The sequence below is a fragment of the Molossus molossus genome, unplaced genomic scaffold, assembly GCF_014108415.1.
Source record: "Molossus molossus isolate mMolMol1 unplaced genomic scaffold, mMolMol1.p scaffold_m16_p_23, whole genome shotgun sequence".
NCBI lineage: Eukaryota > Metazoa > Chordata > Mammalia > Chiroptera > Molossidae > Molossus > Molossus molossus.
The window spans coordinates 25,134,605-25,264,750 of NW_023425359.1; the positions used below are offsets into that span (position 1 = coordinate 25,134,605).

The following is a 130,146-nucleotide window of genomic DNA, read 5'->3' on the forward strand; positions in this document are numbered from 1 at the left end:
GGTGCCTTCAAGGAGAGGTCATTGTTTGGCCATGTCACGCGAGGAAAACACAGGTCTCGCCCCATGGCTGGTGTTTTGGGAGCAGGTTCCGAGCTCCCGAGCCAGGCCCTGGGGTCCAGGACGGGAAGACAGACAAGGCCGTGGGCCCTGGACCCGCAGGGCTGGGGCAGGGACACCGGGGACACCTGGTTGGCAGCACAGTGCCTTCTGTCCAGATCAAGATCAGGAGCCACCTGGAGGGCACCTCGCTGTCCTTCTGTCTGCAGAGCGACGGGCCCAGCGCTTGGCTGCCGGAGGGCTTCCCGCTCGAGGCTTCCACGTCTGAAAAGTGTTGTTTCTACCTTACACAGACTCAGCATGGACTGTATTTTTCTCTTGTATTATCCAGGTAAAGTAAAATGTGTTTTAAGTAAAATCTGATAGCGTGTAAAAACAAAATGTAACGCTGTGATCCTTCGACGTGGGCGTTCCGGCAGCAGTAAGCACCCTCCCCGCGATGTTTCCCAACGGTCACGTCCCTTCACCCACTGTCTGGTCCCGGGACAGGGCGCACAGCCCGCATTCTCGAAGGGGGCAGACTGGGGAGAGGTGAGTGAGCCGGATTTCAGGCTCCGAGACGCGGGCGAGCAGGGAGAGGTCAGCCCGGCCCTGTCCTTCCCTGGGGCGGACGGAGCAGAGCTGAGCTGAGCGTGGAGGAGGCAGGATGTGGCTGTCACAGGCTCCGGGCAGCAAGAGGACAGACAAGACTAACACTGAAGCCCCTCAGATTCCACAGCTTTTGCTTTCAACACATAATGAGGTGCCCAGTGTCTCCCGTGGGGCTCGGGCGGGGCAGAGTTCCTATCTCAGGAGACACACAGGGTGGGGTGCAGACCTCCAGCGGTCACACCCCTCTAAGTAGATGAGCCGAGACAGAAGGAGGCGCAGCCCTGTGGTCAGGGCCCGCTGCTGTGAGGAGGGTTCGTTGACACCCAGGACGAGCCGAGCCCCCCAGGCAGAGGAGGCCCCAGGCCGGGACACAGTCCACGAAAGGCCATGGGTCCCATGAGCTACCCTGGACCAGTTTCCCCCATCCTGAGGTCACTGACCCATGTTCAAAGTCCAGACAAGAGAGTCAGTCCACACCCCTGACCAGTTGGCACACCCGCGCTCAGCAAGAAAGGTCGGGACCTGGATGGTCAGCCCAAGGTCAGCCCCAAGGTGAAGCCAGAGGCAGGGCCACTCAGCAAGTGTCCTCTCCCACCCGCGGCCTTGCCTCTGGAGCTCAGGACCGCACAGCGGAGCTCGAGAGTGTGGACTGGACACGTAGCGCGGAGCAGGCGGCTCGCCATCCCTCCGATGCATCTGTCCGGTGAGAACTGCTGCCCTCCGGACGCCGCTCGTCGCACACCGGACACTTGTCGTAAGCGCATGGTGAAAATTCCAGCCGGGTTGAGAACACGACTCCCGGGCCGACGGACAAGCGGAGGGACTCGTGAATCAACAAACAGGCATCAGGTGTCTACAACGTGTCGAGCCCTGTGCTGGCCCCGAGGCTCATTCAGCCAGAGCAAAAATGGAAAGGTTAGATATTTGCCCCGTGTCCACACAGAGGACAGCTCCGTGCGCCCAGGCTCAGCAGGGCGGGGTGGCCAGGGAGGGGAACGTCCGGGCCCTGATGTGGTCCCTCTGGCAGTACTCACCAGGGACCTCGCCTTCCAGCCATCAGTCTCTGCCCAGGCCACCCCTCTGCCCCGGCCCAGCCCCTCTGGGGGAGGCAGCGCCCCCAGAGTGAGGACACTTCTTTCCTGGGCCAGCGGCTGTCACCTGAGAAAGTGGAGATTACCCCACCAGGAGACAGGCTTGTTGTCGGGAAACACGGAGAGCTCGGATTCCCTCCCGAGGTGATTAACCCTGGAGAGAAATGTGCCCCCTTCCAGGGCATCCACCCTCCAGCCGGCTGCCCACCCAGAAGGCTGAGCCCGGAAAGGCCTGGGAGAGAAACCAGCTGGGGTGGGGGGGTCTCCTCGCCTTCCTGGGGTGTGCGGGGGACTTGGGACGGATCCCGTGGGGGCGTCTCGGGCTGCAGACCCTGGCTCCCTGCCCAGGTCTGGGCGAGAAGCAAAGGCTGCGGAAAATGAGCCGGGCTGCGGTGGCGGTGTCCTGGCCCCTGGCTCCAGGCGCCGGCTGAGCCCGAGGTCACTGCCAGCGTCCTCACCAGCTGCCCGGGTCCTGCCGATCCCAGGAGACACGGCAGCACGGAGACACTAATCCCGTTTTTACACATACTCGCTTCACACTTACGTACCTCGGATCGCACTCAGCGCCGGAGGGTTGTGGTTTAGAGGCTCTCCGCTCGGCCGCCCGGGCGCTTGAGGAACCGAGCCCGGTGGGGGCCGAGGCCTGGCTGAGCGCGGCCTGCCTCTCGCCTCGCGGCCGGACCTCCGGCTCCCGCCTGGCCAGTGGGCTAGACCACACCTGACGCGCTCACCGCCTTCGAAGGATGAACGTGAGACCCAGGGGGAGCTTGCAAAGTGGAAACGGTCCGAGCGAGACCTTCCTTCCTCTGACCCTCGTACCCATCTCGGGCGCCCGTTTGCCCACCCAGGAATGCGAGGTTCATTTTTTCAAAAAGTCTAAAATTGACTTGAAGGACACCAACCTAATTCCTTGGTCAGGAGGGTGGGAGGCCAGTCGGGGTGATGGGGGAGGGGGCTGGGGGGCTGGGACTTCCGTCCAGAAGTCTGTCCTCAGAGCCCGTGGTTGTCTGCTGGTTAGAGCGGGAGGCTGGGCATCACTTCGAGCCAACCCCCCATATAAGGGAAGGAAGCGAGCCCTGGCCGGTTTGGCTCAGCGGTTCGAGCGTCAGCCTGCGGTCCACAGAGACCCGGGTTCGGTTCCCACTAAGGGCATGTACCTTGGCTGCAGTTTGTCCCCGGCCCTGGTTGGGCCGTGTGGGTGGCGGCCGCTCGATGTGTCCCTTTCACATCGATGTTTCTCTCTCTTCCTCTCTCTCCTTCCCGCTCTATCTGAGTAAAAAATGGAAAAATGTCCTCGGGTGAGGATAAAAAAAATAAATAAATAAAAATAAAATAAAATAAGGGAAGGAAGCGAGACGCAGACGGTGCCGTGACTCACACTAAGGCACACTGCTGGGCCGCTCCGGGCTCTCTGTGCGGCTTGTGGGACTTGTGCCCCCAGCCTCCCCCCGGGAGAAATCAGGATCCAGGATGTGGGTGAGGGACTGTTTCCTGCTTCCAGGGTGCATGGCCTCCCCCCGTGAAGCCGCTGCCAGGTGCTGTCTCTCAGGGTGGGGTGCAGGGGGTCCCCGCTGTGCACTCGTAGGGAAGATCTTCCTGGGCGCCCACAGTGGGGTCACAGCAGAGGCCGCTAACCTGCAGCTGCAGTGGGCTCAGCCCGGGACCGTTTCCAACAGAACTTCATGCACAAAGCGGACGGCGTGAGACGTGGCCCGTGGGCCAGTTGCTGAGCCTGGGGAGGCGTCTCCCTTCCCCTGCGGGGCTGCTGTCAGCGGCAGCGGTCACACCCACGGGCTGTCCCAGGCCTGTGACTGGGGAGTCGCTCCCTCTCCTGATTTCAGCGTTTGGTGCCTTTGATGGGATCACCTCTGAGCTATTTTTCTTGGGGGGCCCCTGGAATGAGCCTCCCAGGCAGCTCAGCCAGGCCCTGGTGACAAGAAGGTCATGTTGGTGGGGTATTAAAAATAGACGGCAAACTAATACATCATTCTGTTTTGATTCCTGGCCCTTTGCCTCTGACCTCTCCTGCTGGGGGCGCTTGGTCTGCCCAGACTCCCCCAGACTCCAGGTCTCCCCAACTCCCTGCCACGTTGTTCTGGGCTCTTCTCTCCTCACCAGTGGGTGTCCCCGTCCAGAAGGCCGACAGAGCAGCTAACAGTCTGAGCAGCTCCTCAGACACTAGAGCTGAGAGGTGCTGCCTCCGCCCCCACCCATCAAGGGCACCTGCCTGTAGGTCCTTCAACGGGGAAGATCGGTCGGTTTCAAGTTCTGACATTGACCTTGGTGGGCGAGGGGCTTGACCCCTGTGGTCCCGAAACACACGCCCTCTTGACATTCTGCTCTGCACAGAGCCAGGATGTCCCTGTAGATGGGGGGCGTCATGAGTGTGCTCAGGTCTCTGCCTGAAGGACCCCGTCTCCTGGCAGAAGTCCCAGGGGTGAGATTCCTGGGCAGAACCGCGGGAGGGGTGCTAGGAGGGCAACCAGAGGGGGCAGCAGAAGGCCCGGTCCCAGGGGAGCTCCCGGAGCTGTGTGAGTGTGGTGGGGGCACAGGGGGATGGGGTGTCAGCCCAAACCTTGGCCAGCCTCTTGCATCTGTGGTGACAGCTGATGGAGGAGGGCAGGAGGGCGACGAGTCAGGAGGGAGAACCAGGAGGCGCCTTCAGTAGGCCGTGGACAACGGCACTTGACGGAAAAAAGATGCAGATTCGGGCAGATGAGGCCTTCGGTTGGACGGATGAAAGCAGCATCCTCGGAGCACAACGGGCTGGATAAACACACCACCAGGAGGATGTCCTCCCTCTACGGCAGACCCCGGGGACTTACGCTCTTAGGGCCGAGTTGCCTGGTGCCTGGGGGCGGGGGCGGGTGGCCCTGGTGATGGCTGACCCCTGGCCTCTCCGACAAAATCTGCCGCCTGTCCTCTGCTCCAGCCGCTGAGGCTCCTGGCCTCCAGGTGGTGACGGTGCTATTTCCCCTGGGTCTGTCTGATCCAAGTGTCCATCCTCGGCCCTCTGCTAACATCATCATCCCCTTTTGCACATGAGGAAACTGATATTCAAGAAGTGTCTAGGCTACATCCTCATGACTGAAAATGCAACTATAATTGCTCATTTCATCTGCAGTTATCTGCACATTTGCAAATCCCAGGATCAATCCCCTGCCTCTTCCAGAAGGGAAGGTGGTAAGTGTCTGCCCGGGTCGACCAGGAAGTGATGTCATTGGCAGTTCAGGTCACTTCCACCAAGTTCCCCTCGATTTTATTTCTACTCGGCGTGTGGTCTTGTTCCTTTGAGCCCAAGTTCATTCCACTGATCTCGGAAGGTCAGCCAGCAGATGACCAGTCTCCTCTTTGACATTCTCCTGCACAGGGTCAGCGCTGTTTTTCTGTCCCCCTGACGCTCGGAGACGAGCCGAGGGTGGCCCCCAGCAGGTCCGGGCTGGCTCAGGAGGGGCCCATGAAATCTTCCTTGCGTCCTCATGGGGACAGAGGGAAGCCCATCAGAGGTGACCCTGGAGAGCCCCAAGGGGCTCAGGGCAGCAGCTCCCGCTCATGGGGGTCAGAGCACACCCAGCCACGGACAATGTGGACAAGAGGGTCCTGGAGAACGTTCTCCAGCACGGACACGAGCACCAGCGTCCCCGAGGTCTCCAGGTTCCCCGTTCCGCGGAGCCACCGCGCTGGAGCCCTGTCAACAGGTCCCTACTCGGCTTCCCCCAGGGGCACAAGCCGGTCACCAGACAGCAAAGCCCTTTTCCGCCGGGGCAGGAATGAGACTCAGCTGCTACTGGCAATCTCCCGGGAGCCAGCGTCAAGCGACCTCGGCCGACAGGTGGCCCCTAGGAGGAGAGGTCTCTGGTGGAGCCCAGGCGCTGCTGGGGACACTTCCCAGAATGAACTGCAGGGAGGGTGGAACGCACGGGCGTCAGGAAAAGGGAAACGGGACATTAGGGGAGGCACGCACCCTGAGGCCTGAGGTCCCTTGCTGATGATGGCTGAGCATTTGGAAGGTGGCACTGAGCTCACACATCAGAGGGGCTCCTCACCTTTTCCCGTGGCTGGTGCTACCCCTGATGGAAGCCCTCCCTCCCTCCCTCCCTCCCTCCTTTACTCCCACCCTCCTTCCCTCCCTCCCTCCCTTCCTCTCTCCCTCTCTCCCTCCCTCCCTCCCTCTCTCCCTCCCTCTCTCCCTCTCTCCCTCTCTCCCTCCCTCCCTCCCTCCCTCCCTCCCTCACTCCCTCACTCCCGTCTTTACTCCTCATTCTTCTGGCTCCCTGGCTCTCCAGGAAGAAGTTCATAGGGGACATTGGACAGAGCTGCAGCCAAGCGGATGAGGTCTCTCGTTTCACACATGGGAGACACCCAGGTTCTGAGGGACGAAGACACTCATCTGCCTGGCTCGGCGCCCAGCTCTGCCTCCGTGACCTAATGTCACTTCACCTCTCAGTGGCTCAGGCTCCCTCTCGGCCAAACGCAGACCGGAGCCTCGCCCTCCAGCGTGGCACGACTCGTGGGAGCCGGGTCAGGCACTGGGCTCTTTTCCTGGTGAAGGTCTTGGTGTCCATCTGAGCGCGCCACCGTTCCCTGCAGCCTGACCACAGCTCACGCCCCTGGAATGTGGAATTCAATCTTTGCAAGGGGAATGCACATTCACTGGAGCCACCTTGAGAAATCCATCGGCGGGAATGGATTGCCGTGAAGACATTTGGAGGAGGCCCAAGAAATGATGTTTATCTGGGACCCGAAGTCCCGGCGGGCTTGGCTTCTCCACCTCACAGGGACAAATGCCTCGTGCATCAGCCAACAAACACGCCCGCAGAGTGAGGGTTCTCTGCTCCCTCTGTGGTGACCACTGTCCCCCTGTGCCCACGGTGACTTCCCGTCGTGGCCCTAGTGTCTGTCTGAGAATAGTCAATGCTCCGGGGGGCGTGTGCACTTTGCATCTCAAATTCTGGCCGGGTAGCGAAACCCCTGGCTTCTTTCTGAACCGAAACCAACAGAGAGAAGTTAGTTGCACGGCGGGTGGCCTCGGTGTCGGGGTGACCGCTGGCTAACAATGTCATTCGGGCTGACCCAGAATGGCCGCTCTGTTCACCCTGCGCCCTGACCCCCAACTGCCAGCCCCTGGCTTTGACCGTGACCAGCCACTTCCAACAGCTGCTCCCCCTGGGCTGCGTGGGTTCCATTCGGAGTCTCGTTGTCCCTTCACTTGGGACGTCTCCCGTCCGTCTTATTACCCGGAGACGCAGTCGCAGCCACACAGCAGTCTCCAAACGTGCTGGTTTAAATTCAAGTGGTGGGCCCGGCCGGTGTGGCTCAGTGGCTGAGCGTCGACCCTGCACCAGGAGGTCGCCGGTTCGATTCCCGGTCAGGGCACATGCCCAGGTTGTGGGCCCGATCCCCAGTGGGGGGCCTGCAGGAGGCGGCCAATCAATGTTCTCTCTCATCGATGTTTCCATCTCTCTCTCCCTTCCTCTCTCTCTAAAATCAGTAAAGGAAACAAATAATCAAGTGGTGGCATGGTCTTCATCTCCCTCCCCGGTCAGACGCACAGAAACTGTTTGCAGATCCTCGAGGGGCAGTCACTCGAGAGGTGAGTGCCCGGCCCTGTCCTCGACGCAGCAAACAAACAGTCTCTCTTCAAACGGGAGAGACGGCCCAGTCAACAAACACAGGGCAGATCAACAGCCCCAGTGAGGGCAGTACTTCATGTTGGATCCTTCCAGAAGGCTCCAACCAAGGGACAAGGAGTCAGCAAGGCCAAGGTGGGCGCCAGCGCCTCCCCACAGTCCCGTGGAGATGATAGAAGGACAATAAAATCACAGAATAGCCCTGGCCGGTTTGGTTCAGCGGTTAGAGCGTCGGCCTGCGGTCCTGAGAGACCCGGGTTCGGTTCCCGCTAAGGGCGCGTACCTCGGTTGCAGTTTGTCCCCGGCCCTGGTTGGTTGTGTGGGTGGCAGCCACTCGGTGTGTCCCTTCACATCGATGTTTCTCTCTCTCCCTCCCACTCTACCTGAACAAAAAATGGGAAAAAAATCACAGAATAATGCCAGGGGCCCGGCTCGGCCGCCCATCGCTGAACCACACTGGTCTCTACTCCTACTCGACACACACGGCCACAGTGGAGGCAGATGCCAGGTGCCAGTGCCCTGAGAGGGAACATTAGGTCTCCCCAGTCAGACGGAGGTCTCCCCAGTGAGACGGAGGTCTCCCCAGTGAGACGGAGGTCTCCCCAGTCAGACGGGGGTCTCCCTAGTCAGACGGAGGTCTCCCCAGTCAGAACAAGGTCTCCCCAGTCAGACGGAGGTCTCCCCAGTCAGACGGGGGTCTCCCCAGTGAGACGGAGGTCTCCCCAGTCAGACGGAGGTCTCCCTAGTCAGACGGAGGTCTCCCCAGTCAGACGGAGGTCTCCCTAGTCAGACGGAGGTCTCCCCAGTCAGACGGGGGTCTCCCCAGTCAGACGGAGGTCTCCCCAGTGAGACGGAGGTCTCCCCAGTCAGAACAAGGTCTCCTCAGTCAGACGGAGGTCTCCCCAGTCAGAACAAGGTCTCCTCAGTCAGACGGAGGTCTCCCCAGTCAGACGGAGGTCTCCCCAGTAAGACGGAGGTCTCCCCAGTCAGACGGAGGTCTCCCCAGTCAGAACAAGGTCTCCCCAGTCAGACGGAGGTCTCCCCAGTCAGAACGAGGTCTCCCCAGTGAGACGGAGGTCTCCCCAATGAGACGGAGGTCTCCCCAGTGAGACAGAGGTCTCCCTAGTCAGACAGAGGTCTCCCCAGTCAGAACGAGGTCTCCCCAGTCAGAACAAGGTCTCCCCAGTCAGATGGAGGTCTCCCTGGGGACTAGGCTGTCCCCCATCAGAAGAGCCCTTGGAAGGCAGGGACGACTCTCCTCCAGTCCCCAGGGGAGGGTCCCATCCTCGAGTTTCTTAAGCAGGAGACAGTCACCTCTCCTTCCCAGGGTGGGGCCCCCCAAGGACGCGAAGGGCCCGGTACGTCCCGGCCCAGCTCCCTGAGCGGGCCTCGGCCTGGGCCCTCCTCGGTGCCCCGCGTTGGCACGGTGCCCGGGGCCAGGCTCTGAGCAGGGATGGGGTTTCAGCCTGATCTTTACCACCAGCTGTGTGTGGCCAGGCTGCTGGGAATTTGAGAAGCTGGTGCCAGAGGGAAAACAGCTGAACCCGGGGAAGGGGACACTCTGCCCTTAAGCCCGAGGCCGGGGGACCGCGTCGGGGTGTCATCCCCAGGTCCTGGGCTCCGCCGGCCACTGGGAGCAAGGGGGCTCACGGGCATGTCGTGCCCGAGCCAGGGAACGAAAGCAGGATTCGCCTCTTCTGCGAGAGGTGTGATTAGGTTACGCTGCAGGGAGAGGGGGTGTGAAATGTCACCACCGACACCAGCCTGGGCTCCGGAGACCGACAGGAACAGGCAGGACACCTGTCGGCGGCCCGAGCAGCAGCCTGGAGATTTCCAGAAAAGGCTGGACCGAGGGCTGGGCAGCCCCTCTGCCCCCTCCCGGACCGACTGCCCATCGCAAGGGCAACAGTGTCTGACCCAGGACCCGCCCCATGGCGGCGGATTGCCACCTTCATGCATGGGGCCTGGCGTGGCACAGAGGACGGGCAGAGGGCGGGCAGAGGGCAGGCAGGCGGGTGGAAACCACTGGACCCGTCTCAGGTCCCAGCGTCCTGAAACCTCCATCCATTGCGATGAGTGGGACCCGGGCAGAACAGGACGAGAGGCACCCCAGTGTGCCTGCTGGTTGCGTCCGGCTTCCAGGAAGGAGCGCCAGCCCCCTCCAGGTCCGGGGGCTCAGGAGGTCCCCTGGAGCCCAGGGCCCCTCTGCGAGGAACACTGAGGGGCTCTCGCACCACCCTCGTGGGGGCTTTGCTTCCCGTCCCGCCCAGCTCCCCCTCTGCCGGGCTCCAGAGTGAGCTTTAAAACGCAAATGGATGCTCTCCAGCCGGAGGACAGAGGTCAGGTTCTCAGGTGGCTGTCACAGCTTACCTGTGCACACTCCCCGCAAGCTGCTCAGCCCAGGCCTCCCCGCTCCCCACTCTACGGGTCCCCCAGAGACAGCTGTGACTGGCCACTCGACCTGCCTGCTCAGGAGGCCGCCTGGTTAGCTCACCTTTGTCCCCCAGGGCCCGGCACAGGGCCGGTGGTCATCACACCTTTGCTGAATGAACGAAACCCCTGCCTCTGACCCAGGGGGACCCCGAGTCCACGTGTGCACACACACCTCCCCTCGGAGAGCTCACCCGGCTCTGTGCTAGCAAGGACGGGGGACCTTCACCACCCTCGGAGCCGCACTGACCTCACTTTCCGTTACTTCGTCCGAGTCCTCTCAGGCCTGGCTCACCGGGGGCAGCACCCTGTTCTCTCGGGAGAGAGCAGCGGCCCTTCCGCCTCATCCGCTGGGCTCACCTGCCCTCCACTCTCATGAAGCTGTTACCAGCCACACTGTCCCCAGTTCCCACCTTCCTGTCTGCCCAGCTGTCCGGGCCACCCCTTCTGTCCCGAGAAAGCTCACCTCCTCCGGGAAGGCCTCCTGCCGCACGACTCCCGGGGTCTCCCAGTGCCGTGCGCCCCCCGGCAGGATCTGAGGGATCGTGCCCTCTTGTCACTCGGGGTCTGTGACTAGCTCCCCAAACGTGTTGCCCGTTTGGCGCCACTTGGGTCTGTGATCCCCATGAGAACAGTGACTTTATGTGTCTGTCTGACTGACGGTGTCTGGGGTCCCAAGGGATCAGCTGAGCTGTAAGGCTAAGGCTCCGGATAACGAGACACCCCCGCTCGGCGGGGCCAAACCAACAGCGCGCACAAAGCAAACCGAGCTAAGCCGCTAAGAGCCGAAAGCTTCGCGAGGCCAGGTGTTGGAGGAACCAAATGTCACAGGACCCTTCCAACTCTGACCTCCGGGAGGCTGGGGCATTAACCCTGCCGGCCGTGCCCTGCCAAGCCCGGCTGGAGGAGGAGGAGGGAGGCGGGGCAAGTGGGAGGGGCAGAGGAGCCCACAGAGGCCACGGTGACCTACATCTGTCCCAGCGCTGCCGTCCAGTCCACCGCAGTCCCTCCAGAGGCTCTGGCAGGACGCAGCAGCTGGAGACAGGGAGGAGGCGGCAGACTGGAGGCGGGAGGCCAGCGCTGCCCAGGTAAGTGGGCCCTGCACACCTGGCTGCCCACCTGGGGCGGGGGTAGGGCATCAGTGAAGACACCTGAGTGGTCTCTAAAGTGTCCACTTAAGAGGGGCAGGCAGAGGGCAGGAGGTTCGCCCGGGACATCTCCTGGCAGCCAATCCCGCCCTGGGGTATATGGTCCCCCGTCCGGACAACTACAGGATATTGGAGAAGAGGGGTTCCGGGGGCCTGTCTGGGTGCTTCTGCCCTGGCTCTGGTTTTCCGGGCTCTGCTGGTTTACAGCGCAAAATGGTGAGCAGGTTGAAAACCCGACTAGCTGTCCAGCATCCGGTCTCGGGGCCGGACGGGGTGCACTGAACCCAGCGGAGAAACCCCGGCTGAGGGAGCGGGGACAGTGAGAACCGGGGTCCACTGGCGAAGCAGCCGCAGGCCGGGGCAAGGCTGGGGGTCCTGCTGAGGCCTTGCTGGGACAGGCTGGAGCAAAGGCTGTGCTGAGAACCGGGCTCGTCTCGGGGGGAACAGGGCACAGAGACCAGGGTTCATCCCCTCTGTCTGCACACCCGCCGAGCTCCTGCCCGTTCATCACTGACCTTGCACCCCGCCGGGCTTCTTCCTGAGAGAGTGGAGGTCCAGAGTGTGCCCTGGCTACCATGGGGCCCTCCGTCCTGCCTGTGGGGCCCTGCGTCTCGCTCCCTCTCGGCTGGGACCTGCAGGCAGGAGGCTGGAGGACAGGACCCTGTTAGCATTACCTCGTCACCGTGACAAATGGCCTTGTGAGTGACTGAGCTGGTGGTGATGATGACAGGTGATGCAGGTGGCAACTAGGAGCCCAGCTGAGCTGCTCCAGGGTGGGGTCATGGACAGGGGCCAGGAGGCTGTCATGGGCGTGGGTGGGACAGGGGCCCCCGCCAGCTTGGCGGCCGCCCTCCGTCCTGGCGCTGCCTCGTGACTCCCTGTGGCCCTGTGGCCGTGGCCCTGTGACCGCTCCAGAACGCCCTGGCATTCCAGCGTGGCGGGCAGTGGCTGGGCTGTGGAAGGGACACCGTGGGGCAGCCGTGCCAGTGGGTGGGCAGCTGAGAAATGGACTATGTCATGTGTGCGGGAATGTGCTCTGTCATGTGATCCACCCTGAGGACAGGGCTCTTTGGGTAGGAAACGAAGTCTGTCTCCGAAACAGCATGCCATGGCCACGGGCCAACCACCTCCGAGGTGGGACGGCTGGGCGCCCGGTCAAGGCGGCCCCTCCCCTCCAGTCCAGGGCGCTCCTCCAGGGCGTCTCCCAGCCCAGCCTCTCCCGGGGGACACGTCCCTCAGCCTCATGGACTGATGCAATGAGAGGAAATGGGGGGCAGTGGTGGACGGAAGAGGCTAGAAAACACTTGTCCACCAGACAGTAGAGTTCACGGGACTGGAGGGGGGCAGACGGATTTCCAGGCACAAGAGTGGCCAGGTGAGGGGCTGTCCTCCCGGCCCGGAGATTGGCAGGACCCCGACTGGCTGCGGGCGGGTGGCGGGGAGCTGCCGGCGGGGGGGCCCCTGGAAAACCTGTTTGTCCCTGGGAAAGTCGCGTCCAAAGTCAAGGGGGCCATTTGAACTGGGAGAATCCTGGAGGCCAGGAGCTGGATCTCCTGAGGTTCGGGGGGCTGTCTCGCCCTTCAGGTGGTCACCGGGCCTGGGCTTCCACCTGGCAGCCAGGCTACCAGCAGTTTGTGGGCTCGGCCCCACATGTCTCCTTTACCTGGGCCTGGGGCAGCGTCCCCCCCTCCCAGTCTCCGGGAAATCGTTTTGCTGGCCCGGGAATTTCAGAAAACCCATCAACGTCGTTAGTCATGATGAGACAAGCTTCTGGGACAGCAGCTGCCCCGGGTCCCCCCAGATGTCGGCCGATGCCCTGGTACTGTGGGGGGATGGGGTGAGCCCGCTGAGCCTCCAGGAGCAATTCCATCTCTGTTCTCAGGAGGTCCCTCGCCACCCTCCGGAGCCAGAGAACCAGCCATGGCAGGTGAGGAAGGGGGGGCGGGGCACCTGTCTGCGCTCTCTGGGCTTTGAGTCGTTTTCCTGAACAAACGTCCAGAGCTCCCACGCGGGCCCTTCTCCTGGGAGGAACCCCTCCGTGCGCCTCCAGCTTCTCCCAGGGACACTCCCAGGGTCTCCCTCGCGTGCCCTGCCCGCTTCCCAGGAACCCTCATCACAGACTGGAGGGGCACAGCCAGACGCACCTCCCCAGGCAGCAGCTGTGATCCGTCCCTCCGGTGCGGGCACAGCGAGGGGTCTCCTGCTCCGGGGCGGGTCAGCGCTCTGCTGTGCCAAGGTCCGCCCGCCGGGGGCCAGGCCCATCTCCCTCTTCTCGTGTCCTCAGCAAAGCCCGTCAAGAAGCACGGTGTGACCATCCGGCAGCTGGTGGAGGAGGTCCCCGAAGGCTGCAGCCTGCCAGACTTCGAGCAGAAGCCCGTCACCATGGCGCTGGCCGAGGGTGAGGCTGGGGGAGCTGCCGAGGGCCCCCTTTCCTCCCCCCAGGCGGGACAAGGACATGGGACACCGTCTCGTCATTGAGAAGGGCCCTGGGAGGTCATAGTTTCCCATGGAGCCGGCCCTTGTGGGGGGGTGGAGCTCCCAGGCTTTGTGCAGAGCTGGGGGTCTCTCTGAGGCCGGGGGGTCTCAGGGCCAGTGCCTTCAGGCCCCCAGCAGTCATTCCTTCCCGAGGTCTCTGACCCGCCTTTCACCCACTTGCAGAGACCCCCCCCCAAGCCCTGCTCACCCTCCCTCAGGGGTCCCCACTCCTGCCACGCAAAGCCAGGCAGGACGGCCTCTGGGCACCCGGAGACCGCTGCCCCGGCTGGCATCGTAAGAGTCCTCGAGCCCGGGGCAGCGGGCAGGCACCCTCCTGCAGTGGGCAGTCGGGGTGCGAGAGCAGTGCGGATGACACAGCAGCTCCATGAAGGGCACCGCCCCTCACCCCTCCTGCCGCAGGGAGAAATGCCATCCTGCGGGCTGTGGTCTGCGGGGAGCCCAGGCCCGAGGTGCTGTGGCAGAGCAGCAAGGGGGACCTCAGCAACTGCAACAAATACCAGATCTTCTCCGCCCCCAGCAGCAAGGAGCACGCGCTGCAGGTGAGAGCCCCGCTCTGCCCCAGGGGCTCCCCAGCCTCCTCCAATCCCCGGAGCAGGAGACCTTCCTGGAGGAGGGTGAGCCCACTCAGCTCAGCTCAGCTCAGCTCTGCGGCTCCGGGTGGCCTGAGCCGGGGTGAACCCGGCCGGCTCGCAGGTACCGCTGCCGACCACCTGGGGGCGCTGCAGCCCGAAGCACAAGGAAAGCTCCGCAGTCTGGCTGCAGGGCAGCAAGCCCAGGCCCACCGGCTTGGACAGAAGTTACTTTTCCTCTGTACATCTCCCCCGCACCTGCAGACTGGGCAATAACGACCTGGTTTAGGGCCCCCGTGAGTGTCAGAGGGCATGTGAAGAGCGTAGCCAGCCAGTGCCTCGGCCGGTGAGCGGCCAGTGCGTCCACCAGTCGTGGACCCGGACTGACCACTCGGCATAATTTATGCCGTTTAATCCCGACCATCCGCTACTTTTTCAGGTGTTCTTGTGCTCACTTTATAAGGTAATAGCGTGAACAAAGAAAAAGAAGAAAGAACGGTTCAGAGAGGTTCGGTAAATTGTCCAAAGTCACACAGCCCGACACCCAGACCCTGAAATGAGCTCTTTCTGCCCCTGATGGCAGACGTGGGTTTGCCCGCGCTCCGCTGTGGGCTTGGTTGGCCTCGGGCTCTGTCTTTCCTGCCGAAGTCTCCGAGCCCTGAGCACAAGGCCGTGTCTCCGTACCCCTGGCCTATCGCCATGTCTAGTAGCAGAGGAGGGGACAGTGCGAGCCCGCTCCCCTGCCCTTGGTCTCTGCAGATCAACAAGCTGACCGGCGAGGACACGGACGTGTACCGCTGCGTGGCGGTAAACCCGTACGGAGAGGCCGTGTGCACGGCCAGGCTCACCATCATCGAAGGTGGGCATGACCCTCCTGTGCTCCAGCCCTGGGGAGCCCGGGAGGGTGGGGAGGGGAGGGAAGACCCAGGAGGACTCAGGTGACAGAGGCTGGCATGGTGACTGGCCGCAGGGCCAAACACTGGTTCGGCAAGATGGGGCCTAACCCCGAAATGGCAGCTCTCTGGTGACAGAAAGCTCTCAGCTGTTCCTCCGGATGTGGTCACTTCCCTCGAGTAAGCCACCTCCCTGACCCCTGGAGACCTGTGAGCGGGTCATCCCTGCGTGAGGTGCTGAGCAGGTGTCCCGTCTTAGCCATGCGAAGGCTCTGGGGTATCGGCACGCGTGACGGACAGACCCTGTGCCCTGCCCATCCCGCTGGGCTGTCACCACGCGCCAGGGGACGGGAGGTCGGGGCCTGGGCTCAGGTGTTCTCAGGGAGACCTCAGGGTCGGGCTTCTCTCCCTGCCTCTCCCCGCTGACTCCTTCCTCTCCTCCCCGACGGTCCAGTTGGCTTTCGGAAGAAACGAAAGAGGAACACAGAACCTCAGGAGGGTAGGTGGAAGGGTTGTCAGATTTCTGTGGGGCCTTGGGGGGATGCGCTACTCCCTGCCTGGGGTTCCCCACTTGGCCAGGCCCCCACAGAGGCCTCATGGGTCCTCACCAGTCCACAGGAGGGCCCCTTTCGGAAGCTTGGTTGTTGGCCACGGACCACACACCCTCGTGCAATCCCTTCCCCACCCACCCACTTGGTACGGGAGGGCCCTGCCTGGGCCCCATGGACGCACGTCTGGGGTTGGGGCCTCATTCCCGTCCCTTTTCCAGACCTCAGCAAGGAGCTGATGGAGTTACGGAAGATGCTGAGGAAGAGGTGGGTGTGGGCCGGCCCCTGGGGGGGAAGCACTGTGGTCCCCGCCCCGGCTCCTACCGTGAGCACGCGGGGCTCAGTCCTCGCCTCTGCCTTGGACGCAGGCAGGGAGGCTGGGCTGCAGGTGCGCTGGGACGGGGGTGCCAGGGGTGGGCGTCCTGGGCTCAGCGCGGCCGCTTCTGGGCTCCGTCCTGATGCCATCGCCGCTCCTCTTGGGGGCCCGATCGCTCCGTGGTGAGGCAGGCGCTCCACTAGGGCAGTGGTTTTCAAACCTTCATTTTATTTTATTTCTCAGAGAGAGAGGAAGGGAGAGAGAGATAGAAACAAACCTCAGTGTGAGAGAGAAACATCAACCGCCGCCTCCTGCACGCCCCCTACTGGGGCTCGAGCCCGCAACCCAGGCATGTGCCTGACCGGGAATTGAACCCGGACCTCTCAGTCCATGGAGCGCTGACTGATCCGCTGAGCCACACCGGCCAGGCTTAAAACCTTTTTTAAACAACAAGACAATTGCCCCCAAAGACCCCTTGCGTGGAAATCCACAGTGCAAGTTGTTAGGTGTGGGCTTCTGGAAAGCTAGAGCCGTGGTCAGCCCCAGATCCCAGTCTGTGCACCCCTTTCCTCGAGTACAGGGAGGGCAGCTCCCAGGCCTCTGACCTGCCGCCCTGCCCCCCAGGGCTCCACTTCCCAAGAAGAAGATCGACCCGGAGCAGGTGTGGCAGCTGCTGATGATGGCGGACCGGAAGGACTACGAGAGGCTGTGCATGAAGTACGGCATCGTGGACTTCCGCGGCATGCTGCGCAAGCTGGAGAGGATGCGCAGGGCGCGGGAGGACAGGATGGCGCAGGTACCTGCCCTGCACGGCGCCTTGCCGGCCGTCGCGGGAGCTGGGCTGGGAACCAGGCCCGGGAAACCAAGCCAAGTGGAGGGCCCGCCCTCATCCAGCCCCAGTGTGGTGTCTGGCCAGAGATCCCGGTTCCCAGGTCAAGGTCCTGGCTTTGAAACCTGCCTCCGATACTAAACCTGGGCTTTGGACAAGTGAGGGCCACGGCGCTTGGTTTCCTTATTCGTAACACGGGGGTTGTAGTCATCTCCACCCCACAGGGCTGTTGAGGGGGGGTATGAGAGGATGTAGTGAGAGCGCTTAGCTGAGAGCCCGACACAGAGTGACGGCTTTCTGTCAGCCATCACCATCACCACCAATATCACCACCACCACCAATATCACCATCACCACCAATATCACCACCACCACCAATACCACCACCACCACCAAGACCACCACCACCACCAATATCACCACCACCACCATATCACATCACCACCAATATCATGATCACCACCACCATTCACAATACACCACCAATACCACCACCACCACCAATATCACCACCACCACCAATACCACCATCACCACCAATATCACCATCACCACCAATATCACCATCACCACCAATACCACCACCACCACCAATACCACCATCACCACCAATACCACCATCACCACCAATACCACCACCACCACCAATATCACCACCACCACCAATATCACCATCACCACCAATATCACCATCACCACCAATACCACCACCACCACCAATACCACCATCACCACCAATACCACCATCACCACCAATATCACCATCACCACCAATACCACCACCACCACCAATATCACCATCACCACCAATACCACCACCACCACCAATACCACCATCACCACCAATACCACATCACCACCAATATCACCACCACCACCAATATCACCATCACCACCAATATCACCATCACCACCAATACCACCACCACCACCAATACCACCATCACCACCAATATCACCACCACCACCAATATCACCACCACCACCAATACCACCATCACCACCAATACCACCATCACCACCAATACCACCAACACCACCAATACCACCATCACCACCAATACCACCACCACCACCAATATCACCACCACCACCAATATCACCACCAGTATCGCCATTACCACCACCAATATCACCACCAATATCATCATCACCACCACCATTACCACCACCAATATCAACACCACCAATATCACCACCAATGTCACCATCACCACCATCGTCCGTCACCGTCACAGACCTTGGGGACCTGTCTTATTTCCCAAGGCTTCCGGTGAGGGAACGCTACTGCTCCCATTGGCTCTCTCATTCTAGTGTCTTATAAACTGCACAGGAAGTTATTTTCTGTGTTGAACCTAATTATAGCCTAAATCTAATTTTTCTTCTGGAAACGCAAAACACCTTGCTTTCATCATCCTGAAAGTGGCATTTTACCAGACTCCCATCTAGGGCCTCAGATCTCTCTCCTCCAAGCTTCTCATCTGCTTGGACACAGGACCCCACACAGGGCTTTGCACCGAGTAGGCGCTGAACTCATTTCTATCGGATGAAATAACAGATGAACACAGAACCCTGTTGTGTTCTTGGAGCCCCTGGACACTGGGTTCTTTCTTCCTCCCCTTCCCAACCTAACATCTCATCTGGAGAATTTCCTTTTTCGAGGGTCTAAACCCCCACTGGTAAAAGGGGCAGTGCGTGTGTGACTGGGAGGTGGGGGGTCTGAGTCCCCCGGTGGGCTTGTCTTCCCTAGTACCTCAACGCCGTCTCCAACATGAAACACATGAAGGTCACCAAGGAGGGGGTCGCCTTCTTTGAACTGGACCTGGACCTCAAGGATCCCGAGAGCAACATTTACCTGTATAAGGTGAGGCTAGAGGGGCCCCTGGAAGAGAGGGCTCCGGGGCAGCAGCTGCGGGTTCCCTAGGTCCCCCTGGGAGGACCGCTGAGTGCACAGGTGGAGCCCCTGGTTGGACTGAGGTCAGACCCTGGTGCAGTAGCCCAGAGACCTCTCACCTCTCACGGAGAGCCCAGGTTCTCCCGCCGGGACGGGGGATAGGAAGAGGTTCTGAGGTAGTGCACGCCATTTGCCCTGAGCTTTCTCTCCAGAGACCTGACCCCTTTGTGACATGAGGGCACCTAGCTCGAGGCACCCCGAAATGACACATGCAGCAATGCGTGGTTTGCCCCTTACCCTGCCCCTGGCCTCCTCCCTGTTTCTTTGCTCTAACTGCCTCCTCTGCCATCCATGCCCAGCCCTGAAATCCACACAGCTGTTTCCAAACACCCACTGCAACTCCGGGCCCCCAGCCCCTTCCGGGCACCGGGCATCTGTCCCCTCCTCTCTCTCCTTCCCCCAGTTCTATCACTTTCTAACATACAGTATATTATTTACCGATGATGTTTAGTATGTGTCTGTCTTCCCCACAAATTTTAGTTCCCTGGAAAATTGGCTGTTTTATTCCTGGATGTGTCTGTGCCACGTACCTGAAACCGTGCCTGGCACTCCGTGGGCATCTAAGGGTCAGGTCATTTACTGGCAGGTGATGCGCTCTGCGGACAGAGGCATGTGCATTCCTGGAGGGGTCGGTTCCCTCCTGGCTGGGTCTCCACCTTACCGGCGCTCTCTGCCTCCCCCTCGCCTTTAAGTTGAGGGAATATGTCGTCAGGTGCCCCGCCTGTGGAGACAGGTGCCCCCGGCTGCCGCGGTGGGAGGGGGCGGGAGGTCCTGAGGCCCCCTCTCTCTGGCCTCAGGATGGCGAGATGGTCCCCTACAGCTCCGACAGCCAGAGCAAGCGCAGCCTGCGGCGGCTGGGGAAACACTACCACTTCCAGATCCAGGACCTGTGGCCCGAGGACGCTGGCATCTACGAGGTCAAGGTGGAGGACGCTGAGGTCTTCTCCACCGAGCTGGAGGCCAAGGGTGAGGGGGCGGGGCCCACACAGGGTCACGGTGGGGGGCGGTGACTGGGGAGGACAATGGGAGCCGACGCCCAGGGGTCCAATGAGGGGCTCTTCCTGGAGTTTCGGCCGGGGCTGGCGTTCTCTTGGTGCTGACACACCCGCCCCTCGGCCGTCAACCATCCTCAGCTCAAACTAAGTGCCGGCCCCTGGCGCCCCCCTTCCTGTGCTCTCCTTCCTCTCCCGCAGCCCCCCACAGGGCTCTCCATCCGAGTGGGCACACGGTACCCCCTACAGACCTCGGCCTTCTTGCCTCCCACGCCCCCTCCCACCTGGGAACAATCCCTTCCTCCCTCCCCACACCCTGTCCCATCCCCACGAGCAGCTATGTGCACCCCCCCCCCAAGCACCTGCCAGCCAGGGGCCCTGGGGAAGGCAGCTGTGAGCATAAGGGGCGCGCTGAGCGGGACAGAGGCAGAAGGGGGAGACCTCCAGCAGGCCTGGCAGGTCTGGGCCGGGCTCGGAGAAGCCTGGAGGTGACGTGGGGTGGGAGGAGCCCACAGACGGGGCACGGATCCTGATGGGACCTCCCTGCTGCTTCCCCGACAGCCATCCCGCCCAGGGTGGTGGTCCCGCTGGCCGAGACCCGCTGCGAGGAGCACGGTGACGCCGTCTTCGAATGCGTTCTCTCCAACACCTGCCCCAACGCCACCTGGAAATTCAAGCAACGGCCGCTCCAGCCTAGCGACAGACATGAAGTGATTGTGTCCCCTAACGGGCTGACCCACCAGCTGGTGGTGAAGGGGGCCCGTCTCTCAGACATGGGTCCCTACTCCCTGGATACGGGGCTCTACACTTCCAGCGCCTGGCTGGTGGTCGAAGGTGAGTGACCGGCCCTGTCTCGGCCTCCGCCAGGGCCAGCTGTCAGGAGGGCACACGGAGGCGGGCAGGGGCTGCCTGTGGTCAGTCACCGCTCCGGATGATGCCGCCCCTCCGTAGGTCTGTCTTGACTGCTATGCGGGCTTGTCACAGCCGGTCGGTGCCCTCAGCTGCCCGGGCTCCACTGGGCCTGTGGGGTGACTCTGGGGACACAGACCTAAGATGGGGTCCTCATCAGGGCTTGGGAGGAGCCCTGCAGCAGGCTGAGGAACACCTGTGACTCCCCCGCCCAGGCTTTTGGGTTCCAAGTGTTCCCCGGAGATTGTAAACTGGGCGTTTGTAAGGCAGCCACCAGGGCAGCGAGACCTTTGGAAACCATGACCACCCCGCTCCCAGCCCCCAGCAGTCTGGTCAGCCGGGGACTGGCTCATGCATTGCCCCCAAGGTCCTCGGGAACTGCTTGGCGTGGGGGGTGCAGGACCGGGAGTGGGGAAGGCATCTCCCCACCACTGAGCTGCCCGCCCTGTCTCCCTTCTCCGATGGTCCGCTTGGTTCTCGACGGGGGAGACGAAGGGTCAGAAGCAGCTGGGTTCGGACCACTGACCATCGGCCTGAATCAATGGGTGTTTTCTCTGTCTCTCCTTGGGGGCGTTGACCTCTCATGCAAGCTGGGAAGGATACTGGCCTCCTGACCACCAGTGCTGACCACCAAGTTCAGGTGCCGGGAGCCCCAACCTCAGATGCAGAAGACTCCAGGAGCACCAGCAGCAAGAGGGGGGCACACAGACAGCAGGGCCCCAAGAGGGGTGCTCTGGGGGGGGCCGGGCTCCAGCTCACAGCCGGCCGAGGCAGAGGTGGCCTTGGTGGGCGCGGCTACTCCTTGACGGGAGACGAGGGGCCAGCGGACGCAGCCTGGGGCCCTGGGCAGGCGGGAAGGGGCTTTCTGGAAGCTGAGGGAGACTCAGCCACTCTTCCTGGGGAAAACCAGCTCCACAGAGACTGGGGCTGGGACGCGAGCCTGCCGGGGGGGCCCCACCCACAGGGAGAAGGTGTGGGGTCCGGGCTGGGCCTCACGGAAGGTCGCCAGCCCGACGGCAGCAGAGGCGGTGACAGAGACGATCGCGGGGGGCCAGCAGGGGCCTGGGAGGCTGGGGTGGGAGATCGAGGGGGCAGTGGAGAAGGATGGGGGCGCAGCGAGGACAACAGGAGCCAGCTGGGTAGGCACAGCCAGGGGGGGGCTCCCCTGGGCGCGGGGACGGGAGAGAGGGCCCTGCAGGGCTCACAGTCTGGTTCTGGACGGTCTGGGTCGGAAAGGGAAGTGATGGGGCAGAGCCTGAGCCAGGTGGAGGGAAGGGACGGACTGAGCAGGGGAAGGGGGAGCGGGGAGACCGGGGCTGCATGGGGGAGCGGGGCTGACCGGGGGGAGTCCAGGGACAGCAGTGCGGCAGGAGGCCCTGGGGCCCTGGCATCTCTGGAAGGGAGGGGATGGAGCTCGGAGGCAGGCAGGGGCGCTGAGACCTGGGGCTCCCAGGGACGCGGCAACGATGACCAGGGAGAAGCGAGAGGCGTCCGGGGGGCAGGGCAGACACCTGCAGGCCAGGACTCCCGGGACCCCTCAGTGTCGGGTGGCAGAGGACTCCTCCTGGGGCGCAGGAGCTCTCGGGGCCCAGGCGAGCTTGCAGATGGGGGCCCAGGAGGTCCCGGGGGCTGGGGGAAGGAGGGCCAGGGGACAGTGGGGGCCTTGGGAGGGGCAGGCGATGGCAGGAGTCTCCCAGGTTTCCAAGGAGGGACAGCAGGTCAGAGGGGAGCTGGGGGTGCCGGCAGAATGGAGGCCGAGAGCACAGGGCCTTGGGGCGACCCTGGGTCCAGCCTCGGCCTAGGCGGGGTCCGCCCTGGGCCTGGAGTGTTGGGGTCTGGAGGAGGGGGAGGTGGTGTGGGTGGCACCCAGGTGCCCGGACTGATGGAGTCAGATCAGGGGGGTGATGCCAGCAGCCACAGGCTCACTGGGTCTCCAGGCCGGGGTGCCCAGGGGCCCGGGGGCACACGGAGGGGCACGGGTGGAGCAGGAGGCCCAGGGGCCGCGGGGACTGAGCCAGACCTCTGGAATGGAACTTGGGGCTCCGGAGAAGGAGGACCCAGAGACAAGTCAGGCTGGGAGCCTGGCTCAGGCGGACCCAGGCACGGTGACGGCTCAGGGTATTTAAGGGGACCGGGTCCTGATAGTGGGGCTGGTCACGGCGATGGCTCAGGGGCGCCAGGAGAGAGGGGTTCTGTTCACGGTGCTTGGGTACCAGGCGGAGCAGAGTCTAAGGAGGGGGGTGGTGACAGGGACGGCTCGTGGGTACCTGGGGCAATGTGGTCTGGCAGCCAAGACGGTCATGGTCCTGCAGGGAGGGGGCCCGGGACACTTGCCGGTGGCCCTGATGGAGGGCTCGTGGGTGAGGCCGGGCTGCGCCCACAAACCTGGGACACATCGGGTGGCAGGGCGGATGCCGGCCCTGGGGGAAGCCATCATTTCAACGGTGGCCTGGGCCACCCAGGGACAGTGGGGTCCGGGGGCAGAGGTGGCCTCGGGGCCTCTGCCACAGTGGAAGCTTTAGGGGAGACACATGGGGGAGCAGAGCCAGGGGACTCTGGGAGAATACAGCCTCGGGGTTCGGCTGGAGATGCTGGGGGCTTCAGAGCCTCAGGGGCAAAAGGGCCCTTTGGAGAAGGAGGCCACAGAGATGCCTCTGGGGGTCTGGGGGCCACAGAGCCAGGCTCTCTGAGGGCAGGGGGCAGAGTGAGTGATGGGGATGCGGCCCGGCGCCCCGAGGCCCGGGCTCCTGACCCTGGGGCCAGTTCCGACAGCCAGAGGTCCAGTGGGCCTGGCAGTGTGCTGGGTCACCTGGACGGGTCTGGAATTCCAGGGCCGCAGCCAACTGGGAGCAGGACAGGTGCTGGAGGAGGGCCTGGGGGGGTGGGGCCCGGGGGGGAGGGGGGCTTTCGAGACGGTTCAGGGGGCCTGGGAGGAATGGGGCCCGGGGGGGAGGCAGGCTACAGGAAACATTTGGGGGCTCCTGAGGGAGTGGGGTCAGGGGCTCAGGCAGGTCCTAAGGATGGGTTGGGAGGGTCTAGGGTGCTGGGGTCAGGGAGTGAGGCAGGCTACAGGGGAGGCCCAGGAGGGTCTGGGGAGATGGGGCTAGAGGGTGAGAAGAGCTATAGGGATGGCCCTGGGGATGGCGCTCTGGCTGCAGGGGAACGTGGCGGTGGGTCCAGGGGCCCAGCAGCCGGGGGGCACGGGTCAGGGTACTGGGCAGCACCAGAGGGGTCTCACGGTGGCACCAGCCCCAGGGGTGGTCCCAAGACAGGCAAGGAGCCAGGTCTGGAGAACGGGGCTGGTTTGGGGGTCAGCTCTGGGGTGCCCGGAGCGGTGGATGCTGCAGCTGGGCAGGGCTCCAGGATCAGCCCTGGGGGCTCTGCAACCTCGGGGACTGCAGGGTCACCTGGGGACAGAGGGGCTTCCCGCGGGGAGGACGGTTCTGCAGACCAAGCCGGTGTGGGGGCTTCTGTCGGTCTTGATGGCCGGGGGGCAGTGGAGAGGGGGGCCTGGGCAGGGACAGCAGCTCCGGGATCCAGGCACGGAGGGGGCGCCTGGGAAGCAGGCCCGGGCACAGCAGGCAGGGGAGGGGCCGCTGGCCAGGGAGGACTGGGGCCCCAGGGAGCCGAGGACCTGCCGCTGGGGGGCAGGAGGCCAGCAGACGGGTTGGGGACAGGCACAGGCGAGGCTCCGGACAGAAGCCGGAGGCCCGGGCAGAGGGGCAAATCCACATCTGAGCCCGTCGAGGGGCCAGGGGTTAGCCACGCTCGGGCCTCAGGCTCGGAAGACCAGGGGTTTGAACGGGGCCGTGCAGGAGCTGGGAACCAGACCCCCAGCTCCAGGGTGGAAGATGCGGGTTCCAGTGGGACCCAGGAAGGGCCAGAGGGCTCCAGGCGCCGGGCACGGGCCACAGGCCAAGGAGAGGCTGGTGGGAGGCAAGGCCCCGGGTTCGTGGAGAGCAAAGGGTCAGGCCCTGGACAGGACAGGTCTGCGGGCTCGAAGGACTCGGATGGAGCCTGGAATGGCCTCGAAGGTCCTTTTGGCAGCAAAGACTCCGGGGACAGAGGCAGGGACATCGGGGGCTCGGGTTCCCAGCTCAGCAGAGGATGGAGAGGAGAACGGGGGCCCCTGGGGAAGCAGGGGCCCCTGGAGGCTGAGAATGACAAGACCCAAGGCCCAGGGGCCCTGACGGAGGACGGCGGACAGGGAGGAGCAGAGCCGGGCAGGTCAGCCAGGAGGCCTGGCCCACGCGGGAGCGGCTCCCAAGCACAGTCCGGGGCCAAGGCTGGACGCGCAGAGAGGCTGGCGCTGGACGAGGCCAGAGGCAGGGGACAGCGGCCTGAAGGAAGGGACACAGGGTGCTCGGGGGAGACTCCGCATGAGGACGGGCACTGTGAGCACCCGAGTCATCTGGGCAGCCAGAGAGGTGGCACGGAGGGCAAGTCAGATGTCAGCAGCCGAGGAAAGGAGGCCACGAGGAGTCCCCGATCCAGGCACACCCCTGGCACGGGCGGTTTCTTCGAGGAAGCCCGCGGTAGGCGCTCTCAGGCCGGCCGGCTCCGTCCTCCTGCCCCGGCCTTTGTCCCTGCCAGTGCCCCCATGGGGGGGCCTCCTCCCGGTCCACGGAGCAGCTCCTCCGCCTTGTGCAGGTGGGAGCCAGGCCAAGGGACTCGGGGTCTCCGGGGCACCTGTCTGGTTGCACCATGTTCAAATCTCAGAGTTGTCACAGTAGCTCTGGGGGTCCCCAGGCATCCATCTCTGTGACTCCGGGGACCCCACCCCTGAGCACCCCAGATCTCCTGCACTAGGCCCAGCCCTGCTGAGAAGAAGGGGAGGGTTTCTGCTGCCACTGGCGGCCTCCCAGGGTGCCACACAGGCAGTGGCCGAGGAGGCTGGGCCTCGGGGGCACCTGAGTGACCACCGGCCTCTGCCTGGGTCTCTCCAGCCCCCCTGGGCCACTTCTCCCAGGGCCTGGCCGACACGGAGGTGAAGCTGGGAGAAGATGCCACGCTCTCCTGCACCGTCAGCCGGGACCTGGGACCGGGCACCTGGTTGAAAGACGGCGTCAAGGTACTGGCCCCACACACCTCTGCCGGCCAGCTGGGGCCGGGGACAGCGGGGAAGCAGAGGGGAGGAGAGGGTGCATCTGCTCTTCGCTTCCTCGTGCATCTGGGCTCCACACAGCCAGCAACTCGGGGAGTTTACCACACACGGGGTTCAGACTCACTGTGTCCCGATCAGCTCCCCAACACTGCGCTGCTCTCAGCCGCCCCAAATGCCCTTCCTGCCCCTACACCTGCTGAGTTCTACGCATCCTATAAGGCCTCGGACAAAGGCCACCTTGTCAGCCTGGCCGGGCACAGCCTCTCGGCCCGGACGGCCAGCTGCCCTTGGCTGTCCTCTGGGGAGCAAGCACAGCGCTCGGGCCGGGCATCACGAGGCTGCCTCCCAGGCCACTTGTGTGCCTCTGGTTTCAGCTACGACGTGGGCTAAGGACTGTACCCACCGCGTTGGGTAGTAGCCACCCTCAGGGACGCGGTGGAGCCCCGAGCGCTAGCACACGGCTGGCCCACGGTCACCTCCGTCACGGCTGGCACTGTGCCTCCTGCAGCCGCCGAGTGAAGCCCCGGCTGGCGGGCGCGGAGGGAGGAGCGGGGGCTGGCGGTGACCCTCCACACCGCCTCTTTGCAGCTCAGCCCCCAGGACGGGCTGGTCTTCCAGCGGGACGGGCTGGTGCACAGGCTCCTCATCACCTGCGTGCAGGAGGCCCAGGCCGGCAGGTACACCTTCGTGGTCGGCGACCAGAAGAGCGAGGCCACCCTGACGGTCCGAGGTGAGGCCCAGCCGCCCGCCCACCTGGCGGCTGCCCCAGCGATACGCAGACACCCGAATGTGTCGCCGTCTGCAGCCAGTGTCCAGCTCACCTGTCTGACAAGACGGCTTTAGAGTCCCTTGTCAGCAGTCCCTGGGGGCCCCGGGGGGCCCTGGTCCCTCCCGCTGCAGACGAGGTGGCTGCCACATTCGTGCCCCAGAGGTGGGGTGGGACTCCTGACCCGGCCCCGACTCCACCTCGGTGCCCAGTGCCCTGCACCTTTGACCCCCTTGCCCTGTTACATCCCTAGACCCCCCGGTCATTACTCCCGAGGCGACACAGAGCCTGAAGGAGCCCCTGGTGGTCAAGGCCGGGAAGCCGCTCACGGTGAAGGTCGCCTTCCAGAGTCGCCTGCCGGTCCAGGCCATCTGGACGAAGGACGGGGCCGAGGTGGATGGCTCCAGTGGCCGAGGGGCCCAGGTGGCCCTGGGCGACGGCGTCACTCGACTGTGCCTCCCCAGCGCGGGCCGGCAGGACAGCGGCCAGTACAGCCTGACGCTGAGGAGCAAGGGCGGCTCCGTGCAGGCCGAGGTCACCGTGCACGTCATAGGTGCCCGGCCCTGGCTCTGATCCCACCTGCTGACTGTTCAGATCGAAAGCTGCTGCGCCCCTCCCCCGCCCCTCCCCCTCCCCTCCCCCTCCCCCTCTGCACTGTGGGAAGGAGCAGTTTCGAGGTCAAGGCGGGGGGCCTGACTGTGCTGACACCCTGGGCCCTGCGACAGCTGCTGGGAGGGATGGTGGCCCGGCCCTGAGTGGTGCCGGCTGGAGGGCTGATGGGCAGCTGGGGTCGGGGCTGGTGCCCCCCATGGTCCCTCCCTGGGCGTGTTTGCACGTGTGTGCGCACGCATGAGTGTGTGTGTTTGCACGTGTGTGTGCACGCGTGAGTGTGTGTGTGTGCACGTGTGTGTACACGTGTGTTGGGTGGAGACCAGGGACACCTCTAGGACCCACCTGTGGCTCTGGGGGTTCCACCCACAGCAGGCTCATCTGATGACCGGGGTGGGGGGTCCAGCATGGCTTCCCTCCAGCTCCTCTGACACCCCTTCTCTTCCTGCTCCTCTCCCGGGTCCCAGACAAGCCCCAGCCGCCCCAGGGCCCCCTGGAGGTGCAGCACTGCCGAGGGACTGGGGTCTGCCTGCAGTGGCGGCCCCCACGGGACAGCGGGGGCCGGGCCCTGGAGCACTACGTGGTGGAGAGGCGGCAGGACGGCCGGAGCACGTGGCTGAAGGTGGGCGAGCCCCCCGCGGAGAGCACCAGCTTCACGGACGCCCAGGTGGAGCAGGGCAAGAAGTACACCTTCCGCGTGCGGGCCGTGACCTCGGAGGGGCCTGGGGAGGCCCTGGAGTCGGAGGAGGTGCTGGTGGCTCCTGAGGGTGAGCAGGAGGCCGGGGTCACCTCAGGCTGCCCGCTGCGCCCACGTGGAGGGACGCACCCTGGGGGCCCCGTGGAGACTCTGTCCCAGTTCCCCTTGGGATCTGGAGACAGGATGCATGGGTCTCCTCCAGTTGTGTCTGTCTGGATGGAGGGGACGGACACACAGCCCACTCTCGGGACCCCGGCTGGGCTGGCACTGTCCTCACAGATGCCTGTCAAGAACACGCACCGGGGCTTCAGGGCTGGCTCGAACCCTGGCCCCAGCGTTTCTGTGTTCCCCTCACTCCCTGAGCAGCCAGAACGGGGTCCCCCAGCCCCTGGCTCGGCCCCCGACACTCCCCTGGAAGGGACCGTGAGGCCCCCCCGGACCCCAGGAGCTCTCCTCGGCCTCTGGCTGACCGCGCCTGCTCTGCCCCCAGCGCTCCCCGGGCCCCCTTCGGCCCCAACCATCCTGTCGGCCTCCAGCAAGAGCATCTCTCTGACGTGGACGGCGCCCCGAGGCCCGGGCAGTGCCCACATCCTGGGCTACCTGATTGAGAAGCGCAAGAAGGGGAGCAACAGCTGGGCCCCGGTGACCGAGCAGCCCGTGGCTGGTGAGCGGCCTGAGTCCCCGCTGTGCCCGCCTGCTCCGGGGTCCCGTGGCGCCCACCTGCTGGACCGGTTCTGCCCCTGGGGTCTGGTGCCCTGACCGGAGTGGGGGGTTGGCACCCAGTGTGAAGAGGGTGGAGATGCTGTTCAACTCCTACAACACTGGGTGCCCCCCACCCCCACTTCCCCAACAAAGACTCCTGGGGCTGAAGTGCCCGCCGTGCTGAGGGGCGACCCTGGGACGGAAGCCGGAAGTGGAGCTGTTAGCCCTGTCCTCCCGTCTGTCCTCCCGTCTGTCCTTGACCTTGGGCACCTCCCCCCATCCAGGCCTTAGCTTCCTCATCCACAAGATGAGCCACTCAGACACTTGCCCACGACCACCCAGCTCCGTGGCAGGGATTCGGGGCGACCCCTGAGCAGCGCCCTCTGTGGAGGGGCTGAGTCACCGCTGGCACAGCTGGGCTGGTCTCCTCCAGAGCCCGCAGGCCCGTGGGCGCACTGACACGTTCGCCTTTCACAGAGCGGAAGTGGACGGTGACCGACTTGAGGCCCGACTGCCAGTATGACTTCCGGGTCACGGCCGTGACCCCCTCGGGCCCCGGGCAGCCTGGGCCCCCGTCGGAGGCCGTGTTTGCGCGGGACCCCATGAGTAAGTGGGTGGCAACCAGGGTGAGGGCGGTGGGGTGAGCTGGGGACAGTTCTGAAGCCGGCGGGACAGGCAGGAGGGCAGGACCAGTCATATCTTGGGGTACTGGGGAGGCCTGAGGCCCCAAACAGACCAAACAGGCCCCAATGCCAGGCAGCAGGGATTAGAGGAGCCCCCCACCCCCACCCCCACTCCCCACCCCCGCCGAGGTCACTTCTGCTCTTCAGCCTCTGGGCAGGTCAGTGCCGCCTGCCCCGCCCTGGGACCATGTGCCCACCGGAGTGAGGGGCCATCACCCCTGCGGGCAGGCGGGGGTCACGGCGGAACCTCAGTTCTCCGTCCAGCGGTGGTTTGCTCCCCGCCTGTCGGGTTAGCGATGTGCCCCGGCCAGGAGTCCTGACCCGCTCTCTGCCCTTGAGAGTCGTCCGGCCTAGAATGGCGTTTGCTGGTGCTTGGTCTCGGGAGCAGCAGGGTAGAGAGGTGCCCACGCCGTTCCGACGATGGCAGCCACCCGAAGACGTTCGACGTGGAGCCTGTGAAACCGCCAGTCATGCAGGACACCTGTCCTGCGTCACGGACCCAAATTTCCCCAGTTCGAGCAAAACACCTTTCCCTGAAAACGCTTATCTCAAACCTCGCTGGGAGGCACACAGCCTGGGGAGCAGCTCCAGACCCTCCGAGAAGGCAGGGCTGGCTGGGGGCTCGGAGCGCCGGATGAAACGATGCGTCAGTCTAGTCCTTGGGGTCCTGGAGCCTACGAACCCACCCAGCAGAAGAGCGGGAATCCCGGGGGGATGGTTGGGGGAGGTTGGCAGGCTGCTGAGTGAGTGGAATGAGTCGGGGAGGCTTCCTGGAGGTGGTGCCATTTCTGCCATTCCCATGGTGCTCCCCCAGGACCCCCGGGGCCCGTGAGGGACCTCCAAGTCACAGACACGTCGCACACCAGCATCAGCCTGCGCTGGGCCCCGCCAGACGATCAGGAGGGGGACGAGGCGCAGGGATACGTGGTGGAGCTGTGCGTCTCGGGCAGCCTGGAGTGGGCCCCGTGCCATGGGGGCACCGTGCCCGTCACCACCCACACAGCCAAGGGACTTCGGCCCCAAGAGGGCTACTTCGTGCGGGTCACCGCAGTGAACAGCGGGGGCTGCAGCCAGCCCACCATGCTGGACGTGCTTGTGTACGCCATGCCCACCCCTGGTGAGTCCACCTCCCCCCCAACCGCCCCCTGTGCCCGCTGAGCCAAGCTCCCCTCCCCGGTCCCCCCAAGTCTCATTTATCGAGCATCTAGCAGGTGCCAGACGGGAGCTCCGCCTCCCAGCACGGCCAGGAGGTCACAGGTGCTGCTCAGCCCGAGTGGCTCCGCAGGTCAGGGGGGCCCAGCTTCGAAGCAGCTGACCCATCTACTGGCACTGAGCCGGGCACCCCAGCCGGGCTGTCACCGTAACAGAGAGGGAGATGTGCGTAGTAAAAAGCCCACTGCAGCCGGGTCCAGACTCCCGGGGCCGCGTCCCGGCTCTGCCCCGTCCCTGGGGTCTCAGGCACGTCGCCCCCCGTCTCAGATTGGCAGCCGCCCGCAGAAGGAGCTGGCTGGCTTCCTCAGTGTCCGACCTGCGCCGTCAGGGCTGCGTCCGTGCGGCTGGCCCAGCCCGCCTTGCTGGGGACCGGGGCTGGGGCCCACCTGCAGAGGGAGGGGACAAGCCACCTTTTGTGTTCCAGTCTCTCCCAAGTTCCTGGTGGACGACAGCTGCAAGGAGTCCCTGATGGTCAGAGTGGGGGACACCGTTCGAGTGCCTGTCCGCTTCGAAGTGAGTGTATCTCCCCAAGGGGAGTGAGGAGGGGGTTCATCACGACCCGGGGAGCCGGGCTCAGCCCCGTGGCTCCTTCCCTTCTGACCGGGGCTCAGGCTGGACATGGGGCCAGAGTAAGGAAGGAAGGAGGAGGGTCCTTCATGACGGTCCGCCCCTGCGCCCTTCCAGCCCGGCTCCCGGAACCCTGTCCCTAGCACGTGCCCTGCTGGCCGGCTCCAGTGCACAGCTGCCTCAGAACCTTCCCATCCTCCTTCCCCAGGCTTCCCCCATGCCGGAGGTGACCTGGCTGAAGGATGGCCTGCCCCTCTCGAAGAAAAGTGTGACCTTCACCAAGGACGGCCTCACCCAGCTGCTGGTCCCCGTGGCCAGCCTGTCGGACAGCGGCGTCTACACCGTGGTGCTGAGAAGCCCACAGGGGAAGGAGGCCACCTACACCTTCGTCCTCAGGGTGGCTGGTGAGGAGGGCTGGGCCCCAGGTCCCGCTGTCCCCCTCCCGGGCCTGGTGAGCAGTCACCTCACCCAACCCTCCTACGCACTGAAGACAGAAAGGAGGGAGGCCCTGGGAACTGGGGTCCCTGTTCTCTGCCTGGGGTCTCAGGGCGGTTACCCACAGCCCCTCCCTGCTTCAGTCAGTCCTGGCTGAGCCACTGAGCATGGCCGCCCCTGTGAGCTCACTCAGAGCCACAGGAAAGCCTGTCTGGGGTCCCCGCAGGAGGGAGGGTCCCCCTCCACATGGCCTGCCAAGGAGGTAGCTCTGGGCACAGAGATGAGCACACACAGGGCTCTGGAACGTGGCCCCTGCCCCATCTACATGCTGGGCCCCTTCACTTACAGGCCAAAGTGAGTTGCCCACCCCCCTGAGAACGTGGGGACCTGGGGAGGGCCACCCCGAGGCCCATGTGTGTCGTCTAGTGCCCCAAACTCAGCTCTTCTGGCCTCTCTCCCTCAGCAAAGCCGCAGGCGCCCGGGCCCATCCACCTGCAGGAGAACGTGCCCGGGACGGTGACAGCCGAGTGGGAGCCCTCTCCCGACGAGGCCCAGGGCGTCCCGCTGTACTACACGGTGCTGATCCGCTCTTCGGGGAGCGGCTCCTGGGTGGAGGCCGCCGACCGCGTCTACACCAACCGCTTCACCCTCCTGGGCGTGCTCCCTGGCCACGCGTACCACTTCCGAGTCGTGGCCAAGAACGAGCTGGGGGCGAGCGAGCCCTCAGACAGCAGCCAGCCTTGGTGCACCCCACGGCAGCGCGGTGAGCCCCGCGCCGTGGCTCCGTGACCCCAGGGCGGCGGGGAGCGTGGGTGCAAGGGCGCCGTGGCAGAGGTGGCCGGAGCCGTCTCCATGTGGGTGTCTGCGACCCAGGGAGCCTTTGGGCGGCGGGCAACAAGGCTGCTGCCTCTCTTAGAACACTGCAGGCCACAGCCACACGGATGGGGCTGCAGAGCAGACACGGGAAAGGCAGGGGCATGGCTCCATGTTCCCAGAGCGCAGGAACGCCTGGGGGGCTCCCCACCACCTTGTGAGGCTCCGCTGGGCTTTTCTTCTTTCTCCTTCTGATCCCATTATGTTCCCGTCTGTCCCTGGTTTCTTCTTTCTCCTGATCCCGCTTTGTTCCTGTCTGTCCCTGGTTTCTTCTTTCTCCTTCTGATCCCGCTATGTTCCCCTCTGTTCCTGGTTTCTTCTTTCTCCTTCTGATCCCATTATGTTCCCGTCTGTCCCTGGTTTCTTCTTTCTCCTGATCCCGCTTTGTTCCTGTCTGTCCCTGGTTTCTTCTTTCTCCTGATCCCGCTTTGTTCCCCTCTGTCCCTGGTTTCTTCTTTCTCCTTCTGATCCCTCTATGTTCCCTCTGTTCACGTTTTCTTTCTTTTCGCCCTTCGATCCCTGCTATGTTCCCCTCTGTCCCTGGTTTTCTTTCTTTCTCCTTCTGATCCCGCTATGTTCCCGTCTGTCCCTGGTTTCTTCTTTCTCCTTCTGATCCCGCTATGTTCCCCTCTGTCCCTGGTTTCTTCTTTCTCCTTCTGATCCCGCTATGTTCCCCTCTGTCCCTGGTTTCTTCTTTCTCCTTCTGATCCCGCTATGTTCCCCTCTGTCCCTGGTTTCTTCTTTCTCCTTCTGATCCCACTATGTTCCCGTCTGTTCCTGGTTTCTCCTTTCTCCTTCTGATCCCCTCCGTCCCTCTTCATGGTTTCCTCGTCTCGATCCCTTGTTTCTCCTTTTCTTCTTCTCCCTGCCCGCTATGTTCCCGTCTGTCCCTGGTTCGTATTCGCCTGTCCCGCCATGTTCCCGTCTGTCCCTGGTTTCTTCTTTCTCCTTCTGATCCCGCTATGTTCCCGTCTGTCCCTGGTTTCTTCTTTCTCCTTCTGATCCCGCTATGTTCCCGTCTGTCCCTGGTTTCTTCTTTCTCCTTCTGATCCCGCTATGTTCCCGTCTGTCCCTGGTTTCATTCCAGACAGGGAAAGCCTAGGGAAGGCCCCCAGCCGCCGGCAACCCGAGCGGAGCCAGAAGCCCCGGTTCCTGGTCGGCCTGCGCTCCCACCTGCTGCCGCAGGGCTGCGAGTGCCGCATGAGCTGCGCGGTGCAGGGCTGGCCCCGGCCCCGCGTCTCCTGGTTCAGGAACGGCGAGAGCCTGGAGGGAAAGCCCACCGTGCACAGCACTGACACGCTGGGTGTGTGCTCCCTGGTCATCGCCAGCGTCTCCCCCCAGGACAGCGGCCTGTACAAGGCCGTGGCCGAGAACACGCTGGGCCAGGCTGTCAGCATGGCCACCCTCCTTGTCATAGGTAAGGTGCCGCCCTGGCCAGGGCCAAGGAAGTCAGAGGAGGGACCATCTGCCTGCTTGCAGGGGCCACAGGGCAGCTTCCTCTCTGGACTGACTGGGCTGGGGGCAGGACGCCAAGGTTCTCCGAATAGCTGCCTGTGGACTCATTGTAACTGGTCCTCACTGACCCTCACTGACCCGCACCGGCCCTCACTGGCTCTCACTGGCCCTCACTGACCGTCACTGGCCCTCACTGACCCTCACTGGTCCTCACTTACCCTCACTGGTCCTCACTGACCCTCACTGACCGTCACTGGTCATCACTGGCCCGCACTGGCCCTCACTGACCCTCACTGGCTCTCACTGGCCCTCACTGACCCTCACTGGCTCTCACTGGCCCTCACTGACCATCACTGGCCCTCACTGACCCTCACTGGCTCTCACTGACCCTCACTGGCCCGCACTGGCCCTCACTGACCATCACTGGCCCTCCTGGGGCCCTGATCTTGCTCATCTATAAACGTGGTATTTGGATGAATGGCTCTTGGCACGAGGTGCTCCATGTCCCCCACCTCAGCTCCCAGGGTGGCCTTGTGACACCTGTCAGCAGGAGAGAGGTTTCTTCTGTGTGTGCTCCACCCATGTGCCTCCACCCATGTGCTTCATCCATGTGCTCCATCCATGTGCCCACATCCATGTGCTCCACCCATGTGCCTCCACCCATGTGCCACATTCAGACAGAGAGCATCCCAAACCATGCTGATTCTTGCTGGTGATAACTTCTTCACAGTGAGCAGATAATGTACATTAACAAGAAAACATTTCCCCCCACAGCCATAGAAACAAATAAATAACCCTAAACACGTTTTATTATTCAGAATTGTCATTTGTGCAAACACGGCCCTTCAGCGCTGGCCCGGGATCCCCTTCTCTCTGCGCCCTGTGCCCAGGTCCTCGGGCACCAGCCAGAACTCCCTGGCGCTCTGTGTCTTGCAGAACCCAGCTCCTAGCCCTGCCTCACCCTGGGATGGCCCCGCCAGCCTCCCAGCCATGGCACAGCCACGGCACAGCCACGGCACAGCCACGGAGGAGGTCCGATGCCCGAAGTCTCAGCCCTGACCACAACGCTGGCCTGGAGAGCCAGTCCCGAGGGTCAGAGGACACTGCCCGGAGCCCCAGGGAGACAGCAGCGAGGGCCTTCGGGAGAGGCTCCGCCAGGAAAGCATGGAGTCCTCGGGGAAGAAAAGGAAGAACTGGGGACACCAGCCCCCAGCCCCACTGAACAGGATAACAGCGGCCTCTCCCCTCACCACCCACTGGGCTTCTCCTTCCTCTCGAGAGGACACGGGAAGAACCTGCCTGCAGGCTGGAGGCCAGGCCCTTGGGGGGAAGAGCTGGGCCTGCTGTGAGCTCAGGGAGTGGGGGGGAGCCTGGGGGGCAGGGCCTGAGGGCTCGCGGGTGCTGGGGCTGCTTTCTGTACCTTCCTCATTAAAACCTTCGGCTAAAGGCAACTGAGCGGGAGGTAGTGTGTGGGAGGCGGGGCTCCGGAGTGGAGCCCCTAGACTGGGCTGCCGTGGGGTGGGGGCGGGGGCCTTCGGGGTGGGGGGAAGAATGGGCTCAGCCCTGGCCGGTTGGGCTCAGAGGTTAGAGCGTCGGCCCGCGGACCGAAGAATCTGGGTTTGATTCCGGTCAAGGGCGCGGACCTCGGTTGTGGTTCAGTCCCTGGCCCCGGTCGGGGTGTACGGGAGGCAACCAGTCGATGTGTCTCTCTCACATCGATGTTTCTGTCTCTCCCTCCCACTCTGTCTGAAAATAATAAAATGGAAAAATATCCTCGGGTGAGGGTTAAAAAGGAAAGAATAGGGTCAGAATCTTCGGACCGCGGGGCCAGCGCCGTCTGCGGTGTGTGTGGGGGGGGCTACTCCTGGGCGTGTTTCCTGCTGGTCAGTGTTTCCGAAGCTCCCCAGCCAGGGTGGGCCTGAACCTCCCCTTCTTTCACACCAGCTGTGAGCTCTCCTGTCCCAGGGCAACAGGGAGCCAGCAGCTCAGGCTGGAGTCAGAGTCTGGGGAGCCCCCCTCCCCCCCCCAGTCTCTTCCTGACTCCTAGGAGGGGGGCAGGGGGCAGGCAAGGCCTCAGCCTCCTCCTCCGGTCAAGCAGCCTGCCATCCCAGACCTGACCACCAGGTGGTGCCGCAGGTTCTGCAGTGGTTGGAAGGAGGCAGAAGGAGAAATCTGGGGACATTCTGGGGCAGGGGCACAAAAGGGGGGCAGAAGGTGGGCTGGGGCTAGCGGGGCCACCAGCAGGCTCTCCCTCCCGCAACTCTCCCCAGGTGTCTCTGGGGGACATTCTGCTGGACACAGGAGCTCTGGACCCGCCTGGCTAAGGGTCCTGTATAGTCCCATCCTCTGGACAACCTCCGAGCCTCCACCTGGCCAGACCTCAGCTTGGAGTCTCCCGGAGGCCAGGGCTGGGGCTCTGGGTGTCACTGAGAGAGGCTTCGGGGTGGAGGGCAGGAGGCAGGACCCTTGGAGGTCCGGGTGTCCGGATGGCCTATGGGAGTTAGGGCTCTGGGTAGGGACAGTGAGCAGGGCCCAGGCTGATAGGAGCTCTCCTGCTGTTGGCCGCCTGACCTCTCCTCGCCAGCCGTCCCTCCTGGACCCTGGCAGATGCCAGACCCCCCTCTTTCTCTGTCCTGCTGGACATGGGGTCTCGAGGTCAACGAGTGATGCGGGGCACAGCCAGAGTGACCCCCTCAGGGCCTGGGTTCAGGTGGCCTGGGCAGGGCTGCAGAATGTCCCATCAAGGACGGGGTGCCGCCCCGGCCAAGTAGGGCTGGTGGCAGGGGACACGGAGGCCGGACCCGGCCAGGGGCTCAGACTTGGAGCTGGCGGCAGCTGCTGGACAGGAAGGGGGTCCCTTCTCCCACTCTGGCCCACCTCAGCCCGGCGTTGGCAGGCGGCCAGGAGGGAGGCCCGCGGGGGTCAGCCCTGCTGCATGCCAGGACACAGTGTCCCATGGGCAGGGGACAAGCACTCTGTCGGCACTTGGCCGCAGCTGCACTACGGGAGCCCCTGGCGGGAAGCTGCCCGCACACGGCAGTCAGGTGGCTCCTCCCAGCGCGGGAATGGGGTTCGCCCTGGGCCCCTGCCTGGCAGCTCCAGCCCCCTGGAGGGCAGCCCCCTCCCACAGCCCCAGGCCCTGCAGCCCATCCTGACAGTCCTCTGTGGAGTTCTCCTCCCTGTGGGGATCCCTTGAAACTCAGCCCTGTCCCGCTGTTCCCCTTCCTTCTCTTCCCAACCCCACAAACAATTCCCACACCCGGGGGCCAGTCCTCCGGGCTGGGGATCCCCAGGGCATCCTCTCGGCTCAGGCTGGGCCATGAAGCCCAAGATGCTCAAGTGTCCCTAAGGCAGGAGCTCACCTCACCCCACCTGCCTTGAGCTGTCCCTACTCAGGGCCCCGCTGGGACCATGGGCAAGGAGCAGGTCTGATACCCCAGGGCAGTGGACCTGGGTGCCCCTCCACTCTCTGCCAGCAGCTCAGCCAGAGCAGCCCCCTCCCCGCCCAAATGCTGGGTGCATGAGGGTGTGGACCTGAGGCACTGGGGGGGGGGGCAGCAGGGCCCCAGCCTTTACTCCAAGGGCCCGCAGGCTCAGGCGAGCCCCTCCCTCTGCTCTGAGCCTGCTGGGAAGGGGACGGTCCCAGTTCTGCTGAGCTTACCAGTTTCACTCTCCTTCCTGAAGGTTTTGTTTTGTTAATGATGAGGGAGTTGGTCCCTGTTGGCTCCTCCTGGCAGCATCACCAGCCCCTGAGGCTCGTCTGCCTGGGACCCCTCTGCTCTTCTCTGGTGGGAGGGTGCTGGCCTCCCTGGGAGGGAGGGGGCTGGGGGGGCTGGGGGAGCAGGGCACTGGAGCAGCGGGGGAACGGGGGAGCAGGGGGAGTGGGGGGAGTGGGGGGAGTGGGGGTGCTGGGGGTGCTGGGGGTGCTGGGGCAGCGGGGGAACAGGGGGGAGGGGGGAGCTGAGCTCGTCGTGTTACAAGATGGTGGTTACATGAGATTAGGAAGGGCAGGGGCTGAGCTTGGCCCGGGGAGGTGGGGTGGAGGCCTCTCACCCAATTCAGGTGAGAGAGGTGTGGCTGTGCTGCTCTTGGGGACTGTGGCCAGGGGACCCATCTCTGCCCAGCCTGGCCTCGCCCAGGAGCTGCCAGCCAGCACCCCCCCTGCTGGGGAGCCAGGAAAGGCTCCCTGTGCCCACAGGAGGCCTGGCCTGGCTGCGGGTCTGAGCCCCGGAGAAGAGCACCGAGGACGACGGGTGGGGGCTTCCCCACCTCTGGGCCCAGGCAGCTGCAGGGTGGCGGCTGGCACCGCCTGGGGAGAGCCTGCTGTTGCCCGGAGCCGCACCTGCCGCCCCCCCCCCCCCCCCCCCCCGCCTGCGTCAGGGGAGCTGTCTGCGCTTGCACCGGCTTCCCAAGCGATGAGACAGCTCCCGCCTGCACCCCACGCCGCCGGCAGCTCACGCCCTGTCATCTAGGGCAGCCTGGCCCTGGAGGGCTCCCCAGAGACCCCTCAGTGAGGGTCCTGTGCCTGCCCCTAGTGCCCCCAGCAGGGGGCGGCCACCTGGAGGTGGTTCGTAGGGAAACGAAGCTGCAAGTGGACAAACCCTCTCCGTGCTCAGCCTCACAACCAGGCCCGAGGGTGGGGCTGAGCACCGGAAAGGGACCAGGGACGACAGACCGGGGCAAGTGTACCGGGCGGTGGGGCAGGGCTGGGCAGATGCTGGTGAAAACGTGCAGACGCAGGTGGGTGGGTCCAGCCCGGGCTGGTCGCTCCCAGGGCCCCTGCTGGGACAGGGAGCCTCAGCCCCCACACCCCCATGCCCCAGGCTGCCCGTGTGCCCGTGGCTGCCCACGTCAGGGACACTTTCCTCCAGCCCGGCCCCCTCGATGACCTCTGGCCACTGAGGCACGTTTCACAGGCCGTCACAGGCACCAGCCTCAAGCACACATTTTGATGCATTTTCATGAATGCGCACAAGTCAAGATAAGGAGGGCAGGGTCCCGGTCGCGGCCACCTTTGTCACCCCGCACCTGCGCCAGGTGCCCCTTTGCCCGTGGAAAGCCTTCTCTTATTTATTTATCCTCAACCGAGGACATTTTTCCTTTTTTGTTCAGGTAGAGTGGGAGGGAGAGACAGGAACAGAGAGAGAGAAAGAGAGAAACATCAATGTGAAAGGGACACATCGAGTGGCTGCCACCCGCACAACCAACCAGGGCCGGGGACAAACTGCAACCGAGGTACGTGCCCTTAGCGGGAACCGAACTTGGGCCTCTCGGGACCGCAGGCCGACGCTCTAACCGCTGAGCCAAACTGGCCAGGGCGAGCCTTCTCTCTTTTAAAAAAAATTTTTTTTTCTTTACTGATTTTAGAGAGAGAAACAGCGATGAGAGAGAACATCGACTGGCCGCCTCCTGCACGCTCCCCACTGGGGATCGGGCCCACAACCTGGGCATGTGCCCTGACCTGGAATCAAATCGGCGACCTCTTGGTACAGGGTCAACGCTCAGCCACTGAGCCACGCCGGCCGGGCAAGGAAAGCCTTCTCTTGATCGACATGCCTGCCCGTACCCCCGGGCCTCGCGCTCTCCCTGAAGAGGGGTCTCTGGGCGCCCTGGGGTGGCAAAGCTTTCATGGCTTGGACAACCCTGCTGAGCTCCAGGGGTCAGGCTGTCCACTCACTGTGGTCTCTGAGCTCTGCCCACAACTCAGGGTCCCCTCATCCCTGCATGATGCCTGCCTGGCCCGAAGGGTCTGGGAAGAGAGAGCGGAGGAGCTGAGCGCCCTGTTTGTGACCTGGGAGCAGAGGGGTGACCGCCAAGGCCTGAACTTGATCACTGCCCGGGAGGCCAGCCCACCTGGCCTGGGGCGGGCAGCGGGGCCCTGAGACCCGCGTGTTAGCAGCCCCCACCCTGGGCCATCCTGGTTAAGCATCCGCTGTGGGCCAGGCACACTATTTGTGACCGATACAAGGGTCCAGCTTGTCCCACGAGGGATTTTCGGAGTCGTGGAAATGAAGCGGGATTGGGGAGCTCCGTTCACAGGGAGGGAAGGAGTGAACTCCGCAGGTCAGAGCAAAGGTCAGAGCGAAGGGGCCGGTTGCCCCAGCGAGCCATGGGCTGGGCTTGGAGGGGCCACCACTCCTGGGCTGTGAGGGTCTGCAGACCAGGTGCGGACCGGCTAGGCCGGCGAAGCCCAGAGACAGCGCGGCCACCGGCTCAAAACGGCCCTGCGTTGTGAGTCCCAAGGCCCAGGGCTCAGGGAAGACGAGGAAGACTGCCATGTCCTCCCCTGGCGTTCTCTCTGGCCTCAGCTCCCTCATCTATAAAACGGACATCAGAGTATGTACTCCACAGACCTTGGGAGGCTAAGGAAGATGGTCCACGAAACGTCTGGCAGACAGACGCCCCGCAAACCTGCCCGTTCTTGCAAGTCCAGCTCAAACCCCACCTCCGCCCAGCTCCTCCGGTGTCCACCACCCATCACGCCATCATCTGAGCCTGTGGCACTCGGCCTCTGCGCCACCACTTGCTGTCGGCTGCATTTTAATTTATTTTTCCTTTATTGACTTTAGAGAGAGGAAGGGAGAGAGAGATGGAAACATCGATGAGAGAGAACATCAGTTGGCTGCTTCCTGCACGCCCCCCACTGAGGATCTGGCCCACAACCTGGGCAGGTGCCCTGACCAAGAATTGAACCGGTGATCTCTCGGTGCGTGGACTGACGTTCAACCACTGAGCCACACCGGCCGGACATCCGTTGGCTACATTTATCTGAAGTTTTTCTTTTCCTGCGCAATGAGTTTGAGGATTTCTGTCAAAATGGTATATGCTTATTATAAAAATTTTAACTGCACAGAAATCTGCAAACAGAAAGCAATACCTCACCCCAGCCCCCACCGTCCCAGAACTAACCAACATCGGTATTTGGTGGGCGTGAGTCTTGATGCATCTCTAGGCGCAAACGCAGATGGAACGGAAGGAGATGACAAACAGAAACAATGTATAAGAATGGGAGCCGATGTTACATGCTTTTAAAATATGAAAATGTTAAGTTTATTTGTACTTATAACCAAAAAAGAAAGAGAGAGAGAGAGAGAGCCAAAAGCATGATTCTATCTTGGAAAAATGTTTCTTAACCACAAGAGACATTTATATCTGTAAGATCCCTCTAAAGATAAGAAAATAAACTATTTTTCAAAATCCCTTTTCAATGTTGTAGTCATTGACTTTTTCAAGCTAAGCCTTCATGGTAGACCTCACGACAGGCTCCCGGCTGTGACCGATGGGTGACAGGCACCGTGGGAAGCCCGTCTGCTTCCGCAGTCTGATTTTTGCTGCTTACATAATATCCATTTTGTTGGGGGTTTTAAATGTTTGTATTCTGCTGTGTAACAACTATATTTAAAGGATACGATGTTCACCACCAGCCGGTTCTTCTGTGGTTCTCTATTCCCTGAGTCTCCGGCTTGAATCACTCATGGTTTTCTGCCTCTTGTTGTCACATAGTATTTATTTATTTTTGTTCATCCTCACCTGAGGATATGTTTCCATTGACTTTTAGATAGAGTGGAAAGGAGGGAGGGAGGGAGAGGGAGAGAGAAACATTGGTGAGAGAGAAACACATCAATTAGTTGCCTCCCACACGACTCTGATCAGGGTCAGGGACCGAACCTGCAGCCCAGGTACATGCCCTTGACCAAGAATGGAACCTGTGGCCCTGTGGCCGGTGGGCCGATGCTCTAACTGCTGAGCTGTTCCGGCCACGGCACCACCACGTGGTATTTTCAAGGCAGCTCTGTGGCCCGAGGGCGCCTCCGTGGGATGGATGGAGGAAGAGATGCCCGGTTCCTCCCCTCTGTGTTTTGTGGGCATTACTTCATGGTTTTGCAGTATTTAAGGTGGGAAGTCTGCATCTCACCTGAGTTTCCCCCTTGTATTGACCCGTTTCTCGCTTCCCGGACACCCGGGAATTCTTGACGCCGCGACGTTCGGTCACTTACACAGGCCGTGTCTCAGTGCTGAGCGCGTTGTCTTTCTGGCGTCCGCGTGCCCCGCGATCGGTGGGGTCAGTCCTTCCCCTGCGCAAAGGAAGACCTTCCGCACAGCATCCCTGAATCGCTTTCCGTTCCTTCGGCTGGCTCTCCACTTGAGGAGTATCAGCGATGCTTAGACCAGCTGATCCTCATTCCTTTCTGTCCTGCGAACCTGTCTCCTCTCCCTCCGCTTCTACCCCCTTTCTCGGCACCTTCCCTGGTTCCCAGCCTTTGTGCTGCTCTATTTTTAGCCTTCCGTGCTGTTGTTTCTAAACCTTTTCTGAGATAAGCGATTGTCTTCGGTCCTGGTTTGTTTTCCTTCCCTGGGTGGCAATCTCTCTTCATCTCCCTCAGCCTCGCTGTGCTGCAGCTGGAATTCACACGGCGCTGACGTGGTGGGGGCCTGTGTCCCTTCCTCGGGGCTCCTGAGCCCCGGGGCCCGGCCTGCTCTCCGCCGTCCCTCCCCTCTCCCGCCCCGGTGGTATTTTCATAGCTGCTGTGCTGTTTCTTTTTCGGCTCACTTATGCTAACATGAGCAGCCCTGCCCACACCCTCTGGGAGCTTCGATATAAAGCAGGTGAGTCACCGGGGCCCTCTATTGTTGCCTGTATTGCCTCATGCATGGAAATCCTGCCTGCAGCGCCCCAGAGACAAGGGCCCCGCTTCATGCCCGTGCCCCGTGCACTGCTGGGCGCCCTCTGTCCAGCCCACAGCCTGTGCACGTCTGCCCGCCCGCTCCAAAGTGGCCTCCAAGCGAGGGGCTGGGCTTCGAAGGGGCCAGGGGGGGACCCGGAGATGGAAATGCAGGGCGTGCCCATGGGAAGTGGCAGGGTTAGAAGTCAGGGACGGAGCTGAGCAGGGACTCAGACGGGGATTTGTACTCACAGGGTCACCGTGACATTATGCACAATGATCAAAGCTGGACGCAGCCCAAGTGTCCATCCATGCACACAGGGACCTGTGCACGAGGTCTGTGCACACAGCCGAATATTACTCAACCGTAAAAAGTAGAGAAATGCTGAGACAGCCACAACATGCAGGAACCTGGAAGACATCACGCTGCGTGGAATGAGCCAGCCACAGAAGGACTCACGTGTGTGATCGCAGTATAGGGCCTGGAAGGGTCAGGCTCAGAGAGAGAGGGGCGGAAGGGCAGGTGCCGGGGGTGGGGAAAACTCCCCGGTCACTGCGGATGGACGGAGTTTGTCTGGGAAGACGCAAAGGTCTGCAAGGATGGTGGAGAAGGCGTACACTGCCATTGGGGTCCATGCCTTTCGGTCCCCCAGCCCCATCACCCGCACCTGCTCTTTCTGCCCAGAAGAGGCAGAGCTGGGTGCAGATCCTCCTGGCGCCGAGCCCCAGCCTGTCCCTCACCCAGGCCGCCACGCTCCTGCGTAATGCGGTGACTGGTCTTCAGAGCTCCCCGATGTAACCCCTGCTCGTCCTTCCTTCCCCTTAGCTCTGGGACTGAGCTAACCCGGGAGGTTGGTTGCCCAGGGGAGGGCACAGCGAAGGAGACGAGCCGACTGCTCTCAGGGAAGGAGGAAGGAGAAGCCCTCTGTGGCTTGGGAGCAGGGGCAGAAAAGGGGGGGGGTATGAAGGTCATGCCCTCGCCCCTCCATGAGATCTGGATAGGGTGGGGAAGAAGGTGTTAGGGTGGGAACAGCCAGAGAGGGTTGGCAGGGGTCCTGCGCAGGACTCTCGCTCCCGCTTCTTAGAATATAGACCTAGAACACTGCCCCTCAGAACAGTCAGTGCCCCCCCCTTGAGGTCACATCCAAAAAGGGACAGAACAGCAGACTGCATAGGACCAATGGAAGTGTCCAGAGAGATGGCGCTGCCCTTTGTCCCTGGCTCCCTGCGGTGCTCGTGCCCGGAGGAAGCACAGAGGGGCTGGGGGAGCAGGCTGCCCAGGAGGTGGCGGACACGGCAGCCACCAGGCTGCAGGGTGGGGTGCTGGGCCGGGACTGTTCTCGCCACCGCCTGACTCGGGGCGTCTTCAGGTCCAGTGAAAGCAGAGCTGGAGTGGGGTCTGGGGACAGAGGGGAGACCCCGCCCTCCACCACCACGGGGTTCCTACGGGGCAGGGGGCCAGAGGGGAGCCCCCTGGAATGGGCAGGAACCGCCCTGCTGAGGGGCTTGGATTCAGAATTGACGGCTCACCCAGGCACCTCTGAATGAATGCAAAAGGTTCTTATAAATAAGCACCCGGTTACCCCAAAAGGGCAGGTCCTACTGTCTTCTGTTATTGATTCAGCATCGTCAGAATCAGAAAGGGGCCCGTGGGTTCCGACACTGGGTGTGTGTCAACATTACACGTCCTCAGACCCAACCCTCAGACCTAGAGCCGGAGCCGGGGACCCGAGGCCTGGAGCGTGGAGGTGGGACCAGGTTCAGACAGGGCGGAGCTGGGCACTGGGGTCCCTCGGAGGCCCCCTCCAGTGGCCTGAGCTCTGCGCAGCCCCAGGCTGCTGTCCGGGGCCAGTCTGGGTGCTTAGTGCCTTCTGCCATTGTCAGGCCAGTGATGACAGTGTGCTCAGCACAAACAGCAATTAGGGTAATTGTTCTGTTTAGACAGAACCAGATTTCGCTGCTCGGTGGGATCTACCCCTGGCAGCCTTTCCTGGGGGGCTGCACACCCTGTGAGGGGTTCATGCTGGGGGGACGGTGGGGTGCTGGGGGCACTGCTGGGGGCAGTCCCTGTCCTCGAGGTCTGGGAGCCCCGAGTGCCCCCTCCACCCGCCAGCCTCCAGCAGGGGCCCCGCCTCCTGCTGGCTCCCACTGGTGCTTACACCACAGACTCATCGCCATGGAGACTGACACCACTCCCGCCAAACCCAAGCACCTTCGGGCGGCGGGCAATTTCCCAAGGGAAATGCAACCCGGATCCCCAGATCCCAGCCAACCGGCCTCCTTCTGCCAGAGCCCAAACTCAGGTGTCGGGGGCTTGCTGCTTCCCCGGGTGTTCTCGGGGCCGTCCCCAGCTCTCAGGGGACTTGGCGTGGGGCCTTGGGGTAGCAGCTTGGGTGGGACCTGAGGGGACCCTGGGGACAGAGTGGCCACTGTATCGTGACCCGGCAGGTTGGCCCCGGGATGAGAAGGAAAAGAACAAGTAAGGGTGGAGGAGCCGCCGAGCCGAACGTTCCCCCTGCACGTGGGACTCGGCTGGCAGCAGGGACGGTGACCCAGTGTCTGCTGTCAAAGGGCTGATATGGCCGAATTCCCAAGACTAGCCCATGGGGTGGCTTCTATCACCCCCATTTCGCAGGCCCAGAGCAATGCCTGAGGTCCTGAGCTGGGGAGAGGCCCTGAACCAAGTCCCCTGGCTCGTTAACATCACTGGCGATCTGTCCGAAACACAGACATTTACAGGGGACCCCAGGTGTCCTTACAGACACAGCCCTGGGAAGGGCGGTGAGGAGGAGCTGATGGCCTCTCACAGACCCAGTCCGTGACCTGCCCTGAGAGGGAGCCCTAAGCGTGGTCTGGGGACCCGCAGCACCGAAGCAGGGGGTTCTTGGAAATGCAGCCTTGGGCCCCGCCCCAGACCTGCTGAAGCAGAATCTGCAAGATTCCTGGGTGATTCACGCACAGTGAGACGTGAGAAGGACTGACTTCGAGCGTCGGCCCACCTCCCCCGGCTCGCTGTCCCCCTCTAACCATCTCAAAGGAGGCGCAGCCAACCCGGAGGACTTTTACGGAAAAAGCTAAGCTTCCCCCGAAGCCTGGTAGACTCGGCCAACGAGGGAGCCCGAGGGGCCTTCAGAACCAAGTTTCTGGCTCGAAGATCGATCTTGAACTTGACTGGAGCCCTGTTCTGGTCCTCCCCCTGGACAGGGCCTCAGTGGACCCACCTAGGAATGGGGTACGGGCCTCCCCAGGCTCTCAGAATGAAATGTCCATAGGAAAACAATGTCCTCTACGCGTCCTTGCTGTGTAATTACTGCCGCGCCGCACTGGCCAGAGAGACATCCATTCAGAGAGAAAGAATGAAAATGAGGGCGGCCGGTCCCAGAGGCTGGGCCCCTCTCTCTTCCCAGGAGAGACTTAACTGGCTTCTCCGATTCCTCCCGTGGGGGGGACGTCCCTGTGGCCGCTCCCTGTCCCATAGCCATCGGAGCATGGCCCTGGCTCGGTGCGGAGCGCAGCCAAACGGGGAGAGAGGCCGCTGTCCAGGGCCCAGGGGGCCGGCAAGCTTTAGCCTGGTGCCGTTTCTGAGGGGCTGTGTCATTGTGGTGTGCGCCCTGGGGCCAGCCCGGGTCCCACCCTCGAGCTGTGTGCGGAGTGGGTTTGCTGAGACAGCCTGCCAGCTCATGCCAGGTGCCTGAATCAGTTTCGGGTCCGCGGCCCTGTTTCCCGGCAGCCACCCTGTCCCAGCCCCAGTTCTTTCGCAGGCTCTGAGCGAGGACCACGCTCTCCAGCGCCTGGTGTCCCCGGGCTGGGCCGGCGGGCTCCCATCTCGGCCTCTGTCTCCACCGCCTCTCCTCTGGTGTCACCCCCACCTTCCTCTTGAAAATCCCCTTGCTGTCGGATTTAGGGCCAACCCCAGCCCCAGGATGATCTCAGCATGACAGCCTTCACAGCAGCAAGGGCCTTTCTCCAAATATGGGCACGCTCACAGGTCTGGGCTGGACCGACCTCGGACAGAGCTGGGGGGGGTGGAGGCCACCATGCGACTGGCCACAGAGTCCGGCCCCCTGAAAACCCTGTGCTTCCGCTGTTCTCGCCACCCCAGAGATGTCATGTGGTGTGTGGTGTGTAGTGTGTGTGTGGTATGTAGTATGTGTGGTGTGTAGTGTGTGTGGTGTGTGGTGTGTGTGTGGTGTGTGTGTGTGTGGTGTGTAGTATGTGTATGGTGTGTGTGTGTAGGGTGTGTGGTATGTAGTATGTGTGGTGTGTTGTGTGTGTGCGGTGTGTAATATGTGTGTGGTGTGTAATATGTGTATGGTGTGTGTGTGTAGGGTGTGTGGTATGTAGTATGTGTGGTGTGTGGTGTGTGTGGTGTGTAGTGTGTGTGGTATGTAGTGTGATGTGTGTGGTGTGTGTAGTGTGTGTGCTTTGCCAGAGAAGCCCTTGGCCTGTAGCAGTAAGAACCTGACCTTGACTTGGGGTGGACAGGGCAGAGTTAAGACCAGAGATGGCTGGAGGGTCAGAGTGTCATGGACCCCCCAATTCCTCGAGGGTTCTTTCTCGAAAGGGGCCCAGGCCCAGCCCAACCCAGCAGGGCCTGGGGCAGGGCCTCTGCTATGAAGACAGACCTGGGCAGAGGGCCGGGGATGTGGGAGCAGAGAGGGGCTGGGCGGTGGTCCCAGGAAGTGGGAGGGGGACCCCGGCTGGAAGGTCGATGGCCAGGGTCAGTACTGACTGGACGATGCTCAGGACACTGCAGCAGGCCCACTGGCCACGCCAAGCGCTGTCGGGGTTGGGAGGCGCTGGCGTGCTAAGTGGCGCACAAGACAGATCACTCGGAGGGTGGTGGGGGAGGAGGGAGGAGCCAGCCCCAGCTGCACATCTGGGGGACTGTGAGGGGGAGGGAGCATTGGAGCTGGGCCAGGAGGCGGCCGGGATGAAGCGGCGTCCCCCCCGGGCTGAGCACACCCCGCCTGACCCACAGCTCCCCTTGTAGGCCCAGACTCTGGGGGCTCCAGACCCAGGAGCAGCCTGAAGCCCAGCCCCACCGAGCACAGACAGGGGTGCCCGGCCCGCGCCCTGACTGGCCCTCCCTGGCGGGCCGTGGGCTATGCAGATGGGAGGCCCTGCCACTCAGCAGCTTCTTCGCCCGGCCCAAGGCCTTGGAGCATCTTGGCTCCTCATCGGTGCCCATCCACGGCCTGGCAGGCTGCCGGCTCAGCAGCTCAGAGCAGAACACTGTCCGGGATGCCAGCTGCCTTGGGTGTGGCCACCCTGTCTGCAGGCGCGGGCGGGTGACTCATCAGATCACCACCAGGCTGTGCGGGCTTGGGGCTGGGCAGGTGACAGACAGAGGGAGAGCACAGAGGCCTGCTCAGCACCCTGGGCACACCCCCGGCTCCTGCCAGCCCTCAGCTCCCACGGCCTTTCCCTGCGGTCTCTCAGCGCCAGGCAGCGGAGCGACGCCTCCAGGAAGCCCTCTCGGACTCCTCCCCGGCCTGGCTTCCCTTCCAGCCTCAAGCTTGTCCCCGGCTCCCCAGCCTCATTCTCCCCACAGGCAGAGGGGACCATGCCCCCATGGTGGGGAGGGAGGGCCAGTCCCCCACGCCCTCCCAAGGCCATGTCACTGTGCCTCTTGGCACTCGGGGCTTCTTCTGACGCATCAAGGGCTCGACCAGGGGTCTGTGAGGCGCCTCCACCTCTGAGGGCCTGAAGTGTCCCAGGGCAGTCCTGACAGACCACACTGCTGGGCTGGGACCAGGGGTGCGGCAGCCTGGGGAACGGGCCCGGGTACTAGTGTGGAATGTACCCAGAAGACAGCTGGGGGTGCCCTGGAGCAAGGGCATCTGTTGACTTGTCAGCTCCTGCGGTGGACCGAGCACCATATAAGCGAGACGTTACGTGCATGTTGTCAATCCTCACCCGAGAATATTTTCCCACTGAATTTTAGATAGAGTAGAAGGGAGGGAGAAAGAGAGAGAAACATTGATTGGTTGCCTCCTAGGCGACCCTGACCAGGGCCAGGGATGGAACCTGCAACCCAGGTACATGCTCTTGACCGGGAATCAAACCCAAGACCCTTCGGTCTGGAGGCCGATGCTCTAACTGCTAAGCCAAACCAGCCAGGGCTGTGTATTTTTAAATATATATTTACGGTCACAAGAACCCTCCGAGGTGCTGCTAACCTAACGTTGCAATGGGGAAACAGAGGCGCAGAGAGGTCAAGTGGCTTGTTGGAGGTCACACAGCCTGCAGTGGGCAAGCTGGGCACGCACCTGCCCGGGAAGGCCCTGGACCCTGGGCCCAAGCACCTTTCGGTCCCGCAGAGAGCTAGAGGCCCCGGCCGGGGGGAGGGGAGAGGTGGAGAGGCAGTTCCCAGGAATGCCAGCCTCGGGAAGGCAGAACTGGAATTTTGGGTTGGCAGAGGGGCGGGGCGAACAGCCAACCTAGTGCTGACGGCAGCCAGTTGGGACCGGGCTGGGTCGCTGCCCTGTTATTCATCACTGTCCTCGGCCCGGCCCCACCCAGCCGGCCCAGAGAGACCAGAAGGACAGCTCCCAGAGAGTTCTGGGCGTGGAGCCTTGGAGCACGCCCCGCCGCGCCCCCCGCTGGCCGGCCCAGCCCCCCGTGGACTCATCCAGGTCCTGCTGTCTGGGCCCATCCCGACCTCTCTGCTCCCTCTCTGCCCACTACAGTTCTCATCACCTCTGCTTCCAGAGGAAAACAGGACACAGGGGTCCGAGGCTGCCTGCCAAGGGCTTGGGGGTGGCCTCTCTACGCCCCCCGCCTGCCCCCGTCCGTGTCTGGGAACCGTTCCGTGTGCCCACTGGATCCTCCAGACACTGAGGCCCCCACACCTGGGGACATGAGGTCATGGCAGGTGTCAGGCTGAGTCTGGTCCGTCCCTGCCCTGGTACCTGTAGGGCACCAGGGTCAGGACCCTGGAGGAGGTCACCCCACATCTTCGGGAAGGTGACTTCCCTGACTGATTCCACCCGAGATGACCGGGACAGGGCAGGGTGGACGCATTCTGACCTCCGGATGTGAATTCCCTTTGGGAGGTGGGACAGGCCGGCTTCCTGTGCTCTCGGGGAGGCCCAGATGGGCTGGGGGCTGCGTGCATTCCTGAGGGTGTCCCTGCCAGCAGGAGACAGGACACAGCCATCAGAGAAACTGTCCTCTAGAGAAGCAAAGGTCTGACCAGGATGCATGGAGCCCAAACTGTCCAAGGTCACAGTGGATGTGACCTTGTTCTGCAGTAAGAGGGGGCTCAGCTCAATATATAAACCTGTGCCAGGCACTGTGTGCCCCGTGATGAAGACCTTTCTGCTCAGGCTGCTCAAGGTCACACAGGGGATGCGGGACAGGCGGGCACCAGCAGAGGTGGTTTGGGAACTCCTCAGCCAGGAGAAAAAGAATGGGCACGTTGACCAGAGGCAGGAAGAAAGGGGGTGCAGTGGCTGGTTTAAGACCCCTCGGTGGCCTCCATTCCTCTTAGAATAAAAGTCCAACCGTAGACAGAAGTCCCGAAGGCCCGGCACAGTCCCGGGCTGTCCAACGTGCTGGCCACTGGACACATGCGGCGCTTGAGAATTTGAAATGTGGCTGGTACATCTGAGGAACGGAACTTTTCATTTCATTTCATTGTGGGTGATTTAAATAGGCACAGGGACAGAGAGCATTTCCATCATCACAGGACAGGTGGCCTGCCCCCGCCCCGGGCCCACCTTGTGCCTACACCCCCACACAGAGGCCACGCTGAGCAGCAGTTCCAAAAACAGGACAGGCCCGTGTCCTTGACCCACTGTCCCTCTGCCGGGAGCGCTTACCCCTGCCCTTCCTGGGATGGTGGCTTCCCCTTACCCTTCAGGTCCTGGTGGTGTGCCCCTCGGCGACCCCCTCTTTATTGGCCATCAGCTTCTTGGTGGCCTCCCTCACAGCACCGAATAAATGAACCTTGCTGCTCCCGGATGCCCACAACAGCCGTCAGAACTACAGTGTGAGGCTGGAGCACGTTCGGTGAGCCGTCAAGTCTCAGACTTGGCGCTGGGGACAGAGGCAGGGACTGATCTAGCATCTGCAAGCAGCTCGTGAGAGCAGGAGCTGGAAGCCGGGAGGCCTGACGGTCACGCCTTGGACGGAAGCCGGTGCTGCCCCTCGGACATCGCAGGGAGGTAGCCTGGCACCGTGACTGGGTGCCCGCGCCCGGGTCCTGGCTGCCTGTGCCTGGCCCCGTCTCCGCCACTGACTGGCTTTCTTTGTCACTCGAAGTAATCAATGTCCATGTCCAGGGAGAGGAGAACCATCTAGAGAAACTGAACTTCACGCCTGGACACAATTTTAGGGATCACCAGTGTCGACGTCCGGGGACCCGGTGTGGTCTCTCACGGTGGTGCGGACAGATCCAATCACCTCCTCCAGGGCCCTTCTCCATCCGAAAGGTAGCGAAACGATCCTTCTTTAAAGACACGATTAACATTTATGTGGCCAGCATATTAGGGTTTAGTTGGGCCAAATGTGTGATATACGTGCGGCTCCTTTTTACACGCGGCCGTGTGCAGTTCCGAGTACGCTGGGGCCTGACATAACCCGCATGCGAGACATTTTAATGCCCATTTTATAGGACTTTTATAAGGGAGGCGGGGGAGTGTAGAGGAAGACAGTGGCCTGGGAGTCACCAGGCCTGATGGGAACGGAGGCTTTGACACGTGTTCACTGGTGACTGCAGACCAGCCACCCCCTCTCCCCATCAGAACGACGCGGAGCCCCGGTGGGGTGGTGTCCAAGGGTCCAGCAGCCCGGGAGGTCTGGGGCTAGAGGCAGAATTTTAACATTGCAAATGATGATCGAGGCTCCCAGGTGTTGAACTTCTGTCCGGATGACATACGGCTGGTCACAGCTCTGGTTTATTAGTCGCTCAGGTCTTAGGCACACAGCCCTCAATTAGAAAACTATTTCTATTGGACACTATAATGTGCTTTACAATATTCTGCTTAGCACATGGCCACCAGGAATGCCTTCCAGGGAAAAGCTGAGCACGTGACCCTCGAGTGGCCCCTGAGACGCTCCCTGGGGCTCGCCGTCCTTCCTAAAGGAGAACTTCCCGACCAGCATGGACCCTCACGGTCCCTTCCCCTGCAGGTGACAGTGCGCGTTGTGAGGGCAACGACAGCCTGAGCCAACCGGCGAGCCCCGAGAACGCAGGCGTGGCCGACGGCACTGTCCACAGCTCCATCCCGGTGTCCACCCGAGGTCCCTGAGTCATCCAGCAGTCCCCGAGATGTGCTCAGGGTCCTGCGCTCCAGGAGCCGACGCAGGGCGTGATGCCGTTGACGAAGATTTCCATCAAAGCTGTTAAAACATAATCAGGTCCTGTCACTCACCCGTCACCTGACGCGGCCACCCCTGGGCCTGAGGACGACGCTACGTGAAGGAAGCATCACCACGCGGTGTCCCCGGGGTGAGCGTGGGAGAATGCACACTGAGTCCCAGATTCGAAGTCCACCCTGGGGACGGTTTATGGGCGAGGCCAACTTGGCGTGTTTCAGTGGGGATCTGGGTAGGGTTCACGCTAGACCTAATTCCCCTTAGATTAGCTGTTGTCCGACCCAAAGTATTTTCTACGGAGCCTCTAACAGGTGCCAGGGCATCATTTCAGGGGCTCGGTCTGGAGTTTGAGGAGGACCCACGACTCACGCTTCCTGGTCTCCTCCCCCAGGCCCCTCTGCAGGCTGGAGGTTGCCTTCCAGGACCCCGTAAGAGGGAGGACCCCCTTTGGACAGGGCTATGGTTCTTCCACTAGCCTGAGAGTCCCCAGGTACAGGGCTCCACCTTGACCTCAGGACAGAGGGGGCTGGGCTTCGGCTGTCCTGGGCCCTTCCTAGAGAGACGTCTTTGGGTTCTCGCGCTGAGAGCATAGTTTCTCCCTGAGCAGGAGGAACAGGACAGAGGGGCGTCTCCCGCGCCTCACCTGCGCGTGGGGGAGGGGAGGAGAGAAAGGAAGAGACTGGCAGCCCACACTCAGGAGCGGCCCTGCCCCCCGCACCCGCTCCCACAGCCGCACAGCGGGTGCAGTGGGTGGTGCAGGCAGAGGCGGTATATCCAGTCTGACGGAGGGCGGGCCTGGCCAGTCCCTGGAGAGAGACGGACGCGGGTGGAGGCACCAGGAGCAGCCCGGAGCCTCGCGCGACACGACACTCACTCTATGGCCACAGGGAGCCGCTGAGCGAGAACAGCCCTCAGCCGCCCGCCGCACCTCGCCTCCCGCTCCCCACGCTCCGCCACCATGAACCACTCGCCGCTCAAGACCGCCCTGGCCTACGAGTGCTTCCCAAACCAGGACAACTCCACGCTGGCCCTGCCCTCCGACCAGAAGATGAAGACGGGCACGTCGGGCAAGCAGCGCGTGCAGGAGCAGGTGATGATGACGGTCAAGCGGCAGAAGTCCAAGTCCTCCCAGTCGTCCACCCTGACCCACTCCAACCGAGGTAAAGGCGCATGCGCGCGCGCTGCGGGTCCTGCGCTCCCGCCGAGGCCGCGGGCGCACACCTCCGGGCGCACACCTCCGGGCGCAGGGGTCCAGGCCGTGCCGCCGAGGCCCCACCTGCGCGGGTGTGAACCCAGAGCCCTGGGCCTGTCCCGATGGGGTGGGCCCGCGGCCCCCACTGGCTGGCAGACTCCTGGGGTCCGGGCACCCGTGAGTGCCAAGGCGGCTCCCGGGACGCAGCCAGGAGCTCCCTCCACACGCTGTTGGCCATTCTCCCTCCCGGCCTGCTCCCCGACAATTTTCTTTCCCCAAACTGCTCCTTTCCTGCCTCGGCTCCCCTGGGGGCCTCACCCCCTTGTTCTTCCTGCACATCGCATGCCTGCGCCTTGGCCAGGCAGCCAGGGCCCAGGCAGGCGGGACTCTGGTCCAGGCTGGGCAGTTTGTGGCTGCCAGGTAGTGAAGGTGGCACCAGACCTGAGTGGGGGACAGGAGAGGTGCTGTGGGGTGGGGACAAGCCCTTGTTCCACCCCCCGCACTTCAGTGGGTGCCTCGCTCCTGGAAGAGGCTACCCCCAGCGGGTGTGCTCCCTGGGGACTGGAAGGGGTCTGAGGACACCCCCTTTCCCACCGAGTCTCCCTACTGCACTTGGCTGGGCTGGACATGATGTGAAAGTAGGGACTGAGGTTGGCAAGTTGGGGATCCCCAGAGGCTCCTGGCTGAGCCCTCATGGGGCACTGGTCCAATCTGGGTGCTCACCTGGCCAGGCAGCCCTCCCCCACACAGAGTGCTGGACTGAGTGGGGAGATAGGGACCCCTGAAACTCCAGGGAGAGATCACTCCCCGCCTCTGGCTATGTCCTCTTGCTCGCTGTCCTGTTCCTGAGTGGCCCCCGCCTGGAGCCAAGGGAGAGAGATGACTGGCGGAGGGCCTCCCAGCACCCCGGACCCAAAGGCTTTCAGCTCTGTGTTCCCTGAGCCCTGGGCTGGGTGCCTGGCTCCTCTCCTGCCGACCCCCCCACGGTCACGCAGACGCCAGAGCCTTCTCCTCCTCCTCTACTTGGTTCCTCGGTGGCTGCCTACTAGCCTTTTCTAGAAGTGGGTTGGGGTAACCAAGGGCCCCGTTTCTGGCCTAAGCCCAGGCACAGCTGAAGCCAACCTACTCTGCTCTCCGTGGGAGACTCACCTGGCCCCTTCCCACTGCATCTCGGGCCTGAGCTCGGGCTCCAGAAACACCTCCCGCCAGCCCCGGTGCCCCAGACCCTTCTTCCCCTTCTCAGGACAGCAGCATCGCGAGGTCCCCCAGGGGCCTCCAGGTGCAGGGCGACCCTGGTGGCTCATTCCTACATCTCCAGACACGGGGTTCTCCACACCCTGACCCCGCAGGTGTGTCCCAGCACCTCGGGCTGCAGGGAGGTTCCCACAGGGGCCGGCGGCATCAGGGCCCGGAGAGGTGGTGAGGTCACTGGGAGCTGGCGCTTCTGGTTTATCCGGCTTTGCTTCCCCGGCTCCCCGTCCTCCTCAGGACGCCCAAGCCTCATCATGGCCACTGGCTCCCTCCCTCCTTCACAGCCTCGTTTACACACCGTGCACCCGGGACTCGGTGGACGTGGGGGCCGAGCCTGGGATATTTCCCTCGCGCTGGGCAGGCTCGAATTCTGCTCCTGTTTCATCCATGAGGGACGAGCAGGGTCTTGATCCCCCTGGGCCCCTGAGTCCTATCCAGGGTTCTTCTAGTGGAGAACTTCACACCCCACTCCTCGTACCACATTCAGGATAGTCAGGAGAACTCAGGGGTTCTCTTCCGTGAAGGGGAGCTGAGCGACCAGGACTGAAGAAAGCTTCTTGGAAGGGGCCTCGGCCCAGTTCCTGCCAGGTCCTCCCTGGAGACAGATCCCTCACCCTGGTCAGGCAGCCCCAGTGCAGAGCGAGGGTCTCTGGGGCCCAAGGACCCCACCGAAGGAGGCTGCTCTGAGCCTGCCTGCCGTGTGGCTCTTGCCCTGAACTGCTCCTGTTTCCAGAGGACCCCGTGTGCACAGGCCCCTCTGACTGTGTGGGGAGCAGGGATATGGCTGCCCAGACGGGTCTCCTCCACCGCACCTACCTCCCCAGGCGGAGTGTCCTTGCAGGGGCTGGTGACAAGTGGGGAGTAAGAGACACTTCTCCACACCGGGTTCTTTGTGGCTTCACCCAACACTCTTCTTAAAGCTTCACCCAGATCTCGTTTGACCCAAGCCCAGCCGCCGCCGCCGCACAGTGGTACTCACCCCCCAAAGCTGGACAGAACCCACTTCTTCCCTTTCCCTCTCCCTCCAGTGGGGGGTCTCACTGTGGCCTCGCAGTTCCCGGTTTGTCTCCTGCTGCTTAGACAGCTGTGATGTTTGTCGTCGGCCTCGGGCCTCCCTTCTTCCTTCTCAGAATCTGCATTTCCATCTCGAATGACCACACGTGTTTCTCCCTGGTCAGATAGGGGTGACAGGGGCTGGGCGGTGCCTGTGCGGGTGAGGGACTCCCCGGCCTCCTCAGCACGTCGGCATCCGGGGCTCCGCACGGACCCCTGCCTGCGGGAGGGTCCGTTCACCTCTCTGTGTTGGAAGGTGTCCTTCCCGGACCACAGACCATGAACAGACATCACCTCTGGGTGGTGTTTTCGGGGCCAAGGCTGAGATGGGGGATGGTAAAGGGGTTTGTGTGTGAGCTTGTTCCAGCAGCGAACCACTCATTAAACTTCAAATGAAACAATTTTTCTTGCTTTACAATGTATCTTGGCTTGAAGTTGAGGTTTGAACCAGAATTTCCGTTGGCCTGTCACAACACATGCAAAAATGCTGGGTATTCCTGGGTGTTTCGTGGCAAAGGCTGTTTCCTGGACCCTGCTTCTTGGCTCAGCTCACGGGCAGAGGTGTTTTCTTCTTCCTCTATTGATTTGAGAGAGAGAGGAAGGGAGAGGGAGAGAGAGATGGAAACATGGATGAGAGAGAACGTCGATTGGCTGCCTCCTGCACGCCCCCCACTGGGGATCCGGCCCACAACCTGGCCATGTGCCCTGACCAGGAATCGAACCAGTGATTCCCAGTCTTGGTGCAGGTTCGACGCTCAACCACTGAGCCACACCAGCTGGGCCTGACAGAGATTTTTTAAAAAACACACACACACTCAGAATTCTCTCCATGTGCACCAGGCTGTAAATATTCATAAGCCCATTGTTCTAGGTTTAAAAATCTGGGAACTACTTCTGTGCTGGTGTAGGACACCCAACAGGTGTGCGATGTTTGAACAAGACAAAATGGAAGGATATTAGAGGTCCTTGTGGGATGTTCTTTGTAGGCACATCGCGTGTACGCACACACATACATGCGTGCCCACACTGTGCACATGCACACACAAACACGCACACACACGCATGCCTACACTGTGCGCACACATGCATTTCCACATTGTGCACATGCACACACACGCAGACACATGCACGCACGCACATGCCCACACTGTACACATGCACACACTGTACACATGCACGCACGCACATGCCCACACTGTACACATGCATTTCCACATTGTGCACATGCACACACACGCAGACACATACACGCATGCACATGCCCACACTGTACACATGCACACACATGCATGTCCACACTGTGCACATGCACGCACACACATGTACGCCCACACTGTACACATGCACACGCAGGCACACACACGTATACCCACACTGTGCGCGTGCACACACACACACATGCACACACACACACACGCATCTCACCTTGTGGCTTGCACTGCAGGGAGTCTACCTGCTGTCAGGAGACTTGAGTCCTGTTTGGCTCTGTTGCTGACTGGTGAGTGATCTGGCGAGTCACCGCCTCCTTCTGGGCGCCTGCACCTGTGGTAGGCGGGGCTGGATCGCCTCCGAAGGGCTTGGTGGTGGTAGGGCTCTTTGGAAACAGACGGCACTATTCCCTCCCCCTGTACCCAGCCCCCAGACTGCCCACAGCTGTTCTGCAGACAGCTCCCCTCCAGGCCTATTGCTCACAGTTTCTCTCGAGTAAACGTCCGAATACACCCAAAACATTGTCTAATCCGCTGTTCCCCAACGTGGCTACACGTGGGAATCAACTTTGGAACAATACAGATGCCTGGGTTTACCCAGAGATCCTGACGTACTTAGCGTGGGAGGCAGCGTGGGAGTCAGGCGGTGGCGAGAACGGTCCCGGCCTGGGCACCCCACCCTGCAGCCTGGTGGCTGCCGGGTCCGCCACCACCTCCTGGGCAGCCTGCTCCCCCAGCCCCTCTGTGCTTCCTCCGGGCACGAGGACCCCAGGGAGCCAGGGACAAAGGGCAGCGCCATCTCTCTGGACACCTCCATTGGTCCCAGGTGGTTCTGACAGGCATTCAAGTCCAAGAATCACGATTCCAGTGCCCTCCCTCCCTCACATGCAGACCCCACATGGGGACCCCCATGTCACGCATGCATCTCGCCTGCACGCACACACAAGCACGTGCACACACACGTGCACACATGCACATGCACACACGCACATGCACACACGCGTGCGCACACACACTCGGCATGTACAGGAGCCGCTCTCCGAGGGGCTCTCGCGCCCGTGGGCCGTGGGCAGAGCGCTGACTTGATTCCACCGGGGTTCACGGTGCCCAGAGCTGGGTGAGGTCAGCTCCAGAAGACGCTGTTTTCTGTGCGAGCTTTTAACTGCGGGCAGAGGTTTGGCTGAGCAGAAGAGAAAAATGTTTCAGGTGGGGCGGGTGCGACGTGTGTGAAAACCGGGGGGGGAGGGGGGGGTTGGGATGAGTCACCTCTGCAGAGGTTTGCCTGTCCCCACTGGAGACAGATCTCCGCGTGTCCTGACAAAGGAGCCGCCTGCTTGTTCCAGGTTTCTGTCGGCTCCAGATGGCACACAGGCCAACTGTGCGGAGTGGGCGGGGCCATTCCGCGCAGGTCTGGAGGGGGCGTGACCAGCCCGCACAGGACAGCGTGGGCAGAACCTGGTGCCACTAGGAAAGCAGAGACATTTGCTGTTGGACCTGGGTGCTCTGGGGGGCAGAGGCCCCCTGGGGATGGTGCACAGGTCCCCTGAGAAGCACCATCCTTGGCCAGTGGCGGGTTCGCCCTTCTGGGGAGACCGTGGGAGGCAGATGGCCACCTGGGAGGGTGGGGGTGATCCTGGGAGATGAGTGGGGGCTGGGGTCGCCTCCCCTGACCACTCCTAGACCAGGACTCCCCCTCAAGGAGGTGGCCATGGCTCAGCTGCTCTCCCTGTTGACCTGACCCGCCAGGAGGGGGGCCTGGCTGCGTGGAGGTCAAGGACCTGGCCCCTGCTGCAGGTGTGAGGACTTGGAGCCTCAAGGCACGGCAGCTCCTTCACCATGAGGGGTGGGCAGGGGACACCACCCGGGCCCTGTGCTGAGAAGACAGTCGGCCGGTGATGGGGCCGGGAATGTAATCAGGAAAGACTTCCTGGAAGGGAGCTGCAGAGACGTTGGGGACCAGGTGGAGAGGTGAAGTCTGTCGCACCTGGCCCCTCACTCTCGTGGAGAAGCCCCTGTCCAGGCTGCTGGGCTTGACTTTCAGAGGATAGTGCTCCCCAGCCAGACCCCCAGTCTCGGAGAGGAAGTCGCTTCTTCCAAACTGCTCGCCTCCCACCTGCGCCTTTGGCTGTGAGGCTCACTGCCAGGGTGGGCGCAGGTGTGAGTCTCCCGACCCCCCTCCCTCACGGCCTGGGGTGCACAGCTGCCTTCTGCCGGAGACCCGCGCTGGCTGGCATGATGGCAGCCGCCTCCTCACGAGGAAGCCAAGCTAAGCTTAGGGCGGGAGTCAGGCGGTCTGCCCCCCAAGTTCACATGGAACTCGGGGGTACCTGCAGGAGCTCCCAGGAGGGGCCTGGAAACCTTGGCCCAACTGGAAGTGAGAGTTTCACGCCCACATCCGCCACCATCCAAGTCACCCTGGGACATGGGGCTGGCATTCCAGGGGTGGCCTGTTCCCCCAACCCCGACTCCCCGCCAGCCACACAGAGGAACGTGGGAGAGGGAGGCGGGCAGGTGCAGGCTATGAGGGGAGGAGGTGCCCCCCAGATGACCGAGGGGGTGAGTGACTTCACTGTTGACATTCCACCGGGGGAAGGGCGGAGCCCCGTGGGAGCCTGCCTCTCCCTGCAGGAGGCCTCCTTGGGGTTCCTGAGGACTGTCTGTCACCACCCCAGATTTTCCATCCGCAAGCTGGCTGACCCTCGCCTGCCCTGTGCTGAGAACACCCTTCTCGTAGGCAAGAGCTAAATGAACTCGGGCCTGCCAAGCTCACAAGATGCCAGGGGTGCCCTGGATGGAGGGGAGCGGATGGGCCGTGTGCCCGGCCGCAGCCCCCTCCCGGCGCGCTGGAGCCCGGAATGTGCCTCCCATGCCCTCCCGACGCAGGACGCCTTTCCCGAGGGCAGCTTCTCGGACAGGCGGGCGATGAGCTGCCCACGCGCAGGACGGGGCTTGGAGCGAGACAGGGCTCCGAGGTTGGGAGGGAGGGACAGGCCGGGCCTGGAGGAGCCTGAGGCGGGTGGCCAAGGGGGCCATGGCACCTCCTCCTTGTAGTGAGCCCCAAGTCTGGAGAGCAGAAGCCGGGTGTCCTGAAAGCCACCAAGGCCCCTGTCACTGATCTCAGCCAGGGGACCCCGGAGCGGTGTGTGACCTTCGTGGTGCACAGAGGCCCGCCCTTCTCATCACGGAGGCCCAGAGTGGGCACCTGACCTGCCCAGATGCCAGAGCACAACCAGTTGGGACACCTCCAGGCTCCCAGGGCCACTGATGGCGCAAATGGCCCGCGACCCTCTGGGATTGGGGCCTGGGGACCGGGGTAGTGCCCTGCTCTCTGAGCTTTGGGGGTACCCTGCGGCATTGCACAGAGGAGGTGACCCCAGGCAGGACACCTGCCACCTTCTAAGGCTCCTCCTAATCTCAGCTCACAGTGGGGCTCCCACCCTCTCCACCCCACCCCAAAGGCTGGGGCGTCTGAGTGGGCGTGGCGGGTCTGGGAGGGGCTCACTTACCGGGTGAGACCACCAGCAAACCCTTCCCGGGTGCGGTCGGGCTGTCACTTGAGGAAGAAAAGGTGCTCCCCCCCCAAACAAGGCTCTCGGGGGGCCCACAGAGACCATCGTTGAGCAAGACTGTGGGGCGAGCCTTGTTCCGGACCCCCTGGGCAGACGTCCCTCGGCCAGCAGGCAGGACGGGACTGGGGTACAGGCAGCGGGACTGTCTGAGCTTGGAGGCGGCAGAGGTGGTCTTGGGCAGGGCTGGTCACGAAGGGCGTCCTGGGGCGGGGAGGTCCCAGGCTGTGAGATGTGGGTGAGAGTGACGGCGAGGCCCAGGGGGATGGCGGACTCGGTGCTTCAAGGACAGTAGGGACGGTCCTTCAGCCCCCCATCTGCTGAAGGGGAGAGGGGAGGGGTGACCCCACTGGGAGCCCAAATCCAGTTCCGCTTTCTGTGACGCTAATGACCCTGATGATACTCCGCCCTCCAGTGGAGCCTGCCATCGGGGCTCCAAGCTCCAAGCACCAGAAAACATTAATTAGTCCTCATGGGCCTTTGAGGTGGATGGCGCCCCGCCCCACCCCCACCGCGAGCCCTGAGAGATGCAGGAAGGGGCACTAGGCTGCGGCTGGAACCAGCGTCCTTCCCCGAAGTGGACTCGGACCAGCCGTTGCTGCTCTGTGTCCCTGACCTGGAAGCTGGCATGCCCCTCTCCCGCCTGCCTTCCCCACGTGGGAAGCTTACCGTGGGGTGCGGGGCTGTGATTCCCTGGAACGGAATGGCGGTGCTCCATGGCCGTCCAGGCCAGCGCCTGACCTGTAGGTGCCAACCACGCCACGCTCGGGGAGACACTGGGTCCCCGGGAAGGAGTCTCCCAAACTCTCAAGCTGTCCCCTTGGCCCTGGCAGCGGAGGGGGTGGAGGAGGGGAGTCGGACTCTCCTCCGCCAGCTCAGACGCGGTCTCCGGGGTGGGGCGTCGTGGACGGTGGCCGGAGAGCACAGAACCCCCGTCCTAACCCCCTGCTTTGCCCTCAGGTTCCATGTACGACGGCCTGGCTGATAATTACAACTACGGGACCAATCGGAGCAGCTACTACTCCAAGTTCCAGACGGGCAACGGCTCGTGGGCCTACCCGGTAAGGAGCTGCGGCCGCTCGGACAGCCGGGACGCTGGGGGTGGCTTGGGGGCTGCGGTGCAGAAAATCCCACTGTTGCTAAGAGTGATGTGCGGAGGGGCTCCAGGAGACGAGACCCCCGCCCTGACCAGGTCTGCTGGCGTAGCCGGTACTTCCCAGGTGCTTCTTAGCTCCCCTCCTGTTCAGGCTGATCGGATGCTTCTGAAGGTCTCAGATGAGAACAGTTCTTTAAACGCATCAAGAAAAGATCATTTTTAACAGTGTGTTTTTATTGATTGTTTTAGAGCCAGAGGAAGGGAGAGAGACGGAAACATCGATGAGAGAGAACATCGATCGGCCGCCTCCTGCACGCCCCCCAGTGGGGATCGGGCCCACAACCCGGGCATGTGCCCTGAGTGGGAATCGAACCGAGACCTCTCAGTCCATGGGACGATGCTCAGTCCACTGAGCCACACCGGTCAGGGGGAAAGATCATTTTTTTGAAGTCCACTTTGCAGTGTCTGATTTGATCACATCGCGGATATGAGTTCTTGAGGTCCATTTGTGGGTTAAAGTAGATGTTCCTCGGAAGACTCTGAGGGACCTGTCTTCAGTGCCGATGACTAAGGAGGAGCTTTAGAAGGTCCCCTGGGGCAGGAGAGCAAGTCCGCTGCCTCTGACCAGGAGGGTGAAGGCCGGAGGGAGCGTGGTGGAGGCCGTAGGTCAGACACACCTGACTTCGCAGTCTGGCCCAGCTGAGCGTGGGGCACCGGGCAGCAAGGACCCTCCTCCCTCTGGGCCTCAGTTCCTTCCCGTGCAAAACGGACATGACAAGTCTGCCTCCCGGGGTTGTTTTCAGGACTAAATGAAATAACACATCGAAACAATTATTTTGGTCCGTCTTAAAGTTTCCCGTCACATGAACATGGGTACAGGGAGTTCTAGGTCCTTCATCCGGGCCCATCGCTGTCTCCCAGCCCCCCAAGTCTAGGGCCTTCATTGGTTTTGCCGATTCCAACATGGGCTTGTGCTGTTGTTGGGAACTCTTTGGGGGGCCCTCGAAGCATCGTGCAGGGGATAGAGGCTGCTTTCCCGTGGGTGCTGGGGCGCCATCCTCACGGGGCTCCCGGGCCCGGCAGCATTTCTCACAGATGTCACCCTGGTGGCCAGGGCGCTGGGCATGGGAGACGGTGAGCTTTTGGGGTGTGCATGAGGGCTTCCTTCCCAGGTTCTTGGGGCTGACGTCAGAGGACTCATGTTGGTTTTTTTGGGGGGGAGGTGTTGGTGGTGTTGGTTAGGAATTAAAGGGAAATGAACCAGGTTTGCTGAAAATGTACTTTCCTCTGTTTTTCTGATTCTTAATGTCAACGGGTACCTTGGTGCAACACGGGTACGGGGACAGACCAGTGAGCTGGTAGGCCAGGCAGCTGTGGGCAAGGGCTTTGACCAAGTGGGGACCGGGCAGACTGAGCTCGTGCAGGTGAGGGAGGGTGGAACCAGGCCGGGCGGCCGCTGGGACCAGCTGTCGGGGTGAACAGACCACCCAGGAAGGCTCGATCCTGCTCTGCGACCCTCGGTCACCGTCTGAGCGCCCCTGGGTCAGGGTCGGGAAACCTGTGCCTCTCCACAGGCCGACGCCATGCAGCACAGACTCTGTCACCAAGCGTGGTCACTGGCCAGTGGCCCATGCTGAGCATCGGCTCAGACTCGGCAGCTCCTGGGCTCCTGCCTGCTCTGTGACCGCCGGGGAAAGTCCCTTCCCTTATCCCGCCCCGCCCCAGGCCCCCCTCCTCGCCCCCTTCACTGGGACCTCAGACATGACTCACCTCAGGCAGCTGCTGGGACACGTCCTGTCTCCTCTTAGTTCAGGAGAGGCTCTGGGAACAGGGGGAGCTGAGCACAGGCTGGGCTTGGGTGGGGAGGGATGGGGTAACAGGCCTGCTGTCAGAGGAGGGGTACGGGCAGCCAGGGGGCCAGCACCCAGGGGGAAGGAGACAGGCCCCTGCCTGTGGGATTTCCGCAGGCAGAGTGATGCCCGCCCCACTCTGCTGAAACCGTGTGGTGCAGAAGGCCGGCCGAGGGGCACAGGGTGCAGAGCACAGGGCTCAGGGCGCAGGGTGCAGTGGTCTGCACAGGGCGCAGGGCACAGGGCGCAGGGCACAGGGCGCAGAAGGCTGGCCAAGGGGCACAGGGCGCAGAAGGCTGGCCAAGGGGCGCAGGGCACAGGGTGCAGTGGTCTGCACAGGGTGCGAGGCACAGGGCACAGAAGGCCGGCCGAGGGGCACAGAGTGCAGGGCACAGGGCGCAGGGCGCAGTGGTCTGCACAGGGCACAAGGTTTCCAGCTGGTGCTGAGCAATCTCGGATGAACAGACCGTCTTCGCCCTCAGTGAACTGCAGTCCAGTCGGGAGAAGTGGGGGGCGAACGGGCAGGTAGAATGTCCGCAGCTGCTTTGCAGGACAAGCTCCTCAGTGCTGCCGTCACCCAGTCTTCCCGGGCCCTCCAATTTGTTTTTTTAGTATTTTTTCTTCATTGATCTTAGAGAGAGAGGAAGGGAGAGGGAGAGAGAGAAACATGGATGAGAGAGAACATCGATGGGCCGCCTCCTGCACGCCGCCCACCGGGGACTTGGCCCACAACCTGGGCATGTGCCCTGACCGGAATCAAACCTATGACCTCCTGGTGGTCAATGCTCAGCCACTGAGCCACACCGGCCGGGCTATTTTGATCAAACTATTCACAGTGTCATCTCAGGAGCCAGGAGACTGACTTCGCTCTTCCTGGACTCAGGCCGGGTGACTCAGGTGTGCACACTTGGGGGTCAGCGGAGTTTCCGGGGAAGGTACAGCACTTGGGACGTACTTACCCTGAGAAGTGACCGGTTGTTTTCCCAATTGAACTGGGGGTTTTACATATTTGTCCGCTGTGCCCGGGCCACCTGCGGTCAGGGGGTCTTCCCGCTCCCGCCCTGCAATGAGAACGAGACCTCTGCGTGCTGCTCCCCCGGGAGGCGCCCCGGCTGGTGAGGGACGTGCTGTCTGACCTGTTAGGGATCCTGTCACGGCCCCGACTCCCTCCTCGGGGTCCCGAGAGCAGGACGAGCTGGAGGCGGTGGGGGGCGCAGGCCTTCTCGAAAGCTGAGCTCGGGCTCCTTGCCGTGGGCTTGTTCTCGGCAAAGCCGAGGCAGGTGGACGGTTCCGATTCCTAGGGACTGGTTATGACGCGGACGCCAGTCTCCCTGCCTGTCGGCGCCTGCCCTCGGGGGGTTCCCTACTTACAAGTCAAGGAGCATTCGGCTCTTCTGGGGTCCCCCATCAGGTGGGGCGTGTTTGGAGATGGGCAGGAGCTGCTCCGTCACCAGCCCGGCGGTCTGGCCAGGGCACAGCCTGGGCTGCTGGAGGGACACCCCGCCCAGCTCGGCTGCACTCGGCCCTGGCCCTCAAGGGGCGAGTTCCCAGAACAGTCCTCAGTCCTGGTTCTACCCACTGACCATTCCTGCATGTTCCGCCAGGACACAGGGCAGCCTCCCTCCCAGCCCATCCCAGCTGTGCTGGACAGACAGACAAACGGAAGCCACCTGGGGCAGCCTCTCTCACAGACCAGAGGCTGGGGTCTCAGGCAGCTCGCGCAGGGGAGGGGGGCCCACGCACAGCCTCTCCCGCAGGCCGTGTGCATGAAGCAGCCCCATGGGCAGGCCTGTGCCCTCGGGACAGAGGGAGAGGCCAGCCCACAGTCGCTCCCAGAAACTGGCCCTGGACTTTGGCCACAAACTTTGGGTCCAAATTTGACCCTGCCTCTTACCTAGCTGTGTGACCTTAGGCAAGTTCTGACCCTGAGTACCCTCAGCTTGCCGATCTCTGGAATGGGTGGAAATGTCCGTTTCAAAGATCCGAGAGGGTTATGGAGGGGGCGCGTCAGATCAGCGGTGGGAGGGCCCGGCTTCTCGGCCGTGGGGGGGCTAGACGGCTGCGGGCCAAGGCACCTGGCGACCCCCACCTGTCCAGACCTGGGCTTCGCATCCTCGGAGCAAGGCGGCCCTTCAGGTCGTGGCCAAGGGCTCATTCGGTGCCACCTGTGCAGGGTTCTGTGTGGCTTGCCAGCTGACTGCAGGGACCTGGACCCCAAGCCTGCGTGTGGTCGGCCCGGTGCCAGGCCTCCCTGACCACCTGAGCAGCTCAGGACCAGCAGCGCAGCTGCTCATCGACTCCTCAGCGGGACAGAGAGAGGCAGCCTCACACCCTGTGCTTCCCATTCAGCCCGACCTCCTGCCCGCTCCCCCTCCGAATGCCGCGCTCCGGATGCGCCAGCCCACGGTCCCCCAGCCTGCTCTCAGAGTCCAGGGCAGGGCAGGGAGGGGCCCCAGGCTCCTCTTCCCCCAGCAGGCCTGGCTCCAGCTCTGTGCCCCAGTGCCAGCCGTGACTCACTGCCGCCCAGCCCTGGGAGGTAGGAGGGTCCCGGGAGGGCCCCGGACTCTCACCCAACAAGAAGAGACAGCGATCACACTTGCCGAGGGACAGAATGTGCTGAGAGGGAAGAGCCAGGGAGCTGGCAGGACGGGCTGCTCCCAGCCCCCCACAAGGTGCAGCTTGCTCCGGGCGTGTTTCCACACATGCTTGCTCGGTCCACTGACACTTCCAATAATTCAACTGCAGCCGAAGCCAGTGGCAGATGCCCGAGTCTGGGGTGTCCCCCGGGGATGGGCCCCCTCTTCAGCTACTACCCTCGGGGTGCCTGCCTCCGGTGGGAAGCTCCTGCCGCCTGGGGGCTGGAGCTCAATGGGAAGAGTTTCCTTTCGAGCTTGTTTCCCTGAATCTCAGAGGCCTGAGGTGCCTCCTCCTGGTGAGGTGTGGGTGAGGCCGGTGCAGAGCCTTCCGTCAGTGCCCCCCTGGTCTCAGGAGTACCGTCAGGGGCTCAGAGCGGCTCCTGGGAGCCCTGACGTCCCTTATCCTATGTCCTTGCTCGGAGAAGTCAGAACATGTCCCCACGTCAGCACCGGGGGTTTCCAGAGGGAGGGGCGCGGTTCCAGGGATCGATGCGAGGGGCACCCTAGGGTGGGCACGGGTGGAGGAATCGGACAGGCTCCTGGAGGAGTGGACCTGGGAACGGCGTGAAAGGAGAGCACCCTCGGCAGAGAGGAGGGGACACAGGGCTCCTGGGCCGGGGGCTGGGCAGTGGCCCCGGGACCTCCTTCCTGACTGGTCACCCAGGAGGCTCCAGGGTGAACGGGGACGCTCTCTGCAAACTGTGAAGCACCGTGACTGCGCAGGTGCTCTCGGGAGACGCTCGAGGACCTGCCCTCCCTGGTCCGCCCCCAGCAAGGTGCTGTGCCCGGCGAGGCCGGCGCCCTCCATGCCCAGCGGGCATCAGGACTGCTGAGGGGTGGGCTTCTCCATCCCCCACATTCTACATGAAGGGAAAGAAGGAAGGGTCGGCCCACTGTGGGACCCCTGCTCCTGGCCACTGGGGAGTGGCGCTCAGCAGGAGACAGGCCGGCACACCTCCCCGAAGTCCCACCTTTGGTGACTCAGGCCGAGAGGCTCCCACGCTGCCTCACTGTGCTGAGCAAGCACCCCGCCCCGCCCGAGCTCTGCCGCCCCAGGGCCCGGGCCCCTCCTGGGCTGCCCCTGCTGAGAGAGGGCCTGTGCTCTCCAGACCCCTGGGCCCGTGGAGCGGAGCTGCCAGCCACCAGTGAAATCCCCTCGCCGTCCTGTGACTGCCCAGCTCTGCCCAGACCTGACCGGACCCCAGGATGCCCCCCGGGGCTGCAGGTCCAGGGGGCACTGAGTAGGGGCAGCAAAAGCAGGGGTCCCGTCCCCAGAGGGCCCCCAGTCGGCCCCTCTCAGGACAGCCCTCACCAGGTCCGAGGCACAAGGACCCCGACACTGCGCTTCCCTCGCGGGGGCAGGGCGTTGGAGAAGGCCCAGGCTCTGCTGGGTGTGTGCCCGGCGGGAGGAGCAGGGCGTGTCCCTGGAAAGCCGGTTTGGCCAGCCTCGCCCTGCTGCTGAGACGGTTTCACAGGGTCTACTCGCCGGGATTCAGACAGTCTTCACCACGGCCTGCCCAGCACCTGCCTGGCTCCCAAGGAGCCGAGGTGGTCAGCCAGGGCGGGAACAGAGCCCCTGGACGCGGCCAGCCAGCCCCGTCACAAGGTCAAGGGGCACAGGGAAGGCTCATGGACCAGGACAGCAGCCTGGCCCCGAGCTGGGCCCCCTCCCCGACCGGCTCTCCCAGCAGCTTGATGAGTGGACGGAGGCTCCGCTGTGCCCACGCCGTCCGAGGGCACCCCTTGCCAATCAGCCCGAGTCCCCTCCCCCAGTACAGATCCCCCTTACCCTGAGCTCTGAGAGCCCTGTTCTGGGCACCGGGAGGGGTCTCTGCCCGGAGAGTGTGGGACAAGGACAGGCCAGCATCAGCAAAGAGAGGGCGCCCAGGACCAAGGGCGGCTGGGTAGGAAAGCTGCCCAGAGGTGCCCAGGAAAAGGTTCTAGGGGGCAGAGGGGGCCTTGCAGAGGTGACCGCTGTAGCGGCAGCCTTGGGGAGACAGGCTCTGAGAGGAGGGTGAGGGGGTCCCCGGGCTGGGGGACAGGCTGAGCAGAAGCAGGGAGCCGGGACCCGCCGATGGCAGGGGCTCCGAGCAGTGTGCCGGGAAGGGCCAGGCCAGGGCGAGTGTCTTGTCCGGAGCAGAAAGACACTAGGCTCCCAAGCGGATGCGGGCTAATGAAGGCTTTGTCTGAGGGGGCAAGGCGGTGGCTTCACCAGGCAGGCGCCAGGCCCCGCAGACGGGGTGGGGCTGCTGGGAGCCTGGAGCGGGCCCCGGAGAGCCAGCGAGCCAGGTCTGGGCGCGGGAGTGGGCAGGGAGGCCTTGGGAAAGTTCTCAGACGGAAGACAAAGCAGGCCAGCCCTTCCTCACGGCAGTCCCTGCCCGCCGGCCGGGACGGGGTCTAACAGGAGGCCCTCTGCAGACTGCAGGGCTGCGGTCAGCCCGGAGGCCCTGGGTCTTAGGCCAGCTCCCCTTTGCTTCGGTCTGGTCACTGTGTAGAACTGTCCCTTTGCCTACACAGCGAGGGGTGGCCTGTGAGAACTCCTGCTTTTGGAAGAACAGAAAGAGAAGTTGTTGGGCTGGGGGGCACTCAGAAGGGCGGGGGAATGGCAGAAAGCAGGGTGAGCCACGGGGCCCCTCTCTGGCCCACCTTGGGGGACGGGGCTGAGTGTGGGCTTCCCCACGGGTCCCGAGTGGAGGCACCTCGGGCTCCCCCTGCTGTCCAGTCTCGTCAGCTCCGTGACTGCGGGGACGCTCCCAGGAAGTCAGTAGCCTTTGGAATGTTCAGGATCATCCCACCGGAGGCTCAACTTTCCCAAGGAAGTTTGAGATAATGAGACAAGGGGTGTGTCTCACTGTGCTTTGTATTCAAAGTGAGGACGCTGCCAGCAGATGGTTATCGGGGTGTGGGGGTGCCTGGGACCCGCACGGCCGAGCCCTCCTACCTGCGCACAGGTGTGCGCGCACCTTCCGCTGTTTGGAATGGAGCCGCCGTTCTTGTTAGTCACTGTGACCATGAGGCCTTCCTGGCTTCCAGGGCCTGGGGGCCGGCAAGGCCCAGGTACCCTGCACAGTGAGGAATTGTCCTCCCCAAATGCCAGCAGCGCCCACGCCCTGGCACCGCGACGCCTGGGTTGAGCACGTGCCTCTCTTTTGCGGAAACTCTCCAAGCCTCAGCGTGGGGTCCTGAACAGCCATGTGGACCCTCCCCTGAGCTGCCGCCCTCATGTGCCAACCTGGCAGCCCCTCTGGGTGTGGCTTCGGCTGCACCACCTCCACCAGGTCCTGGAGGCAGCCAGCTGGTCCGCGTCTGAGTGTCAGTGGAACACAGTTGTGCCGTCTGAACAGACCTGTGCCGCTGTGCCAAGTGCCTCGTGAACTCGTCCTGGGTTCTCTGGGCACAATCATTACGCCAGCTTTGCAGATGGGGAAACTGAGGCACCCTGGGTTTAAGTGACCTGCCCATGTTCCTGAGCACTGAGCCTCCCTCGGCTGCCCACGTCTCAGCCCAGTGAGCTTGAGGGATGTGCCCGGAATCGCAAGCTGCCACCTGGCGCCGTTTCTGCCTGCCAGGAAAAGGGGGAAAGTCACAGGCTTCACTGAGGACACAGGCCAGCTGTGCAGGGAGGGCTGGGCCACCAGCACCGGCAGGGACACTGGAGCGGGGGTGGGGCTCCTAGAAACGGGTGACGCTGCTGGAGTGTGGCTGATGGGGGGCTGGGAAACGCAGTCCACAGAAGTGTCCTCACCTGCCCGCCACACCCGCCCCTGTTCCTTGCCCCGCCAGGAGCCCAAAGCTCCAGAGCCTGTGAGCTCAATCAGCAGAATCACAGTGGCGCTGGGTTTGGCCAGGGTGAGCGTCTGCACACCCCATCGGGTGACAGATGGGATGAGGAGTGTCACTGACCGAGAACAGGGCACGCCTGTTGCATGTCCATTTAAGGCTTAGCCTGCTGGCCTGCCGGGGGTGCACCGGCTTTCCCTGGGAGGTGCCACGGCCGCCTCCTCCCGGGAGTGGAGGCGAGGGGGTGGAGCCTAATTGCATAGTTTTCGTGTTATCTGCAAGGTGTGCATTCCGTCCAAACCTCACAAACCTGCCCCCTCCCCGCCCTCTGCCTATTCCTGCTCCTTCACCCTCCCAACACCCACACACCGGCTCCCTCGGGGCAGGCTGCCTGACCCAGTGTGGGGAGAAGGCTGTGCCTGCCCAGGGCACAGCTGGCGCGTGGGTGGTGTTGGCGGGAGCACCACCGCCGAGGCTAACAGTTTGTGGCTTCTAAGCTTGGCTGCCTGTCTGACCGGGAGCCCGACCCCGGGCTGCTTCCTGCCTTCCCAGGTCGTCCCTGCCAAGGAGCCAGACCTGGCCAAGGGCGGCCCCCAGCCTGTGTGGCTACATCTGGAGGAGAATTACCCAGTATCCTGACCTCTCCTGCACACACTCACTCCAACACGCACACACACTTTTTCATGCTCTTGCACACTCGCTCACACACTCCCACACTCACTCTAACACACTTTTCATGCTCTTGCACACTCGCACTTGTGCACACTCTCACACTCATGCTAGTGCACACTCACACAAACTCATACACTCACACTTACTCTCACACACATTCATGCACTCACACACACATGCTCTCACACATACTCACACTCAGTTTCACACTCACTCTCGCACACGTGCTCACACTCACATACACTCACACACATGCTCACATTCACTCACACACATGCTCACACTCACACACATGCTCACACATACACACTCACTCACACACAATGCTCACACTCACTCTCACACACATGCTCACACACACATACACACTCACTCTCACACACATGCTCACACACACTCACTCACACACATGCTCACACACACTCACTCGCACACACATGCTCACACTCACACACACATACACACTCACACACACACATGCTCACACTCACACACATACACACACTCGCTCGCACACACGCTCACACTCACACACACATACACACACTCGCACACACATGCTCACACTCGCTCGCACACACACATGCTCACACTCACACAGGTGGGCAGCCCAGGCAGGCTCTGGCTGCGGTGGAGGTGAGTCCCACAGCAGCCCGTGTGTGGAGACGGTTCCACGGGCTCATGTTGACCCCGCGGTCCCAGGACAAGGCAGTGCAGACAGAACCACGGGACGGGCTCTGGGAAAGTCCCCTCGGACAGCTCTGTCCCAGCTTTTTCCCACCACACCCCAGGCTCCGCGGGCTCTTCCCACAGAGGCTGGCTCCCTGATGGCCCACAGCCCTGGGCCCCTGCTGTGGTGTGTTTTTCTGTTGGGTTGAGCCTCTGCCGAGCCTCCCTGCTTTGAGTCTGGCAACAGAGCCAGGGGGCCCCAGAACCCCTCCCTGTGTCCGTGCCCCCGTAACTGAAGGCCCAGGACAGGGGGATTTCTTTCCCCCTTTGGCCTTGGAGGCGAACCCCCAAAGGGCCTGTTCCATTTGTTCCTTGCCCTGGTGGAGGGGAGCCATCGTGAGGAGTGTAGCAGAGAAATGACAGAGGGACACCGGAGGCCAGGACAGGAGACGTCCCCCACACTGCACACAGTGGCCAAGGAAGGCCGCTGTGCCAGAGCCTCTCGTCGGCACGAGACAGCGGGCAGGGGCGGGGGCCAGGGAACACAGCTCAGGCCCACTCCTGCCCTTCCTTCCGTGAGTGACTGTGGGAAGGGCCCTCTCCCCTCTGGGGCTCGGGCTCCCTTCCATTCTGGGATCAGAGCCACGAGGTCAAAGGTTTTTATCTGCGACCCGTGGTGAGAAATACGTTTATAGAGCAGCTTGGCAGCCACACACGGTCTCCAAACAGCACATGTCTCCTGCCCGCATGCACCGTGACGTCTTGTAGTCCGGTTTATATTATTCTAGTCTGTTCTCTGGAAGGATGGTCACTGTTGCTAAATGGACTTCACAGTCCATCATGGGCCACAGCCTCGAGTGTGAAGAGCGACACATCAGACGCTGTTGGAGGTTCCTTGACCTCCGAAATTCTGGGGCTCCATGAGCATCTCTGCGGAGCAGGGGGACCCCCACTGAGCCTTTCTCCCCCCTCTGGCCAGATCTACAACGGGACCCTCAAGCGGGAAGCGGACAACCGGCGCTTCAGCTCCTACAGCCAGATGGACAACTGGGGCCGCCACTACTCCCGGGGCAACTTCAACACGGGCGCGGGCAGCGACATTTGCTTCCTGCAGAAGATCAAGGCCAGCCGCAGCGAGCCGGACCTCTACTGCGACCCGCGGGGCACCCTCCGCAAGGGCACGCTGGGCAGCAAGGGCCACAAGACTGCCCAGAGCCGGTACAGCTTCTACAGCACCTGCAGCGGGCAGAAGGCCACCAAGAAGTGCCCCATGCGCCCGCCCTCCTGCACCTCCAAGCAGGACCCCGTGTACATCCCACCCATCTCCTGCAACAAGGACACGTCCTTCGGCCACTCCAGGGCCAGCTCCAAGTGAGTGCTGGTGGGCCGGGCGGGGGAGGGGCGGGGCGGGGGCTGGAAGGGGGACACCCTTACCTGGCTACACTGGAGGGAGCTCCCGAGAAGGGAAAGACACAGCTCTGTCCTCGGGGAGTTCCCAGTGTGAAGGGGTCACACCCAGAACCCAGACACTAACACACATGTGCTGACTCTGTAGGTTTGAAGGGTCACAGGTCATGAGCAGAGGGAGGCTAATTCGAGGTGAGTTAGGTCAGTGGTTCTCAGCGTGTGCCCCTGGACTAGCAGCAGCAGCCCTGGGGACTTGTAAGACATGCTAGTTCCCGGGCCCGGCCCCGACCCGATGACTTGGAGCCCCGGGGGAAGGGCCGGCTCAGAGTGTCGACTTGGTGCCCCGATGGGGGAGGGGTGCAGTGGAGACTACAGTCTTGCTGCAGCAGACCCTGTGAGGGGCTGGGGAGTCAGGCACAGCAGAGCCAGACTATTAGGTTAAAATAGGAAACTCCTGCATTTGTGGCTCAAAAAATGTTGACTGTCAGATATTTCATATGGTTCCACTTAGCAGATGCCCTTGGATATCCGTCTAAATAGCTTGACCTGGACCCCGCAGCACAGAGAAGCCACTAATGGGGACGGCAGCCTGAACAGGGTCTTAGGACTGCTAAGCTGGTGAACAGGTGTGAGGTGTTGGATAGGGAGCTTGGAGAAGACAGCCTGTTGTGGGGTCTCGCACTGCAGTCTCCATGAGAGTGGTCATAGAAGGAAGGCAGTGGCCCTGAGGAGAGGAAGAAGGGACAGATGCGAGGAGTTTTGTATAAGAAAAATTAGCTAGACTTGGGAATGGAGGGAAGGAGAGATGGTTGGATGGATGGATGGATGGATGACGATTGGTAGAGGGAAGATGGATGGATGGATGGATGGATGGATGATTGGTAGAGAGAAGATGGATGGATGGATGGGTGGATGGATGGATGGGTGGATGGATGGATGGATGGATGGATGGATGGATGATGATTGATAGAGGGAAGATGAATGAATGGATGGATGAATGATTGGTAGAGAGAAGATGGATGGATGGATGGATGGATGATTGGTAGAGAAAAGATGGATGGATGGATGGATGGATGGATGGATGATTGGTAGAGAGAAGATGGATGGATGGGTGGATGGATGGATGGATGGATGGATGATTGGTAGAGAAAAGATGGATGGATGGATGGATGGATGGATGGATGGATGATGATTGGTAGAGAGAAGATGGATGGATGGATGGATGGATGGATGGATGGATGGATGGATGGTTGATGATTGGTAGAGAGAAGATGGATGGATGGATGGATGGATGGATGGATGGATGGATGGATGGATGGATGGATGGATGATTGGTAGAGAGAAGATGGATGGATGGATGGATGGATGGATGGATGGATGGATGGATGGTTGATGATTGGTAGAGAGAAGATGGATGGATGGATGGATGGATGGATGGATGATTGGTAGAGAGAAGATGGATGGATGGATGGATAGATGGATGGATGATGATAAGTAGATGGATAGGTGAATGGATAATGATGGTAGAGGGAAGATGGATGGATGGGTGATGGATGGAGAGAAGATGCATGATGGATGAATAATGGATGGAGAGAAACAGGGAAGATGGATGGATGGATGGGTGGACAGACTCACAGCCATTCCCTCCCATTTTCCGAATACTAGGCACAGGTATGAGAGCTGGTAGAGTAGGTGGGGAGATTCCCTTGAGAATAGGGCAGAGGTACCTTTCTCCTTGAACATTAACCCACCAGCAGGCCCTCATCACAGTGAGTGTCCACCAGGGGGTGAGCTTTTCCCTGCCCTGGAGGAGCTGTTCCACAGAGCTGTCCTCCAAGTGGGCCTGGAGCTGCCTCCCTCTGGCTCTGTGGAAGGCGGAGGGGGCTGTGACATCTTGGGTGTGTGGAGATGATTGCCCTGTGCAGGGCCCCTGTGACCGACCGCACGGCCTCCCTCACAGGATCTGCAGTGAGGACATTGAGTGCAGTGGGCTGACCATCCCCAAGGCTGTGCAGTACCTGAGCTCCCAGGATGAGAAGTACCAGGCCATCGGGGCCTATTACATCCAGCACACCTGCTTCCAGGATGAGTCGGCCAAGCAGCAGGTACCTGGCTGCACACCTCCCCCGCCCCCGCCGTTGGTCTGGGCGGGGCCTGGGTGCATCAGCCTGACCCTGCATTTAGAGATGGGTGGGAGCATCTGCTGTTGGCTCTTTCTCACCCTTCCCAGCTGCCTGGGGCAAGCAGTGTGCTTGGCATTGCCCCAGACCAGAGCTGGCAGCTTGACCTTGTATGTAGAGCAGAGCCCTCTGGTCGGGTGGACAATTTCTCAGGTGTCTTTCCTCCACTGTCACTGTCTCTTTGTGGCAGCCCCGGGCTCAACAGAAATACCCTCCCTCAATCCGCCCTGACGAATGTGACGACCCCACCCCTCAACTCCATCCGCTCTCCCTTTCTGTCTGTCTGTCTGTCTGTGTCTCTCCAAATCGTGACCCTCTCTCACTAAGTATCTGTGGTGGAACTCAGGGTGGTCTGTGCCTCCCCAGCGCGGCTGGCGGCGGCAGGGCACCCACAGGGTGCAGGTCAGCCTGGGGGGTGGAGCCATCGATGTGTTTCCCGGACAGTCAGGACCCCTCTGCACTGAGGTTTCTGTGGGAGGGTCTCCCTCGTCTGCCCTGCTTTAGGGCTTGACATGTGTTCACCCCCGTGCTCTCACCTGGTCTTCCCCATGGTACTCAGGGCAGGAGAACAGGCTGGGGCAGAGGAGTGTCCCCCTGAGCATCTCCACTAGGCGGTGGGGGCATCAGGGTCTGAGTCCCTGTCTCGGCCCCTGTCTGGTCCATTATTTGGGTTGGCGTGGATGTTTCTGGTGTTTGTCTGGGTTGGCGTAGGGTTTGTGGGCTGAGAGTCATCTCCGTGACGGGTGACGTGGTGCCCCTGCCCCCAGGTCTATCAGCTGGGGGGCATCAGCAAGCTGGTGGACCTCCTCCGCAGCCCCAACCAGAACGTGCAGCAGGCTGCGGCCGGGGCCCTGCGCAACCTGGTGTTCCGGAGCACCGCCAACAAGCTGGAGACCCGGAGGCAGGGCGGGGTCCGCGAGGCCGTCAGCCTGCTGCGGACCACCAGGACCACCGAGATCCAGAAGCAGCTGACCGGTAGGGAGCCCGGCCACGGGCAGGACCGTGGGCAGTGGGGGCCGCCCCTCGGGCTGAGCCAAGCACAGGTGCAGGGCGACCCTGGGCACCCTTGGCACAGCCGTGCCCAGCCTCACAGGGTCCAGATGGTGGCCCTGGCACTGTGTGTGCACACAGGGGTCAAGGTCCTCTGGAGGAGAGTGGGCAAGGGCCGGAGGCTGGTGTCCAGGTGCAGTCCCTCCAGCAGACCTTGGGTTCAGGAGGGGAAGGGGACAGGGACCAATCCGTCTTCAGCATCTACCCTGTGTCCAAAACACATGCTGAGCGCCGAGGGTGGGGCAGAGAAACCGTCACTGTGCGGCGCCCCCACCCCTCCCGACTGCACGGGGAATGAGAGACCACAGGCAGAGTGACGGTGATGAGTGTTTCTGGAATGACTTTCGGGTACGGAACAGAGACCATTAGGAGACTGAATGTTACAACTCGTATTGAAATCACCCATCAGTGGTTTTGGATCACCTTCCGTGAGCCTGATTCCGACCCACGTGGAACGCTCGCTAGGCCGGGGGCGGGGGATTCGATAGGTCTAGCTGCAGGGTGACGCCCCAGCAGGCTCGCTGGGGCCCGTCCCCGGCGTCTTCCTGAGCCTGGCCGTGCTGGGCCGCCTGTCCCCAGGGCTGCTGTGGAATCTGTCCTCCACGGACGACCTGAAGGAGGGGCTCATTGCCGAGGCGCTGCCCGTCCTGGCCGACCGCGTCATCATCCCCTTCTCCGGCTGGTGCGATGGTAACAGCAACCTGTCCCGGGAGGCAGTGGACCCCGAGGTCTTCTTCAACGCCACAGGCTGCCTGAGGTGAGGAGGAGGAAGTTCAGGGTCTTCAGGCCCAGTCGCACACCCTGGGCAGCGTATCCCGTACCACAGCGGACCCCCGGGGCCCCCCGACTCCTGGGCATTCCCGGCCTCCCCGCCGCTCCCGGGGGCCCAGCGGACCTAGGCTTGCGTGGAAGAACACACCTGGGCTGAGCGTCCCAACCAGTCCCATTCTTCCTCCTCCACCTCTGAGCGTCTTGGACTGTCTTAAAGAGACTTCTTTCAGACAAAAGTCTGTCTGCTCGTGAGTCACTTCCGGGCCGTGGGGCGAAAGCCCTTTGCCAACGTCCGCTGGCACGCAGTTGGCGCTGCTTTGCCCAAAGTGTCCCGAGTGCCTCACCAGGGTGTGGCGAAGCCCCTCGGGGCGGTGGGAGGAGGGGCCTGGGTGCTCCCATTTCAGATCAGCTTTATGAGCTGGGAACGGGTGCCGGTGCGGGGTGCAGCAGACCAACACCTGCTCGGAGTTTGTCTTCCCCAGGCCCCGGGAGGCCCAGCAGAATGGGGTGCAGTTGGCAGGGGCTCTGGGTCTCAGCTTGTGCCCCCCGCAGCCTCCGGGGCACAGAGGCCAGGAGATGAAAAGCCAGGGTCACTACGGGCCTTCTGGGCTGCACCCGAGGGTGGGCCCAGGCTGGGGAATGAGCCCACCGCTGGGGGCGGAGCACAGCCTCATGGGGTGGGGCCTCTGGCTCCAGCCCCCCATCCAGCACCAGCCCAGCATCCCCAGGAAGAGACAGGGCAGGGGGAGCTCCAGCCCTGTCCCACAGGTGCCCAGGGCTGCACCGGAGCTGAGTGGGCAGACAGCAGGTGCCAAGGACCGAGGTCCAGCCGGACCCGTCGGCCTCAGCCGGGGCCGCCGAGCAGGCCACCTGCCTTTCTCTTCCTTCATCCCTCCGTTCTTTCTCCCTCTGAATTCCGGGCCTCTGCTCCGGCCCCAGCCCCCAGCCCCACTGTGGCCCCTGTGCCCGCCCCTGCGGGTCCCCCACCGCCTGCTCGTCTGTCCCTCAGGAACCTGAGCTCGGCCGACGCGGGCCGTCAGACCATGCGGAACTACACGGGCCTCATCGACGCCCTCATGGCCTACGTCCAGAACTGCGTGGCGGCCAGCCGCTGTGACGACAAGGTGAGAGCGTGTCCCCAGCGGCACCGCCACTGGAAGTGACCACAGGCCTCCGGGCAGAGCCTGGGCCCGGCTGCCCAGCCTGGTCCCAGTGGGCATCTGGCCTTTCTGCTGTGAATGGACCCCCTTCCGCGGGGTAACCTGGACCTGGGAGCAGATCCCGGCAGGGCCAGGCATCATGGGGGAGGGGGGGTGCCACTGAAACCCCAGTCCGGTCCCTGGAGGAAAATGGCTGATGTCTGGGGACAGCAGCTGTGTGGCTGGCATGGGGCCTCCTGCTTTTGCGTGTGGACATGGGATGGGCCAGCCTCTCGGTGTTGGAGGCTGAAGACCAGCCGTGCAAAGGGGCTGGTGGGGGCACGGGGCTCGGGGGCTTGAACGTACAGATTCCCAGGTGGGAAGGCCCCTTCCGACCTCGAGCGTCTTGGCCAGAGCAGTAGAAACACACCTGCCCGTTGTCCTACTAGGTGCGGGCCCCCGATGGGTACTTTCCCCGTGTAAGCTTCCCAATGGCCCAGAAGTAGGTGGCTTCAGCCCCATTTCACAGCCAGGGAGCCTGAGGCTCCGAAAGGCGAAGCCGGTCCCTGGGCTCACGCGGGCAGGACAGGAGGTTCCGGGAAAGGTGTTGGAGGGGTGCGTGGGGGCGCCCGAGCAGCCGGAGGGGCGGGCAGGCAGGGAGCCTCAGGCGTGTGCCCTCTCGGCCCCCAGTCCGTGGAGAACTGCATGTGTGTTCTGCACAACCTGTCCTACCGCCTGGACGCCGAGGTGCCCACCCGCTACCGCCAGCTGGAGTACAGCACCCGCAACAGCTACACGGAGAAGTCCTCCACCGGCTGCTTCAGCAACAAGAGCGACAAGATGATGGTGAGGGGCCTGGGCCCTCCGCCACGCGCCCGGCCCGGCCCTTCGCCGGAGCTGGGCAGAGGGCGTCCTTGCGGGCAGAGGGTCTGTGTGCTGGGACGGTAGAAGCTCAGACCACCTGCGGGTCTCAGTCTCCCCAGCGTCTCCCTTGGCCCTGAGGACGGTAACCCCGGGTTCCTCGAAGCGGAGGTGCTGTGCCCCGCAGCCAGGCTGACTGCACTGAGCACGACCCTGGCCTCCAGGCCCTGGGCCACCGCCCCTGAGAGCCCAGGCTGGGTGAGCTATGACTGAGGGCAGGAAGCCTCCGGGAGCGAGACTCCAGAGCAGGCTCGTGCTCCCAGGTGGGGGCGCAGTCTGAACACACTGCCCGAGAGACCGAGAGGCTTTCTGGCCTCGGACACAGCCCCCAGGGCCACGGCAGGCCGCTCGCTCTGCAGTGAGGGAAGGGGCCCCCCAGGCAGGATCCTGGCCCCGAGGTGTGGGGGCAACGCGCCTTCCGGGCAGCCCGCTGACCTGCCCTTCGCCCTCAGAACAACAACTATGACTGCCCCCTCCCCGAAGAAGAGGCCAACCCCAAGGGCAGCAACTGGCTGTACCACTCGGACGCCATCCGAACCTACCTGAACCTCATGGGCAAGAGCAAGAAGGACGCCACCCTGGAGGCCTGCGCTGGTGCCCTGCAGAACCTGACGGCCAGCAAGGGGCTGGTGAGGGCCTCCTGCCTGCACGCCCCTCCCCCGCTGCACCCCCTCATCCTGAGTCTGCAGTTCAGAGAGGCTGCCTGAGTTCTGGCTGGCGCGGCTCAGAGCTTTGTTCTGCACAGGAGCAGACAGGGTCTGCCACATGGCAGGCTCTGGGACGGTCCCGGGGCCAGGACGAGGCACCAGAAGTGGCCCAGCCGCCCCCCCTGGAACTCCAGGGGTGCAGAGTGGGGGAGCCCACTCCTGTGGGGGTCTGTCTGCACCCTGAGTCCCCTTAGCCTTGTGATTACGGCCCCTCACTGGCTCCCGCCTGGGCGGGGGCGGCCATGGAGCCTGAGTTTGTGGCAGGAGGGATATCTCCCGTTTGTCGAAATGACAGACGTAAAAACAGAGGGTTGGGAGCAGGTCCAGGGGACGATGTGGCAGAATCGGAGAGATTTTGAGGCCAAACCTGATTGGAGGACAAGGTGGACAGGGTGGAGCCCGAGGGGCAGCTCTCTCGGTACCTGGACTGGGTTCTGGACCACCCTCTGGGCTGCCTGCTGTCCCCGGCGGGGTCCAGAGAGGGGGAGGGGAGGTGCCTGGCTGCCCCGCGTCCTGTGGCTGCCGGGTGAGCACAGGGCCGTCTGTCTGTCTGTCTGTCTGTGCGGCCAACGTGCGGGAGGAAAATGCCAGGTCTCTCTGTGGGGCCACCTGCCCCTCCTCCTCCACGGGGCCCTCACTTGGTCCTTCTGTCCAGATGTCCAGCGGCATGAGCCAGCTGATTGGGCTGAAGGAGAAAGGGCTGCCGCAGATCGCCCGCCTCCTGCAGTCCGGCAACTCGGACGTGGTGCGGTCCGGCGCCTCCCTGCTGAGCAACATGTCCCGGCACCCGGCACTGCACAGAGCCATGGGTGAGCGCCCGCGGCCAGACCACCCCGGGAGCCCCCGCAGGCCCACTCTCCAGAGGCTGCTGCAGGCTCACCCCTAAGCCTCCCTGGGGCGGGCCTTCCGGAGGGACGCGGGGAGGGGGAGGGGCAGGTCACCTGGGGCTGACAGCGACGGGGTGGGGTCCCTCCGGTCCTGAGCCCCCAGTGGGAGCTGGAATGGAGCCTTGAGGGGCTGCCTGGCTGGGACCCTCAGCCCCCTCTCCCTCGGCCTTCTGACGCCCTGTCCCCTCTCCTCTCAGGGAACCACGTGCTCCCGGAGGTGACTCGGCTCCTCACCAGCCACACGGGCAACACCAGCAACTCGGAAGACATCCTGTCCTCGGCCTGCTACACCGTGAGGAACCTGCTGGCCTCCCAGCCGCAGATGGCCAGGCAGTACTTCTCGAGCGGCATGGTCAACAACATCATCAACCTGTGTCGCAGCAGGTGGGCAGGGAGGGCCGCCCCGCCCCGCGCCCGCCGCGGGCAGTGCCTTCCTCAGCCAGGGTCACCAGGGGACCCCGAGTCTTCCGGGGGCCAGCAGGAGGCAGGAGCAGCAGACCCAGCTGTGTGGGAGCTTATTCTGCTCCATGGGCCTCTCTCCTCCCAGGACAAGGGCTGGGAAACCAGAACGGAGGGCCTGTCCCCCTCATGGCCCCAGGAGGACTCTGGGGCACCTCTAGGTGGCAGGGGCGTGGGGCGGTGCCCACTGTGTGGAATGACCAGCCCGACGCTGAATGCGGCTCCTCTGTCGTGCACCCCGGGGCCCCGTGTCTCCCAGACCTGAGGGGAGGGCGGGAGGCAGGAGGGCCTGTCCTCATGTCTCCCAGAGTCTCACCCACAAACAACCTTCCGCCTGCCCAGCGTTTCACCCAAGGCCGCAGAAGCTGCCCGGCTCCTCCTGTCTGACATGTGGTCCAGCAAGGAGCTGCAGAATGTCCTCAGACAGGTACGGCCCCCCTGCTGGCCTGTGTGAGCCAAGTCCCCTGGGCTGCGGAGGACGGGACAGACCCCCAGGCTCGGGCAGGTGCTGAGCGCGCGGAGGGCGGAGGAAACCAGGAAAGGCCTCGGGGTCCAGGGTGGGTGCACCCCAGGCCCACAGTTCACTCGAGCGTGAAGTGCACTCTGGCTGGGGAGCTGGCTTTGGGCTGGATGGCAAACTCCACTGACGTCAGACCTAAGAGTTGAGAGTTTGTTTTTGGCCCTGGGGAGCCACAGGGGTTCTGAATGGAGCGCTTTGTGGTGAGAACACCCCGAGGAAGAACCACGGAGGGGAGGGGCGAGGAGGATGGAGACCGGACGTCTCCAGTGACCTCTGAGATCAGTGCTGGCCGAGCCCAGGAGCCCGTGGGGCTGCCGTGGGTGGAGAGGAGGGAGACCGAAGGCAGGTGGAATGACACCTGTGTCCTGACGGGTCCGAGTGTGTCTGGTGACCCGAGGGAGGGCACAGCAGCGGCGCGGGAGGCCGGGAGCCTCCTGACGGGTCAGGAGAGGAGAGGGGCGAGCAAGGCCGCGGGGACCCAGGCGCCTGTGTGTCTCCCTTGCAGCAAGGCTTCGACCGGAGTATGCTGGGGAACCTAGCCGGGGTCAACAGCCTCAGGAACTTCACCTCCCGATTCTGAGAGGGGGCTGCCCGAGCAGGCTCAACATGCAGGTGAGAATCGGCCCGCCCCCAGGTCGGGGGCCTCCAGGACCCCTGCAGCCTCCGCCAGCCTCAGAGCGAGGGGCCAGGCGCCAGCCACCCGGCGACACACGAGCACCCTCGGCCTGGCCGACAGAGGCCCCTGGGCCAGGCGTCCCGGGCTGTCCCACCAGGGCGCGTCGGGCTGTGTGACGTCCTGGTGGCCCCAGCAGGCCGGAGGTCTGGCAGAGCTGCGGGTGCAGCGGGGTCCCACCTGCCCCCCTGGTGCCTTCACATGGGCGGGTGTGAGGGGTCCCTGCCTCAGAGCCAGTCACTGGGTTTGAGGTTTCAGGGCTCACTGTCCAGTCTCCGCACGTCCCTAGTGTGGACAGAAACGCAGACCCGGGGTGGGTGACCGGCTCGTGGTCGTAGCTTTCCGGGGTGCTGCTAAAACAGCTCTCCCGGCCCCGCCCCACGCGCTGGCTCAGCAGCCCCGCAAACGCGTCTGTAGATGAGCAGGTGTTCCTGCCGGGACCTCCTGAGACGCTCGGACATCATGGTTACCAGGGGGGGCCCGGCGGGGGCCTCTGCAGGGAGCCAGGGGTGGGGGCTCCTGGGAGGGACACGGGTGCGGCGGAGGCCTCGGCAGAGAATGACGGGAGACTCAGCGGGCAGCTCTATGCGGGTGCCCGGGGCAGGACGGGTGGCTGGTGGGGGTGCAGCACTGCCGGGCTCTGACTCTGCAGGGGCCCCCCCATCTCAGGCCCCTCTAGGGGCTGGCGTGGGAGCCTGCCACTACCCTCACTAACGGGGGCCCTCCTTTTGCAGAATGACGCGACCCCACGGAGCAGACTCGGGCCTGGATGGGGGGCTGCTCTGTGCTCCTGGGCAGTATTTGGGGCGCGCGAGGCAGCGGCAGGCGAACCCGAAAGCTTTGGAAATGTGTTTAGAATCTTCTTTTCCCCTCAGGGGAGCTGGCGGGCAGTGGGGTGGGGCGGGGGGACCTTTCTTGAGTTAAGGGAGCTTTTTCTGATGTCAATACTTTTTTTTTTTTGGCTGAGAAATGGTATATATATGTGTGTATAATGTAAGTGTGCGTGTGTGAACGCATGCGTGTGCGAGTGCCTGCGGCCTGGACCGTGAACCCAAGTTCAGGCAGCGCAGAGGGGGGCGGGCTCCCTCGTTCGCTTGTACCTGTGCTTGGTGGCAGCTGCCCGGGGTCCTGCGCGGGGCCGTCTCCCAGAGGCGAGCCTTCCCCCTTCGGGGCGGCTTTGCAAGAGGCTGGCTGGGGTGTTGAGGTCCGCGGGCCCGTGGGGACATCTGGCTGCCACTGTCCTGCAGGGTCACAGATCTGGGCTGGGCAGGTGCAGGGCCTGGAGACAGGCAGGCGTGGCCGCACCTGTTCTGCTATGTGAGGTCTTCCTGGAAGAGTGGGGGCAGAGGGGGGTCGCTGTGTCTCAGGCCGTGTCCATCAGAGAAGGCTCAGCCTGAAGCTAGTTCTGCCTCTGCAGCGAGGGTGAGCAATGGACCTGTTGCAGGAGGAAGGAGGCAGCTTGGTCTCCACCTTCCCGGGGCAGGCGGGGGACAGGCTGGGGCCGGGCAGGGACCATTCGGGCATCAGGGAGGACACGCCCCGCCACGCTTGGTGCCTGGGAGACTCAAGAGAGGGAGCGCTTGAGGTTTGGGGCACTTGGAGAAAAGGAGGAACAGCCCAGCAGAGGAACCGTCCTGTCAGGCCACCGACGAGCCCACGCCCCAGCCAGAGGCCCCCACTCCCCCTGAGCCCCCGCCAGACCATCTCCTCTCTGTTTGTAGAAACCACAGGGGAGGTGACAGACAGAGGCCCATCCAGGGCACCGGCCACCCCTGGGACGCCAGGCCCTTGTGCATTTCGGATGGGAGTAGTAGGACCTCCGGAAAAGCTGTAATCAGGCCTCAGTGTACTGTACACAGAGCAGAGTTCGGGCTCCTCCGCCCTCTGGCCTCGAGCTTCAGGCAGGAATTCACCGCCTGCCCGTGTCCTCCAGGAGGGCATGGTGCCCGGGCCCCCCACCCCGCCCCTCCCCTCTGCACCAGCCCCAATCCAACCCCACTGTTCCCAGCAGCAGGCAGAAACACACCTTTCCGAACCGAGGGCGAGCCTTTGCCGAGGCTGGACAGCTGGGCCGTGTGACCAGTGTCCTCGGTGCTGTGGGTCTGACGTGGGGTCCGGGCTCACCACCCCGGTCCCACCAGGATGTCCCAGAGGGGATTTGAGGATGACCCCCTGCCGTTGTCAGGGCCCAGAGGAATTCATTTCTTAAAAAATCAAACAGAGCCCTGGCCGGTTTGGCTCAGCGGTTGGAGCATCGGCCTGCGGACCAGAGAGTCCCGGGTTCGGTTCCCGCTAGGGGCACGTACCACAAAAAAACACAAAAAACAAATCAGAGCTCCCGCCCCTCAGGACGCTGTGAACAGAGAGGCCGCATCCCGTCCCCCACCCCCCAGACGCGGCCCTGGGAAAGAGGAGAAGGGATCTGCCTTTGGGGGCCCTCGGAGGGACCCTCCGTGAGGCCTGACTCGGGTCACCTCTCTCGTGCCCCCGGGCGGCCAGCTGGGCCTGTCACCTGGCCTGTCAATCACTCTGGATGCAGCAAGCCTGAGACAGGCCCAAGGACACGGCCTACAGGGGGGCAGAGGGGCTTCGTGGACCCAGCATCCACGTGGCTGTCGGGGTCCACACCCAGGATGAGACATTCCAGCCTGGGCGGAATAAGGAAGGGGAGCAGCCAGGGTCCCCCATCCCCACCCCACCCCAGGGTGGCCTGTGCTGAGACACACTAGGCCCCTGGCCAGCAGCCTCACCAAGCGGGGACTCAGGAGCAGTGACACCCTCCCTTGCTCACTTCGGGGCCTGGCTGAGAGGTGGGGCAGCTGGGGTGACGGCAGCAGGCTGTGGGGGGCCGGGGATGCTGCGGGTGACTGGCGCCTCCTCCTTGTCTCTGCTCCGCGCGCGCGTGTGTGTGTGTGAGCTCGGTGCTGGCCAGGCCCGGCTTGCTTGTGTGATATGCTATGTATTTGCTCTTTTTGGAAATAAAGGAAATCAATAAATTGCTGTCATTTCTGTGAACTCTTCCTGCAGTGGATTATTTGGGGTGCTGTTGAACAGAGGGCCAAGGGCCTCACGTCCTCCCAGGGAGCCCTCTGACGGCCCTGGACCAGGCAAGGACTGAGCGCCACCCACCAGGGCAGGGATGCCACCACCCAGACACCTGCTCTGTGTCCGTGGGCCCATGGGGTTCTGAGAGGTGCGGCCTCACCCTAACCTCACAGACGAGGACAGCGAGGCCCAGGGAGGGAACAAAGGTGCCCAGCGCCCCTCGGCTGGAAAAGGGAGACCACCAGTGTAGGCACCGACGGGAAGGCCAACTTCCAGGGTGTGGTGTGCCCCCAACTCCTAGATGGGGACACCGAGACCCACAGAGGGGTCTGCTGGCACCCAGCCCAAGTGAACCCGGTTGGCTCCTGGAAGAGTCTTGGAACAGAGAAGGCGGGCGATACTGGGTGTGATTCCATCTTTGGCAACGGAGACGCACTCACCCCTTGGGCACGCGGAGGTGGCGCATTGCTGAGTAGGCATTCCCGCAAAGAGGGACGCCCGATTCTTGGAAATCTAGTGACAGGGTGACCGTGAGGCTCCTAGTCTGGGGCTGGCTGGGTGGGACCATTGAGACCAGGGCCACGAGGTAAAAGTGCTCCAGTGACCCCAGCAGGGACCCCCCCCAGTCACCCAGCGCCTGCCACCAGGTTAGCGAACACAGGTGTCGCCGAGGAGCATGCCCGGCCCCCCGGGAGGCACGGCAAAGCTGATGGCCCACTGACGGGGAGGGGGGAGGGGACGGGGGACAGCAGAGACACCCCATCCAAGCAGGACCTCCAAGAGTTCTGACTGTGGTGAATATAAAACCACTTCTGCATGTACCTGGTGGTTCTGAGCCTCTGGCTGTTCCAACCGGGCCCTCTACACCCTGCTTAGAAAGGAGCCTTCAACCAGGGCTGCGAGCCCTCGGGGCCCTGGGCTCCCCTGCAGCCCACAGGCCCGCTCTCTGGGGCCGAGTCTCCCGGGACACAGGTGGGGCCTGGAGGGGAGTGACCCCCTGTCACAGGACCTCAGGGAATTACCTATAATCTACCGATGCCATGCAGCAGGTGTGACCTTCCCATCCCCCAGAGACGCGGGAGCGGGGACGGAGGAGGGCAGCCAGGGTCCTGGGTCGGGCTCTCCTGCTCGTTCAGGGGAAACTGAGGCAGGGAGCAGGGGCTTCCGAGCTTCTTCCCAGCCCCTCCCTGGGCCTCCTGTCTTTGCTCAGGGCTCAAGTTTGTGTGTTTATTTATATTTATTTATTTAAATCCTCCCTTGAGGATGTTTTTCCATTGATCTTTTCAGATCGAGTGGAGGGAGGGAAGGAGAGAGAGAGGGAAATATCGATGTGAGAGAGACACATCAATCGATTGCCTCCTGCACCGCTCCGACCAGGGCTGGGGACTGAACCTGTAGCCGGGTACGTGCCCTTGACCGGGAATCGAACCCACGACTCTTTTGTCCGCGGCTGATGCTGCACTGGCGAGCCAAGCCGCCCAGGGCCACGTGGACGCACTTCGGTCCGGTGCTTTCGCGGAACCGAAGACAAAGCGAATGCAGTCCCTCCAGCCCGTCGCCCAAGCTGGAGCCCTTCCCATCCGGGCGCCAGGTCCCGATCGCTCCAAAACGCCAGCTCGTCTCCGCACCCACCACCACTGTCTCAGCCTGGCTCCCCCATGGCCAGTGTCCCCGCCTCCGGCCAACCCTCCTCTCTGGTCCCCGCCCCCGCCACCCCTGTGCCAGGACGAAACAACGCTGATGACCTCCTTTCTCGCCTGAAAACCCCGGCCAGCTCCCAGGTTCCGCAGCGAGACTCAGGCTTCTCCATCACGCTCTCTGTCCCCTCCCTCCCACCATTCACTCACACCCGCACCCCACCCAGGACAGGCATGTCCCCAAACACACCGTTCCCGTTCGGCCCTGCCTGGTTTCCCGGGGTGCCCTTCCCGCCCTGTCTGTCCTGGAGGCCGCTCTCTGGGGCGCCCCCCTGTGGACGTGCTCACAGCCACGCACAGGCCGCACCGCCTCGGCCGCCCTCCGTGCTCCTGAGGGGCAGCCCTGGCCCTGCCGCCCCCCTCAGACTTCGCCAGGACGCTGCTCTGGGATCGGGGTGTGGCCCCGGCCTGAGAGCCCGGGGCCAGGGTGCCGCGCACCAGGGTGGAGACAGTTCTCGAGTCTGCAGTGGACAGCAGATCACGGCCCGTCGCTGTGGGGTGGGGGCTGAGAACCAGGGTGCGGTGGGTGGGGCAGCAGGGCTGGGACCTCCCCGCCCTTTCCAGAAACTGTGGAGTCAGGGGCGGAGCCCGCCTGGGAGCGGGTCCTGCCACCTCCGTCCTGCCCTGGCACGGACGGGCCGGCCACCGGGGCAGGGACAGTCAGCAGCAGCTGGCTCCCGACTTTCTCCTCACCACTGTCGGGACTTGGCGGACACCCTTTCCGCCAGAGGCCCTGGTCCCTGGCGAGGTGGGGGTCTCACCTCAGTTCTCTCCCTCTGAGGGGAAGTAAAAATGCCATTTGGTGTCCAGTGGCTTTTATTGCTGGTGCGGTGTGGGCGTGTGGGGTGCGGGCGTGTGGGGTGCAGCCGTGTGGGGTGCGGCTGTGTGGGGTGCGGCCGTGTGTGGCAGTGTCCGGCTGGGCCCTCCTGGTGTCCAGACAGGAGCTGCCCCCTGGCCCTGCCCCATGCCAGGAGGGCCCCAGGAGCTGGGGGCGGGCAGGGTGGGGTACGGAGGCGCAGACCCCCAGCCTCTACTTCCAGCGCCCAGTGACCTTGGCCTTCCCTCGGGTCTTGGAGCTGCAGGAGAAACAGGACCCAGTCAGGGGGACCCAGGGCGGGATCGGAGGTCTCCCAGGGTGGGCGCTGAGGGTTGAGAGAGGCCGTCTGGAGTGGGCACTGGCTAAGGGGCAGGGCACAGGGGGGCCCCGAAGGGCTGAGGAGGGCACGAGGGTGGGAGACGGGGTGGGGGGGGGACGAGGGCAGGCCACGCTCGGATACTCACACCTTCTGGTTGTCGTTGATTCTGTTCCGGAGGACATTGATCTGTAAGGAAAGCGGGGGACACTCACGGGAGCCCCTGCAGCCCAGCCCCATGGCCCAGGGAGGGGGTCACCTCTGTACCCTTCACGACGACCTCAGGAAGAGGCCTGTGCGTGACCCTAGTGAGGGCCAGAGCCAGAAACCCGAGCCAGGCAGTGTGCCCCCCAAGGTCACCTCTCTGTCACCCCCAACACTGCCTCTCCCATAGCACAGGAAGGGGGGGCCCTGCGTCTCCGGCTGAGCTGTCGGGGAGAGGCCCAGCTGCTCTGGGAGCAGTGGGGGCAAATGTGAGCTGGTGCTGAGCCCGTTTCTTGTCTGGTGTCTGGGGACCCCCCAGGCTGTGAGCTTGCAGCTCGGCCCCTGTACCCACACCAGGGCTCAGTGAAGTGGGAGCATCTCTGTGGGGCACCCTCGTACCCTGGCTCCCTGTGTCTGGGCCTCCGGGCTAATCCACGCCCATCCAGCCCGGAAGGACACCCCAAGCCTGGAGCCCCAGCAAAGCCTCAGACCTCTCCAGCAACGACAGCCCAGCGGGGGGCACGGGTCACTGGTGGGAAAGGGCACCTGGGCAGGTGTGCGGCTTAGACGGAGCGATGGTTGCGGAAGGGCCCTGACCCGCAGCAGGTGGGACCCACTCGGACCAGGAGGAGCCGGGCTGGGGGCGGGGCGCGGTGGGCTGGCTCACCTCGTATTTCTGCTGCTTGAACTTCTCCTGCAGGTCGAATTTCTCAGCCTCCAGGTCATAGATGTTCTGCCACAGCTCCTTGGCTTTCTCCCTGCACGTCCAGAGTGGGGCAGAGGGCCCGAGGACAATAAGGACGGTCCTCCATCCACCTTCATCCTCACCCCAGCCCCAGCCCCCAGGGGCTCAGACCACCTGCCCACCTGACTCAGCATGGGCCCCAGAGGGCAGGTAAGAGAGCTCAGGACTGGGGCTGCCAGGACAAGATTCTGGGGACACGGAGGACAGGGAGAAGCCCTCTAGCCCTGTAGAGCATCTACTTCGACCCCCTGGCCGCCACCTGAGCGCAGGGGACAAGGGGAGCTCGCACAGGTGAGAGGCTGCTCTACCAGCGAGGCCTGGCTGGAGCTGGCTGCACCTGCCGACACCAGTCCCCCAACGCGCCCTGGGGAGAATGTGTGGGGCGGCAGCGCCCCCTGGTGGTAGCGGCGAGAAGGCGCCCTTGGGCCGCAGGTGCCCTACCTCAGCTGGTCTTCGTTCAGGTGGTCGATGGCCAGCACCTTCCTCCTCTCGGCCAGAATCTTCTTCTTCTTTTCCCGCTCCGTCTGCCTCTTCCCAGTCCTCCGCTCCGTCTGGAAAGGGTGGCAAGCAGGGAGCCGGGTGTTGGCTGGAGGACGTCCCCTCCCGTGCCCCAGCCCCCCAAACCCTGCAGGGAGTGGGAGAGGGACCAGGTGCTCGTCCTATTCCCACAGCACCCACCCCATCGCTGCCCGGACTCCCCGGAGAATCTGAGGCTCGGGCACCGAGGGTCATTCCAGCATCTTCCTCAGCCTCACCAGGATCCCTGCTCCCCACCCAGTCCCAGTGCCACGATCCTCCCCTCCAGGGATCCCCCAAAACTAAGAAGAGGTGTACCCACCTGCGCCTGCTAAACCAGGGCACCATGACAGAAAGACCCAGAGAGAGAGGCGGAGACGACAGTGGGGGGCAGGGGGCAGGGGGGAGGCGGGTGGGAGGCAGAGACAGGGACAGAAGAAGGTGACTCAGACAGGCTCCCAGTGGGTGACCTCCCACACCAGGACGGGAGGTGGGGGGCGGGTGCTCTGCTAGCAGGGCCAGCCAGACTTTGGCTGTGTGGTCGCTGCAGGCAGGGGCTGGCCTGGCTCTGAGCTGGGACATTGGAAGGGCAGCTGGACATCCCCCTCCCATGAGACAGGCGTGGAACTGAGGGTGAGTCCCCAAGAATAAGCCACCTCGCCGGGGGGGGGGGGCTCCCTTGACCTGACAGCAGGCGGGCAGACCGTGTTAATCCCGTTTTACAAGTCAGGAAACCGAGGCCCCCACACAGCTGTCTCCAACCAGAGCTGAGCTCTACCCGCTGTGAGCAGCCTCGGGGTGGGGGGCTCCTGGGAGTGGCTGGAGTGGGGGGTGCCAGGGTGTCCAGGGCTCTCCCACAGCCCTGACCCCAGCAGGCCCCTCCTAGTAAAACCACCGCCCAAGGGGGTGGAGGGCTGGCGTGAGGAGGCGGTAGTCTCACCCACCACAGCTGGGGAGTTCCTCCTGGGCCCCCAGGACCCCGCTGCCCCTCCCACCTTCTGGATGTAACCTCCGAAGTGCATCATGTTGGAAAGGGCCTTCTTCTTGCGCGCCTCGTCCTCCGCCCGCCTGCGGTTCTCCTCCTCCTCCCGTCGGGCTCGCTCCTCCTGATTGGGGGGAGGCGGAGGTCAGGGCCCAGCCGACTGGTTCGGGGCTTTATGGATGCGTGAGTGTGTGCGCTCTCCACTGGGCGCGAAGCTTCCGAGGGTCCCCGCACAGGGTCCCCTGGCCCTCAGGAGTGTGAGGACTTTGATTACTGAATGAACGAGGCACCCCTGACTCCTGAGCCGAGGCCCCATTGCCCGTGGGCACAGGAACAGGACATGGCATCTTCACCTGCCAGGTGGCCCATGCTGAGCAAGGGACAGGCAGTCTCTTAAATCCTGAGTTCACACGCACCGCGCGTGTCTGCCTCGTGTGTGAGCAGAGCCCACGTGCCCCGCGCTGGCTGTCTCCTGACCAGCCAGCGCCCGAGCGGGGGGCTGGGCCGGCAGGAGCTGGGGCGGGGCTGCTCACCGCCAGGCGGGTCTGCCGCTCCTTCTCCCGCTCGCTGCGGATGCGCTGCTGCTCCGCCCGCTCTGCCCGCCGCTTCTCCTGTGGAGAGAGCCCAGCCGGCCGGGTGTGCATGGAGGCTGGCCCCCGGAGGAGCAGGGACACGGGGAGAGATGCCCCCACAGGGGACTTCCCTCCAGAGTCTTCCGTCCTCATGCAGGGACGCAGGGACGCAGCCCTGACAGGTGGGCGGCGTACAGAAAAGTCCTGCCCAGATAAGGCCGGGCCACGCCCCAAGCCTGCAGATGACCCTGCGATCCTCACTCGCTGCGGGGCTGGCCTCAGGGTTTGAACGCGGCAGGCTGGCTTCCCTGTCTCATGAGACCCCTGCCCCGCCGCGGCCACTGCTCTGTGCTCAGATGGAGGCCAAGTCCCCAGCGGCTCCGCAGCAGGTCAGCACAGAGAAAAGTCATCGAATACCTTCCCTCCCCTGTGAGGAGCCGTGCCCCATGGGAGGAGGGCAGGGGCAGGGCAACAGGCATTGACCGCTCACCCCAACGCCAGGGCCTGGCTGCCCTCAGCTCCAGCCCAGGAGGACTGTCCAGGCTCGGGCGGGGCCCCAAGAAGCCACAGTGCGCGATTCCTAAGGAGAACCCACTTCCAGCAGGGTTAGAGGCTTCAGGGAGGGCTGCCTGGAGGAGGTGAGGCCTAGCACTAGAGGGCTGAGGACAGGGAGGGGCCTCAGGGAGCACGGGGGTGGGAAGCAGGACACCTACAATCCGGTCTTTGAGCGAGACAAGCTCCTCCTCCTCCTTCTTCCGGTTCTCAAAGTGAGCTTCGATCAGCGTCTGCAGCTCATTCAGGTCCTTCTCCATGCGCTTCCGATGGATGTCCTGCGCGGACACCGGCGGGGCTCCAGGGGGCGAGCAGGCACACACCGCCCTCCCCCACGCCTAAGGCCTCCGGCAGGGCCTGGGCCTGGCCAGGAGGGCTCTGCGGCCTACACTGGGGGCAGTGGCAGCCTGGCTGTGCCGGACACCCTCCCATGCCACCCTCCCTCAGCCCACGGGTCACAGGTCTCTCATCCAAGGCCCCGGCCGCCGCCTCAGCCCAGGTCTGCCCTTCCCGAAGCCCCCACTCACATCGAAGTCCACTCTCTCTCCGTCGGGGATCTTGGGCGGCACCAGGTTGGGCATGAATGGCCTGTCGGAGAGAAGAGCTGTGAGCACCAGCCCGCCCTGGGCCGAGGGGCTGCGGTCTGGGCACCCAGCAGGACGCAGCTCTCATTGCATTCCGTTCTGTCCTCACGCTGTCCCCCTGAATCTCATGCAAGAGCCCGGAGGCTCAGAAAACAGTGACTTGCTCAGAGCCACACCACCGGGAGGTGGAGAGGCTGTGACCAGGCTGACCCCACAGACTCTCCCAGGAGCCCGGGAGTCCTGCAGTTTGGCCCCTGCTCCCCGACATACTGTGACAGGGGGCCGGTGGGGTCCAGTCCCCAGTCTCCCCATCTGCCCACGAGTCTGTGTAGGGCTGCTGTGTGCACGCAGGTGGCCAGGGAGGGGAGGGTTCTGGACAAATGATGGAGCTGGGGTGTCTGGCCCAGGCTGGTCACAGTCTGTCCCCCTGAACTGGGCAGTGTCCCCTAGTGAGTGTGACCGGCACATCCCAGCCCACGCCCTCCCTCTCCGGCCCTCTGCTCCCGGGGCCTGGCTGCAGGTATGTCCTGCTCACCTGGGCCTGGGTTTGGACTCCCCCACGGGGCCATCTGCGGAGGAGAGAAGCCACCGGGTCAGGAGGTCCCAGCTCTGGTCCCAGCTCTGTCCCAAGGGGCTGGGTACTGTGGGCCTTCATTTTCCCATCTGCACAGTGAGTCCCTTACAGCCCTGGACTCCCCGTGCCAGGAGCACCCGCGGGGATGCAGGCCCCAGGAGCACCTCTCCCCAGAGCTCCCAGGGCGCTGACTCCAAGCCCCGTGGGCGCCCTCCCTCCAGAGCTGTGGCTGTGGCCACAGCGGAGACCACCACGTGGGCCGGCTCTCCCCCTGCAGACCCTGCGCTCTGAGAGGTTCTGCCTGAGCTGGAGAAGCTCATGTGGGGGTGTGACTTCTGAAACCCGGCTGCGCGTGGGGACCTGGGTGCTGTCCCCCTCCCACTGGGCAGCTTCTCTGGAATGAGGAGGGGCAGGGGCATGAAGCCCAACATCCCAAACCTGCAGGCCACCAAGGCCATCCTCTCCCCCAGAGCCACTGGGAGGGGCCCCTCGCCACCCAAACCTCTCTCCTGGTGCCCACAGTCCTACCTCCACCTCCAGCCTCTTTACCGTCCTCTTCCTGTCTGTCATCTAAACAGAACGGGAGGCGTTAGTGCAGGTCCTGGCTCCCAGGTTCCCCTGCAGGAGCCCCTGACAAGAAGGGGCCGGTGCACCTGCTGACCTCTGGGTCCAGAGCCATCTGTTCTCATACACATGCACACAGCTACACGCATACACATGTACACACACGTTCACACCCATGCACACAGCCACACGCATACACATGTACACGCACGTTCACACCCATGCACACAGCCACATGCATACACATGTACACGCACGTTCACACCCATGCACACAGCTACACGCATACACATGTACACACACGTTCACACCCATGCACACAGCCACACGCATACACATGTACACGCACGTTCACACCCATGCACACAGCCACACGCATACACGTGTACACACACGTTCACACCCATGCACACAGCCACACGCATACACATGTACACACACACATGCATGCAGCCACATGCATACACAGGTACATCCACACCACCACACACACAGACACATGTACACACACATGTACGCACATGTGCCCTGGCCCAGACGCTGCCCCACACAGAAGGGCCCAATGTCACAGATCCTCAAGGACAATTGACCATTGCGTCCCAGCCCAGACGGGAGGTGCAGAGGTGCAGGTTGGAAGCGTGTCTGAGTGGATCCCTTCCCCCTACAGGTGTGGCTGGGGGCTCTGGCCACCACAGCGCCATGTCGCAGCCCCTGCACCCCCCCCAGAGCCCCACCGGCTGCGTTGGTCTCCTCGGCCTCCGCCTCCGCCTCCGCCTCCGCCTCCCCGTCAGCCTCCTCTTCTGCTGCCTCCTCTTCCGCAGCCTCTTCCTGCTCTGGAGAAACGGCAGACACGGGCAGACAAGCGGACACTGGGCCCTGCCCGCGCTCACCGCAGCTCCCAGGGCGGGAGGGGTGGGCATGGGGTCAGCAGACCCAGGTTCGGCCAGCTCGGGCCCCAGGGTTCCTGTCAATAGCGTTGGTTGGACACAGCGAGACCTTCGGCGACAGCACAGAGCAGAGAGGGTGACTCAAAGCTGCGTGACCACAGCCTCAGGCACGTGTCCCTGCTCCACACGAGGTCTGCGGAGCCCGTGCGTCATGCGGAGGGCACGGGCCGTCTGCAGTCTGGGGCCAGGGCTGGGCTCTGCAGGCGGAGACCTGTTCTCTACTTGAAGGCCATGGGGGCTGGACACCTGGGCAGGAGCGTGTTGGGGTGCGGTGGCGGGAAGTCTGTCTGCTGCTCTGTCTGCCTGACTTCGCTCCTGCCTCCCCGCAGCCTCCCTGGCGACGCCACCTCCACCCGCCCCGCTCTCCCCCCGCTGGCCTGGCCCTGGCCCTGCGGAGCTGAGGGGCCAGGCGGTGGCGCCGGGTGAGAGATTGGCCCAAATCGATGGCTGAAGCCGGATGATGGGTGCACGGCGGGAGGTGCGGCATTGTTCCAGTTTTGCTACTTTTACATGCATTGAAAACTTTCTATGGTAAATTAAAAAAAAAAAAAAATAGAGGAAAAAAAGCAAAAATAGTTCATTGGAAAAAGTGGTGATTTTGTTTGAGCCATTTGGCGTTAGACAGGACAGTGACAGGCTTAGCCTTCTGCCTTGAACCTGAGCGACCGAGGTCGGGGCTGGTCCTGCGTAGGAGCCACGGTGTGGGAGTGAAGGACGGGACAGACAGCTTCTCGGGGCTCCCAGGAGGACTGGGATCCTGGGGGCCCTCCCACCCCCCCATCAGCCCAAGCCCCATACCTTCCGCAGCTGCTTCTGCTCCGAGAAGGTCACGGGGGCAAGAAAGGAAACAAGAGGGGGGTCAGTTTCAAACCAGGCTGTGTCCTTCCTCCCCGTGAGCGTGCAGGTGCTTACCTTCCTGCTCCCTGCGGAGAGAGGACACTGTCAGGGATGTGCACACACTCACACTCTCACACTCTCACACTCACACTCACACTCTCACACTCACACTCTCACTCTCACACTCATGCACTCACACATGCTCACACACTCACATTCACACACACTCACACACTCACTCATTCACTCACACTCACGCTCACACACTCACACTCACACACTGACACACACTCTCACACACTCACACTCTCACACTCACTCACTCACACTGACACACACTCTCTCACACACTCACACACGAACCCACACACACTCCCGGGGGCCCCGGAGCAGGTGGGAGGAGACAGCACAGGGACAGGTGGATGGACCGGCCACCCGGACTCACCCCTCGTACTCCTCCACGGCCTCTTCTGCGTCAGACATGGCCTCTGTCCCCCCAGAAAGAGAAAAACCGTCAGTGTGGGCTGGAGCGGACCGGCTCCCTCAGCTCAGCCCCTGGTCAGTCCTGGGCCAGCTCTGTGGCGGTAACACTGTCCACATCCTAAGTGACTTGTCATGTGTTGTGCAAATGTCACCACTGGGGGAGCAAGGCAAAGTGCCTGACGGAGCGGCCGGATCTTGTGATGCTGTCCCCTCGGGATGCGCAGCTGGAGACAAGCCCCGGGCTGGGGGCAGGGGGGGGGCGTCTGGCCAACACGTTCTGCCCCGGCCCCAGGGGAGCGGCCAGCCGGTGGCTGAGAACTGGGGGGGCTGCTCTGCAGCTGGGAAGAGTTGTCACCTTAGGGAGAGGCTATGCATGGCCAGCAGGGGGCAGGGGGTCTCTGGCGCCCCCCTCCTCTCCTGCCCTGCCTCCCACCAGCTCGGAGCCCCTGGCCCTGGGGTACAGAGGAGGAGGGAGCAGTGTGGAGCCTTCTCCCTGCTCCTGGGAGCACCGCCCAGCTCCCCAAAATAGCACACCAGCCCTGGGGGCCGGGGAAGCCTCTCAGATGAGGCTGCAGCTGGCCAGGTGCCCGAAGGCAGGACCAATGAGGGCTCAGGGACAGGCTGAGCTGGGGGCTCCAGAATGGGAGACAGTCGAGAACCTGGCAGAGCAGGTGTGATAATTCCCTCAAGCAACTGTTCCCCTGCCCCCCGCCGCGCCCCACCCGCTCCCACAGAGGGGCTTCCTCGCCCCTCCCTCCACTGCCTTCCCTGGGACTAAAGCAAACACAGTGGACAGAAGAAAGAATACGGGCCATGGAGCCAAAGTGTGGGTTTAAAAAAAAAATCTAGTTTTTGCTGTGCGACCTTAGTTCAGTCACTGAACCTCTCTGGGCCTCTGTTGCCCTCCCTGTAAAGTGGATGAGCTTCGACTTCCGGTCTTGCGAAAGCCTGAGTTTCTGAGGAATGGAACGCCATCCTTCAGCCGTTGTCCCCCACTCAGCTGGGACAGCCTTAAAGCTGCGCCATCAGCCAGGAGAGCCGGGGACAGGACGTGAGGTGTGGGGGGCTGGGGGCAGGAGGGAGGGCAGGGGCAACCGGAGCCTCGCAGATGTCCCTTCTGCCCCAGAGAAGGAGCTGTCCTTTAAGATTCGTGTCACTAGGCCCAGGATGTGCTTGAAATTCCTGTTACTCCAGCAACCCCCCTCCCCAAGTATGTTCTCCCCTGCGCGGGAGAAGCTGAAAATCAAGGGAAGGTCTCTCTGTGGGGTGGGGAGCTAGACTCGGGGGTCACCCTCTAATCCAACGAGCTGGGCTCACCCCTCTGAAAGGCCCTCCCAGCCCGGCTGTCTGGGAAGGGGGGGTGCTGGGTCTGGGAACTCAGATGAACTTCATCTGCTGGACTGTGGTCCTTCTCGGGGCCCCCAGGGCTGTGTCTGGGGTCCTGGGGAGAAAATGTGAGCCCCAGGACGGCTCTGAGGGTGTGGCCAGGCTCACTCCGCTCTCTGGGGACCAAGAAGGACCTGACTGGAAACTTTGGGGTGTCCCTGACGCAGTGCATTTAGGGAGACAGGGGCCTGATGGGGAGCCCACCCATCCTGCCGATGAGGAAACTGAGGCCCGGGACAGAGCTAGCCCCCCAAGGGCTCCCCAACTGCAATGTCTCTAGTGGCAGATGCGCGGTTCAGACCCGAGCCTCCAATTTCTAACGGAGGGTCACGCTGTGCCTGGAGCCCTGTGTCACCTGCTTCAAAGCCTCCCGGTGGAGGGGACATGACCTCCGTGGACTCCGGCCGTCCTCAGAGTAGACGCAGGCAGAGTGCGGACGAAGGAGTCAGGACGCCAGCCCCCATCCCTCACTCCCCAGCCCCCCTCCTGCGTCTCCTCGAGTCTTACCTCTGAGCAGGGCAGCTAACAGACAGGCGCCTGGGCAGGGACTGGACGAGGACACGGGGCGGGCAGGGCTTTAAGCAGGCGCACGGCCGGCCTTGGGAGCCTTGCCTCGCGGGGGGGCGCAGGGGCGGCGGCGGTGGGCAGGGGGCGTTGGCTGCTATGCTGGCAGGTGCCGGGGACAGGGCGGACGGAGCACGCTCATCTCCATATAAGCCCATGTGGTGGTCCAGCTGCTCAGATAAGCTATTTAAAACCAGCCCAGATATGCAGGGGACAGAGGGGAAGCAGGTGTGTGACACAGGCCAGCTGTCCCTCTTGACACTCCTGATAAAGCAGATGCCAGCAGCCGGGGCCTGGGGCAGAGGCTGGGGGCAGGGCTGGGGGCAGGGCTGGGGGCAGGCGGCAACCCCCAAGACATGCCCGAGCATCTGGTGGGCGGAGACAGCCTCCAGGCCCCTGGCTGCTTCTCGTGGGCTGAGTGGCCTTCTCGGGACACAGGTCTGCGGGCCTCGCGGGGACACAAAGCAGGTGTTCTCCAGAAACCCAAAGCCACGGGACAGGCCCTGCGCTCTCCTACGTCCAGTCGGGGTGCTGTCTCCCCGGCACAGGCAGCTGGCTGCGTGGGGACCGTTGCTCACCGGCCGGGGATGCTGCACCGCTAGACTGTGACCCGCAGGGCCGGGCCCAGGGCTCCCCATCGTCTGCCAACCAGTGTATGTTTAGGGCTCAGTGTGACCACAATGAACGAGCAGAGCAAACCGTGCCGGCGGCAGCCACGCTAACTCTCCGCCTCTCTGAATCTCCAAGGCCCCGGCCCAGCTCTGAAGAAGGGGCGCCCCTTGTCTGGACCAGGCTTCCCCTCCCGGTGCCCCCGAGCCCTGACCCCTCGGCCCTCAGGCCTTGCCTCTCAGTGACTCGAGCTCTTCTCTGGGCAAAGGCAGACTCGCCCATTCTCTGCCCGCTGCTCCCCTCGCCTGACCACGCGTCCAGCCTTCCCAGCCCTGCTGCCTGGGGGCCACCGTGCCGCCCCCCCACGTCCTGCAGACGCCCCCACAGGCAGGTCGCCGGCTTCTTTCTCGCCCACTCTGCTCTCGGACGCTTGTCCCATCAGTCAGCTGAAACCGTCCCCTCCGTGGTCCCCAGCGGCCTCGGAGCCCAGTGGCCTGGTTCCACCCCCACCCTGGGCTCATCTCCTGCCACGGGGCCCTCCATCCGGCCAGCATCCTGGGCACAGGCCGAGAGGCGGCGCCGAGGGCAGATTCAGGGCAGCGGTGAGGACCAGGCTTACATTGAAGCCACCAGGGCCGAACTTTGTGTCCCGGCCTGGGATTCAGCAGTCGTGTTTGCTAGACCTTCCCTTGATGAGATGCCTCAGGGCTTGGGCTCCCTGAAGCCCAGCAATCCTTCCGGCAGATTCTAGCCTCTTTGCAGGGACGCCTACAGAGGGGACCGGGCAGCGTCCCCCGGGGCCCCCGGGAAACCCGGACCTTCTCTCCATGAACGTGGGGCCCCCTGATGGCTCGGAGGCATGGGTCTCACTTGGAGAGCGGGGAGGCAGTCCCCTAGCTGGTGAGACCGGCCAGCCACCCGCAGCAGCCACGCCAGGGCACGGCTGCTCCCAACCCCTCTCGAGACCCGTCCTTGCCAGTGGGCACAAAGCCGTGGCTGGGAGGGGGGACGGTGTCTGTCCAGAGCTGCGCTGGAGGACAGACTGCACGTGTTTGCCGACGAGGGCCCGCCGAGGACGGACCACGGGCGGGGTCCCAGGCCCCGGAGCGGGACAGCAGTGCCTGGGGAGCCCCTCCTGAGCAAGCAGCGAGGACAGGGGCCTGCTGGACAAACGCACCTGCCGGGGACTTTCCAATGTTTGGAACGTGAGCCCCAAAAGGCATGAGGCTCCTTGTTTGAGCCCCAAGCCCCTGGCCGGACCCGAGCCGTTCGGGTCCTGTGAGTCCCTGGGCAGTGCCCACCCACCCCTCCCCTGCCCAGCTGGGACACACTCAGGTTGGAGTCTGGTTGGGGGAGCAGGGGTGCAGGTCCCAGTTCCAGCTCATGCAAGCATGGGGGCCGGCAGGGGGGACCTGCGGCTGGAGGCAGCAGCCTGGGGTCACAGATGGGGCTCTGAGGGCCTCCGGTCCCTGAGACCATGAGATTCGAGACAGAATGTGTTACCCTCAAGGGGCGTGTTCCGAGAACCCCTGGAGTTTTCCAGGCAGATGGGGGGCAGGAGGGATGAGAAAAGCAGCCATATGAGTACATTTTTTTTTCTTTATTGATTTTAGAGAGAGAGGAGGGAGAGGGAGAGAGAGATAGAAACATTGATGAGAGAGAACATCGACTGGCCGCCTCCTGCACGCCCCCCACTGGGGATCGGGCCCACAGCCTGGGCATGTGCCCTCAACGGGAATCGAACCAGCAAGCTCTTGGTGCAGGGTCGATGCTCAACCACTGAGCCACACTGGCTGGGCCATATGTGTACATTTTAAAAGTGCAGCACTGACCGGGGCCCTGGTTCGTTTGCCTGGATTTTCAGATGGCAGTGTGTCCAAGCTTACACGGGCCACAGTGTTGGGGGTTGGGGAGCTGGGTTTTGGGAGAGTGCACGTTTGAGGGGGACTGGCAGTTGTACCCCCAGAATCCCTACAGAGGATGACTGGATGCAACCCACCTTAATGTGAGGAAAAGAGGGGGTGCTAGGAAAATGATGGCTGACCCCCCAACCAAAACAATCCACACACCCACCCCAGCTCCCAGCCACTGCGATGACCCACGAGGAAGCAGGGTGAATGAGTCTATCGGCTCGTCCCTGAGAACAGAAGGGTGAGGGCGGGGAAGGGCAGAGGGCCCGTGGGCAGTGGGGGACAGCGGGGCACAGGCGGGAAGAAGACAGAACAGCTGCTCCACCGTGGGGGCTCGGCCAGCGGGGGGCAGGCCCTGGAGGGAGGTGGGGACACCCGAGTCTCAGCAGAGGAAAGACACCTGCTGGGAACAGATGGGGCAGGTGGCGCTGGAGTCCCGGACAGACCGCGCTGCCCTGACCCTGGAGGGAGCAGGAGACAGGAGACCTGTGGACAGACCTGAGGCCCCAGGGTGCTGCTGAGAGGCGGGGCGGTGCCCAGGCTGACAGGGACCCCGGGCTCCGCCGTGCCTGCCATCGGACAAGACGGAGCCAGGTCACACCTGCCCGAGCCTAGCTGGGAAGGAGTTGCCGGAGCCCTCGGGCAGTCCCGGCCCGGTCCAGATGCAGAGAGGGATCAGGGCAGTGGGAGATGGGGTACAGCTTCGGGGGGGCTGGCATGAGGAAGGCCCTCGAGACAAACTGGCAGGTTGTCCTGGCAGGGTCATCACACCTGTGGGCAAAGGTCTGTAAGATCGAGGACACGGGCGCCTAGGGCTGGAGGGGAAGGGGTCCCTGGACAGGGAGGCCTTCCTTTGCCCAAGCCCCACACCCACTCTGGTCCAGAGAATCCAGTCTGGGGGGTTAAGAGGGTGCGGCCTGCAGGGCTGGGGGTGTGGCCGGCTGGGGGTGCAGCCGGCTGGGGCTTCGACCAGGGTTCAGGAGATTCCCATCAGCCCGAGAGCAGAACAGGGCCATTCTGGGTATGTGGACTGGGTGGACTGCAGTTAGTGTGGGCGTGGTGGGCGTGGGCATGGGCGTGGGTGTGGGGCGTCCCCTGGGCAGCCCCTCCCCCTCCTCTCACCTCAGCATCCAGGGATAATTCCGCCCTTTTCCCCCACTGGGTCCTCTTGGTGGTGGTCGAATCCTTCTGCACCTCCTGGTTGGGGCATCAGGGTGGGGACCAGGGACTAAGGCAGTTTGCAGAGGGGCTCGGCCCTCAGCCCCTCCCCTTTCTGGGAGGGAGGACCCCAGCCCCATCCCTCCTCTCTGCTGTCCCCCAACCCACAGCTTCTGCCCAGCCCCATCCATTCCCACTGCCCTTTCCTGGGGTACCCCTTCGCTCTGGAGGCCCCCTGACCCACCTCACTCTACCACTGAAGGGCTCATGGTCAGAGGCCTCGGGTAGGGATGGGGTACCTGGGGTACTTGGGGGCCCTGGTCTCCAGACTCCTGGGTCCTGCTGATCCACAGATTGAGCCGTGACGTCACGACCCCGGAGAGCTTCAAGTTGTCCTGAAAAGAGCGACCCCTCAGAGACCGGACCGGACAGGACGCCACCCCACATCCACCGGCACCACAGCGGAGGCCTGAAGGCCCCTCCCCCAGGAGCTGTGGAGACCCCGGCTCAGGACACGAGGGGTAGCTCAGGCCAAGCCCCTCACCTTGCGGCCGGAGGCTGGCTCTGCCCGGCTGGGGCCTGCCAGCTCCTTCTCAAAGAGGTGGCGCTTGCTGGCCACGCCCACGGGTGCCACGAAGAACTCGGTGCGGGAGGAGCCGGGAGACCTCACGGACTCCGACCTCTGGGAACAGAGAGCACAGGTGCTGACCCTGGAGCGGGGCGGGGCGGGGCGGGGCAGCGCCCCCCTCACACCCGGTGCCAGCGCCCCCGCACGACCCTCGCCCACCTGGATGGCCGTGTGGTATCTCTCCAGCTTTTCGCCCAACTTGACCGGGAGCCTCACGCTGGCACTGCAGGACAGAAGGACAGGGTGAGACAAACCACAGGTCTGCCCACCTCGATCGCTGGGGGAGGCTCTGATGAACTGACCCAGGTGGATCCGCAGACCCCAAGACTGTCCTCGCCCCCTGGAGACAGACCGAGAGAGGGACCAGAACTCTGCTACCCTCCCCGGGACGGTCACTTCCACCCAACAGTCCCCTGACGCTCTGCCACCTGCCCCACCATCGTGGTCACCTGTGCCCACCCACCCCTGCCAGCCACCCGAACTCCCTGCATGTCCTTCCTGTCCTTCCGGCTCGAACCCTCAGGCCTCAGGACAGAGACAAACTCCGGGCCCAGCGGACAAGGCTCCTATGAGCTGGTCCCCGCCTCCCCTCCTGACAGTGTCCCCCAACCCTCCTCCACCTCCTCGTGTGCCCCCAGTCTGCTTCCTCCAGGTCAGATGCAGCCCCGCTTCCTGTCTGGAAATGCTGAGTCCCTGTGACGTGTTCTTCAGCCCTGCAGGCTGAGCTGGGACAGACCCTCAGACACCTCCCTGCTGGCGGCCCTGACGTGGGGCTTGAAGCCTGTGTCGTGTCCATCTTCGTACCCCGCGCCCCCAGCCCAGTCGGCCCCAGACGGCGGGTCTGAGTGAAGGTCCAGGGCCAGGTGGGCCCAGTGTGAACACCCAAACTTCCTACCACACACGCCACCTCTGATTTCGGGGTTTGGCTTTGTTTTTCCAACACACGGCTACTGCCAACAACATCTGGGGGCACGGGGTGCTGTTAAACATGCAGCCCCCCTTCACTTCGAGGCTGAACCCTCCTCCACCTTGGCAGCCCCCCCAAGCCCTGCCTCCTCTGAGAAGCCCTCACTGACCCTCCAGTCCTGCCCTTCTCCTGGGCCTCAGTCCCTCCTGGGCATCCAGGCCCCCTGGCGGCTCTGGGGCCCTGGGCGAGAACTGTGCCCCCCCCCCCGGGTGCCCTCAGGAGCAGCCTGGCTCAGCAAACAGGCCGAACGTGACCAGACGGGAGAGCCGAGCCTCTGGCCCTGACCTGCGGGTTAGGGTTGCTTCCGAGTTGTTTATCCTGGGGCTCATCTGAAAAGAGAGAAAAAGGTGCTGGTGAGTGTGTGGCAAGGGGTCCCGTGGCCCCCTCAAGGGAGGGGCTCGGCTCTCGGAACACTTCCTCCTCCTGCCTCCCACCCTCCACTGCCCAACTCCCCCTCAACCTCGATGAAAGGCCCCGTTCTTGTCGGGGAGACACCTGCCCCCATCTACCAATCTGGGTCAAAAGCCTCTCCTGGGGCCCCTGCAGGTGTTCTTGGGGTACCTGCAGCCACCTGCTGTGCTGCCTGCCCCCCACTGCCCATGAGCTCTGTGGGGGCCTCCAGCCTCCTCCCCAGAGCCTGGCATGACGCAGTCAAAACAGTGAGTGACCAGGAACACAGGGACTAAGAGTAAATCCTGACAAGGGCCAGGCGAGGGTCCCCAGGCCGGACGATCTGCGTTATGGGGGCCGGGCAGAGCAGAGCTGTCTGCCCCAGACCCTCAGGTGAGGACAGGAACGGGGGGAGGCAGGCCTGTGCCCCCACCCCTCAGCACCCCTCAGCACCCTGCCAGCATCCCCGCCGAGCGCCACGTTCCTGCAGCTGCAGCGCTCACCACCAGGGGGAGCTGCTCTCGTGGGTCTGTATTCACCTTCCAAGTCACTGACCCGCCCTTGGGTAACTCAGTCTCCTCTGCTTTGACCCCCAGCGGAATCCAGAGCCCCCCACCGTCCAGACCGTCTTCCTGGTGCCTGACCCAGGCCTCTGTGCTGTCACAGACCCTGGTTCCCTGGGCTGGCCCTCCAGGGGGCAGGAGGGTGCCCGGCCCTCACCCGGAAGGAGATGGTTCTGGGGCTGGAGCGCCGGAGGGAGCTGCTGTAGGTGGCCTGGGCAGGTGAGAACGTGTCCTCCTCCTCCTCCTCCTCCCTGCTGGGAATCTTCACCTGGACGAGTGGGGAAGTGTCACAGGTGCTCTGGAGCGCCCCGAACCCCAGCTGCCATGGACCCCAGGGGCCGCAGGGGGAAGCGGGGTGGTAGGGAGGCACTGTGCCTGCCTTTGCTGTGAGGATGGTGGACACAGTGCCCGAGAGCCAGGCACAGCACCAGGGGAACTGCCGGAGGGCCCCGGACCCGGAGCCAGGCACCTGGAATCCAGGCGCTGGGCAAGGATTTGCCCCTCATTTCACAACTCATGCCCCCTCGGCACCAGAAGCCTGCCCTGCCTCGGTGTCCCCTTCTGCCAGGGACTGGGAGCAGGCAGGGGGAGGACACGGCCCACGTCAGCCTGAAGGTGGGAGGCCGGACGGCAAGGGAGCCAAGGCACCGGGCAGAGTGGGGTGGGGGCACTGCCAACCTGGAGCGTGATGGGTGGGAGGCGGGAAGCCACGGCCGGAGGGTTGCTCGCCCCTGGCTCCGTCGACAACAGGCGCTGCTTTCCAGGGACGGCCCTTGCTCCTTTGCTTCCCTCAGCTGCGGGCTGCTCCCGGGCTGGAGGCTGCTCCCGGGCCTGAGGCTGCTCCCGGGCCTGCGGCTGCTCCCGGGCCTGAGGCTGCTCCCGGGCCTGAGGCTGCTCCCGGGCCTGCGGCTGCTCCCGGGCCTGAGGCTGCTCCCGGGTCTGCGGCTGCTCCCGGACCCGCGGCTGCTCCCGGGCCCGCGGCTGCTCCCGGGCCCGCGGCTGCTCCCGGGTCTGAGGCTGCTCCCGGGTCTGAGGCTGCTCCCGGGCCCGCGGCTGCTCCCGGGCCCGCGGCTGCTCCCGGGCCCGGGGCTGCTCCCGGGCCGGAGGCTGCTCCCGGGCCGGAGGCTGCTCCCTGGCCGGAGGCTGCTCCCGGGCCGGAGGCTGCTCCCGGGCCGGAGGCTGCTCCCGGGCCGGGGCCCTCTTTGGGACCAGCTTTGTCTCTGAGACCTGTGCCTTCTCAAAGATCAACGCCTTCTCAGACACCAGTCTCCTTTCTGAAGCTGACGTCTTCCCTGAGGCCGGCTGCCTCTCGGGGACACCCGATTTTTCTGGAGCTGGTTTCTTCCCGGACACGTCCGTCTTCGCTGACACTGAAGCTCTCTCAGTGCTGGGGGCTTCCTCTGAGCTCAGCCTGTTTTCCAGCGCTGACGTCTTCTCCGGAACGCAGGGCTGCTTCTCCGGGACTGGGGACTTCTCCGAGACCCCCTTCTGCCTGCCCCCGGGCTCGCTGCCTGCCGGGCTCTCCTCCTCCCGGGCCCAGGGGCCCCGCTGCTCCCGGCTCAGCCTGCGGCGAGGCGGGGCTCCCGGCTCCTTCTTGGGTGCGAGGGGCGGCTGCTTGGCCTGCCCGGGCCCCGAGCTGCGGCTCCCCTCCTCGGCCTCCGGCCGCTCCTGGTCGGGCACCTGCGCGGCCTCCACCGCCTGCCGCCTCAGCCTCCGCTCCTGCCGCAGCCTGAGAGCGGCCTGGACAGACTCGCCCTCATCCCGGGGGGCTGGCGGGGGTGGTCTGGGCACCTCCGGTTCTTCCACACTTGGCAGTCTGAGCCAGGAGATGGGAGAGAGTCAGAGGACATCTACGGCGGGAGAGACACTGGGGTGCCTGGCCCAATGGGGACGCCACCAGGGCCACTGGGGGGGATAGAACCCTGGCCGTCCCCACCACCACCATCACTAAACTAAGGATCACTTCCGGCTTCTTTACATCCAGGGCTTCTGAGATGTCATTTGAACAGGACACGCCACGCATGTCCACAGAGTTTATAAACCCCGGTAAGGTCCGACCACCCAGGCACAGACCCGATCAACAAACGGACCAAACGACTATGTCATGGGTGCCGGGCCCCGTGCCGGGCTAGGGATCCAAGGAAAACGTCGGCCCCGCCTCGCAGCTGAGATGAAGGCCAGAGGTTTTAGGGGTTTGTCAAAGGCACCCAGGCTCCGAGGCATGACCCGCACTCCGGCCCCCCACGTGGTGGAGCCCAGGACGCCCACCCGGCGCTCCCTGCTCTGGGGGACCCACAGGAGCGAGGGGGCTTGAGAGACTGCCCAGTCCCCCGGTGCGTGGTCTCCAGCAGGGGGCTCCTTCCCTCCCCCAGCACCTGCTCCTCCTGCGACTGCAAACCAGGGGCACGAGGCTTGTCCCGGGGGGGAGCCCAGCACAGTCCGGCTCCCAGGAGACGTCTGGGAAACCCTGGGCCCTTCTCTTCCTGGCCCTCAAACCCCAAGGCTAGGTGGCCAGCCAGGCAGCCACCTCCCCCCACTTAGAGGGGAATTACAGAGGGTCCGAATTTGGAGGCGCAGCCTGGTTGAAAGGGAAAAGTGGAGCCCAAAGCCGGACAGATTGGACAGCACACCGGCCCTGCCACGCCAGGTGTGTACGCCTCCCCCGTGTACGCGGTGACTCAGTTTCTCCGCCTGTGAGTGGTTCATGGCACCTCTCTGGGGGATACTGGGAGGACTGAGTGCGTTATGTCCACTGATGCCCAGCGAAGTCCCAGCTCCGGAACAGAACCACGGAATCCCGGCCAGCAGGGTGGTGAAGCGGGTGGCGCCAGGCAGGGCCCCCGAGGGGCTGGGGACAGGGGGACCAGCCTGTTCCTTTGCATGCCCTACGCCGCATCCCCGGGCGGGCCTGAAGCTGCCAGCGCCGCCACCGGGAGAGGATGCGACCCTGGCCCCCACCCCGACCGCGCACCTGTCGGAAGAGGGGCGCCCTCCGTTCTGGGCGAGCCCCGGTGACCTGTCCTCGGAGGTGGAGCTGAGGTTCCTGTGGCGTCGCCGGCGCTCACGCTGCTGCTCCTCCTGGTCCTCCAGGCTCCACTGCTGGGCCAGGCTGCGGGCGGGGAGGGGAGGAAGGGCCCAAGGCTCAGGAGGGCGGGGAGCGCCGGCCTCTCGGTGGCGCCCCCTGCAGGCGGCGACGGGCGCTGACCCGTGCGTGCTCAGCGGGGAGTCACACGGTGTGGACACGGTAAGAGACGGACCCTGAGGGGTAATTCTGTGTGTGGGGTCACGTGTTGAGATGACGTTTTGGATTTTTGGAGTAAGTCTGATATGTTGTTAAAAGTGAATCATCATCCTGTGTCCTTTTACTCTTTTAATGGGCCAACCACAAAGTTTTACATTTTAAGTGGGGGTGGCTCGCACTGTACGTCTATTAAGCGGCTCTCAAATTTCTGCCCAGGCTGCAGGATTTGGGTCAGACCGAGTCTCAGGACCAGACATGGCTGACACTGGTCTGGTCTCCGTGGGCGGGGCTGTCCCAAACAGGGCCTGCCCCCCCCCCAGGTGTGGCAGACAAAAATGTTCCCCAACATTGCTGGATGTCCCCTGGGGGGCAAACCCACTCCTGCCGACACCCTCAGGGTCAGCCTTGACCATGGGCCCCACAGTGGGAGCGTGGGTCCCTGTCTGGGGTGACTGGGAAGGTGGGAGGGGCAGGTGAACCCAACAAGCTCCTCCTCATTTTTGGGCCACGGTTTTGTCAGCCACAACCCCTCAGTGGACAGGGACAGACACTCCCTCCGTTACCCGACTCCCCGTGGATTTCCCAGTTTTCAGAGGGGAGACACAAATAAGGTAACTGTCCCTGGAGGAGGTTCCAATGTCATCGTCCCCTCACTTCTGGGGGCCCTTTGGGTCTCTTTCACCTTGAGAACCAGCTTTCACTTGCTGGGGAGCAAGGGCCCCTCCACCCTTCACTCCCAGGACCCACCAGAGGTTCTCACAACCACCCACCCACCCACCAGCCCCCAGCTCCCCCTCCAACCATTGCCCCACCCACCGCCTGCCAATCAAACACCCCCTAGCCACCTCCCCATTTCCCGCCCATTCCCACCCACCCACTAATCACCTGCCCACCTGCCCTTCCCTCCCACCCAAAGAGCAACCTTGATGGGCCCCTCCACAACGGGACGGCGGGTCACCGACAAGGAGGGTCCCCGCCCTAGAAACACCGACTGTCCAGGGAGAAAAGGAAGCATGTCCGTCGTGACCCCCCCCCAGTCCTCCTGCTGCAGGTGTCTGCTCCCCACACTGGAGACGGACTCAGTCAGGGCCGCCTGGCCTGGACCCCAGGATGTGAACACGGTGGCCCTGGCCGTCACAGGAGCCCCGAGCTCACAGGTGCACGGATCCCTCATTCACTCACTAGTGTGAACAGGGGTCTCTCGCACGCCGGGCTCCTCGGCTCCCCTGGTTCAGCCGACACACCCCTGCCCCAGCCCACAGTTCCCATTGGCTCTAGGCCTCCAGAGTGAAGACCCATCTGCCAGGGCAAGTGACCCACAAAGTAGAAGCTCCTGTTCCTGACCACACCCGGGCAGGGCTGCAGCTGCCAGGACTCCCTGGTCCTGAGCAACCCCGTTCCGGCCCATGATCCCCGGGGGAAGTGGCCCTGCATGGGGTGTGATCTGTCAGGGCCTGGTGTTCTCAGAGCGACTCACTCCCGGGCGAGTCCTAGCCCTGAGGGGTCTGCCAGGGGTCCTTGGGTGGCTCCCAGGTTTGCGCCAAGACCCCCAGAGCCCACCCAAGGGGATGAGATCACACCAGGCCCTGCTGCTCAGAAATCACGGGGCTGGGGCCACCCCTGCTGCAGTACCTGGCGGGCCCTTCGTCGTCCCACCCTGAGCACCCTCCGAAGACGAGGACACGAGAGAACTACAGGGAAGCAGGGACACCGCTCGGGCTCCAGGAGGGACCTCCGCAGTCACTGAACCCCCACAATAAAAGACGGTGATGAAGGGCTGAGACCGGTGCTTCCGTCACGAGAGGCGCACGGGTATCGCAGCCTGTGGAAGAGGCGCGGGAGGCGGGGGCACGAGCAGGGCACTGCCTGGCACGTTCTCAGTGTTTCAGGGCCTTGCCGTCTTATGCCCATTTTGCAGAGGAGGAAACTGAGGCTCATGGGGTTAAGACCTTTCTCAAGAGAGCATGGCAAACACACAGGGACTGAGCTTCCATCCCGGGACAGCCTGTCAGAGCCAACGCCGGAGGAGGCTGCTGGGCAGGCCGGCCCTCCACCCTCCCAGAGCCCAGCTGAGAGAGGAAGGGAGCCTGGGAGGCGGCCGGGGCTCCCCACCCAGGACACGCTGAGCTGGAGGCTCAGCCAGGGGAGCAGGTTTGGGGAAACGAGCAGCCAACACACTGGCCCTTCGAGCTCCAGAGCCAGGCCTGGTGGGACCATGGGCCACCGCCTGGGAGTCCTAGCCACTCCCTCCCTGCTGAGGCCCGTCCTCTGCACCCACCTTCATGGGGGGCCTGCAGCCCTCTTTGCCTCCCTGTAGGGTCACGACCCAGCTGCTCTGGCTAAGGGAGGGGCTGGTATGAAGGCTGTCCCAGCCCAGGCTGCCTGGGGCTCAGCAAGCCACACCTGCCAACCAGGGGGGAGAACAGGCCAGGGGCCAGTCTTCAGCCTCTTCATGCAGTGAGGGTCACCTGGGGTGGTCACTGAGGTCCCCCCTGGCCCTGATGGTCCAGGGAGAGGTGTCGGGGAGCAGCCCTGGGAGGTGGGAAGGCTGCCCGAGGCCCAGGCAGGAAAATGATTAACCACGGGCTGCTCAGGGCAGGAGTTCTGAGATCCACCTTCACCCCCCGCAGACAGGCCCGGCCCAGCCTCGCCCACGACCCAGCCAGCCCAGGGAGGAAGGGACAGGGCTGCTGACCAGGGCACTCAGCCAGCCGGCTCACTACTGCCCAGAGCCAGGCTGCAGCATCTGAGTTTCCCCTCCACACCATGGGGGCTGCACGCTGGCCCCCAGCTCCCAGCCAGGGTCACAGGCTCCTCCTGTCCTCCCAGCCTGATGGTTGACAGTGACTCACAGCCCCTCCCTCCTGCAGCCCCGACTGGTTCACCAGGGAGCCGAGCGGGAGTGGTTCTCTGCCTGGTGCCTCTCGGGCTAACAGCTGGCAGAGTGTGTCTGCCCACAGGAGCTCGGGGAGGCCTAGGGCCCGGCAGGGAGGGCAGAGGGGCTCCTGTCAGCACTGCTTCCGCAGGGCCACCTGGACACCTGGGGCAGCTGGGTCCCCCCGGCCCAACCGGACGGTGTCCCCCTGAGCACTGGACGAGCTCGGACCAGGCTGTGCCCATCTGAAAAGCCACAGTGCCCACCACACACACCCCCAGGCAGGCAGCTCCTGGTGAGCAGTATCCGGTACCTGGGCGGCGTTTTTAACCCAACGCACTGCGGTCCTCAGTCTACGCGGAGACCCCGAGACCCAGACTCAGCAACACTGGAGCCTGCCGCCCACCCACGGATGTCTGCTCACCCCACAGACCACAGACCCGCCTGCTCACACGTGTGAGCACACAGCTGTGGACACAGACATGCCCACCCGGAGCGCAGACACACCCACATCCAGTCCAGGCACACTGACCCACAAGCAGAGTCCAAGGCCGCGGCCGCCAGCCCCACCCGGAGCACATGCCTCCCCGGGGTGTGTCCAACCTCCACACAGCCTGGGTTCCTTCCAGAGCACGGAGCTGCCTCCGTTCTCGGGGCTGAGCTTTCCCCGCGGAAGACCTCACGGTCCCTCCACGTGGGGTACCAGGCAGCTGTGCTGCTGAGCGGAGGGAGGTGGACCCCCAGCCTTGGGAAATGAGTGGCTGAGTCTGAGACCCTGAGGAAGCCCTGCACCCCCACCACCACGGGGAGGGGGAGAGGGAGGGAGAGATCCTAGGACCACCTTAATGAGGGGGGCCTGGGGAGGCAGAGCCTTCAGTACCCCAGTGTGCACCCGGGAGGGGCCAAGAGACCAACGTCCACCTGGCTGGAGCCTGGGGCACAGCAGTGGGGGTCTGGGTCTAAGTTACCGGCCTCAGTACCCTCAGGGGCAGGAGTGTGTGCCGCTGAGCACTGGGGGTAAGGAGGTGAAGGTGCTCATGGGGCACTTCTTAGGGGTAGGGTGCAGGGCGGCCCCAAGGGGGTCCCAGGAGGGGTGCTGCCCCAGGCTTGCCTCCTTCTCTGACTCCGACAAGACCGCCAGGGCAGGACCAGCCACGCAGTCCGCTGACCTCTGAGGCCCTCTCGCAAACGCAGACGGGCACACCGGGGTCAGCATCTGCCTTGAGGTCCCCCAGCCCACACAGCGCGCAGGGTGCCACGCCCAGAGCCTCATCAGCAGAAGGGCTGTGTTCCCCGGCCCGGCTCCTCCTCGCCAGGGCCCAGGCCCCTTCCCCGTCACTGCCCCGATCCCCAGGGAGGGAGCCTGGAAACGAGGCGCGGCCCCTCCTGACCACCGCCCGGACCTCCAGAACTGGGGTGGCGGGGCCGGGGCTCCCCAGGCCAGGGACCGGTCCTCCCGGGCCCCCTGTGTGTGGCCTCGACCCCGAGGGAGGACAGGGAGGCGTGAGAGAGCAGAAGCCACTCTGTCCCCTGGCGAGTCCCCGGTTTGGCCCCAATTCTGTCCCCTGAGGAGCCGCAGGCCCAGTCCGGCCTCAGTGCCGGCTCCCCCGCCAGGACCCCGCAAGGGCGCGGCCGCCCGCTCACCTGGACAGCGCCGACCAGTCCTTCCTGCCGCCGGACATGCTGCCGCCGCCGCAACCACGCGCTCCGCGGGCGCCTCACCTGCGCCCCTCCCCCGCCGCCGGCCCAGGTGAGTGTCGGGCTTATATCCCCCGCCCGCCCGCGCCGCGCGCGGATTGGCCGCCGGGAGCGGCGGGTGTGGGCTCGCGGTCGCCGCCCCCGGCCCCGCCCCGGCCCCGCGCCCGGACAGAGGCCGCTCGGACCGCCGGACGGACGCCCGCGAGGCGCGGAGCTGGTCCGCGGGCGGCCCAGGGCGAGGGCGGCCGGCTTCCTGCTCAGAACCAGTCGGACCAGCTCGGCGCTGGGCGCCTCCTCGCGCAGGTGTCGCGGCTCCGGTGCCGGGCTGGGGGCGGGACCCGCAGATCGGGGTCAGGCTGAGCTCACAGCCTGGAACCTTCTTAGCCCGAGAACCCCGGGGCTGGCACCGTGATCTCGGGGGGGAGAGCGCACTCCTGGCCCTGGGCTGGGGGACCCGGGGCACACGCCCCTGACAGACCCTGAGATGGGCCGGCCCTGCCCCTCCCCAAACCGATTCTTAGACTCGGCCCGGCCCACACGGGCTGCCCGAGAGCAGGACTGAGCGAGGCACTGTCCTCCGTCGCTGGTGCTGGACTTTGGGCTGGAGGGCAGGCGAGTAACAGGCCCGGGAAGGCTCCACCGTCCCCCAGAGGAAGGCGTGGACACAGATAACAGGGACTGGAATTTAGGGCCAACTTGAGGCCACGCAGGCACCACCAGCGCCCACCACCACCACCTGGCCCCCTTTGCCGGCCCACCTGGGCTGCTGGCTGCAGGTTCTTCCTATCCAGAAACCAGCCCCACTTGGGCTGAGCAAGGGGACTGTTAGCTTCCCTGATGGACCCAAGCTGCAAGGTCAGCGCCTCAGCAGCCCCTGGCACCCTGGTGAGGAGACCAGGGACTGTGAGCACCTGCTGCACCCTGCTCCCGGCCTGGCTCCCCTGTGACCCTGACCAGGACGGGTGTGTCACAGTACCCTCCAGCTCCGATCTCCAGTGAAGGGCACCCTCCACCGAGCAAAAGCCTGACACACACACACACACACACACACACACTCAGTGCCAGCCCGTGATGGCATCTCCCTCTCCAAATGCCATCCCCTCCCTCTGCTGTTTACAGGGAAGAAGAGGGGACCGCAACAGGGGTCCGGGGTCCTCGGGCCAGGGCCTGACTCCGGGAGTGTCCATCTCCCTGGGCACCGGCGTGTCAGAGGTGGCACCTCAACTGAGAACCAAAAATGCTCCTGGGTCCTCGAAGCCTGTCCCTTCCGAGGACAGGTCCTGAGGCCAGGGGACCGTCACGTATCTAAAAATCCAAAATGTGCCCTGACGGGGGGCTCAGTTGGTTAGAACACCGTCCCAATGAGCCAAGGTTTCGGGCTTGATCCCTGGTCAGGGTACCTACAAGAATCAGCCAATGAATGCATCAATAAGTGGGGCAACCCATCCATGTTTCTCCCTCTTGCTCTCTCTCTCAAATGAATACATAAAAATTTTAGAATAATAATGGGAGTCCAAAATCTGACATAAAAATCCACATGGACCCCCAGCCCCAGTCGGGGCCATGCCAGAGGCAACCAATCGATGTGCCTCTCTCACATCGATGTTTCTCTCACGCTCCCTCTCCTCTCTGTCTACACAAATCAACGGAAAAATATCTCGAGTGAGGATTGACAACAGCAAAAACCCCACAGACATGGACAGTAGTTTGGGGGAAAGTTATGTCCAGGACATGTTCTGCGCGTTTTCCTAGCAGCTCTGTGCCAGGGGCCATCCGTGCCATCGTTCCCAGGCCTTTGGTGATGAAATGCCACCCCCAAGAGCACCATTTCTAGCAGCGAACACCTGGGAACACCTGTCTGTCTCTCCACAGGTGAGTGGGTGACGACTCGGTGGTGTTTTCACCGTTTCACAGCCGAGACAATGAGCTGCAGGTGGGTCTCTCCACAGGGGTGATTCAGCACCCTCACCTCCGTCAAACGAACAGGACAGAGCAGTGTGTGTCTGTCAGGCTGAAGGAAGATGTGAAGAACCATGAGTCCCTTAGGCACTCGTAAGGGACGTGCGAAGACGTCATACAGACAGGAAGAGGAACGAGACCAGGCTCTCGGAGTGAGTTCTCCTTTGTGGGGTGGGCGGGTCACAAGGAGGGGCCCCTGGGGGCGTCCGAGTACGTGCAGCACCCTGTTCCCCAGAAGTGGGATGTTCACTCTGTAAGTCTTTCGACTGTCCGTACATTAACCACACCAGCTGCTCACTTCCTCCGGGGAGCCCGCGAGGACAGCGTATCGCACGGGAAGTCCCCGGTCACGACCAGGGATTTCCAAGGCTTCCCAGCCAGCAATGGGAAGGGGCCACCTCGCTGCTGCCGGAATGGATGTCAGGCCCTGGAACCCCCCATCCAGCCCCCACCGTCAGGGGGCAGCTTTTTCTTCCCTAAAGAGGACAGAGGGGGGTTCAGGGGAGTCCCTGGCCCCCAACCAGCCGGGTTGGAAGTCACACCAGACAGTCACGAGCCCTTACACACACACACACTCACACACACTCACACTCACACTCCTCCCTGGGTTCCTAGCTCAGAACACCTGCCCTGGCTCCCAGGTGAGGCCACACTTCTCTCGTGAACCCAGAGCACAGGGTCAGGTCCCACAGCCTGTGGGGGGGCCAGGAGTCAGCGGGGCCGGGGGGGCCTCCTGCTCAGATGCCCGGGCCTCCACCTCTGGCTGGAAGACCAGGTCTGCCCACACCCAGGTCCCCGTGGACTGGGAGTTCAGGGTTCTGTGTTTTCATCTCAGTTAAGGCCTGTGACCTTGAGCAAGTCACTGTCCCTCTCTGGGCCTCCCGACCTTGACAGCAACGTGCCGTACGAGGGATGACAGCTCACACCGCTCAGCCCTGGCCTCGGGGGACCCACGACAGCTCAGGAGCGTGTCGTGGGGGCAAGAGCAGGCCCTCGCCCTCTCGTCCAGTGCCGGGCACAGCTGGCCAAGCCATGGGGTTCTCTGAGGCAAGCGTCCTGCTTGGTCAGGACAGGAGGCTGCCGTCCGCGCTGGTCCCAGCAGCCTGTCCTGGGCTTCGGTAACCTGCTCACCCACCTGGAACGAAACGGCCCCCCTGGCTGTCCAGCCCGGAATCTGCGGGGAGTCTGACCCCCTTCGCAGGGGGCCATCAGGGCTAATGTTTAACTGGCTTCCTCCTCATCTGGGCACTGAGCGCTGGGCCCGCTGCGAGGCAGGCTGGAGACAGACGGTGCTCACCACCTGCCCCGGGAGGAAGGACCTCGTCGGGGCTGGGCCACAGCTAGCCTCCCGAGAGCTCGGACAGGCAGGGGTAATGGCAGGTGGCATTCCGCCCTGGCCGTCCCTACTGGGGAGCACCAGGCCCATCTCCGGGCATAGAGAGGGTGCTCACCAGCTGTTGTGTGTGGGTTTGCCACAGATGCCCCCCAAGTACCACCACGCCTCCACCTGGCCCTACTGAGGCCCTACTGTGAGAGGAGACTTGAACACTACCTTTCGGTGGGGTTGTTGGGGCACCCCAGGCACAGGTGCAGGGCCCTGACCGCCAGCCCCGTCCCTAAGGAAGGTGCCTGGTTGGGCTCTGTGGACGCAAGCCTGATCCCAGAAAAGGGCAAAGCCCAAGGCAGCTGACCTAGGCTCCGATTTTGTCTGTGGCCCCCAAACCCTGTCACTGAGGCTGAATTACTTCAATTCCCCGAGCCTGCGTTCCCTCCCGTCAATCCGAGTCAGAGTGTCCAGCGCCGAGGTTTTTGTGAGCACGGAGTGATACAGTTCCGACGGAGCATGCGCCAGCCACGCTCATGGTTGCTGAAACAGTGACTGAGAGCGTGGACGCCCACAGGCTGCGGGGTGAGTCCTGGCCCCTCCGTTTCCTGGCTGAGTGACCGTGGAAAGGCGCTGACCGCTCTGTGCCTTGGTTTTCCCATCTCTGAAACGGGGGCATCCCAGTCCGTTTCTCAGAGGGTGGTTGTGAAGGTGGGGGCCCAGCTCAGCTCTCCTGTGTCCAGGCTGGTCCTCTGGGTCCCCACGCGAGAGGAGACGGGAGCGGAATCCTGCGTTTCCCAACACCGGGCCTCCCCCCAGGCCCACTCCATGGCTGCAGCTGAAGTCCCAGCCGCTCCCCAACTCGCTCTTCACCCAAGAGAGCCCTGTGCCAGAGCCCCCTGCCCTGGTCCCTGGGGGTCTCGCAGGCTCAGCGCTCCTGCCTGTGCCCTGTGCGTGGTCCTCACCGGAGGTGGGTTAGTCCAGCCCTCCCCCAAAGGGCCCTCACCTTGGGTGTGTGCCGCCGGCCCCACCTCCCGCCCACAGGCTCTCTGCACCCAGGTGTTTGTTTTGAGTCAGGCCTGGGGCAGGTCCCCCATCTTGTAGGGCAGGGTGGGGACCCCAATCTGCTGGGGCCCCAGGTCACTGGGTCACTGGCAGAACTGAGGTTTGGCTTTGGATCCTGAGGCCCGGCTCTCCCAAGGGGCGAAGCAAGGAGCCCAGGCCAGCTGGGAGGAGCCCTGGAGGCCGGGAAGGGAGGTTCCTGGGGCTGCCTGGGCACGAAGCTCCACCCCCATCCTCCGTGGCACGGAGCGCCCGTCGGGGGGGTGTGTGGGTGTCACTGGGCGTGCCTAAGGGTTTCTGGGTCTCTTTGCACCCCTGCGCTGCTGGTACCTGGAACCCTGGCACACCCCCGGCTCCCCCACACGGCCCATTACTGGTCCCTCTCTGACAGCAGTGAGTGGCCTTGGGAGCCAGACCCTGCCCCGGCGGGTAGTTGGCACTGCCCTTTGCACTCAGCTTCTGGAATTTATGACAGACAATAGTCTGGGGGCAGAGGGCAGGACAGGAGTGTGCTGGTGGGTGGAAGGGGGCACCTCCTCTCTGGGATCAGAGAGCCCGGGGGCCCAGGTCCGGGACCAGACATTTCCTCTGTAGGCGGAGCTCAGACGTGTCCAGCACAGACACTGAGTGTGGGGGCCAGGAGGCTGCCCCGGTCCCCCCATCCACCGCAGCAGGCTGGCACCCCTCACGGGGCTTTGGGTCCAGATGTCGGTGGGATGGAGGAGGTACAGACCCTGCTGCCCCGCCTTGGTGGGTGACCAGTCCAGGAGTGTGAAGGAAACAACCTGGACAAGGATGGGTGCTGGGAGCCCGCCAGTGCGGAGGGCCCAGGGACCCCCAGGGACAGGTGGAAATGCGCCACCTGGTGGTCAGATGCAGAACCACCCTGTGCCTGCAGGACGGGTTGGGGACCTCTCAGCAGCACAGGGAAGGGCCCAGGCGGGCAGAGGAAGGGGCTGTGACTGAGGCCGATGGGCTGGGAATGCAGAGGCCCCTCTTGCTGGCTGGAGCCTGGGGCTGTTTGCTAAGTCGGGGCTTGGCCAGCTGTGCACCCGGGAGGTCTGGGAGGTGGGGGTGTGCCGTGTGAGGTCACCGGGACACGCAGAGGGATCCTCAGGGGATCTTAACGGCGCCGATTCCTTAGCCCTCATTCCGACCGAGCTGCCGACGGGAGCCACACAGACCCCGAGACACTGGGACACTGGGGGTTTAATAGAGGCCATCATGGTGTGGCCACACTGCATGTCATAGCAGCTGTGGAGGGGGCGGCAGGGGTGGGGGGCTGGGCGAGGTCTTCAGACACTGGTGTTCTCTTCTGTGTGTCCGCTGCTCCCAATTCCCGAGGACGGCTCTCAGGGGGGAGGGGCAGGGTGGGGGGAGGGCGCAGAGACAGGCAGAAGGACCATGCAGGGTGCCCAGAGCCCGCGCAGCAAGTGGCCTGTGGGGACAAAGAGGCGGTGGCCTTCAGTCCAAGTGACCTGTGTGCGTCTGATGGAGCCCAAGGCTTCTCACCCCAACGCGTCCCGGGCTGCACCATCGCCCACAGGGGCTCCCGCCAGCCTTGTCCTGGGTCCCTATCCCCCTTTAGACCAGAGGGGCCCCGAGAGGAGGGGCCCAGGTACCTCTACTGTGAGGTGGGAGACTTGGCGGCATCAAACATCTTTTTCCGGCCCTCCATCCCGGACATGGCCTCCACGTTCTTCCTCCAGTCGCCCACCTCCACGGGCCGTTCCTGTGGGCAGACCACGCACTCGTCAGACTCACTGGGCCTGCGGGGCGGAGGCTCCCCAGGTGGTGGGGGTTACAGATGCTCTCCCCCAAGGAACAGCCCCGCCTCGCCTCCGGGCCCCCAACCTCCCTCCCGGTCCCGCTCTGCTGCTCGAGGCCACCGCCTCCAGGAAGCCCTCCTCCTGCTGACGAGGCTCCTTTCCCTTCACCAGCAGGTGGGCTGGTCCCCTCGCTCCTTAGGAAGCTCCTGGGGCCACAGACCATGTCTTTCCTCCACACTTCCGACCGACCTGCTCAGCTCTGGGCACAGACGCCGTGGCCTCAGCCAGCGGTGCGTGGCTTGCTGAGCGAGATACCAGACCCGGTCCCCTAACGTCAGTGCTCCCTCGTGCTGTGACCATGATGACCTGCCGTCTGTCTTCCTTAGTGACAGAGGCAGTGTCCCTGGTCACCCTCATCTCCACATCCTCTGCGAATTTCACTCCTTGGTCTGGCTTCCGTGCGTCCCTGGGAGCGGTCTGGGAAGGGACCAAGTCCTTCTCCCGGAACAGACGGGTAAGACTTCGTCGCTGGCCTCCCGGGGAGTTCTAGAATGTTCTCCCAGGAGCGCCCGGGCCTGCCTGGGGCTGTGAGGGCGCAGCAGGTGCCGGCCGCCTGGCGACCGGCTCTGAGGCCCTCACCTTCTCGGTGTCCTCCTTCTTCACGGACTTCAGGTTGGCCCGCAGGTCCATGGACACTTTGTGCTTGGAGCCCAGCAGGGCCCGCAGCATGGCGTCCGCCGAGACGCGCACCCGGCGCAGGGGCGGGCGCTTGAACTTCCCGCGCAGGTCCAGCACCTTCAGCTTCAGGTCCTTAATCTGCAGGAGGGAAGCACTGGAGATGGGCCCCGGCGCCCTTCTCGAGGGTCTCAGCCACAGCTACGCCCGACTCCCCAGACCCTCCGCGACACGCCGACCACCCCTCTCTTTGCAAATGGCCACGTGTGTTTGTTGAAAAACAAACAAAAAACGGAAGAGTAAATGGACAAAGCCCCCCAGCCTCGCTGCCCCAGGGGCTGTGAATATCGGGGCAGCCCCGCGGGGGGTGCTGCTGACTCGGCCCTCCCCACCGAGCCATCAAGGGTGCAGCCTTGGTCCCAAGTCCTGCCCCTGGGGAATGTCCAGGGCGTGACCTATGGGGAGATGAGTGAGTCCCCAGATATCCTGCTGATGAGGAGAAGTGGGGAGTGGCTGGGGGACCCCCCTGCCCCTGTCCCTGAGGGAGCGCCCAGCGAGCCCTGCTGTCCACGCCCTGAGCCGGGTCTGGACAGCCAAGGCAGCACTAACCCCGGAGTGTGTGACGGGGCCTCCCTGAACCTCAGTGTCCCCCTCTGCGAGCTGCCGATGATAAGAGCACCGGCTCCCTCCGCAGGCGGGCAGGGGGGATCAAGCACATGAAGCCGCCCTCGAAGGCGAGATGTTGTTAACAGGCGCAGGGTCTGTGTGGGAGTAAGAGGGCGGCCCTGCCAAACTGAGGGGCGCGTGCGGCCGTGAGGAAGCCTGTGCTTTTCATCTGTGTGCTGTCTGGCCATCCAGCCCCTTGGGGCCAGGGCGGGGGCGGCCAGAGCGGCTGCAGAGCGGAGGGGGCCTGGTCCACAGCTGGGGCCTCCCCACGCCCCTCCCGACTCACCTCCCGGGTGTTGTGCAGGCATTTGGCCTCGATGTCGTATCTCTCCTCATCCACGACCTCCACCTTGGCGTGCAGGTCCCGGCACAGGTCCTGGGGAGGCAGGGGTGAGAGGGTGGGAGGGGCGTCCTAAGGCGAGGGGCCCTCCCCAGCCCCACCCCAGGGCCAGGCTCACCTGCAGGGCGCTGAGGGACAGGCCACGGGTCTGCAGCGTGGGGATGCGCTCAGCCAGGTAGCGAGACTTCTCAGCCTCGCGCTCCTCCTGCTCCTGCTCCCAGCATTCCTTGGCCTTGGCTAGCATCAGGCTCTGGAAGGGACGGGCCTGGTGAGCGGAGCCCGGGCTCTGCTGCTTCCCACTGGCCTTGGGCCCGAGGGGAAGGCGGACCCCAGGCCGGGCCGGCTCAGGCCTCAGTCGGCCCCGTGGGCTCCGTGTCCTCAGGCTCTGGGGGAGTGTGCCCGGGAAGGTCACTGAGTGTCGGGGGGTGTGCGCTGCCGTGTGAGCAAACACAGCTTGACCACACGCACTGGGGGTCCCGCCGCCTCTTTCCCTCCCGGGCCCCTCCTGCCCACGCCCGCCAGCTTTGCCCACAAAGCTCCGAAGAGAGACTCTCACCACAATGAAGCAAGTCTGCCTGCCCTCCCCTGGCTCCCCACCCCGCAGCTGGGCACTGCCACCTCTCAGGACCCGGGGGCTGCCGGGCCCGTCCCCCGCTCCCGGCCCGGCCCCTGGCTCCCGGCCTCACCTTCAGCAGCAGCTTGCGGGAGGCGGTGATCTTGGATTTTCTCTGGGGGTGAGAAGCGGGGAGGCGGGGTGAGGCAGAGGCCACAGAACCGAACGCTGGGGCCTGGCCAGGATCCGTGTTGGCCAGGGTCACTGTCGTCACCCGGAACCCTCCCCGCAGGGCCCCGTCAAAGCTCCTCTGTGATTTAGCCAGAACTGTCGAATCCGAGAAGGCCAAGGGGCCGAAGCCCTGGCTTCCCGCTGGCTCTGCTGCGCAGGCGTCCTGGGAGCCGCTGAGGTCCCATGGCCTCTGTGGGCACCTCCCTGCTCCCCTGCAGGTCAGGATGCTGAGGCCCACCCGCTCGTTCAGGGCATTGGATACATCCTTTGACGAGCAGCAGAGAGGTGTTTCGGCATCTGGGTGGGAACACCCCGCAGCCTGGGCTGGCCCAGCTCAGAGGGGGTGACCGGGAAGGGGACCTGGCTCACTGGGCCCCCCCCCAGGGCCTCGACCCACGCTCTCACCCCCAGTGCCCACTCCGGCTTCCCGAGTCCGAAGACTCACCCAGGGCACAGACACCCCGAGTCTCACTCACCTCGCTTCAGGCGTCCGTCCCAGGAAGGGCCAAGGAAAGAGCAGAAGACAAGAGCGTGAACGAGACACATCGCTCTGCGGCCAGGGGACCGTGTGGGCCAGCGGGGCGGGCGCGGTGACGTCAGGGCGCCAGGGAGAATCGGGCCTCGGGCAGGGGCCGTTCGAGGGTCCCAGCAGAATGGAATACAAGCCCGTGGCCCCTGGGCTCCTGGAGCCTCTTGTTGGGAGGCATCCCCGTTGGGGGGGGGGGGAGGGTCAGAGAAGCCTGGACGCTTCCGTCTCAGGGCTCCTGGTAAATCCCCAAAGCTCCGTCCGTCCATCTGTGGGGCCAGCATGAAATCATGGCCTGGCACATGCGACCCGTTGGACCGATGCAGACTCTGAACAGGCCAGAAAGGTCTTCCCCAGGCAGCTTGGGGGCATGAGTTCTGCTCAAAGACCCGGTGGGTGTTTGGGAACACTGGGGACCCAGGTACTCAGGACTGATCCTGTTTTAGGATCCGGCCTTCTAGGGAACTGCTCTGGGGAGCGAACAGAGGGACCCCAACTCTGGGGCTGGAAAGGGACTCGCTCGAGCTCAGGATGGGGGGGTCTACTTACACTTCCGGCATGGTGGTGGGGGGCGGCACCTGGGGGAGCAGAGAGTCATTGAGGAAGGTCACAGCTTCCCCCAACCTCCCCCACAGGAGAAGGGTAAGCCGACAGGAAGGAAACCCCGGCGGCACGAATTCCAGGGAGTCAGGAGGGGTGGACACTGCATTTACCCAGGGGCACTGTCCACGCTGCGCCCAGGATCACTGCCGGGCTGGCTGCCTGGCCGGCAGGGTGGCTGGCACCCTGGGTGGGCCGCGAGGAGGCCCTGGTGGGGGACTGGGCCAGAGGTGGGGCAGACGGCATCCTGCCCTGACCTTCGCCCTGACCTTCGCCCTGACCTTCCCCAGGCCAGTTTGCCTCTGCAGAATCCAGGGCTGGAGAAGTCGTTTTCCACCAACACTGTGCTCTCGGACCCTTGGTTTGAACCGCATGTCACTTAGCAAAACGAAGTCCACCCCTGAGCAGAAGCACAGGCTCCCGGAGTTCCCAGGGGAGCACGGCCCTCCCTGAGGACCCCTGGCCCCAGAGACAGCTTGAAGCCCCTACCCAGGGGATCCTGGGGCCCCTTTACCCTGGAATTTGGGGTTCCAGGCCTAGGAGGGGACCTTGAGGCTGTGAGTGGGACATTCCTGAGCCAGGCCTGACTCCCACACTTGCCGGGGCTCAGACACAGTGAGGGGTGGGGTCGGCACGAGGTCAGGGCAGGACAGCGGCCTGAGCTGGTCACGGAGTGAAGGATGGGGGACCAGTGTGCGTGGGGGCTGGGGCAAGCAGAGGCTAGGAGTTTGGATTTGGTCCAAGGACCTGGCCTGGAGCAGGGAGGGCGGAACGCAGAGTAAGATGCGCGGCGGCTGCCCGTCTGTCTGACCACCCTCCTTCCCCTTGGGGCCATGAAGCGTCCTCCCTCCATGAGCAGGGCTGGGCCCCGTCTCCTGAGTCTCCCATAGGTGACCCCTGCCTCCAGCTCTGCTCTGCTTTGGGGGTGCAGCCTAGGGGGTGACCCAGCGTCTCAGCTGTCACCCTGGGCACAGAGGGAGAGGCAGGTGCCAATCCGTCCATCCATTCCTGAGATGCTTGGCTGAAATCAGATTTCATCACCAGCTGTTTGTTCTGAGGGCTCCACTTCCCCAGAGATACCGAGAAAGTCCAAAAAGAAACCTGAGCCGGGGAAGAACCACCACGGTCTGTCTGTCCATCATCACTGCCCTCCCCAAACGCCAGTCCCGAGGTACCAGGCTTCAGCCCGGTGTGCCCCTGTCTCCTTCCCGGGATGCACCTCCCCCTGGGCGGGCACACCAGCCTCAGAAAGCCCCTGTCACCAGTGTGGGGCCCACCTGCCCAGGCCAGTCCAGGCCTCCTGCCAAGCTCTAGGGCCCGCCCCACTGACAAATGCCAGGCCCAGGGGTCCCCAGCCTGTGCTGTGATTCCCAGCAGACGGCCCCCTGACAGGTCCCAAGGAAGACGGGCAGGGACCTGATAAGGGCCCAGGATGCAGATAGCGGCCAACAGGAGGTCGGAGGCCCGCATTCCTGCCCCCACGGTGGCCACAGCAAGAAGACAGCCAGAACCCACAGGGAGGGGAGCCAGGGTGTGGCCCGGAGCCCGCTCGCCCTCCCTGGGCCCCGGGTGAAGGCTGTAGCACTGGGCTGTGCCTGACTGTAGGGAAGGGACTGGGCTCCCCGCATACCTGGTGATGACACACGCACTTCAAGTTAGGCTCCTATTCTTCCTCCCACGCCCCACCCTGACCTGGGACCCAGTTCAAGGGCATCTGGGCCTCCTGGGCTGCCCATTAACAAGGGTTGTACCTCGAGCTCTGAACTGGACCGCCTCGTCTCAGCCCTGCCGTGGGGCTGTCTCCAAACCGTGCCAGGAGGCGCTGCCTTGAGCCCCCCTGCAGACAGAGACCCTCCCCACCCCCAGCCACAGAGACCCCGTAGAAGGTGCCCGGTGGGCACAGACTCTCACATCGCAACCCCTGATGCCATCTGCCCCTGCTCCTCAGGGGCCAGAGCGGTGCCCAGGGGTTGGCAGTCTCCCCTCACTCTCTGGTCCTGCTGTCTAGACAGGCAGAGGAGCTAAGCCTGCGCCTCAGAGACAAAGAAGAGGCAAGAGGTTCCTCGGTCAGGGCACCTGGGGTCCAGTCTTCCAGCTCCCGAGCCCCCCTCACCACGCCGCCTCCTCTGCCCACTGCAGGCGTCGCTCACGCACAGTGGGGCCAAGCTCTCCCTAAACTTCCACCTGCAGCCCCCGCCCCCAATGCCACCCCCTCCCCCAGGTGCCTTCTCCCTCCTGGGACTGCGGGTGGCCCGGTGTGAAGACAGAGCCCCCGGGGCTGTGCCCTGGGCTCCTGGGGCAACCAGTGCAGAGCTCTGCCCTTGGCCCTGAGCCTGGGTGGGCAGGAGAGTCGCCACCCAAGGACGAGCTGTCCTGGGGGCCCGGAGGTAGCTCCCCCAACAACCAGCTGTGCCAACAAGAAAGGCCCTTCTTCCAGCTCCCAGCCCTCTTGTTCTCTGCTGCCCCCCACCCCATTCTGTGTCCGGGCTCGAGGGGGCCTGAAGTTGCGGACGGCAGACACTCACCTGGGTGTCTGTGGGCTTCCTGAGCTGGGCTGGCTGTGTCCTGCGGCTGATGGCAGACTGTGGGGCAGCGCAGAGGGGAGGCTGTGAAAACTTCAGTCCACAGCAACTGGCTGCTAAAAATAGACCAGACCCACCGCCCCCTCCCACCAGCACCTCCCAGAGCAGACCTCATGCTGCCCACAGGGCAGGCCCAGGACTTGCAGACTGGGGGGTCTTGCAGACTGGGGGGGGGGTTGTAGGTGGGGGGCCTTGCAGACTAGGGGGGCTTGCAGATGTGGGGGGGCTTGCAGACTGGGGGGGCTTGCAGACTGGGGGGGCTTGCAGACTGGGGGGTGCTTGCAGACATGGGGGAGGGGCTTAGAGACATGGGGTACTTGCAGACATGGGGGAGGGGCTTATAGACTGGGGGGGCTTGCAGGCATTGGGGGGCTTGCAGACATGTGGGGAGGGGCTCAGAGGACACACAAATCCTGTGCACACAGAGGCCACCAACCAAGTAACAGCAGCACCACCCAGGGAGCCGGGAGTCAGAGGGAGAGAGTGGACAGGCAGACGCGAGAAGGAGCGGTGATGGGACCAGGTGGGCAGCAGGCCTGGGGGAGGGGACTGTCTCAGTGACCCTCCACCTCTTACAAGGAAAAGGAAAAGTGGATGTCAGGCCCCGAGGTCACACTCCCCATGTTTCGGGGACTCTGCGGCGTGAGCTGCTGCTAATGGACTCAAGCAAGTGTCCAGGCTGAGCTGACGTGGCCACAGTAGCCCACAGAAGTCAGGGTCTGCAACCACCCTGCACCCCTCTTCCATAAGGGTGTCCGGGAATAGAGGTTCCCCCAGGTCTGGACCTCGGGGAGACTGTCTCCCCTCTCCTGCCCCCTTTGTCCCCAGCCACATGCTGACAGGTCGGCACCTGTTTACGGGGTATTTTTAGGATGGTTGGTGAACACATAATACCCACCCTATAGTCAGAGAAAGACAATGCCCGCTATGTTAATCCTGTGGCTATTATTGTCGGCCATCTCATGGGGCAGAGCCCGGGCTGGGCCAGGACAAGCGGATACTGACCCCTCTCAGAGGCCAGAGAGAGGCCTGGCAAGCAGGTCTGGGAGCCCAACAGGGTCCCATTCAGTGAGGGAGAGAGCTTGTGGTCAGGTGTCCTGAGGAGACGCACCCACATTGCCCAGGGGTGAAGACCCCGCTCTCCGGACTGCGTGGCGCCGGACGGCCGCCAGGGAGAAAGACAGGGTCTGGGACGGCACGGGGGCTGGAGGGCAGGGATGGAGAATCGGGCCAGGGAGCAGCTGGGGTCAGAGAAGGAATTCGGGCCCAGCTGAGTCCACTGGAGCGAAAGGCATTGCTTATGATGTTTGTAGTTTGGACAAGAACTTTCGTACAAAACCTTCCCTTGCAGACAAAAACTGGTTGTCTGTGTGGATCATCCTGCTGCTTGAAAAAGGACGATGGGGAGGGCAGGCTGACCCACACGGGAGCAAAAGGGGGTCAAAAGCACCCCAGACTGTGGGGAGCACGATCCGCCCAGTGGACCCTCTGCACGAGAGCCACGGGGATCCATGGACTCTGAGGGTTTCAGGTGTGAGTCCTCCCCAGATTCCACCAGGGCAGAGTGGGGCGGAGGCCCTGTCCCTGGTCCCAGAGTCTCCTCCCAGGATGCGTGGAGCCACGGGGCAGGGAAGGCAGTGTGTGGCCCGGGCAGGGGAGCCTTGTGAGGCCGTGGGTGTGAAACCAGGCCTGGTCCCTTCATGGCCCGCACCTGTCAGCACAACCCCCAGCATTGTCTGGGTAGCGAGGAGCCCAAATTAGCCAGTGACCAAGCCCAGGAGCATCTGTCTTCCAGGCTCCCGCTGCTGGGCCATGGCCTCCGGGACAGCCGGCCACAGCCCCTCTGCCTCCTCGGCCACCCCCACCCGAAGCCCCACCCCTCTGCTCCAGGACCAGGTTTCCTGGGGCTGAGTCCCGAGCCCAGGTCGGGCTGCAGGCTCAGGGCGAGAGCAGAAGGAACAAAGGCCCAAAAAGCCATCACCCCTCAATTCTCTGCCACAGAGAGCCTCACCGTCAACGCCTGGGGCATCAGACACCGAGCAGGCGGGGGAGTCACCAGAAGCACCAGCCCCAGGAACTGTCCCAACTTCACCCTTTGGGAAGCGGGGTGGTGCGTGGGGCTGAGCTGGGGTCCTGTGCACGGCCCCGCCTATATCGCGTGGGGCGAATCCCCAGCACATGTTCGCTCTGGGATATTCCCACGAGGCGGGTACCCCATTCCACGGCCGAGGAAGCAGGGCTCAGAATGGCTAAGCAATGCCCCCCACGGTTCACGGCCGAGGGGGACAGCAGAACTGGCGCCGGGGTCTGTGCCCCTACCCAGCCAGGGGAGTCTGGCCCGGAGCTCAGGCTCGGCCATGACATCAACGTTCTTCTCCGCAACCATCAGGGCGGCTCCCCTGGGAATTTGGAATGAGCAGCCGTGGTCTCTAAAGCTCCATCAAACTCATCCCAACGTTAAAAACTGTAAGCGATGCTTTGAATGGCCGATTCTCCACGAGGCTCGCTGTGCGTGGTTCGGCTGCTTAAACACTGTATTCGCACTGTTTACTGGGCTGAGATACCCTGAGGAGGAGGCCTGGGCGGGGCCAGGGCTGGGTGAGTGGCAGCTTGAAGGGCCAGCTGGAACAGAGAGGCTGGAGGGAGGGCGGGTCCAGGCAGGCTCCAGGCTGGAGGGGCCTGGCTTTCAGCTGGTGTTTCTCACACCCTCCTTCAAAGCCACCTCCCCACACCCACCTCTGCTGCCCAAACCTGCTGCCTCCCTTCTGCCCTTCTGCCCGAAGCTGCCAACCCTTCAGCTCCACCCTGCCACCCCGAGTCCTTCTCCCCTCAGTCCAGCGCTGTGATGGAGGGGACTGAAGGCTACCCCTCCCCCAGGTCCCCCGGCGATGCCAGCTGGGCCCTCAAACCTGAGACCTGGGGGCCAGGTCTTAGCAGGTCCCTGCAGACCAGATTGCGTCTCCTGAAATCCCATAATAAGCAGGTGGGGTTAGGGGCTGGGTCCTGTAGGGCTGGGGGTGTGGGGCACTGAGGTGGGGAGGGAGCTAGCAACCGGGGTGCACCCCATCCTAGAAACAAGCAGCATGTGAGCGTCAGCAAGGCTGGGCCTGGGAACCCAGCTCACTCTCTCCCCGTCCTGCCTCCCCTGCCCTCCCCCACCCAGCGGCACCCACCCCAGGTCTCTCTCGCCAGCTCCCAGCTTGCCTGAACCTCCACCCCTGCACCCGCCTAGCTGCGTCGTGGGTTCTGCTTCTGCACCTTGGAGACCGCAGGGTTCCCCAGCAGGAACGCCTCTCCCTCCATTCTGCCCAGCCCCCTGGATGCCGCCCTTCCCTCCAGGCCTGCTAGGAGCCACCTCCTCCAGGGAGCCCTCCCAGACTGCCTGTCTCCCCAGCAGCAGGCCTTTCTGTCTGTGTGGCTCACTGGTCCTAGGCACCTTGCCCCTTCTCTTCAGGTGAGAGCCTGTCTAGGGGAAGGCGATGGGGCTTCTGCTCTGTCTGCCGCTCCGGACTCAGCCTGGTGCGGGCAGGGCAGGCCTCTGCTAGCTCCGTGGTTTTCAGCCTGTTGGATGCGTCAGAATCCCCGAAGGGCTTCGTAAAACACACACTCTGGGCCCCACCCCAGGGTGTCTGGTTCAGCAGGTCTGGGATGGAGCCCCGAACGTGTATTTCTAACAGGTTCTCAGGGTGGGGGGTGCTGCTGGTCTCGGGACCCCCCTCTGAGAACCAGGACAGGTAACCCCTCAGCCCCATCCTTGAGGCGAAAGGCTTGACCTCACCCTGTACCACCCCTCAGCAGGGCGCTTCAGTTGGGCACAAACCACCCAGCGCACCTCCAGCCAATGTTCCTCCCCGCCCGCAGCTCCAGGCTCAGAGGACTCTGGGGGTGCCCAAACACTCCACCATCCGCTCATGCCACTATCTGTCCGACCACACTGAGGGGGGCCCCTGTGTCCCAGGCACTGACCCAGGCTCTTTCTGTCATCTCAGCCTGGTGATGGCCTTGGGCACCCGGACACAGCCCCTCACATTCCCCGTCCCTCTGCCTGCTCATACACTGTTCCTTCTCCCCGTGCTGCCGACAGGGAGGGACAGAAATGATTCTCCCCTTTGTCAGAGGGGAGGATGAGTGAGCCCTGGAGCTAAGCAGGGAGGTGAGTCAGTGGGGACAGGATCCCAGCCATCCCTGGGGCCAAATCTGTGTCTGGGGCCCAGCACCCCCTGCATCAGGCGTGTGCTCAGCTGCCCGTTCCACGTGGTGGCTCAGGTGCCTGCAAGCCCCCCACCCATGGGTCACACCCTGAACCCCACATCTGCTCCTCCAACCTGCTCCTCCTCCTGTTCACCACGTCACAGGTGATGGCACAGCCGCCACCCTGGAGCCAAACCAGAATTCTGAGCCCCCCCCCACCCCCGCCCCTGCTCCCCAGTCCGCTCGGCGTCCAGTTTCACCCTGCTCCGGGAGCGGGCTCCGATCGCCGGCTCCACCTGTGCTCAGGCCCTGCATTTTGAGCAGCCTCTCCAGGTGCCCCCTGCTGGGGTTCTCGGTCCAGTCCTGCCCCGGCCTGCTCCCAGGAGCTGGAGGGGAAGTTCTGTTCGTCGCCACCAGAGGGGGCATGTGGGTACGTGTGCGCGCTCGCGCATGTGTGACGGAAAGAATGAATGGGACTGACTTGTGACCTAATAACTCTGATGGGAGCGTGTGTGAGACAGGGAGTGGCTGCCCGTCTGAGGAGGTCCCTTCTCTCCATCCCATGCCGCCCGCCCCCACCCCATGACGAGCAGTGCCAAGTGTTTCCGTCCCAGGCCCGCCCCGCACTGGCTGAGCCTCCCTGCCCAGGTCCTGTCTGCACAGGGTCAGCTCCAGGGCCGATGCTTGGAGAACCTCGAACAGCTTCTCTGACCACGTGTTTGGAAACGCAGTTGCTGGAACCCCGACGTAGCCGGCTAGGTGTCCCCCTGAGGAGTTAGGGGGTAAGCTGTTCCTTGCTTTGGGCGCGGGTTAGAACTTCCTTTGAAAACCTGTGACATCCCAGATTCACACAGGTCATTGGGAAAGTCATCAGCTTTCACACACATCCATCCCAGGGCTCAGAGGCCCTCTGAATGCACCCGGACACCTCGGAGGGGTGCCTGGACCAGCCGTGCACAGCTGTCCAAGGACGCATAGGTCCTCCCTGCAGAGAGGGGGCACTGTGGCCCCTCCCCGCTGGGCCTGCGGGGTGATGCTGATGAGGAGGAGCCACACTGGGGCGGGGCGGGGCTGGGAGGAGCAGACCGCCTCCCAGCGTCTCCACAGAAGGAAGGTATGAGCTATGGAAGGGCATCCCCACTGTCCCCTGTTTAAGGCGCCCACGTTCCTGGAGTGCCCAGGGAGCCAAGTTATTTCACAACCCGTGACAAAACAGTGTTTATTCTCACCAACTCCCCGTCCTAGTGTGCAACCACGTCACAGGGATGGGGAGGCTCAGCCCCCAAAGCAAGGGGGTGAAATGCTCCGTGACCGTCCCCACGCCTTGATAAATGTGAATTCCTCATGATTCAGATACAATCCAGACAGCAGGTGGCCTTCCTCTCCCGCGGGGTTGTCCATAGGAAGATAATCCCCAAACATCTGTCATACATGTAGTAACATGTGCACTTTGGTGCTGATAAGATGGTGAATCTGCTCAGAAGGGACTCACAACAGGCTTCACTGAAGTGGGTAACCCTGAGCTGGGTTTTCAGGAGGGATAGGAGTTCCTCCGGCGACCGATGAGGAAAGACAGCAGAAGCCCAGGATAGGCTGAGCAGCGACGCAGTGGCATGGAGGAGCGTGGAGTGTGGGGGACTGGGCGGTTTGCTCTCACTAGGGTGTGAAGGACTACACTGGGGACGGCAGAAGGAGATGAAGCTAAGGGGAGATGAGGCATGTGATGAGTCACAAAACCAGATTTGAAAGACAACTGAAACAACGGATTATAAAGCAACCTGGAGCCCTGGCTGGTTTGGCTCAGCAGTTAGAGCATCAGCCTGTGGACCCGAGAGTCCTGAGTTCGGTTCCCACTAAAGGCATGTACCTCAGTTGCAGTTTGCCCCCAGCCCCGGTTGGGGTCCTGTGGGTGGCGACCACTCGGATGTGTCTCTCTCACATCAGTGTTTCTCTCTCTCTCTTTCTCCCTCTCTCCCTCCCGCTCTATCTGAAGATAAATGCAAAAATGTCCTCTGATGAGGATAAAAAAACAAAACAGCCCTGGCCGGTTTGGCTCAGCGGTAGAGCGTTGGCCTGCGGTCCAGAGAGACCCAGGTTCGGTTCCTGCTAGAGGCATGTACCTTGGTTGCAGTTTGTCCCCGGCCCTGGTTGGGTCGTACGGGTGGCAACCACTCGATGTGTGTCCCTTTCACGTCAATGTCTCTCTCTCTCTCTCTCCCTCTCAGCTCTATCTGAACGAAAATGGAAAAATGTCCTCAGGTGAGGATAAACAAAACAAAACAATAAAGGCAGCCAGCAGCCTGGAGCCCAGCCGGTGTGGCTCAGTGGTTGAGCATCGACCCTGCACCAAGAGGTCACAGAATCCCGGTCAAGGCACAGGCCCAGGTTGCAGGCCAAATCCCCAGTGGGGGGAGCATGCAGGAGGCGGCCAATCAATGTTCTCTCATCTATGTGTCTATCTCGCTCTCCCTCTTCCTTCCTCTCTCAAAAAAAAAAAAAAGGTTTTTTAATAAAAAATAAAGGGTCACTCAGAGGTGCGATACTTTACTAGTTGGAGTTTCAGAGAACTTAGGAGGACATAGTTATCAAGGAAATTAAACCCACACCTTTCAAACCGAGGGGACTGGGCTCACCAAGCACCCAGATCTGTTGCAGCAAAGACCTGAGGCACACAGACCAGAAGAAGAGATTTAAATGTCCACAGAGAAAAGGAGAGTCACATGCAAACCAATAGCGTCCTGGAGCCTCGGATACAACAGACGATAATAATGTATCAGCATTCATTCATTCATTGTAACAGATTCATTAAGCGGGTGCACTGTTTATTTTTTTTATCCTCACCCGAGGATATTTTTCTATTTATCTTCAGATAGAGTGGAAGGGAGAGAGAGAGACATCAATGTGAGAGAGACATCGACTGGTTGCCTCCCGCACGACCCCGACCAGGGCCAGGGAGGAACCGCAACTGAGGTACGTGCCCTTGACCAGAATCAAACCCGCCACCCATTGGTCTGC

At 63.4% G+C, this 130,146-nt stretch overlaps 5 protein-coding genes across 8 annotated transcripts; 2 read left to right on the forward strand and 3 right to left on the reverse strand.

The window, feature by feature from the left end:
* The first annotated feature begins 12,867 nt into the window (after positions 1-12,867).
* On the forward strand, positions 12,868-51,475 carry IGFN1 (immunoglobulin like and fibronectin type III domain containing 1). The gene is made up of 24 exons (XM_036277781.1): positions 12,868-12,874; positions 13,232-13,345; positions 13,843-13,982; positions 14,772-14,871; positions 15,360-15,404; positions 15,675-15,720; positions 16,394-16,565; positions 18,348-18,461; positions 19,349-19,517; positions 20,105-20,377; positions 21,043-21,094; positions 24,872-24,987; positions 25,399-25,523; positions 26,145-26,286; positions 26,576-26,875; positions 27,399-27,698; positions 28,119-28,292; positions 28,808-28,936; positions 29,828-30,130; positions 30,650-30,738; positions 31,001-31,196; positions 31,691-31,990; positions 33,188-33,517; positions 51,357-51,475. The coding sequence occupies exons 1-24, from the start codon at positions 12,868-12,870 to the stop codon at positions 51,473-51,475; spliced, it is 3,855 nt and encodes a 1,284-aa protein (XP_036133674.1).
* Positions 51,476-52,290: 815 nt separating this feature from the next.
* On the forward strand, positions 52,291-83,451 carry PKP1 (plakophilin 1). Its single transcript, XM_036277549.1, has 14 exons — positions 52,291-52,702; positions 60,773-60,873; positions 71,495-71,886; positions 73,883-74,027; positions 74,870-75,077; positions 75,732-75,909; positions 76,933-77,047; positions 77,753-77,908; positions 78,436-78,612; positions 79,346-79,499; positions 79,775-79,961; positions 80,379-80,463; positions 81,062-81,168; positions 81,964-83,451. The coding sequence occupies exons 1-13, from the start codon at positions 52,501-52,503 to the stop codon at positions 81,134-81,136; spliced, it is 2,175 nt and encodes a 724-aa protein (XP_036133442.1). The 5' UTR covers positions 52,291-52,500; the 3' UTR covers positions 81,137-81,168; positions 81,964-83,451.
* Positions 83,452-87,001: 3,550 nt separating this feature from the next.
* TNNT2 (troponin T2, cardiac type) lies at positions 87,002-94,664 on the reverse strand. Of its 4 annotated transcripts, none has more exons than XM_036277552.1 (14): positions 94,627-94,664; positions 93,556-93,562; positions 93,132-93,228; positions 92,368-92,403; positions 91,795-91,828; positions 91,203-91,263; positions 90,837-90,953; positions 90,085-90,162; positions 89,565-89,675; positions 88,892-88,900; positions 88,495-88,604; positions 87,976-88,066; positions 87,253-87,293; positions 87,002-87,047 (listed from the first exon to the last, which is right to left on the reverse strand). In XM_036277552.1, exons 1-14 carry the CDS (start codon positions 94,662-94,664, stop codon positions 87,002-87,004), a joined length of 876 nt encoding a protein of 291 aa, XP_036133445.1. The 4 variants fall into 4 exon arrangements, with proteins under 4 accessions (XP_036133445.1, XP_036133443.1, XP_036133444.1 ...); XM_036277550.1 differs by lacking the exons at positions 88,892-88,900; positions 93,556-93,562 and adding exons at positions 94,143-94,157; positions 94,257-94,267 and having other exon boundaries at positions 93,132-93,230; XM_036277551.1 differs by lacking the exon at positions 88,892-88,900.
* Positions 94,665-99,002: 4,338 nt separating this feature from the next.
* On the reverse strand, positions 99,003-110,676 carry LAD1 (ladinin 1). The gene is made up of 11 exons (XM_036277528.1): positions 110,600-110,676; positions 105,811-105,948; positions 104,013-104,655; positions 103,518-103,670; positions 102,997-103,107; positions 102,172-102,215; positions 101,079-101,142; positions 100,836-100,973; positions 100,591-100,686; positions 100,256-100,330; positions 99,003-99,904 (listed from the first exon to the last, which is right to left on the reverse strand). The coding sequence occupies exons 1-11, from the start codon at positions 110,635-110,637 to the stop codon at positions 99,899-99,901; spliced, it is 1,506 nt and encodes a 501-aa protein (XP_036133421.1). The 5' UTR covers positions 110,638-110,676; the 3' UTR covers positions 99,003-99,898.
* Positions 110,677-116,374: 5,698 nt separating this feature from the next.
* Positions 116,375-122,912, reverse strand: TNNI1 (troponin I1, slow skeletal type). The gene is made up of 9 exons (XM_036277538.1): positions 122,884-122,912; positions 120,308-120,336; positions 119,709-119,712; positions 119,135-119,176; positions 118,567-118,698; positions 118,395-118,484; positions 117,407-117,583; positions 116,621-116,730; positions 116,375-116,436 (listed from the first exon to the last, which is right to left on the reverse strand). The coding sequence occupies exons 2-8, from the start codon at positions 120,316-120,318 to the stop codon at positions 116,623-116,625; spliced, it is 564 nt and encodes a 187-aa protein (XP_036133431.1). The 5' UTR covers positions 120,319-120,336; positions 122,884-122,912; the 3' UTR covers positions 116,375-116,436; positions 116,621-116,622.
* Between the last annotated feature and the right edge of the window lie 7,234 nt (positions 122,913-130,146).

What these genes read in the sequence shown, in the direction of transcription:
- IGFN1 (XM_036277781.1), top strand. An exon ending in GCTGACCACCAAGTTCAGGT is followed by an intron (nt 21,095 to 24,871) that starts GCCGGGAGCCCC and finishes TCATCTGGGCAG; the next exon opens with CCAGAGAGGTGGCACGGAGG. An exon ending in GGCCACCCTCCTTGTCATAG is followed by an intron (nt 33,518 to 51,356) that starts GTAAGGTGCCGC and finishes CTTCCCCTGCAG; the next exon opens with GTGACAGTGCGCGTTGTGAG.
- PKP1 (XM_036277549.1), top strand. Translation starts at nt 52,501, where the DNA reads ATGAACCACTCGCCGCTCAAGACCGCCCTGGCCTACGAGTGCTTCCCA. An exon ending in CACTCCAGGGCCAGCTCCAA is followed by an intron (nt 71,887 to 73,882) that starts GTGAGTGCTGGT and finishes CCTCCCTCACAG; the next exon opens with GATCTGCAGTGAGGACATTG. An exon ending in AACGCCACAGGCTGCCTGAG is followed by an intron (nt 75,910 to 76,932) that starts GTGAGGAGGAGG and finishes TCTGTCCCTCAG; the next exon opens with GAACCTGAGCTCGGCCGACG.
- TNNT2 (XM_036277550.1), bottom strand. Translation starts at nt 94,664, where the DNA reads ATGTCTGACGCAGAAGAGGCCGTGGAGGAGTACGAGGG. An exon ending in AGCGGCAGACCCGCCTGGCG is followed by an intron (nt 89,676 to 90,084) that starts GTGAGCAGCCCC and finishes CCCCCCAATCAG; the next exon opens with GAGGAGCGAGCCCGACGGGA. An exon ending in TCAAGCAGCAGAAATACGAG is followed by an intron (nt 87,294 to 87,975) that starts GTGAGCCAGCCC and finishes CTTTCCTTACAG; the next exon opens with ATCAATGTCCTCCGGAACAG.
- LAD1 (XM_036277528.1), bottom strand. Translation starts at nt 110,637, where the DNA reads ATGTCCGGCGGCAGGAAGGACTGGTCGGCGCTGTCCAG. An exon ending in CGGCCCGGGAGCAGCCTCCG is followed by an intron (nt 103,671 to 104,012) that starts GCCCGGGAGCAG and finishes GAGCAGCCTCAG; the next exon opens with GCCCGGGAGCAGCCTCCAGC. An exon ending in AGGGCCCCCAAGTACCCCAG is followed by an intron (nt 100,331 to 100,590) that starts GTACCCCATCCC and finishes TGCCCCAACCAG; the next exon opens with GAGGTGCAGAAGGATTCGAC.
- TNNI1 (XM_036277538.1), bottom strand. An exon ending in TGTCCCTCAGCGCCCTGCAG is followed by an intron (nt 118,485 to 118,566) that starts GTGAGCCTGGCC and finishes CTGCCTCCCCAG; the next exon opens with GACCTGTGCCGGGACCTGCA. An exon ending in AGAAGGAGGACACCGAGAAG is followed by an intron (nt 116,731 to 117,406) that starts GTGAGGGCCTCA and finishes GTCTGCCCACAG; the next exon opens with GAACGGCCCGTGGAGGTGGG.